This window comes from Oryctolagus cuniculus, chromosome 1 (genome assembly GCF_051225735.1).
Source record: "Oryctolagus cuniculus isolate XC-2025 breed Fujian yellow rabbit chromosome 1, ASM5122573v1, whole genome shotgun sequence".
NCBI lineage: Eukaryota > Metazoa > Chordata > Mammalia > Lagomorpha > Leporidae > Oryctolagus > Oryctolagus cuniculus.
This window is the reverse complement of record NC_142867.1, coordinates 185,090,471-185,228,533: the sequence shown is the minus strand read 5'-3', so window position 1 is coordinate 185,228,533 and position 138,063 is coordinate 185,090,471. Positions and strand designations below refer to the sequence as shown.

The 138,063-nt window shown below is 42.4% G+C and overlaps 1 protein-coding gene across 2 annotated transcripts; it reads right to left on the bottom strand.

Moving 5' to 3' along the window:
• Window positions 1-58,809: 58,809 nt before the first annotated feature.
• Window positions 58,810-113,655, bottom strand: MTAP (methylthioadenosine phosphorylase). 2 transcript variants are annotated; one of them, XM_002707965.6, is made up of 8 exons: window positions 113,168-113,655; window positions 97,775-97,861; window positions 96,514-96,572; window positions 92,652-92,819; window positions 72,797-72,899; window positions 65,527-65,766; window positions 63,078-63,200; window positions 58,810-59,722 (listed from the first exon to the last, which is right to left on the bottom strand). In XM_002707965.6, exons 1-8 carry the CDS (start codon window positions 113,201-113,203, stop codon window positions 59,684-59,686), a joined length of 855 nt encoding a protein of 284 aa, XP_002708011.1. In that variant the 5' UTR covers window positions 113,204-113,655; the 3' UTR covers window positions 58,810-59,683. The 2 variants fall into 2 exon arrangements, with proteins under 2 accessions (XP_002708011.1, XP_089173958.1); XM_089317832.1 differs by having other exon boundaries at window positions 113,372-113,624.
• Between the last annotated feature and the right edge of the window lie 24,408 nt (window positions 113,656-138,063).

The window sequence follows — 138,063 nt, the reverse complement described above, 5'->3', positions numbered from 1 at the left end:
TGTGTGGTTCACGATGAGACAGTGGGGAGCTGCGCTTCACCTCCTCTACGGCAGAGTATTTGCATAAGGAATTCTTCTGAATGTAAGAAGGTCTCTTCTCCCCATTTATTTATCTGTTCAACAATATATATGGACTCATGAGTATTTATTTTATACCATATGCTAAAATCCAATACCACTTTATTTTCTTGTTCAAATTGTTCCAAATGGAGCCCTGAGGAGTTCTTTCCATTGGCTCATTTCATTCATCCCTTTGACACAGCACCATCTTTGTGGGTTTGTTGTTTTTAGCACCTCCTTATTTCAGGGTCCAGGCTCATCTTGTATATTTTCTTTTTCTTTTTCTAAATTTGTTTGTTTATTTGAAAGGCAGAGTTATAGAGATGCAGGGGTTGTAGGGGTCTTCCATCCACTGGTTCACTCCCCAAATGGCTGCAAGAGTTGGAGCTGGGCCAATCTGAAGCCAGGAGCCTGGAGCTTCTTCCGAGTCTCCCATGCGCGTGCAGGGACCCAAGGACTTGGGCCATCTTCTACTGCTTTCCCAGGCCACAGCAGAGAGCTGGATTGGAAGTGGAGCAGCCAGGACCTGAATCGACACCCTTATGAGATGGTGGCACTGCCTGTGATGGCTTTACCCACTACGCCACAGCACGGGCCCCTGTACATTTTCTGTTCCCATCCTAGAACCAGCAATTTTTCCAAGAATTCTTGTTTCTTTCATTGGGGGATGATATTTTAAAACAAGAACTTATGCTAAATGTCTTGTTGCTTCTCAGTGTAAGGAAATATGTATGTATAACATACTCAATGTTTATATACAAATCTGTGAATCTACATGTAGTCATCTCTACATTAAGCTGAATGTGATATCATGTCTAAAAAAACATTTACTTATTTGAAAGGCAGAGTGAAAGAGAGAGAGAGAGAGATTGAGATAAAGAGAGAGAGCGGGAGAGCGAGAGTGAGCACTTTCATCCACTAGCTTACTCTCCAAATGCCCATATTAGCCAGGGTTGGCCTGGTTGAAGCCAGGAGCCAGGGACTCCATCAAGGTCTCCCATATGGATGGCAGGGATCCAAGCACTCGGGCCATTATCAACTGCCTACCCAGGTATATTAGCAAGAAGCTGAATCTAAAGCAAATCAGCCAAGACTCAAGCTAGCACTCTGGTATGGGATGCCGGTGTCACAAGTGGTACCTTAACCCATTGTAAAACAACACCCACCCAATGATTTCCTATTTGTATCTCTATTACTACATACTTGAGTGTAAACTCCTACTCCAACAAAAAGAAAGAAACCTTCTGCTATCCAAAATTTACTAGGTACCTTAATGTAACCAGGAAAAATCAGCATTACTCTCCTGCTTCTCAAATAACTTCCGTGAATAAGATCTCTCTCCCCAAGCTGTTGTTGCAACTCCCATGTAAGATGTAACCATACCAATTTTAAAGCCAGGAAATAAAGGATCAAAGAGATCACAAAATTTATAAAGTGCGTGAGCATCCCCAGGCCTTCAGTAATGTTACTGAGACCTACTACATGAGCTTCCCTCAACTAAATGCTATTACATTTCAGAAATAAGCTGAGACTTAGCAAGGAACCATAACTGATCCAAGAACCTACATGTAGTGAATGGTGGAGCTAGTATTTAATCACACTTTTGGCCTGGGGAACAGAGATTATATCTATTAAGCCTGACATTGCTGTAGTCTGGATGATGTAAATTTATTGGCTTTTCTCAAGAAAGTGATTGAGATTAAAGTCACCCTGCTCATCATCCCCATTTTTGTCAGAGACCTCAATATAAGCAAGCTCTCCTGACCAGTTTCCTTTCCCTTCCTATCACCCCTAAATGCTCTGTCCTTAACCAAATCTCTCCTATCTTCCTAACTTCCCTCTGTGTTTCCTGGTACTTCTGGTCCATAATCAGCCAATGCCCTATAGTCTCCACCTCTTCTCAGATAGTTTCTGCTCCCTGCTTGGTATAAAAACAATCCAACTCTCCTTTGAGGACACTGCATTTTGTACAGCCCTTATAATTTTCTTCTGTCTGGCTGTTTTTTAGTTGTATATTTTATAACAAACCAGAAAATGTATGTAGTATATTTTCCTGAGTTACATAAACTGTTCTAGTGAATAGTTAATGGAAATAATTAAGTTTCTAGAGGAAACTATGAAATCTGTAGTCAGCTGGGAAGAATTATGGGTAACCTGAAGTCTCCATTTGTGACTGACAGTTTTGTGGGACTGAACCCTCGACCTGTGGGTTTGTCATACAGGACAAGCCAACATGGTCTAATTCCCCAATACTTGGTAATAATTTTAACCCCAAGGATTATAATTTCCCCATAAGGGATAGGCTCTTTACTCTGTAATCAAATGACTAATCAAGTGAAACAAAGATAGTTCATGAAATAGTTTATTGTAATGTATACAAAAGTAGAATAAACAAAAATCAACAAAAGGAATATATGAAAATAAATGCAAAAGTAGGTGAAAGAAAATTACTAAAGTACAGAGTTGTGTAATGAACAAAGTGCTGGTATCTATGGAAGAAGCAGTCCAAATGGTCCACAAGAGCTGTCTCTTCAAGGTGACCCTTTGAATAGGTCTAGAATCACACCAAGGATCTGTGCAACCCTCAGTGTGAGCACAGATCCCACTGCTGTGACCTACCCTGTGCAGTCAGGGAGCTCTGAGCCACACACAGTGTAGAGCTACACACAGTGATTGCCCAATACCCAGCTACACCATGTGCCCTCTTGTGCAGTCACAGAGTTCCCACAGTTTCAGCACACAGGGCACCACAGTCACAGGGTGCAGAGGGCCCACTCCATCCCACTAGCCTGTCCTGTCCATGGAGAGGCTGAGACATTGCCAAAGCCAGCTGCCTGTGGGTACTCCACCTAAGTGGTTTGAGCCATGGAGCCTGTGATATGTTGAGAGGCTGGGAGCACCTCACAGTCCTACTTGGGTGCCCAGTCCCCATCAATTCTCCCAGCCAGACTCAAAGTCAGTGGGGAATGTGGATTTTTCCCTCTGTTAAAATCCCTGGATCATGCACAAGAGCTGCCTGCCTCAGCCCCTACTCGTTTCACAATGGTACCTTCTCCCCACTGGTTGCAGGGCACACCCAAGAGCCTCTGCAGCCAGTACAGATGTCAGAATGGATCCTTCTCCATGCCCATTGCCGGATGCATGCACCTGAGCTGCTGTCACTGCTACTGCTGTCAAGATGGCATCTTGTTCCCACCAGTTGCTGGGTGTGCACACAAGAACCACTGCAGCTGCTACTTATGTCCAAAATAGCACCTGCCCTTTCTCAGCTTGTTGCTGGATGCCCTTGTGGGGTAGATGGGGAGAGAGAAATGTGCACCATTTTTTTGCTGGTTTAGCAGGCACCCTGTCCCCCTCAGGGCTTCTGGGTAGACTCAAGCACAGTGTAGGCTGCCAGGATCTACTTCTGGCTACATCATGAGTGTTATGGGCCACTACTGTCTGATCTCACCTTGTTCTCCAAAACTGGTGCTTTCTCCAGCTCTTGGCTATTTGGGTTGTGTGTTGTGTCCGTGCTCTTTGCTGCGTGCCTGCACCTTCCACATAGATCCATGGCATCCCTCTTCCTTCTGCAGAATCTTCACTGCAGTTTTCTCCCTATTTCTCCCCCTGAGAATGTACTTTCTCCACTTTATTTATTTATTTATTTACTACTTTCCCCTAGCCTAGAGCAGTATGCTCTTTCCCTATTCTGCCATCTTGGAATCCTCCTTATCGATTTATTACAATTTGTTAGTACAATACCCTATTGATGAATATTTTATTTCTAGTCCAGTAGAAACAATATGAAATAAAAAATTAGTAGATAAGTCCTTTAGTAGATATGTAATTTTATCCATGGGATTAAATCTTAGAGGTGAAATTGTTATGTCAAATAATATATACTTTTGTAATTTTCATGGTTATTATCAAATTAACCCGAATTAGATTTTTCTGGTATTCTTTATCTTAGATGTACTAAGTTTTATTAGATTTGTCCTTAGACTTAGTAATTTAATAGTACTACTGTATTTTTAAATCTATTTTGGTCTCCTTCCCTTGGCCAATTTAATTCCTTGCATTTACTTTGAAAATGTGGTCCACTAATTGTCTCTCCTCTGTCCTATATCCTCAACTCCCTCTCTTAAAAAATGAAAATACAGATGTGATACGTTAGAAGATATAGGTAGGAATTAAGAGCCTGGGCTTTGGAGTCCCTAAGACATAGGTTTAGTTTCTTATTTCTCTAGTTAATCAGCTGTGTAAAAGCTTCTTCAGGGGGTTAACATTGGGTCTGGCAGTTAAGATGCCACTGGGGATGCCCACGTTCCATATTGGAGGGACTGGTTTTGAGTCCTGACTCTGGTTCTGATTCTTGCTTTTTGCCAATGCATACTTTGGGAGGCAACAAGTGATGGCTCAGGTAGTTGGGTCCCTGCCAGTCACATGAGTGATCTGGTTTGAGTTCCTGGCTTCTATCTTTGGCCTGTTCCAGCCCTGGCTATTGCAGGCATTTGGGGTGCAAACCAGGGTATGGAGGGTCTCTCTCTTTCTGTCCATCTGTCTCTCTGCCTCTCCAATTAGATAAACAAATTAATTAATTAAACATTCTTCCAATCCAACTTATTATCATTTAAAAATATTTTATTTGAAAAAGGCAGAGTTACAGAGAGAAATAGAGATAGAGATAGAAATAGAGATAGAGATAGACATAGACATAGACATAGACATAGACATAGACATAGATATAGAGAGACAGAGAGATAGAGAGAGAGGAGGAGGAAGAAATCTATCCACTGTTCATTCCCCAAATGGCTGCAATGGCCAGGGCAGGGCCAACCCAAATCCAAGGGCCAGAAGCTTTATCTGGGTCTCCCACATGGAGTGGTAGGGACCCAAGAACTTGGGCCATCTTCCACTGCTTTCCCAGGAACATTAGCAGGGAGCTGGATTGGAAGTGGAGCAACTGGGACTTGAACTCGTGCCCATATGAGATGCTGGCTTCACAGGCAGTGGCCTAATGTGCTACACTACAACATTAGCCCCTTAATATCTTTTTTTTATAGTTAAACAACTTTATTAACAGAGTCAAGCAATGATTAACATTTACATCTATTATGTCACATCATAAAAATGTAAATACAAAATTACTACAGTATAATATATATTCTCTACATGATCCAAAATATTTGGTGGCCCCGAAAAACTTTTAAAAGTCAGCAGCTTATCAAAAATTAAAACCATATTCTATTTAAAATGAAGATCTGTTAACACAGAGTTAGAAGGAATATCAATCGAGTACATTTTGAGAAGTTGCAGGAGGATATGTTTGAGGGACTTATTATCATTGTTTTAAAAGGCTTGTTCCCTCTTATGTTAAAAAACAAAAGTACACAATCCCTTTATACAAAGTAGAATCCTCTTGCCACCACTGCATCTCTAGTTACACGACTCTCCATTTATTTAAAAATATTTATTTATTTGAAAGGCAGAGTTACAGAGAGGTAGAGGCAGAGAGAGAGAAAGAGAGAGAGAGAGGTCTTCCATTTTCTGGTCCACTCCCCAAGTGGCTGCAATGGCTGGAGCTTGGCTGATCCGAAGCCAGGAGTCTGGAGCTTCTTCTGGGTCTCCCAAATGGGTGCAGGACTTGGGCCATTTTCTACTGCTTTCCCAGGCAATAGCAGAGAGCTGGATTGGAAGTGGAGCAGCCGGGACTTGAACTGGCACCCATATGGGATGCCGGCACTGCAGGTGGTGGCTTTACCTGCTACATCACAGCGTTGACCCCATTACATGATTTTTTATAAAGGAGGTCCTTCTTCCTGGTTATGCTTCTAAAGTTTGCTTCTCAATGGTCTTCATTCTGGCTTCTTCTCTCATCACAGCAAAATGGCCAATAAACCTCTTATTGTCAAACCCAGAGAAATTTTTATGACATTTTTCTGTCTTTCTGTGTGTGTATGCGTGTGTTTTTTTTACACGGTTAAGCACTGCCACTTTGAAAGCTTTTCTTTGCTTGCCTTCCGTGACACCATTGTTTCCTGATTCTCCAGTGGATGGATTTCTCTGTTTCTTTGGCAGACCCTTCTAATTTTCTCTCCATCTGTGTGTTAAATGTGGAATTCTGTAGGGTGACTTCTTTGGACCCCTTCACTTTTTTCAGTTAATAAACTTAGCTTTAGGGAAGTATTTTTAAATGTTTTCATCTGCGTGAAAGGCAGAGAGCTTCTTAACCTTCTGTGTCACATGTCTGCCCCTGGAATATTTTTTTTTTTTTTTGACAGGCAGAGTGGACAGTGAGAGAGAGAAAGAGACAGAGAGAAAGGTCTTCCTTTGCCGTTGGTTCACCCTCCAATGGCTGCCCCGGCTGGCACACCGCACTGATCCGAAGGCAGGAGCCAGTTGCTTCTCCTGGTCTCCCATGGGGTGCAGGGCCCAAGCACCTGGGCCATCCTCCACTGCACTCCCTGGCCACAGCAGAGAGCTGGCCTGGAAGAGGGGCAACCGGGACAGAATCCGGTGTGCCGGCGCCGCAAGGTGGAGGATTAGCCTATTGAGCCACGGCGTCGGCTCAGAATATTTTTTTTTTTTTTGAAATTGATCAGGAAAAGTTTAAATTGACATAGTTATACAGATTTATGGGGTATAGTGTGATAATTAGATATATGCATACAATGTATAATGATCAAATCAAGGTAATTAGCATTTCAATCTCCTCAAACATTTATCATTTCTTTGTTTTGGAAGCCTTCAAACTCCTCTCTTGTTTTTTATAAAAGTAGATATCGTGCATTGTTGTAAACCACAGTCATTCTACTGTGTTTTATAAACTAGAATATATTCCCCTACTTTATTTAGGAGAGAGCAGTAACACTGAGAAGAGAGTACAGGGAGTTCCCACATACACCTTGTCCTTACACATGTGCAACCTACCCCACTGCCAACAACCTGCACAATACAATAGTAGTAAGGTACTTTTGTTCCTATTGATGAACCTACATTGACACATCATTATTACTCAAAATCAGTAGTATATTTTAGGGCTCATATTTGGTGTTATACATGCAGTTTATTTTGACAAACTTATAATGACATGTATTCACCATTATAGTACTACACAGAACAGCTTTATTGCCCTAAAAATCCTCTGTGCTCTCTTTACTCATCCCTCCCCCCAGCACCTGGAAAATATCTTCATAGTTTTTCCTTTTACAGAGCTGGCAGCATACAGTTTGCAACCTTTTAAAAATATTTGTTTATTTATTCTCATCTACTTGAAAAGCCAAGAGAGAGGGGAAGAGAGAGAGAGGAAGTTTTTCCATTGGCTGGTTCTTCCCTGAATGCCTGCAACAGCCCAGACTGGGCCAGCCAAAGCTAAGAGCCAGGAACTCCATCCAGATCTCCCCACATGAGTAGCAGTGGCCTAAGAACTTGAACCATTATCTGCTGCCTCCCAGAGTGCACTAGCAGAGAGCTGGATAGGAAGCAGAGGACCTAGCTCTTTGATATGTGATGTTGGTGTTCCAAGCTGTAGCTTTACCCATGGTGCTACGCTACCCAATACAATTTGTGGCTTTTGTTTTTTAAAGATTTATTTCTTTATTCAAAAGGCAGAGTTACAGAGAGAGAAAGAGAGAGAGAGAGACAGAGACAGAGAGCGAGAGCAATCTTTCATCAGCTGGTTCACTCCCCCAATGACTGCAGTATCTAGGGTTGGGACAAAAGGAAGCCAAGAGTAAGGAGTTTCTTCCAGGTCTCCCACATGGGTGCAGGGGCCCAAGGACTTGGGCCATCTTCTGCCGTTTTCTCAGGCTCATTAGCAGGGAGCTGGATTGGAAGCAGAGCAGCCAGACTGGAACCCGCACCCATATGGGACGCTGACGTTGCAGGCCATGACTTTTACCCACTATACCACTTTTATTTTATTTTATTATATTTTACCACAATTTATTATATTTTACCACTATACCACTATATACTATATAACTGGCCCCAGTTTCTGTGCTTTTTGAGGCTGATTTCTTTCACTTACTAATATTTATTTAAGGTTCCTCCATATCTTTTCTTTTCTTTTTTTTTTTTAAGATTTTATTTATTTTATTTGAGAGTTAGAGCTACAGACAGTGAGAGGGAGAGACAGAGAGGAAGGTCTTCCTTCCGCAGGTTCACTCCCAGATGGCCGCAACTGCTGGAGCTGCGCGGATCTGAAGCCAGGAGCCTGGCACTTTTTCCTAGTCTCCCATATGGGTGCAGGGGCCCAAGGACTTGGGCCATCCTCCACTGCTTTCCCAGGCCACAGGAGAAAGATGGGCTGGAAGTGGAGCAGCCGAGACTAGAACCGGCGCCCATATGTGATGCCAGCACCGCAGGCAGGGGATTAACCCACTACGCCACAGCGCTGGCCCCTCCTCCATATTTTTTCATAAGTTCACAATTCATTCCTTTTTAGCACTTAATATCTTGTTGTCTGAATGTACCATACTTTATTCACCTACTAGATAAAATCTTGGTTACTTCCAAGTTTTGATAATTATTAATAAAGCTGCTAAAAATGTCCATGTGCAGGTTTTTGTGTGTTCAGTTGAATAAATACTAAAGAATATGGTTTCTTGATTGTATGATAACAGTATGTTTACTTTTGTAAGAAACTGCCACACTGTCCAGCCTTTTGCATTCGAGCAATGAGTAAGGGTTCCTGGCGCTCCACATCCTAACTATCATTTGTATTGTAATAGTTCGGGATTTTTCCTAATCTACTTGGTATATAAAGTTGTCCCATTGTTTTAATTTGCAGTTCCCTAACTACATAGGATATTGAATGTCTTTTTCACATACTTCCTTGTCATGTGTTAACGTTCTTTGTGAGGTGTCTGTTTAAGTCTTTTGACGTGTCTTCTGTACAGCGGTAGTTTTTCATTTTAATGCAGCCCAGTTATTTCTTTCATGGATTATGCTTTTGGCGTTTTATCTAAAAAGTCATTTTATTTTATTATTTTTTAAAGATTTATTTATTTATTTGAAAGGCAGAGTTACAGAGAGGCAGAGGCAGAGAGAGAGAGAAATGTCTTCCATCTGCTAGTTCACTCCCCAGGTGGCTGCAATGGCTAGAGCGGTGCTGATCTGAAGCCAGGAGCTTCTTCCAAGTCTCCCACATGGGTATGGAGGCCCAGGGATCTGGGCCATCTTCTACTGGTTCCTCAGGCCATAGCAGAAATCTGGATAGGAAGTGGGGCAGCTGGGACTTGAACTGGTGCCCATATGGGATGCTGGCGCTGCAGGCAGCGGCTTTACCCACTATGCCACAGTGCCAGCCCCCTAAAGAGTCATTTTAGATATAACTATGCTTCTTATATGTTACCTTTCAGAAGTTTTACAATTTTGTGTTTTACATTTGGGTTCATTTGTATGAAAGTTATAAGGTCAGTGTCTATGTTGTTTCTCACACATAGATGTCTAGTTGTTCCACTAGTTTTTCTTAAGAAAATTATCTTTACTCCATTTTATTGCCTTCACCTTTTCGATCAAAGATCATATTTGGTGACTGTAGTTGTTTTTTCTTGGCTCCCTGTTGTAGTCCATTGATTGACTTGTCTATTCTTTTTTCAGTACCACACTATCTTGATCAATGTGGCTTGTAATAATTCTTGGAGTTGCGTATTGTCAGTCCTCTGCCTTTGTTCTTTTCAGACTGGGTATTCAGGGTCTTTTGCCCTCCTGTACAAGCTTTAGAATCAGTTTGCACTATTAAGAAAATCTCACTGAGATTTTGATTGGGATTGCACTGAATCTGTAGACCAACTTATGGAGAACTGACACTTTGACGGTATTGAGTATCCTTTCTATGCATATGTAAAATCTCTCCATCATATTAGTTCTTTGAAAGCTTTCATCAGAGTTTAGCATTTCCCTTTATATATTGTATATATATTCTGTTAGACTTATGCCTTAGCATTTTATTTTTGAGAAGTCCTAGTGTAAATGGTAGTATATTTTAATTTTGGGTTTCACTTTTTAATTGCTGGTATACAAAAAAGTGATTTTTAAAAATAATAATCTTGTATCCTACAACCTTGCTGTGTCATGTATTAGCTCTAAGAATTGGTTTTGTGACCCTTTTTTCTAAATAGATGATCCTGTTATTTGTGAACACCTTCTTATCTATTGCATTATTTAGGACTTTCAGTATGATGTTGCAAAGGACATGTGAGAGGTGACATCCTTGCCTTGATTCTGAGACCCCTTCAGCTTTCACTGTAAATTTTCTCTTGAATGTTGTGTACTCTTGGATTAATTTATTAATCATACAATAAGCAGACAAATAATAAATACATATTTTCATTTATTCTCTAGGCTGATTCCCCAATTTAAGTGTAAGTATGTATAAATATATGTGAATCTTTAGTTCAGGACTGAATTATAGTGGATCATGGGACCAGCATTGTAGAATTGCAAGTTAAACTGCCATTTGCAATGCCAGCACCCCATATTAGAGTGCCAGTTTGAGTCCTGGCTACTTCACTTCACATCCTGCTCCCTGCTAATGCAACTAGAACAGCAGAAAAACATGGCTCCAATGCTTGGACCACTGCCACCCATTAGGAGACTTGGGCGGAGTTCTGGGCTCCTGGCCCAGCCCTGACTTGTCCTTTGGGGTAGTGAAACAGCAAATGAAAGATATCTTTCTTCCTTTCTCCCCCTTAATATGCTCTGCCTTTCAACAAATAAATGTTTTAAAAAATAAATTATTCTGGGTCACGTCTGTTCACAAGTTACCTAAGACAGCCTTTGTTTCTCATTCCCAGAATAATTCCAAATAATAACATTTCTAGAACCAAGCATGGTACAAAAATCATTGGGATCATTTTTCTGTCAGTTTTTTGCCAAGAGTCATTTGGAACCAAAAATAATCTGCACCAACATTCATCTTGCAAGAATAATTTCTGGTAACAAATAACATTATGACAGCATTATGCACATCATTTCTCACTTCAGTTATTCCAATTCTGAATTCAACTCAACCATCTCTATTATGCAACATAATAAATTACCACAAATAGAGTAGCTTAAACAACCATCTACATTTATTATCTCAGTTTCTGTGAGTCAGGAGTCCTGATGCAGCCTTGCTGTGTCATTTGCTCAGTTTCACAGACTAAAATTGAGGTTTTGGCTGGACTATGTTTTCAACCCAATGAAATTATTAGATCAAAGGGTATATGCATTTAAATTTTGATAAGCACTGTCAGTTGTCTTCCAGAAAATTACTCCTTTTAACTCCTATTACATTCTCCCAACAGTGGATATCATCAATCCTGTAAATATGCTAACTTTTGCATTCAGAGAAAAGTGTTTACTTTCTTTTGGCATATACCTATACTGACAGCCTGGCAGTTAAAATAGACCAAGGTTCTGGCTTTTTGGCAGGGAGGCACAGTCTTTCATGAACATCCTAAGGAAGTTCATCCTTTATCTCACATCCATGTGCTGACTTCCTGCTTCTGTGAGCTTTGCCAAGGGAACTTGGCACAGACTTGGTGGAGTGCTGGAAGAATTTGGCATAATTTGACTAATTCTTGCAAGAGTCAAAAAAGGTTGACCAGATAATTAAACCTGAAGTCAGGAGGGAGGTGAGGGGGAGAGACATATCAGAAGGTGAAAGAGGAATATAAATGTGGTAATGAGAAAATATGAGAGAAAACTTTCTTTCAGTAACTTTGTTCAGAATTGATACAGAGAAATGTGGTTATATTATCAGTTTACCTTCTACTTTTCCAAGCAAAGTAGACACAGTTCACAAGCAGTACAGACTGAGTTGGTAATCATGTTAAGTATCAATACAAGTTCCTGGGTTCTGGAAGACATCATCATTTTAAAAAGCACAGCAAATATAGAAACAGTATTTAGCATCTCAAATGAGTCACAGTTGAGAGTGAAAACAGATTTTGTTTGGGGAAAGAACCTGGACATTGACACAGTGCAGTTTTCTACTCCAAGTTCAGTGAACAGAAGTGGATTTATGATATCACTTACAACCTGAAGCTTTAGACCCTCCACTTGCTCAAAGCTCCTGATAGCTATCATCTGTCTATGTATGCTGAGAGGAAATACATAATATCAGCGAACAGGCCATTTATTATTCACCCAGCATCACAGTGCTCGATCCCCTCCCCCAGTTTCCCATGTGATGATGCAATGAAGACCAGATGGCTACTTGTGTTTGCAGACCGTTGCACCACAGGAGAGGAACATTGCAGTCATGAGATTCATGGCTTATATTGAGCTGTTGGCACATCTGTGCTTTGCCTCTTCTAGACCTTTTCTCTAGAATGTAAACAAATCTTCATGGGTGAGAAGAGGAGATGGGAAGATTTCTAGGTTCACCATTCTGAATATAAACAAGTGGTTACAGGGGCCTCTAAATGTTTCTGGAGTGATACACAATATTTAGTTTCCAAGGTATCTTTATTAGTCAATAATCTTTTGAAAATTTTTTATTATTTATTTTATTTTTTAAAGATTTATTTTATGATTTGCTTGAAAGAGAGAGAGAGAGAGAGAGAGAGAGAGAGTGAGTTTCTATTTGCTGGTTCATTCTCCAAATGACAGCAACAGCTGGAGATGGGCCAATCTAAAGCCAGGAGCCAGGCTCCTCTTCCAGGTCTCCCGCATGGGTTCAGGGGCCTAAACACTTGGGTCATCTTCTGCTGCTTTCCCAGGCATATTAGTAGGGAGCTGGATTGGAAGTGGACCAGCTGGGACTTAAGCTAGCGCCCATATGGGATGCCAGTGCTGCAGATGGTAGCTTAACCTGCTATGCCACTGCACTGACTCCACTCAATAATCTTTTTTTTTTTAAAGGTTTATTTATTTTATTTGAAAGTCAGAGTTACACAGAGAGAGGAGAGGCAGAGAGAGAGAGAGAGAACGAAAAGGGGGGGGGGGTCTTCCATCCGATGGTTCACTTCCCAGATGGCCGCAATGGCTGGAGCTGCATCAATCTGAAGCCAGGAGCCAGGAGCTTCTTCCCGGTCTCCCACATGGGTGCAGGGACCCAAGGACTTGGGCCATCTTCTACTGCTTTCCCAGGCCATAGCAAATGGCTGTACAGGAAGCGGAGCAGCAAGGTCTAGAACCGGTGCCCATATGAGATGCTGGTGCTTCAGACCAGGGCTTTAACCCACTGTGCCACAGCGCCAGCCCCTACTCAATAATCTTTTAATTAAGCTTGACAGTGCTCTTGGCTTGGAAACCCTGGACCATGTTGAAAAGTAGATATCTATAGAGAATTGTTTCCCAACAGCCCCTTTCAAACCTTAAAGGTCTGTGGATAATGGGTTGTCATGATCTTATTTTTTTTTTTTACACAATTTAGAAGAATCATATTTTTATATTGTTTCTTTAAATAAAGTCCTTCAAAGTAAGTTTCAGGTCCCTTGAGACTTGGATTTGCGCATGCTTACAAGTGGTTCTCTAGTTATTGTAGAAAGAAAAAACATGGCAGTACAAAAGCACCACATGAAGTCAAGAACACTGTCTGTTTTTTTGCTCTAAAGGCATTTTAGCTCCCCCTCCTGCTTTATCTTGCAGCTCTCTCAAGTGGTGGCTTCCCTCCCTCCCCCATATTCCCGCAGCTCTCCCTAGACGTGGGTTAGTGGCTTGTTGCACCTCATTGCTATGTTCATGGTATTCTCTGTCCTTTCTAAAATCCACTAGTTGCCCTCATCTGTAATTTACCCTCATTTCTCAGTGATTTCAGTTCCTGAGCTCAGTCTGAACATACTCCTGTCCAATCCCTCAATGTACAAGTGAACATGCTCCAACTTCTCACTTCTTTGATTAACTTGTCTTCTACTCTACCTCAGCCGCCAGGTTATTCTCTAGATCTTGTCACCATCATGAAATGCAGTTGCAAATGCTCCATAATCTTAACTTCATTCATTATACTATCTGACCTAAACACCTTCTGTTGGCTCACTCCCTGCATGTCCTCTAATCCATGATTCTACCACCTTGTCACTGTCATTCACCCACTTGATGTGATCACTCTCCTCCTTACCAAACTTAAATGCTTAAAGGTCACATAGACAATCATTTTAAACACTCTTTTGCATGCACTTTGAGTCTCATAATCTTTTATACTTGGCAAATCCACAATCCTCCTGGTTAAATCCAAGTCTCTTGCTAATCCACACCTGAACCCAAGCAGCTGAATATGCTTTGCAAGAATTTTCTCTGTATCCCACTTCAATTCCAAGTTACCATGTTTTCTTCTTTTACAAGAAACAAAACTCCCAACAGCCTAAAGAAGGAAACCTCATTTTTTATGAATGAATGAAATTAAATGTTGTCTCAGAGTTGCTTTAAAATAATAAAATAGGATAAGTACAGAATGAATGGGCTTGGGCTGGTGTTGTGATGCAGTGGGTTAAGCCACTGTTGGTGACAGCATACTGTATTGAAGTGCAGGTTCAAATCCCTGCAGATGTCCTTCTGATCCAGCTTCCTACTAATACTCTTAGGAAGGCAGTGGAAGGTCTAAGTGCTAAGGCCTCTGCCATCCATATGGAAGACTCAGAGTTCTTGGCCCTTGGGTTTGTCTTGGCACAGTGCTAATTGTTGCAGCTGTTTGGGGCGTGAGCCACTGGGCAGAGGATCTCTTTCTCTCTCTGTTTCCCTCTCTCTCTTGTGCTCACTCTTGCTCTCTCTCTTTCTCTCTGTCTCTCTCTGTTTTCCTCCATCTCTGACACTTCTCTTTCAAATAAATAAATCTATTAAAAAGAATGAGTGGAAAAATAGATTAATAAGATTCACTGTTGATAGAAAATGATTTAATCTTGGAGATGAGTACATATGGTTTCATTTTGATTAACATGTCCATCTTTGTATACTTGAAATCTTTCCTAATAAAAATGCTTATTTTTAAAAAATTTGCTATATCTTTCTCCAATTCCTCTTCTCCTTTTAGCTCTAAACCCATTCTGCTTAGACTTTTGCCTTTAGAACTCTGCTGGAACTGCTGTTTACCATAGTCACAATGATCTCATTGCAAAATTCAATCATCAATTCTTAGTCTTTAACTTTTCTGTTCAGCAGTGTTTCTTTTTATTTTTTTAAAGTTGGCACAATTTTACTCCTTTCTTTTGTGTACTACAACCACTGTCACTGAAATCCTTTTGCATATTGTAAAAAAGTCTAAATTTTGATTACTTTTTAATTTATTTGCATGTATCTTGTAAATACAACATTTAGAACAGAGTAATTCTTCCCACTGTACCCACCCTCCCACACACTCTCCCACCCCTTTTTCTCTTCCCACTCCTGTTTAGTCCAAGAAAGAAAAACAAAAAGAAAGAAGAAAAAAGAGATGAAAAAAAAGTAAGATGAAAAGCTAAGAAAATTGTTCTTCAACAGTCCAGACAAGGGCTGTTCAAAGTTATTGCTTCTTGAAGGTGATTTTGCTTTTTTCCCCCTTCCTCCTTTCCTTTCCTTCCTCCCCCTTCTTCCCTTTTAGAAACTTAATTATCTTTAAAGAAGAACTCAAGAATGATACATCTTTTGTGAGCTGTTAGACGAAACTATAACTTATGAGACATAATAATATCTTCCACTTAATATACTAAAAGGAAGTGATTCCTGAGAACAGGTTTTAGTAATGAGCTTTATGATTCAACTCTTTGGGGACAGAGGTCCTTCATGGGAAGCTAGTGCACAGTAACTCTTGTTGTTGATTTAGCAATTAACACTCTTATGTATGATGTCAGTGATCACCCAAGGCTCTTGACATGAGCTGCCTTGGCTATGGAAGCCTTTTGGATTCAATAGCTTTACAAGGCCATAAGGAAATTGGAAGTTTTCTCCTCCCTTCAGAGAAAAGTACATCCTCCTTTGGTGCCGCTTCTTTCCCCTGGGGTCTCACCTTGAGAGGTACTTTATGTAGAACATTTTTTTTTTTTTTTTTTGCCAGATTGTCTTGGTTTTCCATGCCTGAAATGCTCTCATGGGCTTTTCAGCCAGATCAGAATGCCTTAAGGGCGATTCTGAGGTTGGAGTGGTACTTAAAGCGATTGTCATTCTATGAATCTTCAGCAGTGTTTCTAAGATCTTCATTCCTATGTCACACCTTGGTGATCACTCTTTCCTTTTCTTCAAGTAGATTCTAAGGCAGTCACTGCAATCTCTTGGTCTTCCTTTTCCCCTCATCAGTCACTGACTCCTTCCTAGTCATGTTTGCTGGTTTTTCTTCTACTTGATTTAGTAATTTTTGCTGATCGGGGTAAGCCATGCTCTTTTCTCTACAGTGCTTTCTCTCGTGACCTTTTTCAGTCTTATGCCATATTATGGCTGGAAATAACTTTTGTATGCGACTACTTACAAATTTATATCTCTAGGCCAGACCTCTGTCCAGAATTCAAGACTTTCATATCCAACTGCTTACTTGACACCTCCACGTGGACATTAAGCAGGCACGTAAAGCTTAACATAACTTGATTCCTGGTCTTTTCCCTGAAATCTGCTGTACCCAAACCTTTCCTCATTCAGTTGATGACAGCTTCATCTTTCTACTAGTTTAAATTGAAAGTCTTATGTCATTCTTGATTCTCCCCCCTTTCCTTCATTCCTTAAACAGACAATCTCTTAGTAAATTCTATAGTTCTACTTTCAAAATATTTCCATATTCTGTGACCTCTTCTCATCACTGTAATTTCTATCAACCAACTCTGGGCTAACTATCATTCAGGCCAACCTGAATGACTGCAGTAGCTTCTCTATTTGTTTCCTGGGGTTACCATAACAAAGTTCTATGAACTGGGTGGCTTGAAACTACATATTTTTTCTCTCTCACATTTCTGAAGTCTACAAGTCCAGAAGTAAGGTATTGGCAAGGCCATGCTATCTCTAAAGTATTTAGAAAAGATATAGATTCTCCTTTACTACACTCGTGTTTCTAGCTTTCAGCACTACTGGAGATTTCTTGACTTATAGATGTATCATTCTAATCTCTGTATCTGTTTTCACATGGCCTTTTATTCCATCTGTGTACAAATTTGTCACTTCTTATAATGAAACCAATCATTGGATCAGGGTACACCTTAATCCAGTATGATCTTACCTTAATTTTATTATATCTTTAAAGACTGTTTCCGAATAAGGTCACGTTCATGGGTTCTAAGTAGACATGAAGTTTGGAGGGATGATATTCTACCAAGTACAAATTTCTAACTAGGTTCTCTGCCTCCTGAATTGCCTTATTACATTATATTCTCAACACATAGCTTGTGTGATCTTCTTAAACGTAAGATTATTTCAGTCCTCCAAATCTCCATTTTAAACAGAATAAAATATAAAAATTTAAATGTGAGTTATCATATGAATCACTAACTCCATTCCCAAGAGAATTAAAAAAAATATATCCATCTAAAAACTCAAGAATATTCAAGAGAATTAAAAAGTACATCCATATAAAAACTTATACATGAATTTCCCTGACAGCATTATTTATAATAGCCAAAGAGTAGAGGCAATTTAAATTACAAAGTGTGGTATAGTCATAACATGGAATAACATTCAGCCCATTAAAGAAATGAAATGTTGCTATAAGAACATCAAGAGCTTTAGGGTACAACTTTGTCATATATATGACAAAGGAGCAATGTCTAAAATAGGCAAAGAAGTCTCAAAACTCACCAATAAGCAAAACAGAAGCTCAGTCACAACATGAACAAAAAATATAGACATTTCACCAGAGAAGATATACAAATGATTAGCTATCTCATGAAAAAGGTGTTCAACATCACTAACTATTAGGGATATAAAGCAATTTCACAAATTCAATGATGATGAGATATTACTACCCATCTGTCAGAATGGATAAAATTTTTTAAAAATGACAATACCAAAATCTGGTAAGTATGTGGAGAAACTATACTACTTATATATTGCTGGTGGGAGTATAAATGGTACAACTACTCTGGAAAACAGTTGGACAGTTTCTTAAAAATGAAACATGCAGCTACTATATGACCCAGTATTTACACTATTGATCATTTTTTTCTCATACAAGTGAATATTTGTATCACATAAAAAGGTGCACATAAACATTTTTAGCAGCTTTAAACAATCAGAAACCACTCAGATGTCCTCTAACAGGTGAACGGTTATAAAACCACAGTGTACCCAGATATCCTCTAACAGGTGAATGGTTATAAAACTACAGTGGATCCTTATGCAATATTACTCATCAATAAAAAGGAACAAAAGTATTGATGCAGGCAACAACCTGGAGGAATCTCCAGGGAATTATATGTTGAGTGAAAAAGTCAGTCCCCAAATATTAGATACTGTATGAATCCATTCCCAAAACATTATTGAAATGATGAAATTGAAGAAATGGGGAACCAAATAGTGGTTACCAGGATTAAGGAAGGGGTAGGAGCAGGAGACAAATGAGTATGACTATTAAAGACAAGGGGGATCCTTGAGAATGAAATGTTCTACACCTTCATTGTATTGCTGTTTATTACCTGGCTTGGGTACCGTGCAGTCATTTTTCAAGATGTCAGAATTGGGGAAAATAAGATAAAAAGTACCCAGGATTATTCTGTATTATTTCTTAGAGTTGCATGCAGGGGCCTGCACTGTGGCATAGTGGGTGGAGCCGCTGCCTGAAGTACTGGCATCCCATATAGGCACCGATTCAAGTCCCTGCTGCTCTGCTTCCAAGCCAGCTCTCTGCTAGTGTGCCTGGGAAAGCAGCAGAGGATGGCCCAACTCCTGTAGCCCCTGCACATACATGGGAGACCTGGAAGAAGCTCCTGGCTCTTGGTTTTGAATGGGCTCAGCTCCAGCTGTTGCAACCATTTTAGGGCTGAACCAGAGGATGCTAGATCTCTCTCTCTGTCTCTGCCCTGCCTCTCTGCAACTCTGCCTTTCAAATAAATAAGTAAATCTTTAAAAAAAGAATTGCATGCAAATGTTTAAAAATGAATAATTGGAAACATATTAAGATAAACAACCTCTTAAAAGGCTAATGTCTATGTTTCCCTTGTGGTGAGAACAAACAAAACACATTTTTTTCTCATGCATATCTATAGTTTTCAATTTTTCAGTAACAAACGGGAATTACTCTTTTAAATTTTCATTGTATTTGAAGGAGAAAAGAGAGAGAGAGAGAGAAAGAGAGAGAGAGAGAGAGAGAGAGAGAGAGAAATGAGAGATCTTCCATATGCTGGTCCAGTCCTCAAATGCCCATTCAGGGCTGGATCAGGTTGAAGCAAGGAACCTGGAATGCCATCTGGGTCTCCCATGTGGGTGAAAGAGCTCAAGTACTTGAGCCTCATTCACTGTTTCCCAGGATGCACATTATCCAGAAACTGGATAGGAAGCAGAGTAGTCAGAACTCAAGCCAGGCATTCTGATATGGGATGCAGGTGTCTCAAATGGTGACTTAACTGCTGTACCAAACACTTGCTCTAGGAATTATATATGTACACACACACACACACACACACATATGAAAGAATAGCCTTGAAATCTAAGCAAACCTTGTGAAATAATTGATAACTTTATTATCTTTACAGGTTAGTTAGTGCATTGGAACCTAGTATAAAACACTGCTCACTTCCATTGTGTCTCTGTTGTCTGAATAGCCAAAATCTAGATTAATTGACTCCAAAATCTGACATAGCCATCACAGGTTGTTTCTTCAATAAGCATTTCAACTCCATACCCAACCACATTCCTTCTGAGAATCACATACCCTCCGTTAGTGGAAAATACCTCTTATTTATCATTAGTGTAAACTGCTGGGCTCATCTTTCAGTTTGACACTATTCTGCTGATTCACTGAATTACTGCCAAACATTCTTGAACAGGAAAAGAGATAATGCAACTTTTTCCCCCTCAAACTAAGTTTATTTTTAAAGTCAGGGGGCATAGTTCACTATATATTCTGGTAATTCTTTCCACTAATTTATGACCTTATTCCTGCTAATGACATAATGGCTATTTTACTAATGAGTGTTCCTTCACAGGTAGCTTTTAATCCTTTTATCTTTAGTTTCTTTTAGGAATTGTGCTCCATCTTTGGAATTCTGCTATTTCGTTGTCATATATCTAGATGTGAATTTAAGTTTAGAAGTTATTTTTCATTCTAAGTATTTAAGTTTTTCTCTAATTTATGTAAATATTTCAGCCATTATACCTCCCTCAAACAGGTAATCCTCATCCTCTGTGTTCTTTGCATTTGGCACATGTTTTAGATTTTATAACAGTCCTTCAGGTCTCTTAATATCTCTTACATATTCTTTCTCCTCTCCCCTCCCCCATTTTTAAAGAATTTAAGAATTTATTAATTTATTTATTTGAAAGGCAGGAGACAGAGAGAGAGAGAATATGAATCATCCATTCTCTGCTTCACGCCTCAAACAACCAGGGCTGGGTCAGGCTGAAGCTGGAAGCCAGGGGCTTTATCTGGGTGCCCATGTGTGTGCCAGGGACCCAAGTAGGGCCATTCACCACTGTTTTCCCACTTACAGAGAGAGAGAGAGAAAGAGAGAGAAATAATCCATTCTCTGCTTCACGCCTCAAACAGCCAGGGCTGGGTCAGGCTGAAGCTGGAAGCCAGGGGCTTTATCTGGGTGCTCATGTATGTGCTAGGGGCCCAAGTAGGGCCATCTCCCACTGCTTTCCCAGGCCATTAACAGGGAGCTGGATCATAAGTAGGGCAGCCAGGACACAAACCTGTGTCCATATGAGATGCCAACATCAAAGGCAGCAGCTTACCCACTCGACCACAATGTTGCCCCCCCCCTTCTAATACTTATCCTAATCCTCCCTTTTCCTCTTTCCCTCCTTCTTTCCTTCCTTGCTCCCTTCCTCTCCTCCTCTTCCTCCTCCTCCTCCTCTTCCTTTTCTCACTCTGTCTTGCAGATCTAGATAATTTCTTCAATTCTATTATCCAGTTAACTGAGCCTTTCTTTAGTTGTGTTCAATCTTGTGTTTAAACCTGTCCATGGTGAGTTTTACTTTCAATGACTATATTTTTCTACTTTTTAATCCAAAGTAAATTGAAACATACTTTCATACTTTTCTGTAAAATAATCACATCTCTATTTCCTTCTTTGGCAGCATACACTTAACAATTTGAACTGATTTCCCTGTTTCTTCCTTTGCTGACATTTGCTTATAAAAGACTGTTACCTTTTGAATTTTGTGTTTTAGAAGATGAGTCCATTTTATGTGGGGTTTTACACATAAACATCCTGTGTAGCCTGGTTTTGAGACGAGTCCCTCAGGAACATTTTGCTTATGTGTTTCTGCCAGTCCTCGCAAGAATATTACCGATTTGTTGCCAGTTATTAAGTTAATTTCATGACTTAGAGGTACTTGCATCCTTTAACTAGAATAATTAGCAAACCCACTTACAGGCAGACTTTTTATTTCTCCACACCCAGAGCCACTTATGGCAATGTGAGTGTTGACATCTCACTTGCAATGTTTCTAGGATCTCCTGGCCATCAATTTATATCTTTTCAAGGGACCTGCTTCTGGATGGAGATTTAAATCCTGATTCCTTGCTTTCTTACTTTCAAGTTCTTTTCTCCATCCATGAGCACTACTGTAACCCAAATCTTGATTCCTGATATTTCCCCCTTCTTAACCTCTTACTGCTTTGTTTTTTAGTTTCCTCTTGTTTAGGTGCCCTTCGAAATTCCTTAACTTTATTGAAATTTTACCTGTGCACTTAGAGAATATTTGCTACATTTTGTCCACCATTTCTTTCTGTACCAAAATTATATTTTCTCACCTTCTAGATTCCTGGAAAAGGGAGTTATTTGGGAGTTTTTGTTTTAATTTGGTGTTGTGGGTTCATCACCAATCTCGAATTGTTTTTTCAAGTTTTGTTAGCTTTCATTCATTGCTTCATATTTAAAATGCAGCCTATTATCTAAGGAATACTGGATAGGTGAAAATATTGTGATACTAGCTTTAAGCAATCTTACATTTTCCATCATAAGATGACAATCTCTAAACCAATAATGTTTGACCTTAATGATGTTCTAAGTGGGTCTAACAATTATATACTGAAAATATGGCTTTAAAAAATACAACAGCAAGCACAACTAAAACAATCTCATGAATTAGATTACTCTTTTTATGCCTTAAATTTTTTTTTTCTGGCTCATCAGGTTAATATGTGTTTTTCTTTTTAGTGAGCCAGGATAGTATGTTCATGCTTTTCAGTTACCAAGGCCAGCCTGCATTGGTGGCAGAAAGTGACTCACATGCAGTGTCCGGGTTCCAGGAGCAAAAGCAGCAGATAGGCAGTTGTTGGGAAGTCCCAAGTCCCCCAGGGCAGGCAGCAGCATTATGACCAGCTGGAAAGAATGTTCTTCTCCTGGTCTCTCTGCTCAGTCTTTTACATCTCTACTTCATTCAGAGGCATTTTCTCCTAATCCCACACGTTGTGTTCTCAGTAAAGGACATTTCAGATATTAGTTAAGAGTTGGGCCTAGAGATTTTTGTTGATAGTCTTGGCTCATATGTCTCAGGCTAACTTATCCATAAAAGCCAGGGATCATCATTCTGCAGCAAGCCAAGGCATGCCTGACCCATGCTCATTGGCAGCTGTACTCCAATTATACTACATATGTATCCACCCCCTAAAATAGCCTGCATCTGGAGTCATCAAACAAACCAGACTCTACCCAGTGCAACAGAGGTATTAGGCAATTGTCAAATCCTCCTTCCTCATTTGTAATAGTGCCCTTGGAGAGAAGATGAGAGTCCGCTTTTAGAGATATTTGTGTATCTAGTTGGGTTAGTCTTCTCCACAATAGCTTTTTTTTTTTTTTAGATTTATTTATTTATTTCAAAGGCAGAGTTAGAGGGAGAAAGAGAGAAGAGAGAGGAAAGAGAGAGAGAGACAGAGAGAGAGAGGGAGGGAGAGAAAATCTTCCATCCACTAGTTTACTTCCCAAGTGGCTGCCAAGTGCTGGAGCTGGACCACTCTGAAGCCGGGAGTGAAGAGCTTCTTTGGGTTCTCCCATGTGGGTGCAGGGGACCAAGTACTTGGGCCATCCTCTGCTGCTTTCCCAGGTGCATTAGCAGGGTGCTGAATCAGAAATGGACTGTATGGGATGCTGCGGAAGAGGGGCTTTACCCACTATGCTACAGCACTGGCCCCACATAATAGCTTTTTGTAATTTTTTCAAGTCACCCTTTCAATTCATCTACATATCTTCTTCTGTTTGAAAATTTATGTATTTGTGCCCCTACCCTAGTCATTTGTTTATTTGAATGGTAAAATCAGGTTTATTAAGAGATCTTAAAGGCAATAAAAAGGATTTACTATTTTATCCATTCCTTCAGGCACCTTGGTTTCTCTGAATATTCTTGTGTCAAATTAAATCAATGCAAGAAAGTTACATGTTTGGATATGTTAAGATCCTGTACTAGAAGTAGTAAATAAGTACAGAACTATAAACACATTATTGAACTGAGAATAGTTAGATCAGAGAGTCAATATGGGCACGAATAACAATTTGCAGTCTTAGTTTTTGCACCTCCCAGGACTGACTTCATGGATCATACAGCAAACTTGGAAGTGCGTGGTGTATGGTTATTGGTATATGTTTTGGCTACCCAGCAGTATAACCATTTTTTTTTATGTTTGGGGAATTCCTAATCTTATAAATGTTCGGTTTGTATGGTAGGTTGGATGATACACTACAGCAGCTAAAAACGACAGATACTTACTTCCTCTTCCTCTTTTGCTGATAGGGCACAGACATGTGGCCTTGGCTGTACCAGTTAGAAACTGCCAGATAGGATTTGACTTTAAGCTATATGAAATGAGGGTTTGAGAGCACACTAGCTCTGCAGGCAAGAATAGCAGTTTCTGTGGCACTGGAGGGAGGAGTTTCAACTACAGACCAATTCCAAAACATGCTTCAGTGCATTTTTCCTGGTGGCTTAGCTATGAGTCTGCTTTTCTATCCTACGAGGTAGATTCTGTGAACTATTCAAATATCTATTTAGCTAATTTTTAAATTTGGAGGGTGAACCAACGGCAAAGGAAGGCCTTTCTCTCTGTCTCCCTCTCTCACTGTCCACTCTGCCTGTCAAAATAAATAAATAAATAAATAAAATTAACTTGATAGAGATAGCCTCTGTTTTTGCATGCAAAAATTCATAGCTATTTTTTACACACTTTACCAATGGATTTAATGTGGATTACCCTATTGCCTGATTTCTAATAATGATTTCTAAAATATTTGTCAATTTTTTTTCCAATTCTCTTGGAAGATAGAAAGCTCAGAATCAAATGTGGACTTTGTGCATAGCAGAGAGTAACTTCTACAATTAGCGAAATCAGTTTACTTACCTCCGGGTATTTTTTCCTTGTTTTTAACTTATTTGATTTGTATGATGATGTCATCGGTTGTAGGCAGCCTATAAGAAAACTCCACAGGTCTTTTCAGATACCTGTGGGCTCCTCATATTCTCATTCTTTTCTGTGGCAAGCCCCTGGGACTCAGTCTTCTTCCCTTGCCCTAGTAATTACCATCAGCTTTATTTTTTTCCTCCACACATGTGACAAACTAGGGTGATGGATCCACCCCAGCTCTTCATTTTCTTTTTCTTGACTCCTAATAAAAGCTCATTTAAGGGTTTTATAATTAACAACAATTAGGAAAATGTTAGCAAAATACAAATAGCCAAGATTCTAAACTGTGTAATATCTTGGGCCTGATACCAATTTTTTTTCTGTGTCCCTTTTGATTTTCAAGCTTCAGTAAACTCCTTCCTATTCTTTTAGGCTTAAAATTGTCTTAGTTAGGAAATAGTACAGTTTTTAAAGAAGATCAGTTTAGCATATATTAAGTAAAGCTTTCAACAGTTTGCACCCACACAGAAACATAAAGTGTAAAATACTGTTTGAGTACTAGTTATAGCATTAAATCACAATGTACAGCACATTAAGGTCAGAGATCCTACATGAGGAGTAAGTGCACAGTGACTCCTGTTGTTGACTTAACAAATTGACACTCTTGTTTATGGCATCAGTAATTACCCTAGGCTCTTGTCATGAGTCGCCAAGGCTATGGAAGCCTTTTGAGTTCACCGACTCTGATCTTATTTAGACAAGGTCATAGTCAAAGTGGAAATTCTCTCCTCCCTTCAGAGAAAGGTACCTCCTTCTTTGATGACCTGTTCTTTCCACTGGAATCTCACTTGCAGAGATCTTTCATAGAAATGCAATTTTTAAAAGTATGTTTCTAAATGTTCTTGATTGCATATAGGAATACAAGGGTACTTTTAAAATATTAATCTTGCATTCCATCAAACTTGTTGAACTTTCATAATAGCTCTAACAATTAGTTTTTAGAAATAGTTTAAGATTTTCTATTTTTATAGTTATTTTGTCTGTTAACAATGGCTTTGCTTCTTGTTTTGAATCCTTACAGTGTTGACTGGTTTATTGATTGTATTTGTTAAGCTCTCGAGGATAATGTTGCATAAAAGGGCTGTCATCAGCCATCATTATTTCATTCCTGACTTTCAGTTGTCTTCTGATGTGTATGATAGCGATGGTGTTTACTATTAATGCAAAACAACTTTTTTCAAACTAAGGAGTTTTCACTCATTTTTATTTATTATTAGTTTTTAAATTTTTGTTTCCACAAAAAAGGGAGAACATGCAGTATTTATCTGTGTCTGGCTTACAAATCACTGAACATGATATTCTTCCAGTGCCACCCTTTGGATGCAAATGGTAGAATTTCATTCTTTTTTTAATAGCTAAATAATATTCCAGCATGGCAAGTGCCATGGCTCACTAGGCTAATCCTCTTCCTGCGGCACTGGCACACCAGGTTCTAGTCCCGGTCAGGGCGCCGGATTCTGTCCTGGTTGCTCCTCTTCCAGGCCAGCTCTCTGCTGTGGCCCGGTAAGGCAGTGGAGGATGGCCCAAGTGCTTGGGTCCTGCACCCACATGGGAGACCAGGAGAAGCACCTGGCTCCTGGCTTCGGATCAGCACGGTGCGCCAGCCACAGTGGCCGTTGTGGGGTGAACCAATGGAAAAGGAAGACCTTTCTCTCTGTCTGTCTCTCTCACTGTCCACTCTGCCTGTCAAAAAAAAAATAATAGTAATATTCCAGCATGTGTGTGTGTATGTGTGTTTGTGTATTACATTTTCTGTATACATTCATCTGATTATGGACACATTAGTTGATTCCATATTTTGGCTATTGTGAACTGTCACTCCCCGTCTTCGTGGGGGAACGACACAGGACCCTGCGCTGTTCTTTTGTCTGCTCGGCCCTCCCCGGGTTTGCTGCTGGTTCTTCCCGGGTTGGCTACCGTCCTTCCACCTCCGTGGAAGGGCGGTTCCCCCTGCCACATTCCCCACTTCCGCGGGGGAGCGGCACACCGCCGGCCGGCTCTCTCGGGGGCTGCACAGGTGTTCCTTCAGATAGATGTTCCCCCTTAGATGTACCTGGTGCATGTTGTCTCTCTCCTCCTTTATAGTCCTCTTCCACCAATCCCAACTCGGCTGCCCACACGCCGAGTACGCTGCTCTCCTCCAATCAGGAGCAGGATCAGCTCCTGGAGGTCATCACTCAAGTTGGCAAGAGGCAGCTGTGTAGAAGCTGTTTTCTCCTCTCCCAGCGCCATATTGTGGGAGAGTAGATGCATAGAATAAGTCTTAATTCCAGCAACTCAGTCCAGTCCGGGTTGCTCCCCACAGATCCCCCTTTCTTTTTATTTTTTTGGCATTGATACGCGCCTGTCTTCGGTGTCCCGCGGCACACACTCTGCTCTGCTTGCTAGAGTTGCCCACAGGTGCTTACAAGTCCTATCAATCAGGCAAACCGAATCCGAGTCCTCTCTTTGCCATGTTGTGAGGAGGTTTTTAGGCGCTGATGCGTGCCTGTGTTCGGTGCCCTGCAGCGCATGCTCTGCTCGAACTGCCTGCAGGTACTTACAAGCTCTATCAGGCAAACCGAATCCAAGCCCTCTCATTGCCGTCTTGTGGGGAGACTTATTAGTGTTGGTTCGTGCCTATCTTCGGTGACCTGCAGCTCATACTCTGGTCGAGCTGCCTGCTGGTGCTTACCGCCTTACTAATCAGGCAGACCGAATCCAAGCCTTCTCATTGCGGTATTGTGGGGAGACTTATTGATGTTAATTCGTGCCTGTCTTCGGTGACCTGCGGCGCATAAGCTGCTAGCCGCCCGCAGGTGCTCACCACCTCCCTAATCAGGCAGACTGAATCCAAGCTCTCTCATTGCCATGTTGTGGGGAGGCCTTATTTTTCTCTATTTCCCTATCTCCGGGCATTCCTATTTCTCCTATTTTACTTCTATCTACCAGCATTCCTATTTCTCTCATTTTACTTCTAAACTTCTGTTTCTCTTATCCCTGCGGCTTCCCGGCGCCCGCCCCGAGGCTGCTTCTCGGTGGCTTCCCGGCTCTGAGCCGCTTCAGCCCGCGCTTCTCCCATCTGCGCGGCTTCCCGGCTTTGCGTGGCTTGGCTTCGCGCGCTCCGCGGTCTCCACGCCCTTCGCGTCTGCACCACGGCCTCACGCCAGCCCCGCGTTCCCTATCTATTCACGCCCCGTGCTCTCTCTGCACGCGGCGGCTTCCGCGAGTCACACAGCGTAGCTTACGTCTCCGCCACTAGCATTCAATCCAAGTTCCCCGGACTAACCTGGCGAATTCCAACCTGGCGGCCCACGTCTCTGCCTCTGGTTCCAGATCTTCGCCTCTTGCTCCCCGGGGTGACTTGAAGAATTCCAAGCTGGCTTACGTCTCCGCCTCGGCCTGCACTCGCGGCTTCATCCTCCCTAACATATTTTTCTACCCGGTATGTTTCCCTAAGTTTTCTTCCAACAATATTCCTCCCTCATTTCTCCTGGCCTCTCCCCACAGTCCGTATCCAAGTCTAAGTTTCTTATAGGTTTCACTTTCACTTTCAACCTGCAGTCCGTATCTGAGTCTAAGTTTCTTCTTGCTTTCACTTTAAATCCTAACTTCTTTCCCACAGTCCATATCCGAGTCTTTGCCTAGGCTTTCAATAGCTTCTTCCGGCACCTTTTCCGTCCAGCTTTCCCCTAGGCTCTTCTAGTCTCTCTCTACGGTATTTTCCCATTTCTTCCTGTTTCTTCCCTCCTAGGTTTCCTATCCGAGTCACGGCACCATTATGTCGCTCCCCGTCTTCGTGGGGGAACGACACAGGACCCTGCGCTGTTCTTTTGTCTGCTCAGCCCTCCCCGGGTTTGCTGCTGGTTCTTCCCGGGTTGGCTACCGTCCTTCCACCTTCGTGGAAGGGCGGTTCCCCCTGCCACATTCCCCACTTCCGCGGGGGAGCGGCACACCGCCGGCCGGCTCTCTCGGGGGCTGCACAGGTGTTCCTTCAGATAGATGTTCCCCCTTAGATGTACCTGGTGCATGTTGTCTCTCTCCTCCTTTATAGTCCTCTTCCACCAATCCCAACTCGGCTGCCCACACGCCGAGTACGCTGCTCTCCTCCAATCAGGAGCAGGATCAGCTCCTGGAGGTCATCACTCAAGTTGGCAAGAGGCAGCTGTGTAGAAGCTGTTTTCTCCTCTCCCAGCGCCATATTGTGGGAGAGCAGATGCATAGAATAAGTCTTAATTCCAGTAACCCAGTCCAGTCCGGGTTACTCCCCACATGAAAAGTGCTGCTCTAAGCTTGATGGTGCAGCTATGTCTTTAATACATTGTGTTTATGTCTTTGGGGTTTATGTTTAGCAGTGGGATTGCTAGATCATACAGCAAGCCTATATCTAGCTTTTAAAGAAACATTCATATTGTTTTCCACAGTGACTGCACTAATTTACATTCCCACTAACATTGGTGTCACCCCTTTGTCTACGTCTTCACCAGCATCTGTTACTCTGTCTTTAGGATAATGGCCATTCTGACACGGGTAAAGTGATGTATCATTGTGGTTTTGATTCACATTTACTTGATGGCTAGTGATGTTGAGCATTTTTCCATATATTTGTTAACAGTTTGTATTACAATTTGTATTTTTTCTTTTGTGAATTGTCTGTTGAAGTTCTTTGCCCATTTTTTAACTGATTGATTTTTTTGTTGTTGAGTTTTTTGAGTTGCTGATATATTCTGGATATTAATACTTCATCATATAGGTAGCTTGAAAATATTTTTTGCCTATTCTATCAGCTGTCTCTTCACTTTATTGATTCTTTCCTTTTCTGTGCAAAAACTTCTGAATTTGATACAATCCCATTTGCCTAGTTTTGCTTCTGTTGCCTATGTTGTGGGGGTCCTATTTAAAAAGTCATAACCTATACCAATGTCTTGAAGTGATTCCTCCACATTTCTTCCAACAGTTTCATTGTCTTGGGTCTTAAATTTCATTAAGTCTTTGATCTATCTTGTGTTGATTTTTGTATATGGTGAGAGGTAGGGACTTACTTTTTTTCTTCTATATAATGCATCCAGTTTTGCCAGCACCATTTATTAAAGATTATTCTTTCTCCAATGTATATTTTGGGCACTTTTGTCAAAAATCAGTTGACTTTATGTACGTGGGTTGATTTCTGGGCTCTGTTCTATTCCATTGATCTGTGTTTTTTTTTTTTTTATAACATTACTATGCTGTTTTAATTACTGTAGCTTTGTAGTACACTTTGATGTCAGGTATTGTGATGCCTCTAACTCGATTTCTTTTGCTCAGAATTGCTTTGGCTATTATGGCTCTTTTGTGATTTCTTGTGTACGTTAGGATTACTTTTTCTAATTCTGTAAAGAATTTAACTGGTGTTTTCATAGTGATTGTAGCAATATCTGTAGGTAGTTCAGACATTTTAATTTAATTAATTCTTCAATCCATGAACAATGAATATCTTTGCATTTTCTTGTGTGTTCTTGATGATTTCTTTCATCAATGTTTTACAATTTTAATTGTAGAGATCTTTCATTTCTTTGGTTAAGTTTATTTCTAAATATTTGACTCTTTTAAAAATGATTTATTTATATTTATTTATTTGAAAAGTAGAATTACAGAGAAAAAGGGAGAGACAGAGAGGGAGAGAGATTTTTCATTCACTGCTTCACTTTCCAAATGGCTGCAATGGCCAGGTTGAAACCAGGAGCCAGGAGCTTTATCCATGTCTCCCATGTGGTGCAGAGGCTCAACTACTTGTGCCATCTTCCACTGATTTTCCAGGCACATTAGCAGGGCATTGGATTGTAAGTGAAGCATCTGGGACAAGAATTAATGGCTTAACCTACTATATCTCAATGCAAGTCCTAAATATGTGATTTTTTTTTTTTTGGCTTTTGAGATTGGGATTTCTGTTTTGATTTCTCTTTTTGCAAGTTCATCATTAGCATATATAAAAGCTACTTTTTTAATGTTGACATTGCAACCTTCAACTTTAATGAATTGGTTTAGCGAGTTCTTACAGCTCTTTTTCCATGTACAATAACATATTATGTGCAAACATGAATATTTTGGCTTCTTCCTTTCTAGTTGTGATGCCTGATATTTCTTTCTCCTCCCTAATTGCTCTTGTTAATACTTACAATACAATATTGAATAAGAGTAATGAAAGTGGACATCTTTGCCTTGTTCCAGATCTGAGGGGAAAGTGCTTTCAGCTTTTCCCTGTGCAATGTGATATTGGCAGTTGATATGTCACCTATAGCCTTTATAGCTTTGAGATATGTTCCTTCTGTATCTAGTTTGTGGATGGTTTTTATCATGAAGTGGTGTTGAATCTTATCAAATGCTTTCTCTGCATCTACTGAGATGACTATATGGGTTTTGTTCATCATTCTGTTGATTTAATTTATGGCATTTATTGATTTGGAGATGTTGAATCATGCTTGCATCTCTGGGATAAATCCCACTTGGTTGAGATGTATGATCTTTTTGATACGGCATCAGATTCAGTTTCCTAGTATTTTATGGAGAGTATGTGCGCCGGTGTTTGTCAGGATCATCTGTAGTTTTCATGTTGTATTTTGTTCTGTTTTAGAATCAGGGTGATACTGGCCTCATAAAACGTGTTTAGCAGAATTCAATCTTGTTCAATATTTTGGAAAAGTTTGAATAATATTGGAGTTAGTTCCTCTTTAAATGTTTTGTAGAATTCAGTTGTAAAGCCATCAGGTCCTGGATTTTTCCTTAATGGGAGACTTTTAATGACTGCTTCAATCTAGTTTCTTATTGTGAGTCTATTTAGATTTTCTGTATCTTCTTGATTTAATCTTTGTAAATTATATGTATCCAGGAATTTATCCATTTCTGCAAGGTTTCCCGATTTGATAGCATATAGTTATTCATAGTAGTTTTTTTTATTTTTGTATTTTTATCTTTGTATTTCAGTGTTGTCAGTTGTTATCTCAGAAGTTTTCCTTTTGTTACTATCTTATCAATAGTTTTTTTGTTTAATTTCCTCAAATATATCAATATTTTTCATATTTTTTGAGATTGCCATATGAACTTTCCACTTGATCCATTAAAGAAATCTCTTTCAATTTAATCCAGGATTGAGCTATTTTTGCATTCCTGTGGTAATGTCTGCTTGCAAAATTCACCTTCCCATAATATCCATGATTACTTTCTTTTTCCCCCAAGGCTATATCAGATGATTGGTTCTCAATGTATGATCCCTGGACAATAAGCATCAGAATCACCAGGAAATTTGTTAGAGGTGCAAATTATTGGGTCCCACCACAGACCTATTAAATTAGAAACTTTTAGAGAGGTGCTTAGGACCTCCAGTTGAGACTGATGTGTGCTCAACCTTGAGAACCATGTACAGGGTAACAATGATATAGAGAACTTTTTCTTGTATATTCTTTGGAATGAATTAATAAAATTGAGAATATGTCTTCCGTGAATGTATGGTACAGTTTGTTTATAAGCTTCCTGCCTGAATCATGGCAGAGTTTGTTTTGTTTTTGTCTTTTTTTTTTTGAAAGATTTGTTTATTTGTTTGAAAGTCAGAGCCACAGAAAGGTCTTCTGTCTGCTGGTTCACTCTCCAGATGGCCAAAGCAGCTGCAGCTAGGCCAGGCTGAAGTCAGGAGGAGTGAAGAACTTCTTCCTGGTCTCTCATGAAGGTGCCAGGGTCCCAAGAACTTGGGCCATCCTCCACTGCCTTTCCCAGGCCACCAGCAGGGAACTGGATCTGAAGTGGAGCAGCCAGGACTCGGACTGGTGCCCATATGGGATGCCATCTTCGCAGGCAGTGGTGTTATCCATTACATCACAATGCCAGCTCCTGTTTTTATCTTTTTAAAAGGTGTGAAATAAATAAACCGAAGAGAACATAAAATTTATATGTAAAGTATGAATTATAAATATTTATTTATTTATTTATTTTTAAAGATGTATTTTATTTATTTGAAGGGCAAAGTTGCAAAGAGAAGGAGAGACAGAGAGAGAGAGAGTGATCCTCCATCTGTTGGCTCACTCTTCAGACAAAATGACCAGGGCAGTGCCAGCTGAAGCCAAGAGGCTGCGACTCTATCTGGATCTCCCACGTGGGTACAGGTGCTCAAGAACTTGGGACATCCTTTGCTGCCTTCCCAAGAGCAACAGTAAGGAGCTGGATCTTAAACAGAGTAGCCAGGAATTCCACTGGTGCCCATTTGAGATGCCGGTATTGCAGGCTGCAGCTCAACCCACTGTGCCACAATAACAGCACCAGGAATAAATGTTTATAAAAGCAAACATCAGTCCGACCATCACTAGATTGAGAGAGAGAGAGAGGGAGGGAGGGAGGGAGGGAGGGGGAGAGAGAGAGAGAGAGAGAGAGAGAGAGAGAGAGAGAGAGAGAGAAAGAAAATAACTCTGGTACCCTTAAAAGTTCATAATGAATTTATTTTCTATCATAACCTCCTCCCTCCTAAATGTTGATGTAACCCTGAATTTTACATGGTAGTGGTCTTCTTGCTTCTTTATAGTTTCACTGTTTGTAGGTGCATCCCTGAATAATATATTTTAGTTTTGCCTGTTTGGGGACTTGATATAAAGAGATTCATAGAATGTTTGGGACTGTATGCTTGTGTTTCTTCAAGATTCATAACCCCAATGGAATGGTATTAGGAGGCTGGGATTTTGGGTGTGATTAGGTTTAGATAACATCACGAAGGTGGAGACCTGAGGAGGCAATTCTTGTCCCTATAAGAAGAGAAAGAGAGTAGAGGTCACTGTCTTGGGCATGTGAGGATACAATGAGAAGTCTATAAACCAATCAGCAGACACCAGCTCTGCAGCGGCCTTATCTTGGACTGCCCAGCATCCAGCATTGTGAGAAAGAAATGTTTACTGTTCAAGCCATCTATTCAATAATATTCTTGTGGTAGCCAGAAGTGACTAAGATATGCAATATGTGCCGTAGTCTCTTAGCATTGTTTGTAAGGTCCAGTGATATTACTGCATGTAGCTCTATTCTGTTCATTTTAATAGATGTTATTATTCTGTTATACAAATATAACCACAGTTTTTTACCCATTCTGAGCATTGTGTTGTGCCCCATTTGAAGTAATTGTAAACAAGGTTTCCATGCATATTCTTATGTATGTATCTGGTGTACTCATAGAGTAAGTATGCCAGTTATCAATTTATTGCTTCTTAGGTTTGAGTGCACCCTTCAACATAGGGTCTACAATGAACTATGAAATTCTTTTTTTAGAAAGCTTTTATTTAATAAATATAAATTTCATAGGTATAGCTGTAGGAATATAGTGGTTCTTCCTCCCATACCCACCCTCCCAACCCCACCCCCGTCCCACCTCCTACTTCCTCTCCCATCCCATTCTTCATTAAGATTCATTTTTAATTATCTTTATATACAGAAGACCAACTCTATACTAAGTAAAGATTTCAACAATTTGCACTCACACAGACACAAGAAGTATAAAGTACTATTTGAAGATAAGTTTTACTGTTAGTTCTCCTAGTACAACTCATTAAGGACAGAGATCCTACATGGGGACCAAGTGTACAGTGACTCCTGTTGTTGATTTAACAATTGACACTCTTACTTATGACATCAGTGATCATCTGAGGCTCTTGTCATGAGCTGCCATGGCTATGGAAGCCTTTTGAATCCACAAACTCCGTCATTATTTAGACAGGGCCATGAGCAAAGTGGATGCTCTCTCCACCCTTCAGAGAAAGGTACCTCCTTCTTTGATGGCCCCTTCTTTCCACTGGTGTCTCACTCACAGAGATCCTTCATGTAGGTCATTTTTTTGCCACGGTGTCATGGCTTTCCATGCCTGAAATGCTCTCATGGGCTTTTCAGCCAGATCCAAATGCCTTAAGGGCTGATTCTGAGGCCAAAGTGTTGTTTAGGGCATTTGTCATTCTATGAGTTTGCTGTGTAGCCTGCTTCCCATGTTGGATCATTCTCTTGTTTTTAATTCTATCTGTTGTTATTAGCAGACACTTGATCTTATTTATGTGATTCCCTTTGACACTTATTCCTATATATATGATCAGTTACACACTTAAAATGATCACTTTAACTAGTAAAATGGCATTAGAACCACCCAGCTTAATGGGATTTGGAGTCCTATGGCAAGTTTTTAGCTTATCCTTAGGGGTAAGTCTGTGGGAACATGTACCAAACTGTACACCTCCTCCCTCTCTTATTCCCACTTTTATTTTTTACTGGCATCAATTTCCAATTGGATTTAAATACCTACTAATAATTCTGTGTTAAGTAAAGAACTCAACCAATGGTATTAAGTAGAAAAAGAAAATAAAAAAATAGAATAATAAGTTGTTCCTTGACAGTCAGGAGAAGGGCTGATTATGGTCATTGCTTCTCATAGTGTCAGTTTAACTTCTACAAGTTTCCTTTTAGGTGCTCGGTTGTCACGGATCAGGAAGAACATATGATATTTGTCCCTTTGGGACTGGATTATTTCACTAAGTATAATCTACCAGATTCCTCCATTTTGTTGCAAATGACTGGATTTCATTTTTTTTTACTGCTGTATAGTATTCCATAGGGTACATAGCCCATAATTTCTTTATCCAGTCTTCTGTTGATGGGCATTTAGGTTGATTCCATGTCTTAGCTATTGTGAATTGAGCTGCAATAAACATGGAGGTGCAGACAGCTCTTTTATATGTGATTTAATTTCCCTTGGGTAAATTCCGAGGAATGGGATGGCAGGATCATATGGTAGGACTATATTCAAATTTCTTAGGCTGGTGCCGCGGCTCAACAGGCTAATCCTCCACCTTGGGGCGCCGGCACATGGGTTCGAGTCCCGGTCAGAGCGCCGGATTCTGTCCCGGTTCTTCCTTTTCCAGGCCAGCTCTCTGCTATGGCCCAGGAGTGCAGTGGAAGATGGCCCAAGTGCTTGGGCCCTGCACCCCATGGGAGACCAGGAGAAGCACCTGGCTCCTGGCTTCGTATCAGCGTGGTGCGCCGGCCGCAGGGCGCCGGCCGTGGCAGCCATTGGAGGGTGAACCAACGGCAAAAAGGAAGACCATTCTCTCTGTCTCTCTCTCTCACTGTCCACTCTGCCTGTCAAAAAAAAAAAAAAAAAAAAAAAAAAGAATAATTAAAAAAAAAATTCTTAGGAATCACCAAACTGTCTTCCATAGTGACTTCACCAGTTTGCATTCCCATCAACAGTGGATTAGGGTATCTTTTTTCCCATGTCCTCACCAGCATTTGTTGTTTGTTGACTTCTGTATGAAAGCCATTCTAACTGGGGTGAGGTGAAACCTCATTGTGGTTTTGATTTGCATTTCCCTAAGGCTAGTGATCCTGAACATCTTTTCATGTGTCTGTTGGCCATTGGATTTCTTCTTTTGAAAAATGTCTGTTAAGTCCTTGGCCCTGGTACATAGGCTCTCAGCTGCTGGAGTCTCGAGCTGTGGGTGCCCACGTCCTCCACGTAGGTCCACCATGTCCCTCTAATTTCCTTTGAGTTTCCTCTGCAGTTTTCTCCCTAACTCTTCCTTGAGACTACACTTTCTCCACTTTTTTTAAACTCTCTTCTTCTGGGCTACAGCAGTAAGCTCCCTCTCTACTCTGCCACCTTGGAACCCACCCACCCTAAAGAAATTCTTTGGAATGATTCACCTTTAAAGTGATCACTATGTTAACTTTTCTCCAGTACAGGATGTTAGAGGGGCAGGATGAAACTTCCTACAGTTTCTTCAGAGGTGTGGCTATAAGAACACCCAAGTAGGGCCTTCTCCAGCCTGGATTACTCTGCAATATCACAGACTCAGCTTGGTGATAATCTTTCCACAACTCTCTGGAGCACAGAAACCAAAGCTCCTGTTTGGCCTACACAGAGCCACCCGTGTGGGTGGCTCCTTCTGCAGGCCTCAGTGTGTGGGTGTGCTCTGGTTTTCTGCCCTGCCTCCAGATTGGCCTTGTACATCCACACCACTGATTGCTGTTGGCTGTTTCCCTGCCTACACTCTGGAGAGTATTCTATTGTTTGCCTAGCAACTCCAGATCATCTCTGGCCTGGCTAAGTCAGCAAATTTTTCTTCTTTCCAGTGACTAAACCAACATTTTCTCTAATGAGGTCTAATCTCTTTCAAGTTTGTCTTTAGTTGGGTATTCTTTTCTTATATTTTATACTTACTCTTGTATCATAGATAGGAGGTTTCTATTTCCTGGTTGGGTCTAGACTGCTACGGTAAACATGTCTTCAACTCAGCTGGGTAATGCCATGTTCTAACATTTTGTGCTCTCACTGGCACTGTATGAGAATTCCTAAGGCTCTACATGGTTGTTAAAGCTTGGAGTTGTCAGCTTTTTAATTTTTTGATCCTCTGATGGGATGTAGAGGCATCTCATGGTGGTTTTTGAAATTTTCATTTTATTCATATAGAAACTGCCCCTTTCAGATTTCCTTTTTCATTGAAATGACTAAGATGTTTGCTCCTTTTTTATTTGGTTGCCTGATTTTATGTCATTGATTTGTAAAGTTTCTTTGTATATTCTGAATACTAGTCCAGCCTCAGTTATAAGTGTTGCATGTAACTTTTGCTGTCCTATGACTTTTTTTTTTACCATATTTTCCTTGTCTTCTATTTTGCTAATTTTAATGATATAATGAAAAACTATAATTACATGTGCTTATGGGGTAGAAAGTGGTGTTATTTTTAAATACAACATGGAAAGGTTATACCCTTCATTAATTTAATTAATTTTAAAATCAATTCTTGAGATACTAGTTTCATTTTTTCTAACAAACACGTTTTAAAATTAAATGCTATAAATGTACCTCTAAATATACTTGCTTGCATCTCACAAATAGTAATCACATTTTCCAATTTCATATTATTTTTCACACATTTTCAAAGAAGTATATTTTAAAATTTCGCTTTGGCCAGCGCCGCGGCTCTCTGCCTGTGGCACTGGCACCCCAGGTTCTAGTCCCGGTTGGGGCACCAGATTCTGTCCCGTTTGCTCCCTTTCCAGTCCAGCTCTCTGCTGTGGCCTGGGAAGGCAGTGGAGGATGGCCCAGGTCTTCGGGCCCTGCACCTGCATGGGAGACCAGGAGGAGGTGCCTGGCTCCTGGCTTCAGATCACTAAGGCACAGCGCACTGGCTGCAGCACACTGGCCTTAGCGGCCATTTTGGGGGGGCGGTGAACCAACAGAAAAAGGAAGACCTTTCTCTCTGTCTCTCTATCTTTCTCTCACTGTCTAATTCTGCCTGTCAAAAAAAAAATTTCACTGTAAGATTTTTTTTTTGTGATTTTTAAGGTTAAATTTTACTTTTCATTATGGTTAAAGGATAAAGTCTCTGATACTTTAACATTTGTTGTGGGGTAGGCATTTGACATAGCAGTTACAATGTTTGCGATGTCTACATTCATATTGGAAAGCGTGCGTTAAAGTTTTGGATTCACTTCTGATTCCAGTTTTCTTCTCTAATATGCACACTGAAATGTAGTAGGTGATGGAACAAGTAATTCACTCCTTGCCTCCCATGTTGGCAAACCTGGATTGAGTTTTACCCTCTTGAGTTTGACCTGGCCCAGCCCTGACTGTTGAGGGCATTTTAAGAAGTAACATAAGCAAACACGATCACTTTTTGTAAATGTACCATGCATTTTTGAAAAGGATGTATATTTTCTAGGTGCTTCATAAAGAATGTGTTTATTTAATCAAATTTGATAATTTTGTTGTTCAAATCTATATCTAAATGTGTTTGCCATATCAGTTACTAGAAAATTGAAAAGCTTATTCTGATTGTGGTACTGAATCTGTAGACCAATTTGAGGAGTATTGCCATCTTCACAAGATCAAGTCTTTCGATCCACAATCATGAGATGGTTTCCCACTTACTTAGATCTCCTGTAACCCCTTTCAACAATTTACTGTAGTTTTGGCTTTACAGATTTTTAAAAGTTGTTACAAAAAGCATATGATATAAAAGTTATTATCTTAACCATTTTGAGTATGCAGTTTAGGGGTGTTAAGTATATTCACATTGTTGTGCTACAGGTTTACAGAGCATCATACAGAATTAAACCTTCATGCTCATTACCATTTCCTCTGCCCCAACCCCGGCAACCAATATTATACTATCTGTTTACATGCGTTTTATTTCTTTAGATATTTTGCATAGGTGTAATCATATAGTATTTTTCTTTTTGTGCCTTTCTTCACTTGGTACATTGTCTTTAAATTTCACGCATGTTGTAGCATGTGAAAGTCTTTCCTTTTTAAGGTTAAATAATATTTCATTGTATGTGTGTCCTACATTTGTGGTACAGTGGGTTAAACTGCCACCTGCAATGCCAACATCCCATATGAGCATCAGGTCAAGTCCTGGCCACTCTGCTTTCTGATCTACCTCCATGCTAACATGCCTGGAAAAGCAGCTGAAGCTGACCCAAGTGCTTGGGACCCTGCCATGCACATGAAAGATCCAGAAGAAGTTCCAGGCTCCTGGCTTTGGCCTGACCCAGTGCCAGCCCCAGCCATTGCAATCATTTGAGGAGTGAACCAGCAGGTGGAAGACCTCTCTCTCTGTGTATATGTATGTATGTGTGTGTGTCTCCTCTCTGAAAATCTGCCTTTCAAATAAATAAATAAATCTTTAACAGAATTTTGGATTGTTCATTGCAAATGTATACAAATATCATTGATTTTTATATTGTTATTGTATCCTACAACCTTGTTGAACTTGTTTTATTTGTTCTTACTGATATTTTGTGGATTCTATAGGGTTTCCTGTATATACGGTTATGTTGTTTGGCAATAGAAATAGTTTTGTTTATTTTTTTCCTGACCTAATTGCCATATCTGAAACATTCAATGTAATGTTGAGGAAAAGTGGTAAGAGTGGATATCTTTGCTTTTTCTGTGATTGTAGAGGGAAAGCACCCAGTCTTTCACTATTAAATATGATGCTAGCCATGGGTTTCTAACAGTTACCATTTATCAGATTGAGGAATTTCCCTGTTTCTAGTTTGTTGAGTTGCTTTACCATGAAAGTGCTTGGTTTTATCAAATGCTTTTTCTTTGTCTGCTGACAAATTCACATAATTTTTGGGTCTCTTTTTATTCTGCTTATTGTTTTTGTTGTTGGTATTTTTATTTTTTCTGATACTTTATTTTTTCATGTTAATGTCAAATTAATACAAAGAGAACAGATTCAATGTCATTCATAGATGCAATTAATATTCCCTTCCATCCTTTCTCCCCCTCCCACTTCCTCCCTCCATCCCTCCCTCCTTTCCTTCCTTCCTTTTTTAATTTTTGAGATAACATGTTTATAATTAATATTACAGCCAAGTGCTTAATGTTCCATAAGTGCTTTATGTTCCATAAAGAGATCAAGAAATAACAAGAAGACCCTAGATCAGCAGTAATAGAGGCAAGGGCTATACACAATAATCAAATGGAAAGATGACCACTTCACCCTTATACAGTAAATTTTAGAGTAATAAGATAATTAAAACTATAGTAATATAACATTCTTAACCATTAGTTTGACAAGATATAAAACATAGTAGGCTAATCCTCCACCTTGTGGCGCCGGCACACGGGTTCTAGTCCCGGTCGGGGCATCGGATTCTGTCCCGGTTGCCCCTCTTCCAGGCCAGCTCTCTGCTGTGGCCAGGGAGTGCAGTGGAGGATGGCCCAAGTCCTTGGGCCCTGCACCCCATGGGAGACCAGGAGAAGCACCTGGCTCCTGCCATCGGATCAGCGTGGTGCGCGGGCGCGGGTTGCAGCGCGCCAGCCATTGGAGGGTGAACCAACGGCAAAGGAAGACCTTTCTCTCTGTCTCTCTCTCACACTGTCCACTCTGCCTGTCAAAAAAAAAAAATATATATATATATACATATTTGCAGCAATACTGATACAGTCCTATCTTTTTTTTTGTTGTTTCCTGATTTTTTTTTTAGGGAGAACATACAGTACTTGTCATTTTATGTCCAGCTTATTTCACTCAATATGATGTCTTCTAGTTGCATCCATTTTGCTGCAAATGGTAGATTCACTTTTTTATAGCTGAATAGTATTTCATTGTATACATATACCACATTTCCTTTATCCATTCATCCAACGATGGACACCTTGATTGATTCAGTATTTCAGCTGTTGTGAAGAGTGCTGCTGTAAACATAGTGGTGCAGGTATCTTTGCTAAAACATTTTCATGTCTTGTGGTTATATACCCAGTAGTGGGATTGCTGGATCTTATGGCAAGTCTATTTCCAGTTTTTTAGAAGATATATTTATTTATTTGAAAGGCAGAGTTACACAGAGAGGGATAGAGAGAGAGAGAGAGAGAGAGATCTTCCATCCACTGGTTCACTCCACAAATGGCCACAACACTGGAGCTGTGCCAGGCTGAAACCAGGAGCCAGAAATTCTTCTGGGTCTCCCATGTGGGTGGCAGGGGTCCAAGTACTTGGACCATCTTCACTGTTTTCCCAGGTGCATTAGCAGGGAGCTGTATTGGAAATTGAGCAGTTGGGACCTGAATTGGCACACACATGGAATGCCAACATTGCAGGCAATGGCTTAACCCAGTATGATACAATGCAGACCCCTATTTTTAGTTTTTTTGTTTGTTTGTTTGTTTGTTTTTGGACAGGCAGAGTTAGACAGAGAGAGACAGAGAGAAAGGTATTCCTTTTCCGTTGGTTCACCCCCCAAATGGCTGCTACGGCCGGCGCACTGTGGCCGGTGTGCTGTGCCAATCCAAGGCCAGGAGCCAGGTGCCTCCTCCTGGTCTCCCATGCGGGTGCTGGGCCCAAGGACCTGGGCTGTTCTCCACCGCACTCCCAGGCCACAGCAGAGAGCTGGACTGGGACAGAATACGGTGCCCCATCCGGGACTAGAACCCGGAGTGCCGGCGCCGCAGGCAGAGGATTAGCCAAGTGAGCCGTGGCGCCGGCCTATTTTTAGTTTTTTAAGAAATCTCCATACTGTCTTCCACAGTGGCTGCACTAATTTATGTTCCCATGAATAGTGTGTAAGAGTTTCCCTTTCTCCACATCCTTGCCAGCATTGTTAGCTTTCTGACTTTCGGATAATAGCCATTTTAACAGGGGTGAGGTGATACCTCATTGTGGTTTTGATTTCTATTTCCCTGATAGCTAGTGATATTCAGCATTTTTTTTTAGTATATTTGTTGACCATTTGTGTTTTCTTCTTTTGAGAACACTCTGTTGAGGACATTTGCTCATTTTTTTTAAACTGGAATTTTTGTTGTTGAGTTTTTTGAGTTGCTGATATATTCTGGTTATTATCCTTTGTTGGATAGATATTTGCAAATATTTTTCCCGTTTGGTTGGATGTCATCATTCTATCAGTCATTTACTTTGTTATGCAGAAGCTTCTGACTTTGATATAATTTCATTTATTTAGTTTTGCTTTTACTGCCTGTGCTTTGGGGGTTTTATCCAAGAAGTCATCCCCTATACCAACGTCTTGGAGTGTTTCCCCTGCTTTATCTTCCAGCAATTTGATAGTCTCAGGCCTTAAATTTGGGTGTTTGACCAATCCTGAGTTGATTTTTGTATATGATTAGAGAGGTAGGGAATCTGTTTTCATTCTTCTACATATATACATCCAGTTTTGCCAGCACCATTTATTGAAGAGATTATCCTCACTCCAGTGTACAGTCTGGGCACTTTTGTAAAAAATTAGCTGGTATGTGTATGTGGATTAATTTCTGGGCTCTGTATTCTGTTCCATTGATCCATGTATAGGTTTCTATGTCAATATCATGCCTTTTTTTTTTTCTTTCTTGACAGGCAGAGTGGACAGTGAGAGAGAGACAGAGAGAAAGGTCTTCCTTTTGCCATTGGTTCACCCTCCAATGACCGCCGCGGCCGGCGTGCTGCGGCCAGCGCACCACGCTGATCCGATGGCAGGAGCCAGGTGCTTCTCCTGGTCTCCCATGGGGTGCAGGGCCCAAGGACTTGGGCCATCCTCCACTGCACTCCCTGGCCACAGCAGAGAGCTGGCCTGGAAGAGGGGCAACCGGGACAGAATCTGATGCCCCGACCAGGACTAGAACCCTGTGTGCGTTGCCGCAAGGTGGAGGATTAGCCTAGTGAGCCCGGCGCCAGCCTATCATGCTGTTTTAATTAGTGCAACTTTGTAGTGTGCTTTGAAGTCAGGTATTGTGATTCCTCCAGCTTGATTTTTCCCCCTCAGCTATTCATGGTCTTTTGTGATTCTGTGTGAATTCATGGTCTTTTGTGATTCTGTATGAATTTTAGGATTGTTTTTCCTAATTCTATAATGAACATCATTGATATTTTGATAGGAATTGCATTGAATTTGAGATTTGCTCTAAGTAGTATAGACCTTTTTTAAAATTTTTACAATGATATACTCTGTTTATTTTATAATCATAAACTTAAACCTACACTAAGTAAAATTCAATAAAGAGTAAGAAAAAAAACTCACTGTTCCTCAACAGTAGAGGCAAGGGCTGCAAATTTTGATCAGATCTCCAATTGTCAATTTTACTCATATATATTAGATTTTTTTGTACTCTAGTATAGACGTTTTAATGATGTTGATGCTTTGCATCCATAAGCAAAGAATGTCTTTCCATTTTATTTGTGTCCTTGATTGCTTTCATCAATGTTTTATAATTTTCATTGTAGAGATCTTTCACTTCTTTATTTAAACTTATTTCTAAGTGTTTGGTTATATTTGTGGCTATTGTAAATGGGATTTCTTATTTTCATCATTAGTATACTAAAAGCTACTTTTTAATGTTTATTTTGTAAACAGCAACTTTACTCAGTTGGTTTACCAGTTATAACAGCTTTTTGCAGTGAATTTAGGTTTTTCCAAGTACAACATCATGTCTTCTGCAAACGTAGCTATTTTGACTTACTTTTTTTTTTTTTTTCCAATTTTGGTGCTCTTTATTTTTTTCTCTTCCCTAATTGCTGTTGCTAATACTTCCAATAGCATATGGAATAAGAATGATGAAAGTGGATATCCTTGTCTTGCTTCAGATCTGAGGTGAAACAGTTTCAGCTTTTCCCCATTCAGTATGATATTGGCTTTTGGTTTGTCATATATTGCCTTTCAATTTTGATGAATGTTCCTTCTAACTCTAATTTATGGAGAGTTTTTTTTTTTATCATAAAGTGGGTTGAATCTTATCAAAATCCTTCCTTTGCATCTCTTGAGATGACCATATGTTTTTGTTCTTCATTCTGTTGATGTTACCTATGACATTTATTAATTTGTGAATGTTGAACCACCCTTGTATCCCTGGGGTAAATCCCACTTATCATGATGTATGATCTTTTTGATATGGTTTTGTTATCAGTTTGCTAGTATTTTATTGGTAATCCTTGTATGCATGTATGTTCATCAAAGGTATAGGTCCGTAGTTTTTTGTGTGTGTGTGTGTGTGTTGTGTCTTTATTTGTTTAAGCATCAGAGTGATACTGATCTCATAAAGAGTTTTGTAGAGTTCTGTTCTATTCAATATTTTGGAATACTTTGGGAAATATTGGAGTTAGTTACGTTTTAATTGTTTTATAGAATTCTGTAGTAAAATCATCAGGACTTTTCCTTGATGAAATATTTTTATTACTGCTTCAATCCCATTGTTGTTTTGGGTCTATTTAGATTGCATATATCCTCTTGATTTATTCTTGATAGATTGTATTTATCCAGTAATTCATCCTTCTCTTCAAGGTTTTTCCAGCCTATTAGTTTATTGTTTCTCATATTAGTTTTTTTTTTTTTTTTTTTTTTTTTTGACAGGCAGAGTGGACAGTGAGAGAGAGAGACAGAGAGAAAGGTCTTCCTTTGCTGTTGGTTCACCCTCCAATGGCCGCCGCGGCTGGCACGCTGTGGCTGGCGCACCGCGCTGGTCCGGTGGCAGGAGCCAGGAGCCAGGTGCTTTTCCTGGTCTCCCATGGGGTGCAGGGCCCAAGGACTTGGGCCATCCTCCACTGCACTCCCTGGCCACAGCAGAGAGCTGGCCTGGAAGAGGGGCAACCGGGACAGAATCCGGCACCCCAACCGGGACTAGAACCCGGTGTGCCGGCGCCGCTAGGCGGAGGATTAGCCTAGTGAGCCGCGGCGCCGGCCTCTCATATTAGTTTCTTATGATACTTTGTATTTCAGTGGTGTTTGTTGTTATGTGTCTTTTTTCATCTCTATTTTTATTATTTGAGTTTTTTCTTTTTAGTCTGGCTAAAGGTTTCTCTGTTTTGTTTATCATCTCCAAAAAAAAAAAAAAAACCCACCAACTTTTTGTTTTGTTTATCTCTTGTACTGTTTTCTTAGTTTCAATTTCATTTATTTCAACTCTGATCTTCAATTCTTCTTTCCTCCTGCTGATTTGGAGTTTGATTTGTTCTTGTTTTTCTGTCTTTGAGATGTGCCATTAGATCATTTATTTGAAACATTTCCCCTTTTTAATGTGAGTACTTAATACTATAAATTCCTCTCAATACTGCTTTTGCCATATTCCACAGGTTTTCATTTTCAATTTATTTCAAGAAAGTTGTTGATTTCCTTTTAAATTTCATTGGAAATTAAAAATTTCAAGGAAATTCATTAATTTTCTTTTTAACCCATTGATCATTCAGTATCATGTTGTTTAATTGCATGTATTTATGAGTGTCCTTTAGTTCTTATTGTTGACTTATAGTTTATTCTTTTGTGGTCTGATACATGGTAGGATTTCAATCTTTTTAAATGTACTAAGACTTGATTTGTGGCCTACTATGTGGTCTATCCTAGAAAATGTTCCATGTGCTGATGAGAAGAATATGTGTTCCATAGCCTTTAGGTGAAATATCCTGTAAATGACTATTAGTTCCATTTGGGCAATAGTATGCTTCAACTCTGATGTATCTTTATTGATTTTCTGTCAGATTTGACCATTGATGAGATGGGTGTATTGAAGTCACCTACTATTATTATATTAGAGTCTATCTCTCCCTTTAGATTTAATAATATTTATTGTATGTATCAGGGAATTCCTGTGTCAGGTACATATATATTTATGATTGTTACATCTTCTTGATGAATTGAATCTTTTATTAAAATATAATGTACTTTTCCTCTTTTTACAGTTTTTGAGTTAAAGTCTGTTTTACTTCCTGTTTTATCTACTTCTTATTGTTTTTGGTTTCCCTTTGCTTGGTATATCTTTTTCCAGCCCTTCACTTTCAGTCTATCTTCATGAAGTGAGTTTCTTGTAGGCAGCACATAGTGGGGTGTTGGTTTTGTATCCATTCAGCCAACCCAAGTATTTTGGCTGCAGAATTTAATCCATTTACATTCAAGGTTAGTATTGACAGGTAAGAACTAATGCCTAATACTTGTCATTTTGTTGATTGGTTACAGATTTATACCTTCTCTGTTAGTGAATTTGGTGGTGTCTTGTGGTCTTGTGTTATTATGATGTTTACTTCTTTTCTTATTAAATATTTATTTTATTTATTTGAAAGACAGAGTTACAGAGAGAGAGGTCTTCCATCCGCTGGTTCACTCCCCAGATGGCTGCAACAGCCGGAGCTGAGTTGATCCAAAGCCAGGAGTCAGGAGCTTCTGTAGGAGTCCAAGGACTTTTGGCCATCTTGTACTGCCTTCCCAGGCCATAGCAGAGAGCTAGATTGAAGAGCAGCTAGGACTAGAACCAGCACCCATATGGGATGCCAGTGCTTCAGGCCAGGGCTTTAACTCACTGCGCCACAGTGCCAACCCTGATGTTTACTTCTAATGCAGGACTCCTTTCAGAATTTCTCGTAAGGCTGGTCTGATGGTGGTGAATTCTCTCAAATTTTGCTAATATGGAAAATACCCTACTTTGCCTTCACTTCTAAAGGATAGCTTCCCTGAATATAATATTCTTCATTGGAAATTCTTTTGTTTTAAGACCTTGAAAATACACCCCATTCTCTTCTGTCCTGTAGGGTGTCTGCTAAGAAGTCTGATGTTAGTCTAATTGGTTTTCCTTTATATGTAGCAGTGCTTTTCTCTTACTGTCTTTAGGATTTCTTCTTGTCCTTAACTTTTGACAATTTGACTACAATATGCCTTGGAGAAGATCTTTTTTGGTTGAGTCTTTTTGGTGTCCTTTGAGCTTCCTATATATGGATGTCTGTGTTTGTTTCAAGACCTGGTAAATTTTCAACTATGATTTCATTTAGCAGATTCTCAATGCCTTTTTTTTCTTCTCTTCTCCTTCAGGAATAACTATAATACAAATATTTGATCATTTAATGATATCCCAAATTTCACATATATTTTCTTCATTATTTTTAATTCTTTTCTCTTTGTTTTTATCTGATCAGGTTACTTTTTTAAAGATTTATTTACTTATATGGAAGTCAGAGTTGCACAGAGAGAGGAGAGGCAGAGAGTAAGAGAGGTCTTCCAATTACTGGTTTACTCCTCAGTTGGCTTCAGTAGCTGGAGCTGTGCTAATTCGAATCCAGGAGCCAGGAGCTTCTTCCCAGTCTCCCATGTGGGTGCAGGGGCCTAAGGACTTGATCCGTCTTCTACTGCTTTCCCAGGCCTCAGCAGGGAGCTGGATCAGAAGTGGAGCAGCTGGGATTCGAACCAGTGTCCATATGGGATGCCAGCATTACCTGTGGTGGCTTTAACCACAACACCACAGTGCCGGCCGCAGATCAGGTTATTTTTTTAAAAACCTGTCCTCAAGGTCAGAAATTCTTTACTCCACTTGGTGTTTTCTGCTGTTAAGACTCTCAATAGAAATTTTATTTCATTGATTGCAGGTTTCTTCTCCAAAATTTCTATTTGGTTCTTCTTAATGATTTCTATCTCCTTAGTAATATTTTCATTCATGTGATTCATTTATTTCCTCATTTCTTTAATCTGTTTTTATATATTCTCTTCCATCACAATGAGTTTCTCTACAAGCATTATTTTGAATTCCATTTCTGGCATTTCTTAAATTTCTTTCAAAAAAGATCTAATTCTGGAGAGTTATTCTGTTCTTTTGGAATTGTCATGCTATGTTGCTTCTTCATGTCTCCTTTGTCCCCATGTTGATGCCTTCACATGTGGTATAATATTCCCATCTTCTTTATGGAGTAGGTTTTATTGGGAAAGAGTTTATGGTTTAGTTGGGATGCAAGGTATTGCTTGGCTTGTTGCTTTGGTTTGATTCTAGGTGAGTCCAGAGTGTAGTCTCTGAGTGATTTGTTTTGTTTTAGTCAGTTTCAGCTGTGTCTATAAGTGACACAGTGGCCTAGTCTGCTGCAGTTCATGGGGTTAGAAGTGTGACTTTGAGATGAGTGGGTTTCCTAGGGTGTGTATCTTCAGTCCACAGAGAGTTTGATATCAGTCACACTGGGGATTGTGATATTCTTGGTTTGGAGGGAGACAAAAGGGGCTGTCCCCTTGTCCAGCTGGCAAGCCTGTGTGATGCTGGGGCTTGTCTCACTAGTTACTGTGACTCTGGGACTGATATGGCTGGGTACTTACTCAGACCTTGCTAGGAGGGTGCAGCTGGTTCTGCAGCTTATAACATGAACAGCCCTAGTCCTAGGACTAGAAAATGTGAATTGAAACCTGCTCCAGTCTTGCAGGATGACAACAAGGTATACAAAAGATTTTGCTCTGGCAGGTATGAGTCCAGAGAGGTGGAGTAGCTAGGATCCTCTCTAGGTCAGTTGGGATTCCAGTGGGATTGAGAAACTTAGAACTGATTGTTATAGTCCTAGTGTTGCATGGTACAGTGGGGTCATTTTCCAGATCTTCCACTGTGGGAGCAGGTTTTTTTATGGGCTGTGGCTAGTGCTAGTCACCAGAAGCTAAGGAGAGGCCTCCACCTCTACCCCCATACACATAGAGTGAGCATAGAACTGGGGCTAGTGCCTCGAAACTCCCAGAGTTGCAGGATGCAGGGATCTGTCCTCTGACTCACAATTGCCCTGACTCAGATTGCCTCTGGTAGCAGAGGTGCAGAGATGGATTGGTGACTTTTCACAGGAGAGCCAGCACTCTGTGGGGCTAGAGAAGGGGAGGAAGGCAATGTGCTTGCCTTCTCGGAGCTCAGCAATTGTGCAGATTCCAGCGAGCTCCCCAGGCTGAAGTTACAGTCAGTGGGGGACTGTGGGTTCTCCCTCAGGGCAGCTTCTTCCTACATTGACTTGGTGATATGGCGACTTCCAGCCAGCAGCTGGTGGTGCCACACAGCCACATCCACCATGTCTCTGTCTTCTTTCTTAACAGTCCCAGTGGTGTTTTTATTCTTTTGGATGAGTCTGCACTGAAAATTTCTGTCAGGCAGACCCTTGGAAATGTAGGGTCTTTCTTTGTTTTCTTTTTTAATCCTAGCACAGCTCCAGTCACTGTGACTTCACCTTATTCAGCCATTTTGGATCTGTACTGATATTTGTTACAAAAATTCATTGAAAAAATTTAAATCAACTGTACACCCCTGGAATTTTTATTCATGTGTATAATTTTCTTTATATGTTGTTGGATTCAGTTTGCTAGTTATTTTGGATTAGGGATTATGCATCCATATTTGTAAGAAGACTGGTCTGTACTTTTCTTTCCTTGTGATGTCTTTGTATGGTCCTGTTACCTGGCTAGTATTGGCCTTATGGCATGAGGCAGGATGTGTTCTTTTTTGGAAGAATTTGAGAAAAATTGGTATTAATTTGTTAATTTATTCTTTTTTTTTATGGTGAAAAAAACATATATTTAGAATTAGCCAGCTGGACTCTGTTCAGATGATCCCAATTTTTGTTGGCAACGTCCAGAACATCATAGTCAGGAGCCAGCCGCACACACGCCTTCCCTCTCTGTCAGGGCTGATCAGGGTGTTGACTTTGGCCACATCAATGTCATAGAGCTTGTTTGATCTGGTGCTTGTTGGCCTTGACATCCACAATGAACACCAGTGTGTTGTTGTCTTCTATCTTCTTCATGGCCGACTCCGTGGTCAGGGGGAACTTGATGATGGCATAGTGGTCAAGCTTGTTTCTGCTGGGGGTGCTCTTCCGAGGGTATTTGGGCTGCAGTAGGAGGCGTAGTGTCTTGGGCCGCCTGAAGGTGGGGGACGTGCGGATCTTCTTCTTCTTGTGGCTGTGGACGCCTTTCAGCACTGCCTTCTTGGCCTTCAAGGCCTTCACTTTGGCTTCGACTTTAGGAGGGGCAGGAGCTTCCTTCTTCGCCTTTGGCACCATCTTGGTGAAAAGTGTTAATTTATTCTTAAATGCTTGTAGAATTCAGTAGTGAAACCCCCTGGGATTGAGCTTTTCTTCATGGGTTAGTGTTTTGTCATAGGTCTATTGTTATAATCTCTCCTTAAGTCAGTTTTAGTGGTTGTGTGTTTTTTGGAATTTTTCCATGTCATCTAGGCTATCTAATTTGCTGCCATACAGTTGGTGTTTTTTTTTTTTGTTTTTTTTTTTTTTTGTTTTTTTTTTTTAGTATTCTTTTATAGTTCTCTTTATTTCTGTAAGATTGGTAGTAGTGTCCTGTTTTGTATCTAATTTTAGTAATTTCAGTCCTTTTTGTCTTGGAAAATCTAGCTACAATTTGTCACTTTTGTTGCTCTTTCCAGAGAACCAGCATACTCTTGTATTCTAAAGACTTTAAGTGGCTGTTTAGAAATATTTTCACTAGTTTTGCTGGAGAGCAAATCTGCAGAATTCTTCATACTGCCATTTTGGAAGGCAGAATCATATCCATTTATTTCCTCTTCTTGAGATGTGTCCTCTTTAATATTTATGTTGGAACTTTTGACACACTTCATGGTTTGAATTCCTAGTCATATTTTCCATCTTTTTATTTTAAATTTATTTTTAAGATTGATTTTATTATTTATTTAAAAGGCAAAATGAGAGAGAGAGAGAGAGAGAGAGCAAGCGCATATCTATCTACTGGTTCACTCCCCAAATGGCAGCAACAACCATAGCTGGATCAGGTTAAAGCCAGGAGCCTAGAACTCCATTTGGGTCTTCCATGTAGGTGAAAGGGACCCAAGCATTTGGGCCGTCAACTTCTGCTTTCTCAGAAGCATTAGCATGGATGTGAATGAGAAGTGGAGCAGCTGGTACTCCCACCGGTGCTCATATAGGATGCCCATATTGCAGGTGGTGGCTTAATATACTGGGCCAAAATGTCGGTCCCCTACATCATTTCTTTAGTTCATTATCCAGCTCACCAATTTTCTCTTCAGCTCTAATGTTCAGATTAACTTTCTTTTGAATTTCTCATTTTATTAGATTATACCTTAAAGTTTACTCAATCGTATTTATTTCTTTTAAAGTCTGGCTATTATTTAACTTATAGCTGTGTTTTCTTCCTATGGCTTTATTCCTAATCACATATCATATACATATTTCTTATAAATTCTAAGGAATTTCAATTATTTGTTTACTAAGCTTATTTGCCAGGAATGTCTGTTAAGTTTAATGGAATTCTCTTTGTATGTTGCTACTAATCCTAATTAAAACATAGAGGCTGCCATGTCACTTTTCATGTTTAAACAGAGGTAACTTTGCCTAAGGGTATGGGGTGTTTTGCAATTAACAGTTCGTGGATGATAATACCAAAGAGAGGTATGTTATTTGCCTCTTCAGGGAAGATACATCACATCCTCTGAAGTAGCCTTGAAAAAATGAATTTCCCGGACGGCGCCGTGGCTCAATAGGCTAATCCTCTGCCTTGTGGCGCCGGCACACTGGGTTCTAGTCCCAGTGGGGCGTCGGATTCTGTCCCAGTTGCCCCTCTTCCAGGCCAGCTCTCTGCTATGGCCCGGGGAAGGCAGTGGAGGATGGCCCAAGTGCTTGGGCCCTGCACCCCATGGGAGACCAGGAGAAGCACCTGGCTCCTGGCTTTGGATCAGCGCGATGCACTGGCCGCAGCGCGCCGGCTGCAGCGGTCATTGGAGGGTGAACCAACGGCAAAAGGAAGACCTTTCTCTCTGTCTCTCTCTCACTGTCCACTCTGCCTATCAAAAAAAAAAAAAAAAAGATTTCCCTACATTCAGTTTATTAACTTAGAAGAAATACAGAGAAGTATCTTAAAGTATACTTGGAAATGCAGTGGATAGAATCTGGGCTGTATGAAACTCTCCAGAACAACTGGATTTCTTAAATAAACTTCATGGAAAGAGATGATAGAGATGGCAGAGGTAGGGGTAGGGGTAGGGATAGGGGTAGAGGTAGAGGTAGAGGTAGAGGTAGAGGTAGAGGTAGAGGTAGAGGTAGGTAGAAGTATCCGTAGAGATGGAGAGAATCAGGGAGTGGGGAGGGAAGGCAGGAGACAGGAACACTAGATTAGAGGGAACAGGAGGGGCAGTGTATTGGTGCAGTGATTTAGCTGTTGCTTGTGATGACAGCATTCCATAAGAGTGCTGGCTTGAGTCCCAGCTGCTCTGCTTCCAATCCAGCTTCCTCTTAATGTGCCTGGGAAAAGTATCTCAGTCCTTGTGGGAGATAGAAATGGAATCACTGGCTTTGGCCTGGGCAAGCCCTGGCTGTTGCTGGCATTTGGGGAGTAAACTAGCTAATGTAAAACTGTCTTTCTCTGTCACTTTGCCTTACAAATAAGTAAATCTTTAAAAAAAGAAAGAAAGAAAGAAAGAAAGAAAGAAAGAAAGAAAGAAAGAAAGAAAGAAAGAAAGAAAGAAAAAGCAAGCAAGCAAGCAAGCAAGAAAGAAAGAAATGGGGCTGGCGCTGTGGCGTAGCAGGTAAAGCCAACACCTGCAATACTGGCATCCCATATGGGCGCTGGTTCGAGTGCTGGCTGCTCCACTTCTGATCCAGCTCTCTGCTACGGCCTGGGAAAACAGTTGAAAATGGTCCAAGTCCTTAGGCCCCTGCACCCACGTGGGAGACCCGGAAGAAGCTCCTGGCTCCTGGCTTCTGATAGGTGCAGCTCCAACCATTGTGGTTATCTGGGGAGTGAACCAGTGGATGGAAGACCTCTCTCACATACATACTCTCTCTCTTCCTGCCTCTCTGTAACTCTGCCTTTCAAATAAATAAATCTTTAAAATAAATAAACATGAAATACATGTTGGTTCAAATAAAAATGCATAAAAATGGCATTTGTGAAACATTTGAACTTTGGATATTCACTAAAATATTTGCTGACATTAATAAGGCATGAAATTTTGATTCTTATAGGGCGGGAATTTGTAAACTAAAGTGAGGCCAAAAAGACAGAAGCTAATATACACGTCATCACATTCCGATGCATAGACGTTTTAAGACTGAATCATCCGTAAAATTGAGGGCATAGTTTGAAAACACCGACAATTTCCTGTTAATCTTCCCTAATAAAATAATCAATTGTTTTTATTTTTTATCTCCCCCATACAAATGCTGCGCAGCAAAGTACTTATGAAATCAGGCATGTGTCCCTTCTCCAGTTACATGCGGATTTCTGAAATGCTTAAACATTTTGATGTTTGTACTTAAAAAATCATTTCCTTAAGGTGTTGTATGAGTAGTTTTCAATTTCCATGGCTGTTCAGTTTACACTGATTGGAGTAAAATGAACAACTTTTCATTGGCTGCTCAGTCCCTTTTGGGCTGTTACAGCATCTCAGCTTGGGTTACTTAAAAACAAATGAAATTTGTACTCATGGTTCTGGAGGCTGGAAAGTCCAAGATCCAGGCACCAGCAGGTTCGGTGTCTGGTGAGAACACACTCCCTGCTTCCCAGGTGGCATCTTCTATTTGTGCTTGTAAATAGTGGAAGGGAAAAGCAATTTCTGTGGGCCTCTTTTATGAGTGCTAACCTCATTCACGAAGCAGGCACCCTCGAAACTAAATACCTCCCACAGGCCACACCTCTTGATACTATTGCTTGGGGATTAGATTTCTATAAATGAATTTTGGGAAGATACACTCAGGCCATAGCAGCTGCTCATTAGATGCAGGGCATGTGTCAGGATCTTGGGAGTGGCTTCTTAATCCCTCTGCAATTTACAGAAATCTACAGTCTCTTTGAGAGGACAAATTACATGACAAAATGAACAGAAAGTTGTAAACAACTGTCACTAAAATACATTTTATGGGATTTTTTTTTGGGGGGGGGGCAACTCAAATTCAATACCCAGAATCCCTGTTTCCTCCCACCTTAGGTACTTTTTCAAATGTATCACACCCTGACTAATCTCCACCTCTGCTCAGGTAACAAGGGGGCACGGAGAGGGAAAACAGGGAAGAACAGGAAGAGGGCTCTAGTAACATTAAGGTACCAGCACAGTATTTGTAAACATATTCTTTTGTTGGAAAACCTGGACTCTTGGTTTCTGCCAAGACACCACCACCTTTATCATGAATTGAATTACAGAGATCTGGACTTCAGCCTCACATCCACTCATGTGGGTATTATTAGAACTATGGTTGGGGCGGCATTGTGTTACAGTGGGTAAAGCTGCTGCCTGAGACACCACATCCCATATGGGCACCAGTTTGCATCATGGCTGCTGCACTGCTGATCTAGCTCCCTGCTAATGGCCTGGGAAAAGCAGTGGAAGATGGCCCAAGTATGCTACCCATGCGGGAGACCCTGATGAAGCTTCTGGCTCCTGGTTTCAGCCTAGCCCAAGTCCAGCCATTACAGCCATCTAGGGAGTGAATCAGTGGATGAAAGATCTTTCTCTCCTCTCCTCTCTCCTTGTAACTCTGACCTTCAAGTAAATAAACTGAAAAAAGAAAGAAAGAAAGAAAGAAAGAAAGAAAGAGAGAGAGAGAGAGAGAGAGAGAGAGAGAGAGAGAGGAAGGAAGGAAGGAAGGAAGGAAGGAAGGAAGGAAGGAAGGAAGGAAGGAAGGAAGGAAGGAAGGAAGGAAGGAAAACGAACGAAGTATGGTCATAAAACAAATGCAAGGAGGCAAAGCTCTTCTCTATTTGTAATACCTTTTCCCACTCAATTTTTCCTCCAACCCGGAGGGAGAAAAAAGTTGTTAATTTTGCTGTAAACTACATAGATCTTGGAAACAGTTTTATAATTAAGCTATTTACCACTTTGACTATTCAAGGATGCTCTTTACAAAAGGGGAAAATATACCATACTCTTAATTATCCAGGATGTAGTGCATCAGTGATAAGTAAGGTTGTATATAACAATTTTTTGAGGTTTATATTTATTTTGAAAGGAAGAGAGAGAGGCAGAGGGAAGCAGGAATCAAACTGTTGCCTATATGGGATGATGGTGTGGGTTTACTCTACACCACAATGCCAACCCTTTTGATTTACTTTTAAGATGTTGCTCCTAGGAAATTAAAAATTATGTATTGGCCCAGAGGCATGGGGATGAAAAGAGAGGCTGGAGTAAGCCAAAGCATGAATGACTTTCCAAGCTTTGTGTATTGGAAAGCTGCCCATCCAAAATAGTACTGGCCAGAAGCCTGAGTATTCAGCTGGATTCTGGTCATTTGAGACATGCATCAGGGAAAACAATTCCTGCACTCATACCATTTACCTTTTAGCATGGGAGGCAAGACAACAAACAATAAGCACAAATACTAGAGTAGGTTGAGAGGTATTAACAGCTGTGAGGATTTAAAAAAATATTGAGCCAGGTAAGAATTATGTGGAGCCTTAGGCGTGGCACAGGGTATTCCCACCATTAACATAAGATGGTTAGGATTGACTCATAAAGGTGATTTTCAAGCAAAGATTTGAAGGAGGTGATGGAATGAGGTGGGGGTACTTAGGGAAAGAAAACCAAGTATAAATCAAATATTGTAGTGTTAAAGGAGGAGAGGGATTGACATGTTCTAGGGAAAACAAGGTCATTGGGGCTGGAGCAGTTGAGGGAGAAGGTGATGAGAGAAGTCAGAGGAATGTAGGGCAAGTGCAGAACACATAGGGATTCATAGGCTATTTGAGCAGAGGATTGACTTAAGTTTCAAAAGAACCATTCTGGCTCCTGAGTTGCTGTAAGGAGCGAGTAAGGGCAGGAAGACCTGTTAGAAGATTCACATGGCCGGTGCCGTGGCTCAATGGGCTAATCCTCCACCTGCGGCACCGGCACTCCGGGTTCTAGTCCCAGTCGGGGCGCCGGAGTCTGTCCTGGTTGCTCCTCTTCCAGTCCAGCTCTGCTGTGGCCCGGGAGTGCAGTGGAGGATGGCCCAAGTCTGTGGGCCCTGCACCCGCATGGGAGACCAGGAGAAGCATCTGGCTCCTGGCTTCGGATCAGTGCAGTGTGCTGGCCGCAGAGCGCCGGCCACAGTGGCCATTGTTGGGGTGAACCAACGGAAAAGGAAGACCTTTCTCTCTCTCTCACTGTCCACTCTGCCTGTCAAAAAAATAATAATAATAATAATAATAATATCCACATGAGAGATACAGGTGGCTGACTATGGTGGAGGCAGTCAGCTAAGCTGACAAATAGTTTCTTGGTATGCTCTGACGGTAGAATGAATAAATTTCCTGGTTTGAATGTGAATTTTGAAGAGTCAAGGATGACGTCAAGTTTTGGTCTGAGGAACTGTAAGAATGCGACTGCCAGCAATTGATATGGCCATGTGGGGATAGCAGGTGTAGGGAAGAAGTGATCACCAAGAAGTGAGTTACACTGGAGATGTCCAACTATCAAGCTTCTGGGCAATGTTCAAGAAATAGGAAGGGGGCCAGTGCTGTGGTGTAGAGGGTAAAGCTACTGCCTGCAGTGCTGGCATCCCACATGGGCGCCGGTTCAAGTCCTGGCTGCTCCACTTCTGATCCAACTCAATGCTATGGCCTGGGAAAGCAATATTAGATGGCCCAAGTCCTTGTGCCCCTGCAGCCACATGGGAGACCCGGAAGAAGCTCTTGGCTCCTGATTGGCTCAGCTCTAGCCATTGTAGCCATTTGGGGAGTGAACCAGCAGATGGAAGACCGCTCTCTCTCTTTCTCTGCCTCTATGTAACTCTGCCTTTCAAATAAATAAATCTTTAAAAAAGAAGAAAAAAAAGAAAGAAAGAAAGAAAGAAAGAAGGCCAGGAACCAGCCAAAGGAAGAACCTTTGAGCCAGAAGGAAAATCAACAGTGTGGAGTCAAGCGAACAAAGTTCCTCCAGAAGGAGAGAGGGATCCAGTATGTCAAATGCTGCTGATTGCAAAAGAAGGTTCAAGTCTAGCAACTGAATACTGCAGTAGTACAGAGGTAGTGCTGGAGTTTCGGTGTTAACACCTGAATAGGAGTGGGCTGAAGAAAGAATAGGGAAAAGGAGTTGGAGACAGGGAAAACAGATAACTTCCCAAAGGGTTTAATTTCAGTGACTGGTAAATGAGACATCACACAGGATTTGGAGCAAGAATTTTAATGGGAAAAATAGAATATATTTGTGTGCTGAGAGAAATGATCCAGTAACTAGAGTAAAACTGATCATGAAAGGGCCACTAATCATTAGGCAACACTGGGCTACAGCTTTCCCATTAAGCCCATCAGCCATTGAGGAAACTTTTTTTCCAACTTTTATTTAATAAATATAAATTTCCAAAGTACAACTTTTGGATTATAGTGGCTTTTCCCCTCCATAAGCTCCCTCCCACCCACCACCATCCCATCTCCCACTCCCTCTCCCATCCCATTCTTCATCAAGATTCATTTTCAATTATCTTTATATACAGAAGATCAACTTAGTATATATTAAGTAAAGATTGCAAGTTTGCACCCACACAGATACACAAAGTATAAAGTACTGTTTGAAGTAGTAGTTTTATCATTGATTCCTTTAACACTGACCTTGGTATTCACTTACTTCTGAAGAAAAAAATCTGTGTGGGGTCAGTGTTGTAGCCACTTGTGATGCAGGCATCACATACTGGAGTGCCAATTTGAGTCTCAGCTGATCCACTTCTGATCCCGTTTCCTGCTAATGCACCTCAGAAGGGTCCTGCCCTGGTTATTGTAGCCATTTGGGAAGGGAACTAGCAGATGAAGATCTCTCCTGTCACTACAACTTTCAAATAAAAAGAAACTGTACAGTGTAAGAGCAGTGAGAAAGAAGTGCTCCTGGGAGTGTTGAACAATGTCCTCAAGCATGATATATGAGAGAAATTATATTGGCTTTGTACATGGAATGAATGGGGTCAAAGAAAACAGGAAGTTGCTACAAAGAGCTACTGGATCTGGGGCTGGCTCTGTGGTGTAAGACTAAGCTTCCGCCTGTGGTGTTGGCATCCCATATGTGCACAGGTTTGTGTCCTGGCTGTTCCACTATCAATTCAGCCCTGGGAACGTAGTAGAAGATGGCCCAAGTGCTTGGGCCCCTGCACCTCTGTGGGAGACCCGGAAGAAGCTCCAGGTTCCTGGCTTCAGATTAGCCTAGCCCCAGCCGTTGCAGCCATTTGGAGAATGAACCAGCAGATGGAAGACCTTCTTCTCTGTTTCTTCCTCTGTCTGTGACTCTACCTCTCAAATAAATAATTTTTTTTTTAAAAAAAGCTATGGGATCAAGAAAAGTGCATTCGCAAGTTGGAGAGAACTGTTTCCTGAAGGCAGCAATAAAAATGTCCACATGTTTTTGCCCTGACATTCTCTGACACCTACTAAGAATGAGGGAAAGTAAGGTATGTCTACATTATAGTGTAGTGAGAATAATCATGGGTGAGTTAGAGAACTGTTGGTTTTAGATCCATTAACTTCTCCATGGATCCCTAATGTGTAACAAGAGTTGAAACTACAGGATCAGGGATTCCAAGAGTCACAGTCACATGTAACTCAAATGGCTCAATATTAATGATGGAGATTAACTGATTTTATTGTTTATAATCAGTAGCTTAGTACCCCAAAGTGAATGTCACAAATACCTTGACTTCACAGAGTCTTTAAAACAAAGATCCTCTAACCTGATCCTAAAGTAGGTTGTAACAGACCATAGCAAAAAGAATTCTGAGGTGAAAGATTTCATGATAGGAAACTTACAAAAAAACAAGAAGCATTCCTATACAATTAACAATGAAAAAAATAAGAGGCAAGCTTCCACTTTTTTATTAAGAAACAAAAATTGCCAACTCATGTAAAATAATGCATCAACACATAAAAAGGAGTAGAAACAGAATCAAATAATTTAAAAAATATCTGATACACTAGGTGTATATTTAATCTTTTAAATACTTTTACCTTATAGACCTCAGTAGTAAACACACAGCTTTCTCAGGAAGCTGTTGCAAGCCCCAGTATTGTTCTTACTGTAGAGTCATCAGTGATCCTCTTTTTTGAAAAGAATAGATGTAACTTCCTGAAACAACGCTCCTCTTAATGTTACCATCTTAAATTTCACTTTATTATCATCAACAATGTTTTTAAGAATTGGACTAAGTGCATTTTTATTTTTTACAACTTTATTATTTGATTATACTCATTGTAGGAAACCGTGAGGATACAGAAAGATTCAAAGAAAATAAAAATTACCCAGTATCTCCTCCCCCAAATACAATAAAAGATTTTGTATACTTCTAGTCTTTCTGTACATTAACATGGCATTTTAAAACAAGTACTGTAAAATGCTTACATAGTTTTTCACTTTATATTATAGAATGGTCATTTCTTTTAGATATCAAATATTATGTGAAAACATGATTTTCAGTTGACTGCTTCACAGTTAAACCACAACTTATCTCCAACTGCTGGATATTCATATTGTTTTGAAAATCTGCTATCACTAATCCTATTAAAATTCTTTTTTATATATGTATATGATAATTTCTCAAAGAGAAATTCCTAAGAGAATGCACAAAATAAAATGCTTATATATTTTTGAGCCTGTTGATACATTTTACCAAACTGCCCTCCAAAGATTGCACCAATTTACAGTCACATCAATAAGTAGCCAGAGTCCCATTTCTTCTTCACCGTCTTTGGCAACATAGGAAACCAGTTATTACTTCCCGGCCTTTACTGCGGCAAATTTAATAGGCGGAGGGAAGAATAGTATCTTGTTTAATTCTAAAATGTACGATTTTTACCCACATGTGGACGGGGCACTTGCTTTTGCTCCCATGTTTTGCAGTAGTCCAGGTCTTCTAGGAGGAGTCTTGAGCATCTGCAGTGTACTCTTTCCTACACGTGTTTTTCTCTCCCAGGCAAGTGCATGAAAGCTGCATGTCTTTCTCAGGAATTTTTTTTTCCCAAGTGAAGCAGCAATTTCCACAACGACAGGAACTAGAAAGTCACCTTTTTTCTAGGCAGCGTGCTATTTTAATGTCTTGGTAATAAAACAGAAAACTGGGCCATATTCTGAAAAGAAAAAAGCAGGTACAGATGACAAGTACTGTAGGCTAATTACCTGGAGATCCTGTTTAAGACCAGATTAAAAACAAAAACAAAACAGACTTTTGTTTTATGGATTCACTGGACACACACCTACTTTCTTTTTTTTTTATTTAAAGATTTTAGTTATTTATTTGAGAGGCAGAGTTACAGACAGAGGTCTTTCATCTGCTGGCTCACTACTCAAATGGCTGCAATGGTCGAAGCTGAGCCAATCTGAAGCCTGGAGCCTGGTGCTTCTTCCAGGTCTCCCATGCAGGTACAAGAGCCCAGGCACTTGGGCCATCTTCTACTGCTTTCCCAGGCCACAGCAAAGAGCTGGGTTGGAAAAAGAGCAGCTGGGACACAAACTGGCACCCAAATGGAATGCCGGTACTGCAGGTGGAGGTTAGCTTACTATGCCACAGCATTGGCCCTTGGCTACACACTTTCAAGAAATCCTCCAGATAGTTCTCAAATTCACCAACATTCATAAATCACTGTGTGGATGTAGGGCTTTAGGTACAACTCTTCACTCTTGGTTCCTCACTGCCCTCTCCTGTGAAATGAAGAATGCTGATCACGGGGCTGGCATTCGGGTGTAGTGGATAAAGCCGTCGCCTGTGACAGCATCCCATACAGGCACCAGCCCAGTTCCTGTCCTGACTGCTCCACTTCTAACCCAGCTCCTGCTAATTGCCTGTGAAAAGCAGCAGAAGATGGCCCAAGTGTTTGGGCCTCTGTCATCTACATGGGAGACCTATGTGAAGCTCCTGGCTTCAGCCTGGCACAACCCGGGCTGTTGCAGCTATCTGGGGAGACATAGGAAGATTTCTGTTTCTCCCTCTCTCTCTGTAACTCTGCCTTTCAAATAATGATTCTTTTTTTTTTTTTTTTAAATAAAAGGAGTGCTGATCTGCTGATCACAGAGACTTGTTCTGAGAATCACTACTTTTACCCATCAGCAACACTTTATATGCTGACCCCCAGCCTGGATTATTGTTTATACAACCTCCATCTCTTATCCTTCTTGCATTATAGAAAACACTGGAATTTTAAAATGTCTGCAGCTCCAAACAAAATAGGATCTTCTTCATCACAAGCAGTCTTTATGTACCTTTATAAAACCACAGCTTGACACACACTAGGCGCTCACTAAATGTTTCTGCACTAATTAATTAGTGCATGAGTGAATGCCATACACTTCCGTATTTAGAAGACGGAAAATGCTTAGTGCAGAGTAAGAGGTTCTCAGGACAGTGATCCCTAATGCTATACAACAGTGAACACAATTCTCAAGTGTGTCAAGTGCAGCAATTCTTCATTTTCTCCCTTAGATCTTCTATCCCCCTTTGAAAATCCTATACATATTAACCTCTTTAAAACTCCAAACATGCAAAGCCACACACTTTCATACACAATTTCAGAGACTTCAGGAAAGAAAAGGAGAACACTGGAGTCTACCATCCATGCTATTTTACTTAAAATGAAGCCATCTATGCTTTTATTTGAAATGAAGCTGAAATTGCTTGAGAGATTCACGTTCAAGAGACTACGGTCAGTTGGGAGACATAAAACAACAACAACAACAAAAAACCTCTATCACTTCTTGGAGGTAACACTAGCTCAGCAGCAGCAAAAGTGAGTCACATTTCCTGCAAACCCACATGTGACTTAATGCTAAAGCCGTGCTGCTTACTGCTTTGTACTCATTATCAGCAGCTCAAAGTAACTGCTTTTACAATGGAACAAAACAGCCACCTGTTTCTAATTTAAACTGATATTCCCTAATTCTCAGAGTTCATTTCTCTTTTCTTCATAGTTATATTACTATTAAACAGGGCTTCCTGTACTTTGTCACTCCTAAAGGCTGAGACATCCTAGTTGGAGTTGTGTGCTAGAATCTGCTTATACCAGCTTGCAAGAGCCATTTGTAAGTCACTTCCCGACTTACAAGTGGCTTCCTGCTGGTGGCGTTTATGCCATGTTAATCAGCAAACATTAAGTCATGACTCTGCCACACTAGTGGTATCAATCACTTATCATCACTTGTCCTCATCACACTAAAATTCCAGCGCTCCTAGGTGGTAATTCAGGTAGAGAATGCTTTAAATCAATCTAAGTCCTAATTCAACTACTGCCATGAGACTTAAGTGTACAGGTTGTATTCTGGACACATTAAGATACGCTCCTGGGGCATGGCAAGTAAAGCCACTGCCTGCAGTGCCGGCATCCTATATGGGCGCCGGTTTGAGTCCTAGTGCTCCACTTCCGATCCAGCTCTCTGCTATGACCTGGGAAAGCAGTAGAAGATGGCCCAAGTCCTTGGGCCCCTGAACCCACGTGGGTGACCTGGAAGAAGTCCTGGCTTCGGATCGGCGCAGCTCCAGCCGTTTCGGCCAATTGGGGAGTGAACCAGCAGATGGAAAACCTCTCTTTGCCTCTCCCTCTCTTTCTGTTTAACTTATTTTCAAATAAATAAATGAATCTTTTTTCAAAAAAGATATGTTCCTCTCTGGATACTAGGAGAATGTAAAATCTGTTCAATTTGAGGTAACTCTTTATCTAATGTGGTTAATCAAGGTGTCACAAAATGTAAAGCCCCCCCCCCAAAAAAAAAACAAAAACATGCCTCTCTCTGAGCTCAGCAGCCAATTTCAGTTACCCTAGCCTAGGTTATTGTCCACACAACCTCACCCATTATGCTTATCTTACTGCAGAGCAAGACTATGTGAAGAACCTGGTTCACTGGATAATAAAAGTCTCTCCACTGCAACTTCTACTGCTCTTGCATTACCAGCTGCAAAATATGATGACTCAATTTCACAAGTAGGATAGTGAATGGTAGGCCAGCGCCGTGGCTCAGTAGGCTAATCCTCCACCTTGCAGCACCAGCACACCGGGTTCTAGTCCCGGTCAGGGCGCCGGATTCTGTCCTGGTTGCCCCTCTTCCAGGCCAGCTCTCTGCTGTGGCCAGGGAGTGCAGTGGAGGATGGCCCAGGTGCTTGGGCCCTGCACCTCATGGGAGACCAGGAAAAGCACCTGGCTCCTGGCTCCCGCCATCGGATCAGCGCGGTGCGCCGGCCGCAGCGGCCATTGGAGGGTGAACCAACGGCAAAGGAAGACCTTTCTCTCTCTCTCTCACTGTCCACTCTGCCTGTCAAAAAAAAGAAAAAAAAAAAAAAAGAACTACAAAGAAGGATAGTGAATGGCATGGAAACTTGCTGAAAGCATTCAGGCTAGCATAAAATACCTAAGCAGATGGGCCAAGGCTGCAATGCAAGTAAGAGAGACAACTGAGGGGGTAGGGAAGTGTTTGCTTGAGAGGACTGGGGGCACTCACCTTCAGGTTATGGAGGGTTTCGGACCATTCTGTGGACCCTATCTGAGGTATGGTGGTGAGGAGCAAACTTTTGGCTTTATTGGCATTTTCTTTCAGGGTCTTTAAGACTCGGTCCACTGAAACCTAGAGAAATAACAGTACAGGATGTTATTGCAATTTACAGTTTTGCTGCTTTTCAGATAATTTTTCTGAGTTCCAACCTAGCCATGGTCTGAATATTTGTGTCTTCCTTTCATCCCAATTCAGATCAGTGTTTAACACCAATCCCCAAGGGGAGGGTACATGGAGAAGGAACATTTTGGAGGTGATCAGATCTTGAAGACAGAGCACCTCATCATGAATGGGATTAGGGCCCTCAGAAGAGGGGTTCTAGAGAGAACCCCACCCCTTCCCTGTCTGAGGCTCCAGTGAGAAGACAGCTTTGAGAAAGTGGGCCCTCACTTGACAGTCAATGGACAAGCACCTTGATCTTGGACTTCCCAGCCAACCTCCAGAACTATGCAGTCAACTTGTATTGCCTCAAAGCTACCACATCTGTGGATATTCTGTTAATGCAGATTCAGAGATAATTAAACTTTTTTTCCTACTCCCCTAGGAAGTCCAAATCCGTCCCACAAACACTGAGATGTATCTGGGAAAAACAATGAGCGCCACAGGAGAGGGAAGTTCTCCACTGCTGTGGGAACACAACGCTGTGAGCAGCTGACTCTCAGCCAGGGCCATGTAAAGGCAGGTTGAACGCTGAGTCACTCAGTGCAGAGGGATGAGACAGCCGAGACAGTTACCTTACATTTATTTACTCATTTCCTTACAGTTTTCCTGGGATGATAAATCTATGTAGACTCTGACCTTTTCTCCCCGACCTCTCTTTTCCTTGTCCCTACTGTTGATCTCAAACCACAATATCTTTCTCTGTGTTCAAGGTCCACTTCAAATCACACAAGATATATCTTCTTTGCAAACTCTTCCCTAATACTGCTCTCCTCCAACTCCATCGTAGCACCCTGGGATGACCACCCTCACAGGAGCCAGCACTGTGAGTGTCCTAATCCCATCATTTGGTTAAATTCTCCCAGTAATCTTGCAAGGTCAGAATCACAATTAAACAACCCAAGCCCCTCCTCTAATCCATGGTTTCATCTTACAGAAGAGTCAACAGGCCTACAATCACAAGTAAATGGAGCAACTCAAATGTGAAGGTGGGTTTAGGCGATTCTAAAACCCTGCCACGCCAGGTTGCATGTCTGGTTTAAAGCACAAAGACACACGTAGTTGACTGAGATGCTGCCCTCTTTATCTGTGCCTTCCTTATGACATTTAACATTACTTGTCTTTATGTCTTAACATAGCTGCTCTGCTTAATAAACTAGCTCTGATTGCTTTCCAAATCTCATTTGGACCAGGAAAATGAGCAGTTCTGCAGAGCAGGAGACATGTTTCTAGACTGAGCAGAAAGCCACCAGCAGGAAGCAAACAACTTTCAGGGAGTGGCGGGGCTGGAGTTTCCCATTAATTGGAAGCAGACTGTCAACATCATGAGGCTGAGCTGCTCTTCAGGTTCGAGAAGCTGCTGAGCCAGGTATTATGTTGTGACAAAGGCGGGATTTGCAAATCTCAGAGAAAAGGTGTCTTACTATCCAGCAACAGTTTATTAAAACTGAGAAGTTAGGATAAGATCTCATGGAAAAAAAAAAGAACTGTATTCATTCATGACCCAAATCACGATACACATGGACAGACAGCAAGAATATCTAACAAGTTTTACATGAAATTGGATGGTGAAACAAACAATTCTCAGGCATGGTAGTAAGGGCTTCTTTGGCGATGCTGCCTACCCTAAATTCTTCCTTGCTTTAAAATTCTGTAACTGGGGTTCTGTCCCTTTCACTATTTTAAAATCAGATGAATGGCACAACAGATGATCTGGTTTCTTCAAGTAGAACATAAGGAATGAAAGGGGAGAGAGGGGAATGTCAGACTGCTTAATCTTTACCTCCTCAAACAGAATGTAGGCCCCATAAGGCCTTGTCTGTCTGTTAACATTCCTATGTCAAGCACAGTATCCCAAGATGGTTAAATGAATGGATATAAATAGTCTTTACTTACCAGGAAGAGAGCTTTTTGCCTTGAAAACAAAATATAATAAATAGTACCATAGCACAAGGCAGTTACAATTAAAATATATATGAAATAAGGCCCAGGTCTCAATAGGAATCCCAACATCTACATGTCTACAGTTGATCCTTAGATGATAGTACTTTTTTCTTTCCTATGAAGATCTCTGTTCTTACATTCCAAAGGGAACTATGGAAAATATCTGATAAACCTAACTTTAAAACCTTATAGAAAGGTACTTTCTGAAACTAACAGAACAGTGAAGACATTCTCTTAATGGTTCATGGCACCCAGAAACCCCCACTCTACATGCTGAAAACAGAATTCCACCTACTGCTTCCTCGTGCTCCTTCCAGCAATCATAATCTGTTGCCATGGCAATACTTGCATAGCAAATTCCAGCCTCTTTGGCAAGAACCACCTCTGGAACAGTGGTCATATTGATAACATCCGCTCCCCAGGTGCGGAACATGAAGCTTTCTGCCCGGGAGCTAAATCGCGGTCCTTCAATTGTGACCATTGTCCCCTTTGAGTGGCACCGGAGTCCTAGCTTCTTAGCAGTCTCTATGAGGACCTGGAAAAGAAAGAACCATAAACTCAAAACACAAACATATGTACAACTTAATATTTTATTCATTCCTGATGTGGAACAATTCTTGAGAGTTTTCATTATTAAGTGACTTGTCCCTCAGTGAGGACCTACAGAAGAGCATTTCCTAGCCCCTTACCCATTTGTGATTCTGCTCTCCCAGCCCTTGCACCTTTACCTCACAGCTACAAGAGCAAACGCGGAGCTTTCCCCACGCACCAGGCATCGGACTCTCATTTACTTCTTGCCCACTGCAGGAGACTAAGCTCATGTGCCTCCCATCACTCAGATCATCAGAGGTGTGCTGAGTTCTGTTACCAAGGTCCTGTGAAGGTAATGAGTACTGGTTTTTTTCATCTCTAAAATCTAAAAGCTTGTTTTGTTTAGAAAGTGATTTCTCCTCTGTCTGTTGCTTTTTCACGGACATGTGATGAAAACGATTGGGGCTGTGCTGATTTTCTCTGTCCAGTAATAAACATCTAGGAAATCCTTTAGTGGAAAGCCCATGTCTTTTAGAAACATTATTTAAAAGTCTGATCAGTTTACCCAGTGTTTTAATACTACACATCTAATCTCCAAGTTATTACCTTTCTTTTTTCTAAGCCTACGCTTCAATATCCCTTTTAATTAAAAATAGTATTTTCAACTTAACTGTTAACTTATTGAGGTACTGTTGCAAAGTCTGTTTCCTCTGTATGCCTTATTTTCTCATTTTTAAAAAAGATTTGTTTATTTTATTTGAAAGGCAGAGTTACACAGAGAGGCAGAGAAAAAGAGAGAGAGAGACCTCTCATGTGCTGGTTTACTCCCTAAATGGCCTCAATAGCCAGTGCTGGCCAGGCCTTAAACAGGAGCCTGGACCTCCATCTGGATGTCCAACATGAGTGGCAGGGACTCAGTTACATAGGCCACCTTCTGCTGCTTTCCCAGGTGCATTAGCAGGAAGCTGGAGTGGAAGTGGATACCCCATCTTGCCAGTCCCAAGTTTTCTTATCTTTAAAATGGTAATAACAACACTGGATAACACAGATATTTGTGAGGATTAAATAAGCCAAGTATATTCAAGCACAGAATTATATCAGGGACTATAAGCACTATATAAATGCTAAATTGGTCTTCCAAAGATTATTAATACTGGTGGCTTTTACATATATCTGCAGAGTAATTGGCAAAGGTTCCTGGGATACTATATTTAAAATGAGTGGCTCAAATCAAGAAAAGGCCCCAATCTAGGCCAAGTTTTATCTGCACATGTATTAACCACATAAATAAGCAAATTAAAATATTTCCTTAAAAATAGTTATACTATGCCAAGGCAAATGGGAAGAACTTTTTTAAAGGTTTATTTATTTTATTTGAAAGGCAGAGTTCCAGAGAGGCAGAGAGAGAGAAAGAGATGTTCTTCATCTGTTGGTTCACTACTGAAAAGGCCACAATGGCTGGAGCTGGGCCAATCCGAAGCCAGGAGCCAGGAGTCTCCTCTGGGTCCCCCAGTTGAGTGCAGGGGCCTGCTTTCCCAGGCACATCAGCAGGGAGCTGGCTTGGAACTGGAGCAGCCAGGGCTCGAACTGGTGCCCACATGGGATGCAAAGTTAGAACCATGACAAGCTATGGATAATGAACAGTTGATGCATGTCATTTTTACCTTATAAGTGATAGCAATAAGATCAAACTTAATCAACACTGTTTCCTAAAGAGTACAGGTTTATACAGTCCAAATCTCCATTTCTCTGTCCTCTCACCCCTGCTGCTCCCCACAGTTAAGACATAATCAGCCTAGTCATGCTGCTTCATTAAATGTCTTCCGAGTTACTGAATAACCAGGCTGCCTGCCTTGGCTGCAGTTCAGTGGTGCTTCTAGAGATGTGTGAAGGAAGATCAGCACTGGGTGCCAGCAGGGGTGACAATGTGAAGTCCTCCCCTGGGAGGTCAGTGCTGTGATGCTGAGGAGGACTGAGGGTGTGTGTGACTGCTAGTAACAGGCCTTGGGGGCCTTCCCACCTGAACCAGCACTTAGCACTCCCATGAGAACGGATAACACCACCTTAAGGTGGCTGAAAATACAAACTGCAGGGTCAAGCACCAGCTTAGAGGCTAAGATGATTTCATTTCCTTATCTTGAGTAATCACAATGGAACTACTGAACCGACCACAATTTTCACAAAGGGAGTAGCAACATTAGATCACCAGGTTAAATATATTCAATGTGTCAGGACTTTCATGAGTTTAACATTACCTCTTAAAATGACTAGATGTGACACCATTTTTATGTCACACCACTGTTAAAACAACTAATATCCATACATGACACAGAACCAAAATAGTGCAAAGGGGTATTATTCTGGAGAAGAATTTCTGCCCCCTTTGTTGCTAAGAACTCATTTTGGGGCCAGCACTGTAGCACTGCAGGTTAAGCCAGACTACAATGCCAGCATCCCATATGGGCACCAGTTTGGGTCCCAGATGCTCCACTTTCAATCCAGCGCCCTGCAAATGTGCCTGGGAAAGTAGCAGAAGATGGCCCAAATCCCTGGGCCCCTGCACCCACACGAGGGACCTGGAAGAAGTTCCTGGCATTGGCCTGGGAAAGCCCTGGCAGTTGCAGCCATCTGGGGGGTGCATCAGCAGATGGAAAAATCTCTGTCTCACCTTCTCTCTCTCTGTAACTCTACCTTTCAAATAAATAAGTCTTAAAAAAAAAGATACAGCACTTACCTTACTGCTCAGTTATTTGTTGGGGGAAAAAAAAAAAAAAAGCTCAGTTCATCTCCCTCAGGGAAATCACTACTACCAGTTTTTTGGTTACTTTCTAGGATACTCTATTTGCATATAAACATTTACATACTCTTCACTTTATATCCAGGCAGACTTTAACCCAAGTGGTAGGATATGGTACAACTGCTGGGTGTTGCTCGCCCCCTGACAAGCTTTCCTCATCAGCACATTTGAAAGACCATGTGGATGCTGAAAGTGCAAGAACAAAGTAATATTCTGAAGGCTTATTGTGTCCATTTGCTTCCAACTTCCTTTCCCAGCATTTTCTATCTTGATGTGGGGTTGTTTGGCTAATGCTAATTTGGTTTCAAGGAAGACTAAATTATATTATTGGAAACACCCCAGGGCCACACTACCATGTGTTCTGTATAGATACTGCACTTCCTCACTCACCTCTGCTTCTAGTCCCCTAAGTCTCTGTACTCCACCCAGCACCAGATCTCAATTACATGCTGATGTGTATATTCTCTCCTTAGTCTATTTCTTTCCAAGCTGACCCCATTTTAGAACAGAGAAGAATTTTATCCACATTTCATTTTGCCCTGGATAGCATGTTTATCACCTGGACAGATATGTGTTTCAGAGGCAAAACTTAGTATCCTGATACATTCTATCCATAAGTATATGGGAATATTCACTATATATATTCACATACAAACTTAACTTGCTATCGTTTTGAGGAGTGAAATGTGTACTCTCACGAAATCAGAATCAATGTGCAGTGGTGAAGAGAGCCTGAAATGGCTCTCTACAAACTGCAGTTCTGGAGTCTAGATTTTTGTCTGAGATGACTATGAGGTTAAAGTGTTAGCTTGAGGACACTGATTTCCCCTGATTACATAGGACTATATGTAAAGGTTAAAAGAAATCATCTACTTTCTACATGTAGATGTTAAAATTATCTGAATGACCAACAAGTTTAGGTATTTATGCGTATTCTGACATCTCAAACCTGTTATTATGAGGAAAACTCCACAGCATGTATGGACCAACCAATGGACCTTTGATTTCCAGTGGCCATTTTTACTCCTTGGGAGCTAAGATTGGGACTTAATACCTCTTAGCCCCGTCAGACCTTGTGGGCCCGCTCCCCATAATTCTGAGATTTAACCATAATATAGGAGAAGAGGCTGGACAGTAATGGCCAAACTCAGCTCAAAGGCAAAAGAAGCCAATCTGAACATTTTGAGGTTGTCAAATAATAATTTAATTCATTAAAGCAGTGACCAGTCATTGGATGTTCCATATCAGACATGGTTCAAACCACTTTAAGTATTAACTCTTTTATCCCTCATACAGTGTCGCTCCCCCTCTTCGTGGAGGAACGACACAGGACCCCGCGCTGTTCTTTTGTCTGCTCGGCCCTTCCCGGGTTTGCTGCTGGTTCTTCCCGGGTTGGCTACTGTCCCTTCCACCTCCGTGGAAGGGCGGTTCCCCCTGCCACATTCCCCACTTCTGCAGGGGAGCGGCACACCGCCGGCCGGCTCTCTCGGGGGCTGCACAGGTGTTCCCTTAGGTGTTCCCTTAGATGTTCCCCTTAGATGTTCCCGGTGCATGCCGTCTCTCTCCTCCTTTATAGTCCTCCTCTGCCAATCCCAACTCGGCTGCCCACACGCCGAGTACGCTGCTCTCCTCCAATCAGGAGCAAGTCCTACAGTTTATTGGCTGAACTGGAGGCAGCTGTGTAGAAGCTGTTTTCTTCTCTCCCAGCGCCATATTGTGGGAGAGCAGATGCATAGAATAAGTCTTAATTCCAGTAACTTAGTCTAGTCCGAGTTGCTCCCCACAGATCCCCCTTTCTTTTTATTTTTTGGCGTTGATACGCGCCTGTCTTTGGTGTCCCGCGGCACACACTCTGCTCTACTTGCTAGAGTTGCCACAGGTTCTTACAAGTCTTATCAATCAGGCAAACCGAATCCGGGTCCTCTCTTCGCCATGTTGTGAGGAGGTTTTTAGGCGCTGATGCGTGCCTGTGTTCGGTGACCTGCGGCTCATACTCTGGTCGAGCCGCCTGCTGGTGCTTACCGCCTTACTAATCAGGCAGACCGAATCCAAGCCTTCTCATTGCCATATTGTGGGGAGGCCTATTGGTGTTGATTCGTGCCTATCTTCGGTGACCTGCAGCTCATACTCTGGTCGAGCCGCCTGTTGGTGCTTACCGCCCTAATCAGGCAGACCGAATCCAAGCTCTCTCATTGCCATGTTGTGGGGTGACTTATTGGTGTTGATAACGTGCCTGTCTTCGGTGACCTGCGGCGCATAAGCTGCTAGCCGCCCGCAGGTGCTCATCGCCTCACTAATCAGGCAGACGGAATCCAAGCCTTCTCATTGCAGTATTGTGGGGAGGCCTTTCTATTTCTCTATTTCTCTATCTCCGGGCATTCCTATTTCTCCCATTTTACTTCTGTCTGCCAACATTCCTATTTCTCTCATTTTACTTCTAAACTTCTGTTTCTCTTATCCCCGTGGCTTCCTGGCGCCTGCCCCGAGGCTGCTTCTCGGCGGCTTCCCGGCTGAGCCGCTTCAGCCTGCTTCTCTTATCTGCGCGGCTTCGCGGCTCTGCGCGGCTCGGCTTCGCGCGCACACTCTGCGGTCTTGCACTAGCCCAGCGTTCCCTATCTACTTGTGCCCCGCATGCTCTCTCTGCGCGCGGCAGCCTCCGCGAGTCACACAGCCCCAGCTCACGTCTCCGCCACTAGTATTCAATCTAAGTTCCCCGGGCTAACCTGGCGAATTCAACCCAGCTCACGTTTCCGCCCCACGATCTGGCTTCCCGTCCTTTGCTCCCCGGGCTAATCAGACGGATCCCAACCAGGCTTACGTTTCCGCTTCTGGTTTTAACTTTTCGCCCCTTATTCCCGGGCTAACTTGAGAATCCCAAAGTGGCTTTCGTTTCCGCCTCGGCCTGCCCCCCGCGGCTTCAATTTCCCTAACATTTTTCTCTACCCGGTATATTTCCCTAAGTTTTCTTCCAACAATATTCCTCCCTCATTTCTCCTGGCTTCTCCCCACAGTCCGTATCCAAGTCTGTTTGTTCTAGCTTTCACTTTCGCTTTCGACCTTAGAGATTTCTCCCAGCTTCCCCCCGTAGTCCGTATCTGAGTCTATGCCTAGGCTTTCAATAGCTTCTTCCGGCACCTTTTTCGTCCGGCTTTTCCCTAGGCTGTTTGCTAGTCTCTCTCTCTGGTATTCTCCCACTTCTTCCCGTTTCTTCCCTCCTAAGTTTCCTATCCGTCCTAGGTTTCCTATCCGAGTCACAGCACCATTATGTCGCTCCCCCTCTTCATGAAGGAACGACACTAAGCCCTGCCTAGGCTTCATATCCGAGTCACGGCACCATTATGTCGCTCCCCCTCTTCGTGGAGGAACGACACAGGACCCCGCGCTGTTCTTTTGTCTGCTCGGCCCTCCCCGGGTTTGCTGCTGGTTCTTCCCGGGTTGGCTACTGTCCCTTCCACCTCCGTGGAAGGGCGGTTCCCCCTGCCACATTCCCCACTTCCGCAGGGGAGCGGCACACCGCTGGCCGGCTCTCTCGGGGGCTGCACAGGTGTTCCCTTAGGTGTTCCCTTAGATGTTCCCCTTAGATGTTCCTGGTGCATGCCGTCTCTCTCCTCCTTTATAGTCCTCCTCTGCCAATCCCAACTCGGCTGCCCACACGCCGAGTACACTGCTCTCCTCCAATCAGGAGCAAGTCCTACAGTTTATTGGCTGAACTGGAGGCAGCTGTGTAGAAGCTGTTTTCTTCTCTCCCAGCGCCATATTGTGGGAGAGCAGATGCATAGAATAAGTCTTAATTCCAGTAACTTAGTCTAGTCCGAGTTGCTCCCCACAATACAGTTCTTTAAGGTACACATTATCATCATCTTCTTTATTCAAAAGGCATCACTGAAGTACAGAGATGTTAAACAATTTGTCCAATAATATACAGCCATGAAGCTACAGAGCAGGGATCTGATCCTAAGTAATCTAGCTCCCTCCAGCTTGTAGACTGGACTAATACTCCATTATACACTGAATTATAAGCATCCTGACAGCAAAATTAAAGCAGGTTGCAACTTTGAAGCTTCTGCTTAGATGAATGAGAGTGGCAAAAGCATGACTAGCAAGGGGAAATGATTCTTCAGAAAACCGTGAACTTGGGGTGATGAGGGACAACTAGCTCAGCCAACGAATCTAACCTTCAAACTGCCACAAACCCCTTGTGATTTTTTCTAGCACACCTTCCAGAAAGACTACAAACCTCTCTTGTTTTGGGGCAAAATGGCTCAGCCATTGGAATATGGCATACTCCTCTGGCACAGGAATGACTTCCATCATAGAAGGTCTGAGGCCTTGTCATGGTCCTGCAAAATAAAGTGAAAAGGTTGTTTGCTTTTAAAAATATATTTATTTTCACTTTATATGAAAGGCAGACACACACACACACAGAGGGAAAGAGATCTTCCATCTGCTGGTTTACTTGCCAACAGTCAGGGCCAGGCCAGGCAGAAGTCAGAAGCCGACTTCTCAATCTGGTCTACCACACGCGTGGCAGGGACACAAGTGCTTGAGCCATCTCCTGGGGTGCACATTATCAGGAAGCTGATAGAAAGTGGAGCAGCTCCAACTCAAACCAGGTATTCCAATCTAGGATGTGGGCATCTTAACTGCTGTGCCAAACATCTGCCCCAAGGTCATCTTCTTGTTTGCTTCTTTAGGCCACCTTTCTGTTCTCTGAGGACTGGGGAACCAACTTATCTAGAGCAACAACTCCAGGACAGCTGAAGGCAACTGTTTATAAAAAGCAGTTTCAGGATGGCATTAGGCTTTTCTGGCTTTGGGCTGGTGGCATCATGCTACTCAACAGGATTAAAGTGTCAGTGGTCTGGCAGCTGTGGCAGGTTAACCAGTTGGGATTGTAGTAGAACTCAACTGTGGGCTCAGGGAGGCCAGGTAAAACACTTAAGTCAATGTGGAAATTTTTCTGTAGATCCAGAAGATCATAGCAGGGTACTGTAAAAAGCTCACGGAATAACCAAATTAAAGAATAAATTTATGTAGTGCAAAAAACTCTGAAATCCATGCATAGTTTTTTCATTATATGCATTTTCTGTGAATACATATATACAATTTTAAAAAATTTTTACCAAGTTACACCAAGTAAACATATTGAATTCCATCTTCCTCAGACTTTTTTTTTTTTTTGGACAGGCAGAGTTAGACAGTGAGAGAGACAGAGAAAAAGGTCTTCCTTCTGTTGGTTTACCCCCAAAATGGTCGCTACAGCCACCGTACTGCGCCAATCTGAAGCCAGGAGCCAGGTGCCTCCTCCTGGTCTCCCATGTGGGTGCAGTGCCCAAACACTTGGGCTATCCTCCACTGCCTTCCCGGGCTACAGCAGAGAGTTGGACTGGAAGAGGAGCAACCGGGACAGAATCCAGCGCCTCAACTGGGACTAGAACTCGGGGTGCCGGCGCCGCAGGGGGAGGATTAGCCTAGTGAGCCGCGGCGCCGGCCTCAGACTTTTTGAAGAATCCTTGTATAGTGAACTTCCTCTGCCCATCACCTTGATTCAACAATTTCCACAATTTTGCCAGACTTGTCACTGGTTAGCTTTTCTATGGTTACAGATCCCAGGCTTTGACTTGGAATTTGTAAATTCCCCTGATGCCTAAAATGATATATTTATAAAACAGCTGCTTTATTAGTTTCAGGGTCCAAATAAGGATGCTTGCATTTGACTGCCATGTTTCTAAATTAAGAATAACTCCTGCCTTCAGCCTCATACCCTGTACTACTGAAGAAAGCACCCATCTGTTTTGGGAATCTGTCTCTGCCACCTTGTCTTACTTGCTCCTTTTTGGGCTGTGATTAGCTCTAAAGTATCTTAGTTCAAGTTTTTGGTAAAACATTTTTTACAGTACACACACGCACTCACACACACACAAAGCTAAAAAGATCAATCCAGTGCCAAGTCACCCAGGAATTTTCTTGCTGGAAGTTTTTAGAACAAATCACTTCCATGTGCATAACAGAGTTCTATACGTGAATTCATGAGTGACCCAGGAAACCCCTTGGGGATGTAGGTGCAACTCCACTGAGGGCTCAGGAGGCTGGGTGAAACACGTCAGAAGTCAACAGGGAAATGTTTCAGCAGCACTTTTTCTACAGAATGGAGAAGGGGAAGGAACAGGGAAAAACCAGTGGGGGAAAGGAAATAACCTGATTTTCTCTTCCAGAGGTGGGAGAGTGGGGACAGCACTGGGAAAATTTTACTGGTCCCACTTACACAGCTGCATGCCTACCACCAAAACCAGCCTGCTACTTCTACTCCATCACATACTAAACAGTGACACCAGCTGGCACAGAAGCCAGTAGCTCAGAAATGAGGCCTCAGCACTCAAGGAAGGAAAACCCTGGCCACATTCTTCCAAAAGGCTGTTAACCCCAAAGCAGTTCCAGCTGGGTTGAAAAACAGGTCAAATGACTGTTAGGGTTGGTATAAACAGAGGCTTTTCTCTTTTTGAAAGACTGACCAATAAAATGGTGCCACGTGCTTAACCCCAGTGCTGACTTGGTTTCAGCTTTCCATGACTCAAGTATTAGCAACAGCCCGGTTACAATTGTGATTACAAAAGTAAGGCCACAAAAAAATCTCCAGCGGTTATACCACAACAAAAATCCAGGCAGTAACACCTCCAATTATCTGTCTTTGTCCCTCTCTCCTCCATCTCCATCCCTTTGCCTTGGTACTCCTTCCTTTGTTTTTGAATTTTTTTTACTTTAAAACATAGAAAACATTATATTAAGCTTTATGTTACATTATATACACAAGGTATTTATTGACTAAAATTTTTGAAATTTATTCAAGATGCACAGAGAAAGGGACAGTATATTGTGGGGAGCAGGGTCCGTCTCCCGCAACATGTCGGGGCGCCCGGGAGACAGGTACTGAGACTGTGGACTGAAACTAACTCTATGCATCTGATCTCCCACAACATGGCGCTGAGAGAGAGTAAACAAATCTTACAAAGCTGCTTCATTAATTAGCTGATTCCTGACCCAACCCCTATTTGGAGGAAAGTGTCGTGCTCAGCACACGGGCAGCAGAGCGTGGATTGGTGGGAGAGGACTATAAAAGGGGGAGAGAGCCGGTTGGAGAGCTCCCCGGTGCCGCTCCTCCGCGGAGGCGGGGGAGCGGCAGCAAATCCAGGAAGGACTGGGGAAAGAAAACAGCGTCCGGTGTCGTTCCTCCGCGAGTGGGGGAGCGACAGTATGTGAGCACTCACATCCACTAGTTCATGTCCAAAATGTTCACAACAGCCTCCTCCTGGCTCCAAAGCCAGGAACCAGGACTTAATCCAGGTCTCCTAAATGGGTGGCAGGGACCCAGCTACTAAGCCATCAATGCTGCCTCCCGGGGTCTAAGCGGGCAAGGAACGGGAATCAGGAGCTGGAGCCAGGAATCAAATCCAGGTACCTTAACCACTAGGCCAAATGCCCATTGCTGACTACAGGCATACTTCCCCCTCTTAAGTGGAACGTCTTAAAACAAAGCTCCCTAATCTCTGGCTCTATGACTTATAGCAAATTGCATATCTTTCTGATTCTCCATTTTCTAATCATCAAATACAGTGTTTGCCTGACCATGTATGAAGATACAGAAGAGGATTAAGTCACCCAGGTATTCTAGATAACCTACAGCAGCTCAGAAGTGGGGTCTAGACTAAGACAGAACTGGTAATAGGCACCAGGCTAGGACCTCAGAGCATTCAACCTTGTATGAGGGAAGTGAAGAGGGTGGCCCTAGGAAGGCAGTGACAGCTTCAAAATCCTCAAAATACTGGGCCAGCATATCCTGTGAAGATACCAGAAAGGTGCAGGTATGAAGTGCCTCTCTGGGCTGGCACTGTGGCACAATGCGTTAAGCTGCTACTTGTGAAGCTGTATCTTGTGTCAGAATGTTAAAGTCCCAGATACTCTGCTTCTGATCCAGCTCTCTGCTAATGTGCCTGGGAAAGCAGCAGAACATGGTCCAAGTACTTGGACCCCTGCAGCCACGTGGGAAACCAGAATGGAGTTCCTGCCTCCTGGCTTTGACCTGGTCCAGCCAAAACCATCATGGCTATTTGGGGAGTGAACCAATGGATGGAAGATCTCTTTGTCTCTGCCTCTGTCATTCTGCCTTTCAAATAAATTAAAATAAATCTTAAAAAAATAATGAAATAAAAGAAATGCTTCTTCAAGGCCTGCCTACCTGCCAGGATACTTCAAAAGGTTCATGAAAGATATATATTTATTTCAAAAAAATTATGCGTGGATTTCATGAGCATAGTCTTCATGATTGGGATTGCTGCCCCAAGAGGTCCACATGTTAACCTCTAGAACCTGCAAATATGTTGCCTTACTTGTCTACCATAAAATAGAAAGATTATTCTGGATTAACTGGGTAGGAGAAATGCCATCTGAAGAGTCCTTTCATGTGGTGGAGGAAGGTAGAAGTGTCAGTGTCACAGTGATGAAATGTAATTCAGACTCATTCCACTATTGCTGGCTCTGAAGGTTGATGAGGGCCAGGAGCCAAGAATGTTGGTGGCCAAGGGCAAAGTCGAAGCCTGCGAATGGAATGCAGCTGCTCAGACTCTTTTTTTAAACCCCACTGAGACCCATGTTAGACTCCTAATCTACACAACTGTAAGATAATAAATTTGTGTTAAGTCACTATGTTTGTGATAATTTCTTGCATCAGCAATGCACATAACACACATGCTTTGGTGGTTTGAGATGTGGCTAACTCGGCTATGGTTTCTACAGTAATAAAGAACTTATGCTGAAGGTCCATCCCTTACTTTTGGGGGGGGGGACACTTTTTTATTTCAAAGAGATCCTTATGGTCAAAATTCAGTATCAAAACAGTTATACTATTGGTTTCTCCCTCTCCAAACCAGCCCTGAAGAGCCCACACCAAACGACAGTACACTGTAAGTGAATACATTGCAGGATGTACACTTCACAGACCTCATGGAGACCTCACCAGAAGTGGGGAGTGGGTAGGCGAAGAAACTTGGAAAGACCAGCGCACCACCAGCCCAGACTGCACAGAGCTCTCACAGCCAGATGAGCCTGCCTCCTAGTTTTGCTTCAATCAGTAAACCCTCCTCGCTGGGCAAGGACACCAATTTTACCTCCCTTTAGCTTTGGATCTTACTGGGAAACAGAGACTTCAGGGGACTGACTGATCTGGCTGGTTTTACACTCACCAGCTGTGGGCCTCTGGGAAAGTCCCTCTGCCCTCTCTGCCGCTCCCTATCAGCTTCCTCATATTTGAAATGGGAATAATACAGTGCATGTGGGGACTGAAATGAGAGAATGAAGCACATGCTTGGCCAGAGTATTATGCAAGCTGTTGCTGTGCCTCACACGATGCACCCTGATGGGCCTCAAGTCAAGGGCCCCTGAAAAGTGGCCAAGGTTGCCAAGCAGGGAATATGCTGAGAATAGTGCATAAAAGAACAAGAGACTCCCAGGGAGGAGTGAAGGAGACAAAGGTATGTTGTGCAACGGCAAGACGTGTAACAGAAAAAGAAAAGCCCAGAGGAAGTCTGCCTGGTTGGTTGTTTCTTGAAACCAGACTCTTGAATCGGCTTGAAGACAGCCATTTATTAATATTTTTCCCTTTCAAACAAACTGAGGGAAAACACCTGTCCTCCAGAGGAAACAACACAGCCACACACCTCTGCAGTGGTTTCAAAACATGGTCCATGGCCACAACAAGCCCCAACATGCAGGAATGCCAAATCAACTGCTTTACTGGCAGCGCTTAAATGGCCAAAACAAAGGAGAGTGGTTTTTGGGGAAGTGATTCTACCAATGCCATTTACAAGATTCTCAGTCTAGCAAGGATGTACATGAATGGAGATGAGAGAGAGGGGAAATTCTGACATGCACAGCAATGGAGAAGGAGTGGGGATGAATCTGTCCATCAACCAGAAGGAAGGAAGAAGTTGAAAATCTTGACGCACTTCATTCCTACCCTCCCACTGCTCTGGTCTCACAAATGTCCGTCACTGCTATGGCAGCATATGAAAGGGGGAAATACCAGTGGATGCTTAAATCCCAGTAAGGTGAGACTGCTCGATAAACACGATTACACAGCTTCCCCATTCTCGTTTCTATTGATTTTCATGAAGTCTTGTTAAACAGCAGTGCAAGAACAACAACAAAAAATCCTAGCTATGATACAGGTGTTGATGAGAATCCCTTTGGGCTTCAATTTTCTCTTCTGTGAAAGGAGATAAAAAGGCATGCAGAGGATGCTTCCTATTGCTGGCATAATTAGCAACGTCAAAAGCAAAGTAAGGGCTATAAAAAGTAGTTTTACTAAGCATCTTCATAAGTATTGTGGGCATGTCTCCAGATCAACGGATCTAGCTTCATCAAATCGATTCACAATTTCATGACATTTCACAGGATGGCTGTTCAAATGACTGCCTTAGGCTGCTCATGTGGGAAACAATATGCACACATCTTAGTAGACACATCTCCAAAAATGCACCATTTGTTGCTTTTATTTTTGGGTTTGCAAAATGCACCAGGCTGGTTGGAGAGGCATGCATATTTATGCTTGAATAATGCATCAGACTGACTTAGAAAAGGGTCCTGGGGCTGGTGCTGTGCCATACGTAGCAGGTAAAGCCACCGCCTACAGTGCCAGCATCCCATATGGACACTGGTTCAAGTCCCAGTTGCTCTATTTCCGATCCAGCTCTCTGCTACGGCCTGGGAAAGCAGTAGAAGATGGCCCAACTCCTTGGGCCCCTGTACCCGCATGGGAGACCCGGAAGAAGCTCCTGGCTCCTGGCTTCAGATCAGCCCAGCTCTAGCTGCTTTGGCCATTTGGGGAGTGAAACAGTGGATTGAATACTCCACTCTCTTCTCTGCCTCTACCTCTCTGTCACTCTGCCTTTCAAATAAAATAAATCTTAAAAAAGAGTCCAAACATCTCCTCTAACAGTGGTTATATGAGTTGTTACCAGGGCCTAACAACATTTCAGGAGGTTTCAGAACCTTGTCCACAACAAGCCCCAACAGGCAGGAACGTGAGTCAATTAATTCACTGGCAGAATGGAACGGCCACACATAAAGGAGGATGGTTTTGGGGAAGTGATTCTACTAGCGTCATTTGAAAGACATTCAGGGTGTCCAGCAATAAAGTACATGGGCAGAAATGAGACAGAGGAAATTTTAACATGGAAAGAAAAGGAGCAGCAAGTAGGACAAGTCTGTCCCATTAATCAGAAGGAGCTAAGAGCTCAATATTTTTACTTTGGAATTGTCCAGAGATGATGTGATTTTACTTTCAAAAGACCACAGTGGCCAGACAGTAAACATTAATATTTTATCGGAAAGGGAGAAATGAACAATCAACTGGGGTTAAGTACAAAAGCCCTAGAAGAAATTACCACTAAGGTGACAAGACATTTTAAAACATATGTTAAACACCTTTAACATCAGAGATGAAAGAAGCTAAGAAAAACTCACATCCAACTACAGGAAGAGTTGAGTCTTCTATATAACAACTTGTTAGGGCATCACTTCTCCCTGGGCAAGGCTGGATATGAACTGGTGCTGATGGCTGCTCAGTCTCAACTCTGAGGATCAGGTCAGATTCTAGGGCAAGCCCTTCAAAGGGTAGCAGGTGCTTGGTTTCCAGCACTTTTGTGACGGTCTCTTGCTTTATATTTTCACCAGGAGGAGCATGGAAACCAGCTCTGAGGTCAAGTTGGAGAGAAGGATGAATGGGATGGGAAGAACTGATACCAATAAGAATAGGGCAGACCGTAGAGACAGGGTGGGTTCATAACCTGCACATGTGACAAAATGGCACAGTTTAGACTGACTAGATGACAGATCTGTGCAATAACCACTGAGTGGAAGGCCATGCCACAGTGTTACCAACTTACCAAGGACAGAGGTGGCATTCACAGAAGTGGGAGTGGGAGGCACTGACAATCATGGGAGATACTTCAAAATTTTTTTATAGAATTTTAGTAAATATAAATTTCATAGGTACAACTTTTGGATTATAGCAGTTTCAAATTTTGTCATTCAAGATTTAGTCATCTCTGAGACCTCACCCTGTATCTGACAGCCAGTACTATCAGAGGGAAAATAGGAGCTGGAGTGATATAGATGAAGGTAGTTGAGGTAGCTGGCTTGGGAAACTAACCTGAGTTCAGTTCCCACAGGTCCCACTGACAGGCATTTCTGGGCTGAACTGTCCTCACCTATAGACTGCAGAGATGATCACTGTACACAACCAATGGGACTGTGGGCAGCACTTAGTAGGAACTCAAACACTGGTAGCTTGGCATTTTTTATAACAGGATGCATAATAAGGAGGTAGTAACACAGCTAGGCTATGGAGTAGAACGTGAGAATGAACCTCGTACAGGCAGGTGGGTGGCCCCACTTCCAGGACAGCTGTAGCAGGAAGCTGACAAAGAAGAAAGGGATGCAAGTAACTAGAGGGAGGGAGACTGAGAGTGTATGCCTGATGGCTTGGCTTTCCTCTATCAGGTTGGAGGTGACGTTCTCAGTTAAAAGGGAGGGAGATGGTCAGGAAGCTTTGAGAATGTGAGGGTCACTGACAGCTGCTGACAGGATGGCAGGAAGAGTAAAGCCCAGGCCCTCTGTGGAATTCTCCACCAGGAGCCATTTCTGGTCATCAGAACTGCTCCCTGTCCCCCCGTCCCCTCCCCCCTCAACAGGTAGTTAGTGCAGTAGTTAATTGCTGCTTGGGATGCCTGCATCTCATCTCAGGGTAGCTGGGTTCCAGTCTCAGATCTGTTTCAATGCCAGCTTCTTGCTCATGTGCACCGTGGGAGGCAGTGGATGGTGCTCAAGTACTTGGGTTCTTGCCATTCACATGAGAGACCTGGACTGAGTTCTGGGCTCCTGGTTTCAGCCTGGCTCAGCCCTGACTGTTGAGAGCATTTAAGGAGTGAATCAAAGATAAAAGATCTGTCTCTCTCTTTTCCTTTGTTGTTCAAGTAAATAAAAAGCAAAGAACCCACTCCCTGGCGGAAGAGATGGAGAGACTGGGGAGGGACTCGATATCAGAGCACACTCCCGCCATGGGGCCAGTGCTTTACAGGATGACGTCATGGGGGAAGCCCAAGACAGGGCTGTCTCTTTGGGAGGGGGAAATAAACGGACATAACTGATCCTTCAGCACTGTGTTTACAGCGGGACTTTCCTGATGAGTAAGACTGCATCACAAAAATGCACCAAGACCTCTCCCAATTCTTCTAGCAAGAAAATAGTTACAGAAAAATAATCTGAAGAGGGAGGACACCAGAATCCTCAGGAGTCAATCCAACTCCCTCATTTAGCAAATGAGGACACCAAGGGACAAAGGAATTTGGGGGCAGAGCCAGGCAAGAATTCTGGATGTCCTCACTTCCAGGCTGGGGCTTCCTGCACTGCATTCTTTAAGCAGAACCTAACCAGTGGCCGCCCGCGCAAAGAGGCCAACGTGCTAACCGCATTTTACAGAAACCGCCTGCGCTAGGATTCGTACCCTGATCGCAACAATCTTCATTCTTTGGTTGTATTTTTCCCATTGGAGAAAAAAAAAAAAGGTCCTACCTGCAAAATATTCCTCATAAAGCCCACTTTTTAAAATAGAAAGCTTTTATTTAATAAATATAAATTCCATAAGTACGACTTTTGGATTATAGCTGTTCTTCCCCCCCATACCTGTCCTCCCACCCCCACTCCGCCCACCACCTCCTACTCACTCTCCCATCCCATTCTTCATTAAGATTCATTTTTAATTATCTTTATATACAAAAGATCAACTCTATACTAAGTAAAGATTTCAACAGTTTACACCCACAAAAATACACAAAGTATAAAGTACTGTTTGAAGACTAGTTTTACTATTAATTCTGATAGTACAACACATTAAGGACAGAGGTCCTACAAGGGGAGCAAGTGCACAGTGATTCCTGTTGTTGATTTAACAATTGACACTCTTATTTATGTCAGTGATCACCCGTGGATAAAGCCACTATTTAAAAGAAATTTCATCTGGGGCTGGCATTGTGGCATAGCAGGTAAAGCTGCCGCCTGCAGCACCAGCATCCTATATGGGTACCTGTTTGAATCCCAGCTGCTCCCGTTTCTATCCAGCTCCAGCTAATGGCCAGGGAAAAGCAGTGGAAGATGGCCCAGGTACTTGAGCCCCTGCCACCCATGTGGGAGACCTGGAGGAAGCTCCTGGTCCCTGGCTTCAGATAGGCCCAATGTTGGCTGTTGAGGCCATCTGAGAAGTGAACCAGTGGATGGAAGATCTCTCTACTTCTGTCACTCCTTCTGTGTAACTTGGACTTTCAAATAAATAAATAAATAAATAATAATTTTTTTTAAAGAAATCTCATCTTTTTCCTTACTGGTATGTTCAGTTTCACCTTGAGATACTTCTGAGAGTGACACAAGCATTGTAGTAGATACTAACGGTTTATTTATTTATTTATTTATTTGAAAGGCAAAATTATACAGAGAGGGAAATATCTTCTCTCAGCTGGTCCACTCCCCAAACCTGCAACAGCTGGTACTGGGCTAGGCCAAAGCCAGGATCCTGAAACTCCATCTGGGTCTCCAACATGGGTGGTGGGGACTCAAGACTGCCTTCCTAGGTGCAAAGTGGAGCAGCCAGGACTCAAACCGGCACGTTGATATGAAATGCTGTGTCACAAGTGGTGAGTTAGCCCACTGCACCAAGACATCTGCCCCAGGTCTTTCTTGTTTTAGACTTAATATAACATCATGTGGGCATCTTTCAAACCGTTTACAGATATAGGCATTCCTGTTTATACTTGTATCATAACTATGGTGAACTGAATCCCTATAATAATGAGGACAGATGGCAAAGAGGAATTCTTCTATAAAAACTGCTGTTATTGCCTACCTATGTGCCCTGCACAGCATGGAGAGTTAGTACTTTGGGGTGAAAGAAAGGCCACATCATCAGTTCTCCCATCCAAATAAGTGTGTAGAAATATCTGGTAAAAACCAGGTTAGGAAATAGAGGGCCCACGTACACAAGGAAAACAGGAAGAGACAACAAAATGCTTCATGCTGTGAAGAAAACAAGTAGTGGGGGAAATGGTCTTGCTTTCCTCCAGTGGCAAAAATTCTTATTAGAAATCATCCCTAAGCATCACTTTCTAATGTATCATTCACGTCAAACTTTAAAAGGTAGGTGAGTGTGGGGATTAGAAAGGGGTCAGGCCTTGAGCTGCAAGGCTGACAGGAAAAACCAGAACAAAGGCCAGGCAAATACACAGCCATCCTTCTGAATTCATCTAAGTTTTACCTTAGGATTTGGTTAGGATTCCTCACGGCTCTTGCTAAGCCACAGACAGGAGAAAGTATGACAAATACTGAGCTGCTTAAAATACCCATTACAGATCCTGCTAGGCCTAAAGGACATTGCAGCTTGAGAGCCTTTTGTAGAAATGAGGGTCACCATTGAGAGAGGAGGTAAGCATAGAACCAATCAGCAAGTAATTTGAAAGGTGGTTCCCCTAGCTGCTCCCTGGACACTAGCAAATAGACACAGAAGGCCCAGAGATGTCAGGGTGAAAACACACTGTTACAGTTTGGGTACCTGTCTCCCTTATGTTCACCGTGCTATGAGAGTATTCAGAGGTGAGGCCTTAGGAAAGTGATTAGATTGGGTTAGGTTGTTAGGGAGGAGCCCCCGGGATTGAATCCTGGTGGTTTTGGGACAGATGGATCACAGGCATGCATGCTCCCTGGTGCCTGCTCTGTGATGTTCTGTTACACAGAGGCACTGTCAGCAAGGCCATCACCAGATGGGGCCCAAGACCTTGCCCCTCCAAGAACGGTGAGCCAAAATGAACCTCCTGTCTTTACAAAGTCAGTCAGCCTTAGATATGTGAATACAGTAATAAAAAGCTGACTAATACAGACATGTGAAGCTTAATGGAAAAACTATTTAAAAACCTTACCTGGAACCATGAGAGTAGCTGAGCTTTCAGAATGCTGTCCCTGTTACACAGGGCAAAGCCAGATTCTGAGAAAGGCCATCTACTTTGACTTCTTTATGAGTCCATTTCTTCTCCCCTCACTTACAAAACATCTCAGTTTAATTCACTAAAGGGAACATAGTAAGCCAGGTGTGCCCTGTGCATACAAGGGTGGAGACCACAGAAAAGAAACCCCAAAATTATGAATCTTGTATAAATAGCATGGGAACTTTCATAGCACAGTTAACAGGTCAAATTCTGTTACCTGTTTAAGGGGATTATTTATTTTATTTATTTTTAATTTTTTTAATTAATTAATTTTTTTGACAGGCAGAGTGGACAGTGAGAGAGAGAGAGAGACAGAGAAAGATCTTCCTTTGCCGTTGGTTCACCCTCCAATGGCCGCCGCGGCCGGCGCACTGCGTTGATCCGAAGGCAGGAGCCAGGTGCTTCTCCTGGTCTCCCATGTGGGTGCAGGGCCCAAGCACTTGGGCCATCCTCCATTACACTCCCGGGCCACAGCAGAGAGCTGGCCTGGAAGAGGGGCAACCAGGACAGAATCCGGCGCCCTGACCGGGACTAGAACCCGGTGTGCTGGCGCCGCTAGGCGGAGGATTAGCCTAGTGAGCCATGGCACCGGCCTAAGGGGATTATTTAATCACTGCCACAAAGTAGAACAAATTCTACTCCCAATCATGTTCTATCCTCAGAGGTCAAATGCATTATGGCTCTGACAATGGGGACCTTATTTTACATATATGTATTTATTTTAAGGCTTTATTTATTTAAAGTCACAGTTACAGAGAGAGCAGAGACAGAGAGATCTTCCTTCCACCCACTGGTATACTCCCCAGATGGCTGCAACGGCCAGAAGTGGGCCTCTCCCACAGGCATGGCAGGTGTCCAGTGCGTGGGCCATCTTCTGCTGCTGTTCCTAGGCCATTAGCAGGGAGCTGAATTGGAGTGGAGCAGCTGGGATACAAACCAGCACCCATACTGGATGCTGGCATCACAAATGGTGGCTTTACCCACTACGCCAGCCCCAACAATGGAGACCTTCTGGAAGGGCAATGATGGATTTTCCAAATCCAACAGAGCAGGAGGCATAAGGTACTAACGACACCTACTGTGGATAAGCTCCCCGTGAGTTCTTGGTATGAATTCCTATTTTCCTACCTTTAGTGCTTGGTTTGTAAACAACCTCACACAAAGAGCTCAAGAGTTGGGAAACCTGCTACAAAAATGGGAGAATGTGGCATTTCAGTTCTAGATCAAGAAATATTTTGCTTTCCATAGCAGCCTTAGCCACAAATGAAAAAAGATTATCTTTACTTCAAATGTCTAGTATGTTTTCTTGCATGTTTGAGAGATAGACACAAGGACTGACCACAAACACCAAACATTCTTGGAACTCCTGCTCCAGCCACTTGGTGTGCTGCCCTGCTTTCTCTAGGACAGATGCACTCATGACTCCCCTTTTCTCATTCCTAGACTTTTCAGTCTTGCAAGTAGGAATGCAGTGTGAAAGAGCAAAAAAAAAAAAAAAGTTTTTAGAAAAGAATGACCCTATTTTATTTCTTTTAAAAAATAGTTAATTAAATTTTTTCCATTCATTTTGAGACAGAGAAAGCTCCACTCCCCAAATGCCCACAAAAGTCCGGGCTTGAGCCAAGTATTCTAATGTGGGATATGAACGTTCCAAGTGCCCCTTAACCCATGAGCCAAATGCCCACACCTCTAACTTTATTTATTTATTTTTTAAAGATTTGAAAGGCAGATTGAGTGAGTGAAAGAGAGAAAGAGATAGAGAAGGAGAGAGAGAATGACTGAGTTACCACCTGCTGGTTCACTTTCCAGATGGCACAGGGCTTGGGTTAGTCCAGGCAGAAGCCAGAGCCTGGAAATCCAACTGAGTCTCCCATGTGGGTGGAAGAGACCCAAGTATTCTGCTGCCTTCCCAGGCATATTGACAGGGAGCTGGAGTTGGATCTGAAGTGGAATATCCAGGACTTGAACTGGCGGTCCAATATAGGATGCTGGTGTCACAAGTGACAGTTTAACCTGCGGCACCACAATGCTGGCCCCAACTCTATTTTCTTAAAAGAACTTCCAGGGCCGGCGCCGTGGCTCACTTGGTTAATCCTCCGCTTGTGGCGCCTGCATCCTATATAGGCGCTGGATTCTGTCCTGGTTGTTCCTCTTCCAGTCCAGTTCTCTGCTGTGGCCCGGGAGTGCAGTGGAGGATGGCCCAGGTCCTTGGGCCCCTGCACCCGCGTGGGAGACCAGGAGAAGTACCTGGCTCCTGGCTTCTGATCAGTGCAGCACCGGTCGTGGCGGCCATTTGAGGAGTGAACCAACAGAAGGAAGACCTTTCTCTCCGTCTCTCTCACTGTCTATAACTCTACCTGTCAAATAAAAAAAAAATTAAAAAAAAAAAAAACAAAAAACAACTTCCAGCCTTCTTAGATTCCTTCTAGAGTATATTTAATTGAGTAGAAATTTAATGTTTCTATAAAGAACCCCAGAGAGCAGAGCCACCTTTCATTCCTAAGCCTTAATGATCTCTCAGGTATGCAGAGCATGGCTGACACTACAGGCTGGGCCCCCAACCCACCCACGCTGGGCACAGTGAGAACCGAAAGCAGTGTGCTTTCCTTCCGCCATATTATTCTGTTCCAATTCTGCCAAACTTCTCACATACAGATTCAAAGAATCCCTGTAAGCCTTACAAGACCTCTTTAGGATGAGATCTTTTTTTCTGGGACAATGTGCTGGCAAAATTATAGGTACAGGCCAATGTGTTTCTAGGTCAGCCCTGCAGAAGGCACACAGGCAGTGCAGGGAAAAGGGGCCTGAGAGATGGTGCAGTTCATTCAACCCTCATTCTCAAGCAGGGACTGAGAGCCAGGTAGGTGGAGGCATCTGCCCAAGACCAGAGCCAGGACAAGACCTCCTCAGTGACTGCCTCTGCCTGTGCCCTGAAGCTCTCAAGTCCACTGGGCTGCATCAGACAACTTGAGGATGTGGGTATGGCTCTGGCAACTTCCGGTTGCACACAGCACAGCTTCTAGTCCACCACTCATGCCTTATGACAGCACCAAATGGAAGTATCAGGCAACTGCCTCAACACATGCCAAGATTCATGTTATTAGGAAATGTGGGGGCCGGCATTGCAGCACAGTGGGTAAAGCTGCCGCTTGCAATGTTGGCATCCCATATGTGCCCCCGTTAGTGTCCTGGTTGATCCACTTACAATCCAGTTACATGGATTTCCCAGTGGCCTAGGAAAAGCAGAAGAGGATAGCCCAAGTCCAACACCACAATGAAGTTCCTGGCTCCTGGCTTCAGCCTGGACAAGTCCTAGCCCTGCCCCAGCTATTGTGGCCATCTGGGGAGCAAACCAGCAGACGGGAGATCTCTCTCACTCTTTCAAATAAATAAATACATTAATCATAAAAGAAAGTAATGTGCTGTCAGCACCACACGTACAGGGCATTACCCACGAGGTGAAAAAGTTCTGATTCTCTTCCTACGGGATGTTCAAACACACCTTTGTGAATCTTACACATGCCCAGCCTCGTTAACATAAAGCCATGGAGCTCAGTCAAGGGAAAGATAACCTGGAAGATGCTATTCAGGGGGCCAGCACACCGTGGTGTAGCAGGTAAAGCCGCCGCCGGCAGTGTCAGCATTCCATATGGGCGCTGGTTTGAGTCCTGGCTGTTCCACTTCTTCTTCTTCTTTTTTTTTTTTGACAGGCAGAGTGGATAGTGAGAGAGAGACAGAGAGAAAGGTCTTCCTTTGCCGTTGGTTCACCCTCCAATGGCTGCCCCGGCTGGCGCGCTGATCCGAAGGCAGGAGCCAGGTGCTTCTCCTGGTCTCCCATGGAGTGCAGGGCCCAAGCACTTGGGCCATTCTCCACTACCTTCCCGGGCCACAGCAGAGAGCTGGCTTGGAAGAGGGGCAACTGGGAAAGAATCCGGCGCCCTGACCGGGACTAGAACCCATTGTGCCAGCGCCACTAGGTGGAGGATTAGCCTATTGAGCTGTGTCGCCGGCCTATTCCACTTCTGATCTAGCTCTCTGCTATGGCCTGGGAAAGCAGTAGAATATGGCCCAATTCCTCGGGCTCCTGCATCCAAGTGGGAGACCCGGAGGAAACTCCTGGCTTCGGATAGACACAGCTTCAGCTGTTGCAGCCATCTGTGGTGTGAAACAGCAGATAGAAGACTTCTTTCTCTCTCTTTCTCTGCCTCTCCTATCTGTGTGTAACTCTGACTTTCAAATAAATAAATAAATCTTAAAAAAAAAAAAAAAAGATCCCGTCTAAGAGCAAAATGACAGGAGCCACGTACATCATTTTAGAATTCCTAGTGGCCACATTAAAAAGATAGAAGAGCAACAGGTAAAATGATCTTTAGAATCTTATGTAACCTAATGTTTCTACAGTGTTATCACTGCAATATGCAATTCATATAAAAATTGAGATTTCACCCTGAATTCCATTCCAGGAGGGATCTTCCTTTCAGTAGATCTTTGCTTGCACAGCCACTGTGCTCATACTCTTGGTAGCGGTACCTAGCTATTGAGCAGGTAACACGCTGGATCTAAGAAAAGGTTTTCATGAGGAGGCAGATTATCCACACATGGCTCACAGAAAGAAAACAGGCACCAGAGGATCTTAAAGCTACATGGCTAAGAGGTGCCAAGTCAGAATGAAACTAGATCTGATGGCAGCACCAGTTCTCTTTTGAGTTTCTGTATTTCTGGGCCTAACTGTGTTCTTAAAAGCGGCAGTGTATGAAACATCTGTATTTACCACCAGAGAAAAGTTTTAGGAAAGGCAACAGTGTACAGTTCTACCACGTAAGCAACAAATTAATCCCAGACCCTGTACCCAAGATGGACTTTTCTTTCCAGTATCATCCTAGTGTCTTATAAATCTGGGCCACTCTGAATGTGGAGTCTTATATTCTGCTTTTTAAAGCCATCAGATACAATCATTTTCTTAAGTCATTACCTCCAAACACATGGACTTGGACAGCCAGAGAGATTTCAATCAAAACATTTCCTAACTACAAACTCCTGCCTGTCCCTCTCTTCAAACGACTATGTTCAATGGTTCAAAAACCACTGTTGTGGGTGTTGGGGAGAAACTGCAAATACACCCTCACACGGCTTCTATTCTAGAGGAAAAGACAGATACCAAATAGATAAAAGGTAGAGTGAGAGGTATGTGATGACTTCAATCTCTTTATTTATCAGGAGGAATCACATGAAAATACCAGTACTCAACCATGACTGACCTACAGAATGGGCAATTTCATATAGTTTGACCTAACAGTTTCATTCAGTCAGCAGTCAGGAATGCTTCTGGGGGGCCAGCGCTGTGGCGTAGGTGAAGTCTCTGCCTGCAGCACTGGCATCCCATGTGGGTGCCAGTTCAAGTCTCGGCTGTTCCACTTCTGATCCAGTTCCCTGCTAATGCGCCTAGGAAAGCAGAAGATGTTGGGCCCCTGCACCCACATAGGAGACCCGGAAGAAGCTCCTGGCTTTGAATCGGCTCAGCTCCAGCCATTGTGGCCATTTTGGGAGTAAAGCAGCAGATGGAAGACCTCTCCCTCTCTTTGGAAGGCAGAATACGCAGAATTGGACTGAACATAGAACTAGACTGCATAATTCCCTCTCCTACAGCAGCAGAGGCAGGACAGCCTCTTGGGTGGGAGGAGCAGGATGGACCGAGGTGACAGGGTAACAGGATGGGGGTTGTGGTAGGAGGCAAATGGCTCGCTTGTGCTACTCCTCCCTTCTGGTCCAAGAGGCTCTGTCTCCACCAACAGCACCCAGGGAAGTGGTTTTTTCTACCAGGAATGGGTGGTCCTAATATTTCCTTTGTGATTTCTTAAACTACTTCTAAGTGAAAAAAAAAAAAAAAAAAAAAAAAAAAAAAGCCCAGGAACCTGGCTGTCCATTATTATTCGATTATTTGGGGAGAATAAATTCTTTGTATAACAAAACACTCCTAGCACCTGAAACACCCACTTAAAGTTGTGAAGAAACAACTGGATATGAAGTATTTCCTGATATAATGAAGAAAGAAGAATTCTCGCTAAGAATTCAAACCCGATTCTCATCAGGCCCCCAGAACTAACTGCCAGTCTAAAGCAAGCATGAGGGACAGGGTAAGACACTGGGACAGTTAAGGATATAACCAGTAAAATCCAGAATGTAGGGAGAAGCTACAGGAAAAAAAGAAAACAAAGGAAAGAGGGTGGAAACCTTTGGACTCTCAGGGTTATTAAGTATGCATGTTAACAAATTTGCAACTAGTTGCACTTTCCTTGCACCTTTGAACAGTCAACTATAATAAAACAAAGTCTGCAAGACAATAGGGAAAATGAGAGTACTACCTAGATATTCACATCTAATACTAAGGAGATATTATTTTTTTTAAAAAAAGATTTCTTTAAGGTTATAAACTGCAATGAACTGATAAATACTGAAGCTGGGAATCTGGCATATGACAGTTCTTGATTATTTTTCCACTGTGTATATATTTAAAAACTTCCACAATATGAAAAGACAACCTACAGACTGGGAGAAAATATTTACAAACTGTATATCTGTTAAGGGGTTAATATCCAAAATATATAAGGAATTCAAACAACTCAGCGGCAAGGAAAAAAAATAACCCAATTAAAAATCGGGCAGCTGGCACCGCGGCTCACTAGGCTAATCCTCCGCCTTGCGGCACCGGCACACCGGGTTCTAGTCCCAGTCGAGGTGCCAGATGTCCCGGTTGCCTCTCTTCCAGGCCAGCTCTCTGCTGTAGCCAGGGAGTGCAGTGGAGGATGGCCCAAGTGCTTGGGCCCTGCACCCCATGGGAGACCAGGATAAGTACCTGGCTCCTGCCATCGGATCAGCGCGGTGCGCTGGCCGCAGCACGCTGGCCACGGCAGCCATTGGAGGGTGAACCAACGGCAAAGGAAGACCTTTCTCTCTGTCTCTCTCTCTCACTGTCCACTCTGCCTGTCAAAAAAATAAAAAATAAAAAAAAATTAAAAAAAAAAAAATTGGGCAAAGAACCTGTATAGACACTTCTCAAAAGATGACCTACAAATGGCCAATAAATATGTAGAACAAAAATGCTCAACATAATGAATTACCAGAGAAATGTTAAGTTTATTAAAAAGATGAGAACAAGGATGTAGAAACAGTTTATACTGTTAGTTGGAATGTACAGTCATTTTTGGAAAACAGAATGCAGGTTCACAAAAACAGATTTATCTTGTGATCTGTCAATCATACTATGAAGTGCATATCCAGTGGAACTGAAATAAGTACGCTGAAGAGATGTGCATTCTCAGGTTCATTGCCATACTTGTCACAATAGTCCAGATATGGAATCAAACTAAGTGTCCATCAAGGGATGAATGGATAAACAAAATGTGGTAATATCCACCATGGGATACCATTCATCCACAAAAAAGAAGAAAAGTCTTTCACTGGTGACAGCACAGATGAAATCAGAGGACATGATGCTAAATGCAATAAAGCAGATACAGAGAGATAAGCAGTGCAGGACCTCATTGACCTGCGTGCTATATAAAAGACCAGCTTACAGAAGTAGAGAGTTAAACAGCAGTTATCTGAGGCTGGGGGACGGGGACATCAGGGATGTTTGTCAAAGGAGACAAAATTTCAGTAAGGCAAGAGGAGTAAGTTTCTTAGTAATACTCTGTACAGCATGGTGTTTATAGTGAATAGGAAAGCAGAAATCAAAAATGTTCTCACCACCAAAAATGATAATAATATGCAGTGATATGTTCACTAGTGATTTATCATTATTCAATGTGTACATATACCAAATATCACTTTACTCCCAGAAATATGTAAAATTATTATTTGTCAATTATAAAGAAATAGAAACTCCCACAAGAAAAAATTTTAAGCCAGTCTGTGGCCCTGCCCACTCTTTCTTCTTCCAGTTCCCACATATCATCCATTTGAGCTGGGAATGAGCAACAGGAGCCTGAAGTGTTTCACAAGGTTGCTCACCTGTCGATGAACTGATCAATAATGACGATATCGCCGGGCTGAATCTCCTCCCTCAAGGAGCCACAAGCTGTGGTCACTATGACATGTGTACAACCCTCCTCCTTCAAAGCCCAGATGTTTGCCTGGTAGTTGACTTTGGAAGGCATGATGGTGTGCTGCCTCCCATGCCTAAGAGAGAAAAGGGAAAAGGACAGACAAGGGCATTTGAACAGTTAGGAAAGGAAATTCATTTACAGCAGTGTTTTCCAGCTCTTTCCACCAAAGTGCTTTTACTGGCAGAGGGCGAGTGAGAAACCACTGGGTGACACTCAGACAACTGTAAGCCCCAACTATTTGGTCATAAAATGCAGACCATCTTTACATTCTTTATATTTATTTTTCTAAGTGTGGGTAATAACTTAAAATTCATGCTTTAGGAAGGTATATCCCCCGTCTATCCTGTGGGATACAAACAACCCAGAGTGAGCATCTGGTCTCACATGTACCATTTCATGGAAAACAGGGGCACCAGTGAAGACAACAACACAACAGAAACAAAGTTTAAGTTCCCAGTTGCATCTCTCCATTCCCTTTTCTCTTATCATCCAAGTAAGTTAATGAAAACATTTAAAATATTTTAATTTTCACTTGTTTAGCATGACATTGCCAGGTTTTGTGCAAGAAAGGATCACCTCACTCTTGGCTCCTGTTATGTGCTGAACTGGGTCCCACCAAAATTCTGACATGGAAGGGCTAACCCCTCCATTCCTCAGAATGTGACTATATTCAAAATGAAGGACTTTAAAGAGACAACCAGGTAAAATGAGGTCATCAGGGTGGGCCTCTTCCAATGTGAGGGTGTCGTAAGAAGAAATCTGGACCCAATCATGCACAGAGGGAAGAGGACATGAAGACACAGGGAGAAGACGGCCGCCCACAAGCCAAGGAGGGGCCTGGAAGAGAGCCTTCCCTCCCAGTTCTCAGAAGAAACCAATCACTCCAGCATCCTGATCTCAGACTTCTAGCCCCAGAACTCTGAGGAAATAAACTTGTGTTATCTAAGCCACCCACCTGCTTCGCTGTTATGGCAGCCTGAGCAGACTCATACACCCACCCATCCATGACTTACTTCCTACTTCAAATAAAACCCAAACACAATTCCCTGAACCCAGCCTACTAAGGCAACCCAAGCTCTACCTTCACCCATCTCCTCACTTAGCTTGGGCTCACTGCTAAGTGAGCTTTCAGCTGCTCATCCGTACTCACTCCTGCTCAGACCTCTGCTCCACAGTGATCTCCTCGGGGAGGAACTTCCTAGGATCACTGCCTCTGGCTCACTTCCCTGTCCCCTAAACTGAGTTTCCTTCTAGCACCCTTCGGCATCTCCAGCACTGCACTGTCCTGCAGTGCTCATGGTTCTCACTACAATCAGCCTCAAGGGTGATGCCCCTGTCTGTCTTCCTTCTTGGCCCCTAGACCAGGATCTGCCATGTGAGCAGTTTAATCTGTCAGATGAAAGAATGTGTTTGGGCATTGGGAACATGTAAGCACGCACACACACACACACACACACACACCCCTAAAGGAACGCTGGTAAACAGCCAGGAAAGGGAACCCAATTTCTAAAATTATTTTTAAAAAATTTACATGCGTAACATGACATCTGCGTAGGCAGTCTTTCTTAGAGACCTAAAATTACTCTGGGTTCCTTGAAAAACTACAATAACCATGTAAGATTCTACGACAAAAAGACAACTGTTCACAGTCAAATCTTTTATATGTGGTAATGCAGAAAAATACAAAATCAGCCGGCGCCGTGGCTCAATAGGCTAATCCTCCACCTTGCGGCGCCGGCACACCGGGTTCTAGTCCCGGTTGGGGCGCCGGATTCTGTCCCGGTTGCCCCTCTTCCAGGCCAGCTCTCTGCTATGGCCAGGGAGTGCAGTGGAGGATGGCCCAGGTGCTTGGGCCCTGCACCCCATGGGAGACCAGGAAAAGCACCTGGCTCCTGGCTCCTGCCAGGATCAGCGCGGTGCGCCGGCTGCAGCGGCGGCCATTGGAGGGTGAACCAACGGCAAAGGAAGACCTTTCTCTCTCTGTCTCTCTCTCTCACTGTCCACTCTGCCTGTCAAAAAAAAAAAAAAAAAAAAAAAAAAAAAAAAAAAGAAAAATACAAAATCATATTTTGTATCATGATGATTAAGAGCTTGTTTTTTAATTCCTCATACACCTGTTTTTCATGTGGTAAGAACACAAAAACTGCAATTTTCAGTCTAAGTATGTGAGGCTAAAAAAAGCAATGTGAACTGGGTGTTTTGCCATTTGCTTAAAAAAATGTGAATGTGTTTTGTGCATTTAAAAAACTTTACTTCCTAATTCTGACAACAGTGAAAATTGTATACAGCATAATTATAGTAATAAACATACACGTGTATTTACATATGCACACGTGTTTAATATCAACACTTCCGACATACATTTAGGAAAAAAAGACTGGAGCCCAGTTTTCTTTAATCTGTAAAACGAACAGTTCAGTAATGTTCTACAAGGGGGTGTTATTAAATATCTCTAGCTATCATCCTATGTTTATATTTTAAAGGAAACTTTAATGTCTCTTCTGATGACCGAAACATAATTGCTAGAAACATCTTAACTGCAGATAAACAGAGCCTATCAGGGTTCCCACCCAAGTTTATGGATGGGGGCAGTGAGCACCAGAAAGTGTGTTTCTCTGAGGCTCCTCTCTAAAAGGCTAATTACATTTGCAAAAGAAATCTGCAGGTCAGAGCTGTTAGGGCCAAACACATTTCAGTTCCAAAGTCAAAAACCCTTGCCACAGGGCCACACCAAACATCTCTTCCTAAAGCCTGGAAAGTTGAGTGATTCTCCAGGAATGACCCAAGACCAACAAAGGAGGCTGCCTGCAATCCTCCCAGGTAGCTGCCTGAAACTACACTTTCGTTTCTCTGGATTCTGCGCGGATACTTCCATTTTGCAAATGTAGAGTGGCAGACAGACTACAGTGCATTCCCTGTTTCATGTCCTGTACAATCGCCTCCCCAGCCGTGGTGGACCTGTGACTTGCTTCTAACCATCAGAACACAGCAGAGGGGATGGAAGTCATTGGCACGACTGGGCTGTACCTTGCTAACAGGCACTCAGAGGGGGCCACGGGACACAGAGTGTGGACTGTCTCAGGAGCCGAAGTCCTCAATCCTACTGCTGTGAGGAAGTGAATTCTGCCAACAAGCACGGGAGCCTGCACACAACCTCAAGCTCCAGAACACAGCCCTGAACACACCTTGTGTGACTGCTGCAGAGCACCCAGCTAACCTGTGCCAGTCTCCCGACTCACAGAAGTTGAGATAACATGTGCTCTTTGAAGCTGTTAAGTTGTGGCACAGAAGACTAACACTTACAGTTTGATTTTTAACTGTGTGATCAAAAAGATCTGTCTCCTCTACAGCATGGGACAACACTAGCCTTGTAAAGAAAGCGAGGATGTGGACACCACGAGTGACCCACTTCAGGGGCCTAAACCCACTCCCCAGAGGGACAACCTCTGCTACCTAAGGGGTCATGAGTGGAGTATTCACTGCTTATCTTCATAACTAAAAGGAAAAGAAACAGCTAGAAATGAAATCAGAGTTCTAATTTTAGTCAAAAGATCCACTGTCCAAGACTTAATGGGGTGGCATGTGTGAGATGAGTAATCCCAAAATGAGCGTAACTGACTCCCAGACCAAATGCGGTAAATGAGGGTGACTATGATGCTCTGACTCCACTAATACCTGGCAATGCACACCTGCTTCGTTACTCCTTCCAGATTTTAAGTTCACACTGTCGTTTAGTAGTGACACTCAAACAGCTTAAAATATCTTACCTGGCAAGGAGGACGCAATCAACATTTTTTATTTTCCCCAAAATTAAGGCATCGGATGGCTGCATGAAAGGACAACGTTAGAAGTCAGTGAGTGTAAAATGCATTGAAACAATTAAAAATACTACTGTTTGAACTGTTCAATCACAGTGGGACTTACAGAAACCTGCAGCTTGATTCTATAGCTTAAAAAAGTCTAGTGTTGATTGATCACATCTTTCACTGTTTCCTGAGCCCTCTACAAGGCATAGAGATTCACAGGACTCTGCACAGAGTCTAGGGTGTCTGTGCAGTGCCATTTAGTAAAATCTATGTGTAGCATGTGTCCCAGGGGACTCTGATGGGAGCGTGGTCAAATTCTGATGTGGCAGGTGCACCAACAGGTGTGAGTGAAAGGCAGAAAGGAGAGAGGCCACTGTCCTGGCATATAAGAAATCACTGGAGCTTTCTGCTCGTGTTGACCAAGCCTGAGATGGCCAGGGAATGGCCGGAGGTAATAAAGGGAAAGGCCCTTAGGATCTAAGGGGTTAAGAAAACACAAAGCTAAGCAGTGGACCAAGATGATGGCAAGACATGGAAGATGCGAGGCCAATCTAAGAGCTTAGCTAAAGAGGGTTTGGTTGGGACGCTCAGATGTGGAGGTGGTCGCAGGAGGATGAGAGAGACTACAGCGTTTGGAAGCAGTCCCATGGAATCAGGAGAAGATAGACGCCCTCACCCCCACCTTGGCTGGGGACACACTGGCTCGGAGAACAAGCAGCCTCTCCAGAAAAGGACGGGTGTTTTACTCCCAGTGCAGTCGAGCATTCAACTGTCAGCGGTTTCTGGATCCCCAAGGCAATCCTCCTTTGGGACAGGGCTCGCTCACAGATGCTGCTGAGACCTCATCCTATTAGTCATCAGCTTGTCCCCTAAATCAGTGTGGTGTGACCTACCGGCCCCAAATGAGAGGCTGATTTGAATGCACAGATTTGAAAAGCACAGTTGCTATGTCTGAAGTGAGTGCCTGCCTTCAAGCAACACAAATTGAGCAACACACTGAAAAGCCACGCTCTCAGAACAGCGAAGTCTGAGCATCCTGACGGACACCATCTGAGCTGGCGCAACCCAAGTTCATGGCTCCTGGCTCCCCCTCTGGGCTTTCTGCCTACAGCAGCCAGCCCTGGGCTTCTAGGACAAAAGGATTTTTTTTTTTTTTTTGACAGAAAAATGAAGCCAGTAAGAAGTGGAAAAGCTAACATGGCTCCACTAAGTGGGTACTGACCTTGCCAAATGGAGTATCCACATATTTTTCAGTTCTTCCTTCTAAAATTTCTGGATCATCCAGGCCTGTTCCACCAATTATTCCAATCTAAGGGAGAAAAAGAGGGAAAGAAAAAAAAGGATTATCATATTTGGTCACTTTTCATTAGAAAGAAAATCATTATTTTTTTAAAAAAATATTTATTTATTTGAAAATCAGAGTTGCATTGAGAGAGAGAGAAGAGGCAGAGGGAGAGAGATCTTCCATCCGCTGGTTCACTCCCCAGTTGCCCACAATGGCCAGAGCTGTGCCAATTCAAAGCCAGGAGCCAGGAGCTTCTTCCAGGTCTCCCATGGGGGTGCAGGGGCCCAAGAACCTGGGCCATCTTCTACTGCTTTCTCAGACCACAGCAGAGAGCTGGATTGAAGTGGAGCGGCCAGGACTTGAAGCAGCACCCATATGGGATGCTGGCATTGCACACGGTGGCTTAACCCACTATAACACAGCACTGGCTCCAGAAAAATCATTATTTTAAGCAAATATTTACTTACATTTACTAATATTTTCTTAAAATAATTAGTAAAAATATTTACTAATATCTTGTGTATCCTCCATTCCTGCTAAGCCCTAGGTGGTTTAAAAATCTGAAAAATAGTGGGGAAAATAAAATCCAACAACCATTTAAAAGTCATCAGTATTATAGAAATAAAATACAGGTCATGTTTTTTAAGACAACAGTGCATTTATTTACGTTTAAATTACAAATAGTCACAGAAAGGTACTTGAACTAGCTTAAGTTAGAAAATCAAACCTAAAAGTCAGCAAACATGGTTGTAGGAAAGCATTTTCTGATTTTAAAATGGACTACGGAAGAGAGACTGTTCATAGGACCCGTGGCATATAAAATACTAGGTACATCCATATAGTTATGGTTTCTTCTCATTTCTCCATCTAATAAAAATGCAAGAGATTCCCTTTCATGTGCCACAAGAACCAGAGAACATGGAACTGGAAGAGTATGCAGGCAGAAGACACTGGAAGTTAGCTTCATGTACACTTACCAAGTTAAGCCATCATTCATATATGTACATAACTTCATATTTATGTACAGTAAATATATAGAGCAAACAGAAAATTCATTTATTTATATTATGTAAACGTAAGGAATTCAAAAGTAGTTCTAAATTTATTTCAAGTTCAAGCATAGATTGCATTTTTTAGAGGTCATCTTCAAAGTCCTGTCCTCAGACAAGGTAAGAATTCCAGTACTACCCTCTAAGGGTTAATCTAATTGGATGACTAGGGAACACAAACGAGCAATTACAAAGATAAATACTAGCTCAACTGTGAAAACTAAAAATTAAGTAGCTGAAGTCACTATGAAAATCTCCCTAGGCTGCTACTACCTAAAGGAGGAAAGTGTTGGAACAGTCAGCTGCCAGCTGAAGATACTATATTGTACTGAAAATCCAACAAAAAGTGACCACTGCACCTTTTTTCATCGCAATGACTGCCAATCTATTGTCACTTGAGTAAAATTTCTAGAAAGTATATGTGGAGGGGCTGGCACTGTGCATAGCGGGAAAAGCTGCTGCCTGCAGTGCCCGCATACCATAGAGTGCCGGTTCGAGTCCTGGCTGCTCCATTTCCAACCCAGCTCTCTGCTATGGCCTGGGAAAGCAGCGAAGGATGGCCCAGGTCCTTGGGCCCCTGCAAGGCTCCTGGCTCCAGATTAGCCTAGTTCCAGCTCTTGAGGCCATTTAGGGAGTGAACCGGTGGATGGAAGATTTCTCTCTCTGCCTCGGCCTCTCTGTAACTCTGCCTTTCAATTTTTTTTTAAAAGAAAAAATATGTGGCTTATTGAGGAAAAAATGTCAGAGGTTAAATAATGTACCAAACAACGTATTTGCTATAAATACACATTGGTTTGTATCAGCATGTTAAAAATGGTTACCTCCCTGGCCATCAGTTTTCTGATTAAAGAAAAAATCAACAACATAAGAAAATAAGGGCACCTTGGTGAGGTTTTATTGAAGAAATCTGCTAGTTTCCCTCAGCATTGTCTTTTTTTTTAACTTTTATTTAATGAATATAAATTTCCAAAGTACAGCTTATGGAGTACAATGGCTTCCCCCCATAACTTCCCTCCCACCCGCAACCCTCCCCTTTCCTGCTCCCTCTCCCCTTCCACTGACATCAAGATTCATTTTCAATTCTCTTTATATACAGAAGATCAGTTTAGCATACATTAAGTAAAGATTTCAACAGTTTCAGCATTGTCTTGTGACAAATGCAATTTTTGTCATTAGTGCCACCTTGTGGTACATTATTGAAACCACAACAAGCTACATATTTTATGTCTACTTAACTTTACAGGTAAAGACTAACCAATATTTGTTTCCAAATCAACAGTTCACTCACATCAATATGTTTAAATCATGCTAGTTTGACACAAATTTCCAAAAATTTCACACTATTTTTATACAGTGCAAACCCTTCCTCTACCCTGATTTATCCATTTTTTTTTCTTTCCTTTTATGTATGTCGTAGGCATCCGAGATCATGGCCCATGTCCTGACCCTGGGCCAAAGAAATGAACTGAGGCTTCTGAAATGGCTCTCAGCCTATCCTCTGGGGGATTCAGCTATTCATAAAAACTTTGGTTTCTGGATTATTACCACAGTGACCTGGCTGTGTCTGGATATTCTCCAGGGCAAATTCTAGACCTCAGGGTCAAACAAGAGCACTTCAAAAGCTCATGGAAAAACAGAATTAAAAGACAAGTTTATTCTGGTGCAAAAGAAAATGAAATCCATACATAATTTTTTGACAATGGGTGTCTTCCATGAACTCTTTGAAGATCCTTTGTTTATAGACTGCAGATTTTTTTTACATTAAAGTAAACTTTAAAAAAAAACTTAAATTTCATTTATTTGAAAAGTAGAATGACAGAAAGAGAGGCAGAGAGAGAGTCTTCCTTCTGCTGCTTCACTCCCCAAATGCCCACAACAGCCAGGGCAGATCCAGACAGCAAGCAGGGTCTCCATCTAGGTCTCTGTGTGGGCGGTAGGGACCCAAGTACTTGAGCCATCAGTTTTGCCTCCCAGGGGACATAGTCACAGGAGCCGGATCAGAAGCAGAGGCAGGATTTGAATGCAAGCCCTCTGATAAGGGATTCCGGTAACCCAAGTGGCAGCTTAATCACTGTGCTATAATAGCTGCCCCATACAAGCTTTTTTTTTTTTTTTTTTTAAGGGAAAGGGTTTATTGGGAAAAATCCAGCAGACTGGAAGGAAGGGGTGAGGAAGGAGAAAGAGAGAGAGAAGGAGAGAGTAAGAGAGACAGAGAAGAGAGAGCAGAGAAGAGAGAACAAGCAGGAGATAGAAGAGAAGGGAGCAGAGACAAGAGAGGAGAGAGGGGAGACCAGAGGAGGAGGCTAGAGAGAGCCATGTGTTCAGGAACAAGACCTTTTAACACTTTGCTGGAGGGCAGGCAGGGAAGCAGAAGCAGCAAATCCCATTAGTATGAGGGTGGAACTTGACACCGGCATACACCTATCCGTTAAATCCACTTTCCACATGTTTTATTTAAGTACTCTCATATATACAAGTAAATCTTTGTTTTGCAACTCCCACTCCCTTACATTAACTAGTGCAGCATGGCAGCAGTACTTAATTAATCCTAACCAGGGTCCTGCTGAAATTCCATCCCTGGGTTCACCTGCAGAATCCCTAAGCTTCAGTTCACATCAGGCTGGGTGCATGACGACTCTACAGTAGGTAGCTGACATCTCGGCACTCAGAAAAAAAAAAAAAAAGTGTAGTACCAGGCAGGCCAGGATCCGTTTCTGGCACAGGAATGATCTGCAGGCAAGTCCATCCAGTCACCCAGCTGTGTCTAGTTTTTTATGGAAACTCACATCTTGCAAGGGACACAAACAAAGCAATTAAGCACTGCCATACTAGGGACCTCTAAGATGGAGGCCAGTAGTGCCAAGATATGGCCAATGTCTCCACCTGCTGGCCCTACAGCAAAGTACAACTGGAATGGAGCACCCAAACTTAAAGTCTGAATTACAGGTTCTGTGCTCAGTGCTTTGGTAGCAGTACCTCATTTGAACATCACAACCACCCTATAAGACAAGCCTGTGGTATTATACCCACTTTACAAATGAAGAGAACAAACATTAAGAAACTTATCCAAGATCAAATCACAAGGAGCAGGGCTGGGATAGGCTCTCAGGCTTAACGACCATGATGTGCTTTATCCTGATGTCCCCTAGAGTCCTTCGTGACATCCTATCTTATTAGAAAAGCCTTATTCCCTCCATGTTATGAGGAAATTGATGTTCAGAGGTCAAGTTCTTGACCAAAGGGACCGAGAAAGTCTAGAAACAGGGTCTCTGAGTATCTGAGTGACCCATCCCAGAGCGGAGGGAGACTCTAAACTGACAACCTCATTCAGGAAACAATGACAAGACCTTGTCAGCAACAGTCCTAGGCCACATCAGGCCCTGACTGCCTAGGAAGTGTGCTCAAGGCCCAGGGGGGAATTACCGCTCAGCTAGGACTTCTTCATTACATAGGAGAAAATTCTTTTTTTTTAAAGATGTATTTTCTTATGTGAAAGGCAGAGTGACAGGGGCCGGCACCGTGGCACAGTAAGTTAATCCACTGCCTGTGGTACCAGCATCCCAAATGGGCGCTGCGCTGGTTTTAGTCCCGGTTGCTCCTCTTCCAATCCAGCTCTCTGCTGTGGTCCTGGAAAGCAGTAAAGATGGCTCAAATGCTTGGGCCCCTGCACCCATGTGGGAGACCTGGAAGAAGCTCCTGGCTCCTGGCTTCAGATCAGTGCAGCTCCAGTCATTGTGGCCAACTGGGGAGTGAACCAGCGGACGGAAGACCTTTCTCTCTGTCTCTCCCTCTCACTGTCTGTAACTCTACCTCTCAAATAAATAAATAAAATCTTTAAAAAAAAAAAAAAAAAAGGAAGGCAGAGTGACAGGGAGGGAGAGAAGAGACACAGAAGGAGAGATCTTCCTCCCATTGGTTCATTCCCAAATGCTTGCAATGGCCAGGGCTGGGCCAGGCTGATTCCAGGAGCCAACAACTCCATCCAGGTCTCCCAAGCACTTAAGCCATCTTCTGCTGTGTTCCCAGGGCATTAGTAGAGAGCTGAATTGGAAGTGATGCAGCCAGGACTTGAACTAGTGCTCCAATGTGAGATGTAGGCATTGAAGTTGGTGTCTTGCTGCACCCCAATGCCTGCCCCAAGAAACTTCTGAAATTGTGACCTCCATGTCCATCAAGGCCATTGCAACATCTTAAAAGCTAGTGGTTCATCCCACGTTCTTCCATGATCAGACCACTAAGCTCACTTCCTTAATAAGATCAGAGGGTTTGATTTCCTCTCTGGGACAGTGATTTTATCCAAAGGTTGGCTTACCTGGCCAGAGTAGTTTCTTCTTATGAGGCTGAAATGGCATCCACTAACCCTACCCCACATCACTTTGTCCTGGTACCTGGCTCCAAGAGACTTCGTCAACCCTATTTAGTCTCAGGAACTATTCAGCATCACTTTAAGGCACATGCTGCCTTCAGGAACCCAGCACTCCCAACACTGTAAGCCCGAGCAGCTAAGGACAGCTCACAAAAAGAGAAGAGCTGCCTTTTATCGTTTCCAGCTTAGAACTAGGTCAGAGCCAGAAACGGAGCAGTCACCGTCCCTGATCTGAGAAAGGCTGTCCTTCAGCTTTGGCTGCCCCTAGCAAGTCTGGCGAGAGCAGCAGATGCAACCCGTCTTTTGGGAGCAACGGGGCTCTGAGGTTTCCCGGGGCCTTGCCAAATCCCAGAAGCCCAGCTACATGGGAAGAGAGTGGCCACATGTCTCAGCCTGGGAGGCCTGTCTGACACCTGCCGTGGGATCCACAAGGACAGCTGGTGGCTCTTCTCTGACAAGACACCCTTCTCTGTAAGTCATGGGCTAGACTGTGTTCCCCCTGAATTCCTAGCACAGGCTTAATCCAATGTACCTGGTGTTCTCAAGAGATGGGGCGCAGAAGGAAGACGATGGGAAGATGCATGGGGAACACAGCTGTGGATGAACCACGGAGCGAGAGCTCAGAAGAAACCAACCCTGATGGAATCTCAGCCCTGGGCTGCTTGAGGTAGCCGCTGTCAACTCACCCTCGATGCTCTATGTCCTCAGACAGGCCTGCAGGACTGGGGGCTTGTTTGACTATTTAGTCTAATGCAGGGGTGGGGAACGTCTGGCCCTGCCAAGGCAACCACAGACCGGACTGGAAATGCAATAATCTATAGCAGGCTCATTTTCAAGTTGGTAATTTTGTAGGCCCATAAGTGATGTTATAAAATTCCAAATGGCTTTTGGCAGAAAAAAAGGTTCCCCACCCTTGGATGGGTAGATATTCCCTTTAAGATACATTTCACCTGCTCAAATGGCCAATGATTTTGGGGAGCATTTTCTTCAGAGCGTACAGCAGGACCTGCCGCTGAGATCCTCCTCAGTCAGCTGACGTTCCTGAGAAGTTCCTGATCCCAAAGCCAGGTCTCATTCTGCAGAGGTTCTGATGAACTGGGCAAGGCCCAGCTTGTTCACAAAGCTCTTCAGGGGGTTCTCTGAGCAGCCAGAATCTAGCACTCTGCTCTTGGGCCCAAGCCACAGATTTCAAAATGTGCACCAGCTGAGTGTGGCTGATGGAATCCTACTCCCAAGATTCATCTACGTCCTAGTTCCCAGACCTGTGAACATTATCTTCATGTGCTCAAGGCTCCTGAGGTGGGGAGATTACTCTGGATTATCTTGAGTGGGCACTAAATGTCATAACAGGTCCTTACAAAAGGGAGGAAAAAGGTCAATGAGGAAGGGGATATGCCTGCCGAGGGAGGTGGAGGGAAGAGGCGGATATGATTTGGGGCTGGGAGCCCAGGAATGCTGGTGCCTTCAGAGGCTGAAACAGGGAAGCAGATGGATCCTTCAGATGCTCCAAGAGGCATCAAGTCCAGGGACACCATGGTTTTGGCCTCTAAGACTCACTTTGGAGTCTTAACTATGGAAAAAACACATCTGTGGGGCTGGCACGGTACAGTGTGGTTAAGCACCACTTGAGATGCCAGCATCTCATATCAGATGCCAGTTGGAGTCCCAGCAGCTCCGTTTCTGATCCAGCTCCCTGTAGTAAAAGGTGCCCAAGCGCTTGGGCCCTTGCCACCCACATGGGAGACCCAGATGGAGTTCCAGGCTCCTGGTTTCTGCCTGGCCCAGCTCCAGCCTTTTGGGGAGTGAACCGGCCGATGGAAGGTCTTTCTCTCTCCATCTATCCTCTTCTCTGTCACTGTGTCTTTCAAGTAAATGAAATACATCAATGAATCTTAAAAAAAAAAAAATAAACACATCTGTGTACAGTCACTCAGTATGTGCCAATAGGAAACTAACACAGAGCGTGTTAAACGCCCATTCCCCAACGAAATCAGCAAATAAAAGGGTTATCTACACCATCCTGTTTATTACAGCCCAATTCACAATAGCTAAGACATGTAATCAACCTAAATGTCTGTCAATTGAAAACTTGATAAAGATATTATGGGATATGTACTCTATGGAATACTACACAGTGGCCAAAAAAAAAAAAAAAAAAGGATGAAGCTGGAGAACATCATACTTAGTGAAATAAGCCAGTCCCAAAGGGACAACCTGAACAGCTGTTCAACAAGCAGATCTCCCTCCCCCCCTTTCAGAAGCTCCCAGGCCACTGGCTGTCAGATATTCAGTGGGCACCCGAGGAGCCTCAGGCTTATGAAAGCCCAAATTCCTGGGCCCCATGCCCAGTTTCTGATCTCCAAAATGTGCATTTCTGACAAATTACCAGGCGATGCCCACTGGAGGACCCCTGCTGTGGATGACGCAGACACAGAACACCGTGACTAATTACAGTAAGGACCCAGGGTCCACTGCATACATTTCCCTTCCCTGTTTCCTCATCCTCCCTACCTGTGAGGGTAGGGCTTTTGTTTAGTCCACTGAATTCTCATGAGAACGAGGTCAGTTCCTGTTTAGGTATACCCTACCAGCCCCAACAAAACAAGCTTTTCCAAAGCAGCAAAAAAAGCCCTTATTTCCTTGTTTTCCTTTGCTGGTGAGGACACAGGCCTGCATGCGCCTCTCTCTCTTCCTCACACGGTGTCCCTCTCAGGGACCAGCCCTCCTGGGGTGTCTGGAACAGGAGTGCTTTCTGGCTGTCACTGCACTGTGTTAGGGCATCCATGGGGAGGGGCTGCACATGCATTCTTTCTGCCACAACGAGCAGCACAGTCCTTGAGCACTGTCCAAAATGCCATTGTGTACCTAGGTAAAAAATGAAGGCTTAGGTCTTGCACTATGGTGTAGCGGGTCAAGCCACTGCCTGTGATGCCAGCATCCCATTGGGGCACCTGTTTGTGTCCCTGATGCTCCACTTCAGATCCAGCTCCCTGCTAATGGCCTGGGAAAAGCAGCAGAGAATGGCTGAGGTGCCTGGGCCCATGCTATCCTTGTGGGAGACCCAGAGGAAGCTCTTGGCTCTGGCCTGGCCCAGCCCTGACTATTGCAATCAACTGGGGAGTTAGTTAGTCAGCAGATGGAAGCTTTCTCTTTCTGTCTCTACCTCTCTGTAACTCTTTCAAATGAATAAATAAACCTTTAAAAAAGAATGCAGGCTTGTAGTTCAGTTGATTCTCAACTGAGGCCTGTGGGTTGTGCCCCAGTTTCAGAGGACCAGAGAAGGACTTCAGTCTGAACGCCTTTGCTGGCCACTCTCACAACAACCAAAAGGAGTGTTAAAGGCCCATTCCCCAACAAAATCAGCAAATAAAAGTTATCTGCACCGCCATGTTTATTACAGCTCAATTCGCAATAGCTAAGACGTGTAATGAACCTAAATGTCCGTCATTTGAAGAGTTGATAAAGAAATTATAGGATATGTACTCAATGTAATACTACACAGTGGCAAAAAACAGAAATCCGGTCATTTGCACAAAATGGATGAAGCTGGAGAACATCATACTTAGTGAAGTAAGCCAGTCCCAAAGGGACAAATACCATATGTTCTCCCTGATCTGTGATAACTAACAGAGCACCTAAAAGGAACCCTGCAGAAGTGAAATTGACACTCAGAAGCAATGACTTGAGAAGCAATGACTTGAACAGCTCTGGTCTTGACTATCGAGGAACAGTATTTTCCCCCCTTCTTAATACCATCGACTGAACTCTTTAGTTAACATAGAATTAATCATATGTGTATAAAGTCAATTGAAAATAGATCCAAGTAAAAAATAAGAGTGGGAATAAGAGGGAGGAGCTGTATAGTTCTGCATACATTCCTACGGACTTACTTCTAACAATACAGCTAAAAACTTGCCAAATCCCATTAAGCAGGGTGGTAAAAATGCCATCTTAAGTGTTAAAATGACAATATTAAGTGTTAGAGTGAACATATAGATAGGGTTAAGTGTTAAAGTGGTCATATAAATAGGATCAAGTGTCTGGTAATAATAATAGAATTATAAAGGAGACAATGTTCCAACATGGGAAGCAGTCTACAAAGATGACTCAGAATGACAATTGCTCTAAATAGCACTCTGACCTCAGAATCAGCCCTTAAGGCATTCTGATCTGCCTGAAAAGCCCAAGAGAGCATTCCAGGCATGGAAATCTAAGACTCTGTGGGAAAAAATGTCCTACATGAAGGATCTCTGTGAGAGACCTCCCAGTGGAACGAAAGGGCCATCAAAGGATGTACTTTTCTCTGAAGGGAGGAGAGAACATCCACTTTGCTTATGGCTGTGTCTAAATACTGATGGAGACTGTGGACTCAAAAGGCTTCCTTAGCCTTGGCAACTTATGTCAAGAGCCTCGGATGATCGCTAACATCATATGTGAAAGTGTTAATTGTTAAATTAACAAGAGTCACTGTGCACTTACTCCCCATGCAGGAATTCTGTCCTCAATGACTTGTACTATGAGAGTTAACTGTAAAACTTGTTCTCAAAGTTTTTTATATTTTTGTGTGTGCAAATTGTTGAAATCTTTACTTACTATAGAGTTGGTCTTCTGGGTATAAAGTTAATTGAAAATGAATCTTAATGGAGAATGGGACTAGGAATGGGATAGAGAGGAGGAAGGGGAGTAGGAGTCGGGGTGGGAAGAATCACTACATTCCTAAAGTTGTACTTACGCTTATTCCCCACAATGCAGACAATTTAACCTGCCCTCTACCCTTAGTGCTACTGTTTATAACCTGCTACCCACACCACAATGAGACCCTCTCCCCTCCTTGTCACAGCTACCTTGATTAACAAGAGCTATTATTTAAAAACATTTCCCTGGGGCCAGTGCTATGGCATAGCAGTTGAGGCCATTGCCTGCAGTGCCAGCATCCCATATGGGCAACAGTTCGAGACCTGGCCATTCCACTTCCGATCTGGCTCTCTGCTATGGTCTGGGAAAGCAGCGGAAGATGGCCCAAGTCCTTGGGCCCCTGCATCCATGTGGGAGACCAGAAGAAATTCCTGGCTTTGGATGAGCTCAGCTCCAGCTGTTGAGGCCATCTGAAGAGTGAATCAGCGGATGGAAGACCTCTCTCTGTGTGTCTCTACCTCTCCCTATAACTCTTTCAAATAAATAAAAATAAATCTCTTTAAAAAATTTTTTTTGACGGGCAGAGTGGACAGTGAGAGAGAGAAAGGTCTTCCTTTTCCGTAGGTTCACCCCCCAGTGGCTGCTGCGGCCGGCGTGCTGCGGCCAGCACACCGCACTGATCTGAAGCCAGGAGCCAGGTGCTTCTCCTGGTCTCCCATGCGGGTGAAGGGCCCAAGGACTTGGGCCATCCTCCACTGCCCTCCAGGGCCACAGCAGAGAGCTGGACTGGAAGAGGAGCAACTGGGATAGAATCCGGCGCTCCGATCGGGACTAGAACCTGGTGTGCTGGTGCCACAGGTGGAGGATTAGCCTATTGGGCTGTGGTGCTGACCAAAATAAATCTTTTTTTAAAAGATTATTTTCTTTTTTTAAAAAAAGATTTATTTATTTGAAAATCAGATTTACACAGAGAGAAGAGAGGCAAAGGGGGGGGGGTCTACCATCCGAGGGTTCACTCCCCAATTGGCCGCAATGGCTGGACTGCACTGATCCGAAGCCAGGAGCCAGGAGCTTCCTCCGGGTCTCCCACGCGGGTGCAGGGGCCCAAGAACTTGGGCCATCTTCTACTGCTATCCCAGGCCATAGCAAAGAGCTGGATCAAAAGAGGAGCAGCTGGGACTAGAACTGGTGTCCATATGGGATGCTGGCATTTCAGGCCAGGGTGTTAACCTGCTGAGCCACAGCGCTGGCCCCCTAAAAATAAATATTAAAAAAAAAAATCCCCCAGAGCGAAAGGTGGGTAGCTTTCTGGGGGAGCCACCATCCATTGAGAAGCTCTCCAGAATGCCCTCCATATGGATGCCAAGACCTATTTGATTTTCCATGTGGCTGAGTACATCACATGCCCATGGCTGAGGCTGGTGGACGGCTGAGGTCCTCCCACGCAATGGCAGGCGTTAACCCCACAGCCTCCAGCTCCCTCCATGGTTGCCCCACATGTGGTATCCTCATCCCCTGCCTGCACCACCTCTCACTGCAGGGAACCACAAAGACTGCTTCAATTACTCTTCCAAGAATTCAACCTGGGTCTCCCATGTGAGTGGCAGAGATCCAACTACTTGAGCCAGCACCTGCTGTCTCCCAGGAATGCACATTAGCAGGATGCTGGAATTGGGAGCAGGGCCAGGTACTCAAACTCAAGACATTCTGATATAGGATGTGCCCTAAGTGGTGCCTTAGCCACTGTGCCACATGTCAGCTCCTCAATTACTCTTACCTGAGGTAGTTTCTTCCCTCCCCCAACCTGCCACACTGCATTGTGCCAGTAAGAGGTCTCTCCATCTCATGCCCCTGGCCTCCTAACCAGAGATATCTTAGAGGAATGAATCCTACAGTTAACCCTCCTTAGCTCCTCCTTGGTCCCTCAGCTCCTAGTTTGAAATGATTCACTAGCAGCACAACCAGCTTCTGGCCTCTCCAGTTAGAACCAGAAATAGCCCCTTGGGGCCAGTGCTGTGGCACAGCAGTGCCATCATCCATATGAGCGCCAGTTTGAGTCCCGGCTGCTCCACTTCTGATCCAGCTCTCTGCTATGGCCTAAGAAAGCAGTGGAAGATGGCTCAAGTCCTTGGACTCCGGCATCTGTGTGGGAAACCTGGAAGAAACGGCTGGCTCCAGATCAGTGGAGCTCTAGCCATTGCGGCCATCTGGGGAGTGAACCAGCAGATGGAAGACCTCTCTGCCTCTCTATAGCTCTGCCTTTCAAATAAATAAATCTTAAAAAAAAAAAAAAAAGAAAGAAAGAAAGAAAGAGGCCCCTTCCTCTTCCTGAACTCCCCACATCTCACCCAGCTCTCTGCTCTACCTGCAAGTTCTCACTACTTCCATGGCTACCATCTTAGATTTGGGCACTGGTACCATGGCTTCTGGCCAGATGTAGCTCTTCCCCTACACAGGCTATTTTATAAACAGCAGCCAAGGAATCATTTAAAAAACGTTACGTAGATGCCACTTCTCTGCTCAGAACTCTTGGATGGCTTCCAAAACATTTAGAACAGAACACACATTCTTTACCATGGTCTACAAGGAAGGTCTTATGGGTCACACTCCCCTAATTCTCAGGGGGTACCAGCACCGAGACTTCTATTCCCATGACACAGAGCTCATGTTCTAGCTGTCCTGACCCCTTTTGCTTCCCTTAGATTTTCCTGTGTCTCATTACCTCATTTCAGCTACCTGCTTTTCTTTGGCCTGCTAAAACAAATACCACAGATTGGGTGGCCTTTAAGCCACAGAAATTTATTTCTCAGTCTGTAGGCTGGGAAGTCCAACATCAAGGCAAATCCAGCACCTGGTTTTGATTCACAGTTGCTGCCATCTCACATGGTGGAGGGTCAGGGAGGTCACCAATCCCATTCAGGAGGACTCCATCCTCATGACCTAGCCCCCTGCAAAGGCCCCACTTCCTAATAGCACATGGTGACTGGCTTCCAGCTTGGGGGAAGAGACCATTGCACAGCTTAAAGTCACCTGCCCCAAGGTCTTTTCTGACCCCCAACCCTCACAGGCTCTCTCACTGCTTCACTTTCACGTTGGCTGGTCATCTACCCTCACTCAAATATACGCTGGAAGAGAAGAGTGAGCTTGTCTTGCTCCAAGCTGCATCCTCAGTGTCTGGCACATATTCAATAAATACTTTTGGATAAGATTCTGCCAGCAGAGTGCCAGATGTGAATGATGTTCCAAACATTACTCTGCCAACCTCAAACCCGATGGTGTTTTTCACCTGAATTCTCAGGTGAGAAAAAAAGGGAGAATGAATTCAAGCTCTAAGCCCTGGTAATAACAGAATTTTAAAAATGGAGGTACTGGGGCTGACATTAACAGAGTGCCTGGCACTAGGCTGAGTGTGTTACACGGTACCGCATTAAAGCCAAGCTCTGCGAGCAGGTGTGATGAGTGCCCAGCTCACAACAGAACACGGTAACCCCCAGGCGCCAGCTGCTGCTCAGGACGAGGTGTGCTGGGAGAGAGAGAGAGCAGGCTGGCTCCACAGCTCTTTCCTCCCTTCACCTCTTTCAGTGGAGCAGCAGCAGGCGGTCCTAGCGCCATTTGTGCCTCTTAATTTTATAGGCAGCAGCTTGCCAAGACCAAAAACATGCATCATTCAATATTTACATCAGGGCTGTTAGTCACATTGCCCACTCTCCACTTAAATGCACTGCATTAATTTTACAGGGAACTGTGCGGCAGGGAGAACACTGACCAGACCAAAGTGAGCTTGTTTAAAATACCACCCCTCTCCCTTTCTAATTCAAATGTAACAGAAAGGGAAAAGGCTGTGACTTAACCTAATTTAGTTGTTGGAGAAAGGAGCATTTAAAATGCATTTTAGATCCCACTTCGAAGCACTATCATTTAATACCATTTAACTACGTGGCAACATACACCACATCTAACTCTAACCCTACCAGCAAATTCTGCAGTGAAATTCCCTCAGCATAAATAGGAATCTAAGCAAACACACATACTTTGCTCATGAGTTTCATGAAAACCTTTCGTCTTGCTCTCCCCAACTGGCATGGGAGACGCTTTCTATAAATACTGGAGGCCTTCTAAAATTTTTGCTGAAGTCAAGATTCTTTTCAAAATGGCAAAATTTCCTAGCTAGGTTTGACTGCAACATCCCTCCACTCCTCTCCCAAGTGGCTTAGCAACAGCTCCCCGGTTCTAGCGCTCCTCACCGTGGCTGATTCCACACGACGGCAGAGGCTGCCTAATTCCTGGGGAAGCGCACTCAAACTTAGGGACTCCAGAGATGCTGGGAGAAGCCTGTGGACCTTTCTATCCCAGGGCCCCAAATCCCTGCAAGTCAAGAACACGTTAACTGGGTCCTTGGCCAATTATAAACAGCCTAGAAAAACTAAAATTTTATCATCAAATCTTCCTTATTGCTTTCTAATTCTACTCTCCAACAACCAAGAAAGCAGTGTTTTGTTTTGCTTTTCTTTTGTTTTACTTTTTTTTTTTTTTTTTTTTTTTTTTTTTTTAAGGCTTTAGGGCTCTGAGGGCCCAGGGCACAGGGAAACTGAGCTGTTAACTTTCCAGGTGGCGAACAAAAGCACTTTCAAGGCAGAGGCCCCCAGACAGGCTGCAGCCCTAAGGGAAGGGCGCCTGCATTCCTTTAGGTGCTCAAAACCGCTCAGAACCCCCAGAGCACTGCGCTACAGGGGAAAACTTCAGGGCAAGGACAAGGCCTAAGTTTGGAGAAAAAAAGCAGCCGGAAGCTTGCCAAAGAGCGAGTACGCAGTTCTCCCACGTGGGCCGCAGTTAGCGGAGACAGGGCGGAAGCATGAGTCCCGGAGGGCGCGAGTCTATGATCTAGCTGATCTAGCTGCTCCCGGCGCCCTGCCACCCCGGCCACCTGCTAGCTGCAGCCAGCGCGCCTCCGGGAAGGGACGAGGAGCTCGGGCAGGTTGTCCGCGTGGGCGCAGTACCTGTGCACCCGCCGACCCCCAACCAAAGGACTTGCCCACTCCGGGCGGGGTGCAGAGATGCGGGTGCAGAAGACTCCACAGATTCGGGGGTTGGTTGGCCGGGGTACCCTTTCCTCCCCCGCCCCCCCGGGGCCCCTAGGTCGCGGCGCCGCGCCCAGCCTTTCCCCACCCACCGCAGCGGAGGCACAGAGCCAGGGCGCACGGCCCAGGGCGCGCTCCCCCGGGCAGCGGCGAGAGGGCACCGGGCAGGGCGGGCCGCAGCCGCCGGGACCGCTATCCTCACCTTCACGGCGGCGGTGGTGGCGGCACCTGAGGCCATGTCTGCGCGGGGCAGGAGGCTGCTGCGAGCAGGCTGCAGCGCGCGGCGCGGAGTCCCGGGGCCGCCTGGCTCCGCCTCTTCCTCCCCGCCACCGCTGGATTGGCTGCCGGCTCCCTCGGGCCACCCCTCCTCAATTCCACTTTCCCGCGACCAGACCCGGGGGCTGACCTTCGCGGTTCTCCGAAGTTTCAGGCTTTTCGCCCCCGGTTATAACAAACGGGCTCATGATAACGGTGACGGTGGAGTCGTTCAGCGAGCGATAGTACTGCTCCACATCCTTGGTGCGCACTTTAATGAGCTCACTTAACTTTCACAAAACCCCGACCTTGATCAGCGGTGTTCCCCGCCCCGCGTGAGCCGCGGTCCAGGAGGCCGACTGCATTCCAGAGGTTCTCGCGGGAGGGCGACTTCTCGCCCGGAGGCGGGGGCGGGGCCCCGAAGGGGCGGGGCCGGGTGGGCCCTCGGAGGGGCGGGGCTTGCCCTTCCCACAACCGCAAACCAACCAGGGCTTTGCTCATTTCCCTTAACTGCTGCAGGGCGGAGCCTGGGTGAAGTTGCCCCCAGACTCTGGGGTGGCAAAGGAGAAATTAACCGGGTAACCTCTCTGATTTGCTGGCCTCCTATTTGAAGGGTGGTTTTTAAGGGGATAGAACTGAACTCCCAGCCTGGCTCTACCAGGCCAAGACCATCTTTAACCCTTCCTACGCTAGGGAAGCATCCAACAATACACCTGGATTCAAAGGGAGGGTTGTGGGTGGGAGGGACGGTATTGGGGGGAAGCCATTGTAATCCATAAGTCGTACTTTGGAAATTTATATTCATTAAATAAAAGTTAAAAAAAAATTAAAAAAATCCAGATTCGTGTCTGCATCATTCGGCATGGGCAGGATCCCAACTCCACACACACACACACACACACACACCACCTGCCCTCCACTCGGGTAATTCCTCATCTCAAAGCTCCTATCCTACCTTCCTGGGGTAATTCAAATTACCCTTCCTTAGTGGATGCTTTGAGGGAGGAGAAACAAGGGTGGGAGTATGGGTGGGAGGGAGGTGGGGGGAGAGAATCCTCATGTTCCTAAAATCTGTGTATGTTGAATTCCTTAAACAAAATGAAATAATTAAAAATAAAACACTGGGTGGCAGCAGTCTTAACGTGACCCCTGAGATATGGATATACTACAAATTATCCTGGGGTGGGAAGAGTGCTGAGGATGGAGAGCAGTAAAATGTGGAGAAAAAGCATGATCACAATTTCATTAAAAGAAAAACCACTGGCTTTCTTTAGCCGCCATGCTGCTCATTTAACCTGTTTAACGAAACAGTGTAGACGTTCCCTTTCTCGTTATTGCTTGCCTTAGGACTAAACTTTTTTTTTTTAACTTTTATTTAATGAATATAAATTTCCAAAGTACGATTTATGGATTACAATGGCTTCCCCCCCATATCGTCTCTCCCACCCGCATCCCTCCCCTTTCTCACTCCCTCTTCCCTTCCATTCACATGAGGATTCATTTTCGATTCTCTTTATATACAAAAGATCAGTTTAGCATACATTAAGTAAAGATTTCAACAGTTTGCTCCCACACAAACATAAAGTGAAAAATAATAGATGATTTTTTAAATGATGATAAAATCAGATCAGACCTATTGTCATGTTTAATCCCAGTGAGAGTCAAGTTGGGAATTGATAATTTCTTCTCTCTCTCTTTTTTTTTTTTTTTTACAGAGGATCAGTTTAGTATACATTAAGTAAAGATTTCAACAGTTTGCACCCCCATAGAAACACAAAGTGAAATATACTGTTTGAGTACTCATCATAGCATTAAGTCTCAATGTACAGCACATTAAGGACAGAGATCCTACATGAGGAGTAAGTGCACAGTGACTCCTGTTGTTGACTTTACAAATTGACACTCCTGTTTATGGCATCAGTAATCTCCCTATGCACCAGTCATGAGTTTCTTAGGACTAAACTTTCTCAAAATATAGTTGTTGTTGTTGTTTTTTCTTTCTGCCACCGTTATGTTTCTTTTAAGTCGTAGAATGAAGTGGAAGAGGGGGAATAACAGGTCAGGGTGCTACTTTGAAAGGGCAGGGGCTTCTAGTCTCTGAGTCTTTCTACTGATTGTTGTACCAGAGAGCAGGAAGCCCAGCGCCCCCAGGGGGCTGGTACTCAGGTGCCTGGGGTTCTGTAGCTGCCACATAAGTAGGGGATCTTGGCCAACATCTGTGCTTTGACATGTCCAGCAAGTCCAGCTTGTACTCAGTACTGCCTCTCTGCCAAAAGTTAGACACCATAAGCAAGTTAGATTTTGTAAGCATAAAAGACCTTTGGGCAGCATGAGCTTGAAACTTGAAGGGGCTACACTGGACTTCTGGATTTTTCCACTGTATCTTGCTGATCAAGGCTCAAGCATTTGATCTTGAACATATGATGTCTGTAAAGAGAAAATTGTCCCTCATTTGGTCTGGTTTTCAGAGTGATGTAATTCACAAGCCATTTCTGGGAAGAAATTAGCATTTCTAGATCAAATTTAAGCAATTTTCTAGCCTCTTCTAAGAAACCAGGCCCCTACCAATCAGCTGATTGTTAGACGCTGTTTTGTTCTTGAGTATGGGAACACGTAGTTCAAGAAAGATTAGTCTACCTCACAAGGGGACTCCAGCAATTTTAATGCATTTTGAGGAAAAAAAATCATACATGCTTAGAAACATGGGAACTATCAATTATAGGTGATTTGAAATTATAGTGGTCATTGCAAGATTCTTCTAACAAAGTAATCTACTTTAGAATATGTATGTTAAAATAAATTTTTCAAAAAGTTAAGAGCATAACATTCAAACACATGTATAGTCAGTCTGTGTCAGAGATGCATTTAATCCAGTGGTAAAGGAATCAGCTGGATGAAAAAGCTTTCAAAGGAAGATATAATAAGCTACATCAGTAAACAGAAAGGGGCATGCTAGAATAAGACTGAAAAGCCAGGTTCAAGATTGACATATTTTATAAGGCAACAAAACTGTGGCTTATTTTATATGAATGGATACTATTTGCACCTCTAAGGGAAACATTTGTAGTTTATCTTGCACAATACCTGACATAAGAATCTGAATGCTGGGGCAGGGTGCTGTGGTGCAGTGGGTTAACGCCCTGGCCTGAAGTGCTGGCATCCCATATGGCGCTGGTTCTAGTCCCAGCTGCTCCTCCTCAATCCAGCTCTCTGCTATGGCCTGGGAAGACAGTGGAAGACAGCCTAAAGTCCTTGGGCTCCTGCACCTGTGTGGGAGACCCGGAAGAAGCTCCTGGCTTCGGATCAGCGCAGCTCTGGCCTTTGCAGCCAATTGGGGAGTGAACCAGCGGATGGAAGACCTCTCTCTCTGTGCCTCTCCTCTCTCTGTGTAAAATCATTTTTTTAAAAAAGAGTCTGAGTGCTAAAGGTGGCGCGGCTCCGGGGGCATCTGCGTGCGTTCCGGCTTCTGGGGCCGGCCTGGGGAGGCGCAGCGGCTGGCGGGCAGGTGCACTGATGCTGAAAGACTATGAACTTGCAGAACTTCTGGAGAGACTACAAAGTTCTGGTGGTTATGGTACCTCTAGTTGGGCTCATCCATTTGGGGTGGCACAGAATCAAAAGTAGCCCCATTTTCCAAGTACCTAACAAGGACAACATTCCTGAGCCAGACAGTCTGGCCCTTGCGAGTCTGCCAAAGGGCCCACCCCAAGGGAAATAGAAACTTGCCATCTTCAGAAGGTAGCAGCTTTGAATCTGAGCTTGATATTGAAAGAAGAGATGAGAAACACCAGCTGGATTCGAAAGAACTGGCTTCTTGTAACCAGCGTGTCCTTCGTAGGCATCCATCTTGGAACGTACTTTATTCAGAGGGCTGCAAAACAGTCTGTAAAGTCTCAATCTGGAAGCAAACAGAAGAGCACTGAAGAATGACGTAAAATAAATATGTGGAATCACCAAAAAAAAAAAAAAGAGTCTGAGTGCTTATAATTGAGAAACAATAAAATAAAATCTCATCCCTTAGGAAAAGGATTTGCAAACCTTTACAACAAAGAGGCAAACGTTGAGAAGTGTATAGAGTTCAAAAGCTCAGACAATACTAATGGAATGAACATGGCTGTGTTCCAACAAAACTTGTTTATGAACAACAAAATCTGGATTTCATGCAAATACTCACATAGGACAAAATATTCTCATTGATTTCCAGCCACTTAAGATTGTAAAAATTATTCTTAGCTTGTGCCAGACAAAAACAGGGGAGAAACTGGTCTGGCTGAGGTTTTGGGTCATTGTCTGCCACTCAGCGGAGTACTTGAATCAGATAAACCTGCCTGGGTGACCCTTGGGCAGGCTTGTTGGGCAGTGCCTTAGTGCAGCTTCATCTTTGAAAAAGATAGGCCATAATATTTGCCATGTTTTGGATCTTTCTTTCTTAACAAGCTTAGCATAAAAGGAGAATAAAACTAGTCAGTGGTCTCCTGTTTTGATTGATAAGGTGAATCCTTAACAAGACAAGGGGGGATTCTTAAGGGTCTGTCAATGAAAGTAGAATTTTGCCCCATCCTCTGTTCTTATTCTATAAATTCCCCTTTGTCAACCTGTATCTTTGTTTTTCCAAGGGTTATTTTTAAGAAGAACCAAGGCTACCTTAGGACAATTCTGACTGTGAAACTCTACAAATATTTCAAGGACTTTACCCTTTTTGGGTAATCCTTGCTAGATGCTTCCCCTACTTTCAGCTTCAGCCAGTAATGGACTAAAATGATGTCAGCAGTAGCTGTCTGTATCAAGCCTTGGTCAATAGGCCCTCAATATCCCACAATTCCCTTATAGGGAAGAATCTACAATAACTTATAAATCTTTAAGCATGACTAAATTGTTGTTTTTGAAGACTTCTCCAAACCATTCCAGGACCATCAAATATTCAAGAAGAAGTATTTACACAAAGGCAGGAGCTGTACCACTTCAGCCAACTGTATCAGGTTTCTCACTGAGCCCTTACATCTCGGCCCTGGACCAGTGTGTCCATGCTGGGTGGCTACCACATAAAGAGTGCAAGCTGGCTGCTATTTCCCTCATCTGGAGCCATGAAAGCTGGCAAGTTGTCATGGCTAAAGCAACTCTCCTAACTTGCCACCTCCTCATAGGTATCTGAGTGACTTGACTCTTTACAGTACTCCTGTGCCACAGATACAAAGGATAGGAACATTTTGGCCACCATTTTTGTTGGTGGATTAGGATCTGGCATTGGAAGCTTTAGTGAAAAAAGGTAATGTTCTGTTAGAAAGTAGCCACTGTAGAGATAGCAGAACATAGTCAAAATATTTTAAGGAGACAATAAAAAAAACCTGAACAGTAATAACAACAATTATAAATTTTAAAGTGGCTGCATATGCAAATTTCCCACCAGGCAAGCCCATGCCAGCATAAAGACTGCAAGGATGTCTGGACTGGTGTAAATTCAAGTTCAAAAATCCTAATGTCATTATTACATGAAATGTAGTATTGGGAAAAAAAGTCAATCTGGAAGACAGACTACAACCTTCATAAAATTGTACCCCGAGAAAATTTTTCACAGGCAATTCTCAAAATGGTGTCTCCTCTGCTTGGGAAGGTGAGGGGTGGGGTGGGTGGGTAAATGTACTTAAAAGGAAATAGTGGGGCTGGCGTTGTGGCATAGCATGTTAAAGTTGCTGCCTGCAGTGCCGGCATCCCATATGGGTGTTGGTTCAAGGCCCAGCTGCTCCACTTCCAAACCAGCTCTCTGCTATGCTTTGGAAAAGCAGTGGAAGACAGCCCAAGTCCTTGGGCCCTGCACCCATGTGGGAGACCTGGAAGAAGCTCCTGGCTCCTGGCTTTGGATTGGCACAGCTCTGGCCGTTTTAGCCAACTGGGGAGTGAACCAGCAGATGGAAGAACTCTCTCTCACTCTCTCTCTCCCCCTCCCTCCCTCCCTTTCTCTCTCCGTGCTTCTCCTTCTCTCTCTCTGTGTAACTCTGATTTTCAAATAAATAAACAAATCTTAAAAAAAAAAAAGGAAATAGTGGCTGCAAAAGATAGGTAAATATATACCAAACCATCCTTAAGGTAACATTCTGTTAAGAAGTGACATACTAACTTCCTGAAAAATATGTATAGCACACTTAAAGTGGCAATTCCTTATAATGACTTTCAATAAAAAATTCAGTGTTCCATAACAAAATATTCCTTGGCTTCTTTACTTCGTTTGAAGGAAGAACCGCATGCTTTGACATGCAATAATCATGGTCCATTTAGACAGCCTACTATAAAGAGGGTGTGCTCCAGATAGTTGAATTTTTTCCTATTTAATTGTTTTGCTTAACTTCAAACAATTCCACTCCTTTAACTCATCTTCTTCCCTTCCTTCTGTTCTAAGTTCATTTGACCCTAGAAATAGCTTCCATTCCAAATCACCTTGACTCTTCCTCCAAGCTCACTTCAAAGGGTATCTATCCTGTTTTTTCTATTACAGATGACTTAAATTATATATAATTTGGATTTATTAAAGTTGTGCCATTTTTCCACTTTTCCTAGAGTAATGCTACACATTAAGAACATATTCTGGACAGAATGGCCATCTGTTTTGATATCCATCCTGGGATCCCAGAATCCTTGCATCCTGTAAGTAGGTTTTATTGTTTCTGTTATAAGCAAAGTGCAAGCCCTAAGCAAAGTGCAAGCCCTAAACCTGACACCTCCCTTGGTGATGGAGAGAGTATATTAAGTCAGGCTCTGAAGAGACATGATTCTCACTTCCTGTGCTCTGTTTCAAAAAGGATTGAGAAGTTGTAGTTTCTGAGATAGATTTTGATGTCTGACTGCAACAAAATCTGCCCTCCAAGCTGTCAGGATTGGAGCTAAGGGGACAGACGCAGATGATGAGTCCTAGAGTGGCTCCTGCTCTTCGTTTGTCTTTGAGAATTTAAGGCACACCGCGTGTAATGAAGAAAAGTGAAAACATAGGAAGTAACTCTAAGAGCATTACTTTCTTTCAACACCAAATCCATGTGCTGTCCAGAAACCAAAAATCCAAAAATAAATAAATAAAATAAATTGAGAAAGAAGCCATGTGTATTTTCTGAGCATTTGCAAGAGCAGTAACAATGGCTGGTAGTTATTGAGAGCTGTGAATTTTTCATTTAGTCTTCACATGTATTGATGCAGATGCTGTGATAATCCCTGGTTTATAGTCTCTTCTGCTGATTTGCTTCTTTCAAAGCTTCCTTTTCTGTTTGGGTCCTGCAGGTCTTCTCTCTCCTCCTTCATTCTTGTTTAGTTTTAAATGTCCAAAAGTGGTTTAATGTGTTACCTTACCCAGGGATCTGTGAATTTTACAGGATTTAAGCCCTAAACAAAGATAACAAAATTCTAGGTAGAATGTGATGTTGTAGAAAGCACAAGGGTAGTATTACCACTATCATCATATGAGGAACGTGAGCCTCAGAGCATTTAAGATGCCTTCTCAAGTTTGTTTAACTAGGGTAATTGAGGTTCAGACCTAAATCTGTCTTAACTGCAAAATCTAAACTCTTAATTACTATAATATTCTTCCCACCATGTGCTGTGGCTTAAACTAAGTGCTGCAGAGAGAACGACGTGTGATCTATAAACCGTCAGTCCCTAAGAAACTACTGATTTGGGGAGAAGAGTCAGAAATAAAAGTCATATATTATAAAACAAAGTGGTAAAAGTGAAGTTAGAGACAGAAAGCGCAGAGCAGGGCACTGTTTCAGGTCTTCCTAGAGAAAGTGACTCCTGAGTTGAGCCGAGGTGTGTGTGTGTGTGTGTGTGTGAAAGAGAGAGGGAGGGAGGGAGGGAGGGAGGGAGGGAAGTGGGGGAAGGGATGGAGAGGGAATGACTATGAAAGGAACTGAACGGAATTGAGATGCTGGCGATAGTCATTCAAGTAATTAACCATTTGGTTCACTAGGATTAGCAATGAAAATAATTACTGATAAAATTTGATCATTAGGAGGTTGTTGATGACCTTTATCATTCACGCAAAAACTTGTTTCAAAGACAGAAAAAAAAGTATAAAGGAAATGCCACAGCCAATGAGAAAGTATTAAAATGAATTCAGAGTTGTGGCCACTTAGAAACATTAAAAGGAACTCATGATGTAGTAGTGATCGATAACTATCCAAATCAGGCAGCATAATGGAGTAAGAAAGAACTATCAAAGAGTATACCTTGAAATTGTGAGATATATTATAACATGGCTATGAAATACACAACCTCTAAGTTTCTGCTGGACACAACAGTTATAAAAAGATCTCAGTGGTCCACAGGGGACAAAAGGAATCGTTCAGGAGCAATTAATTCTCCAGGCCTATATCCTGCTCTAGATCTCTAACCAATATAGCTATATTATGATCATGAATACTCGAAACAGGGTGTTCTGCTCACTCAAATTGTAAATGGATCCCTGTACTTGCTCAGGTCTGGAGTGACTATCAGTCTACTTTGACTGGGACAGCCCTGGTTTATCCCTGAAAAGTACCAGTTAACATGGGAATGCAGACATATCTCTCATGATTGCCTTTCCTTTTGATTCTCCTCTAGGATTGGGAATCCTGGACCATAGAGTGATTTTATATATATATATATATATATATATATATATATATATATATATATTGAAGAATCTCTGTATTATTTTTCTAAATAGCTGTACATTACCACCAACAATGTACAGGATTTCCTTCTATTCATTTTCTTGCCAACGTTTGTTCTTTCATCTTTTTTATATCTATTTTTCTAATAGGTATAAGATGATATTTTATTGTGATTTTAATTTGCATTTCCCAGATAATTGGTGATACTGAACATTTTTTCATATGTTGCTTGACCATTTGTATGTCGTATTTTGAGAAATGTCTATTCAGATTCTTTGACTGCTTTTTAAATTGTTTTTTTTTTCTTGCTTTTGAGTTGTTTCAGCTTCTTTTATATTTTGGGTATAAATCCCTTATGAGATCCAAGGCTTGTTGGCATATTCTCCCAACTGGTGGGTTGTCTCTTCATTCTGTTAATTGTTTCCCTTTGTGTGTGAAACCTTTTTAGTTTGATGTAACCCCATTTGGTCATTTTTTATTTTGTTGTCTGTGCTTTTGGGGTCATATCAAAGAAATCATTTTCTGGATCAATGCTTGAAGCTTTTCCTCTGTGTTTTCTTCTAGTAGTTTTGCAGTTAGTCTTAATGTTATTCTTTAGTCCATTTTGGGTCAATATTTGTATATGGTGTGAGGTGAGGGTATAATTTCATTCTTCTGTATGTGGATATCTAGTTTTCCCCAACATTTATTAAGGAGATCATCTTTTTTGCCATTGTGTATTCTTGGCAACTTTGTCAAAAATCTATTTACTACAAATGCATGAGTTTAATCTGGGTTTTCTATCCTGTCCCATTAATCTATGTTTCTATTTTTATGTGAATACTATGATGTTTTTATTACTATAACTTTGTTGTATATTTTGAAGTCAGGTAGTGTGATACCTCCACTTTTATTCGTTTTCTTCAAGACTTTTTTGGCTATTCAGTATCTTTTATGGTTTCATATAAATTTTAGGATTTTAAAAATCTGTTTCCATGAAGAATGCTACAGAATTTTTATGGAGATTGCATTGGATTTGTAAATTACTTTGAGTAGTGTGGTTATTTTAGTGATATTAATCCTTCTAATCTATGAACACAGGATATTTTCTATTTATGTGGGTCATCTTAAATTTACTTAATCAAATTTGATAACTTTCAATATATAAATTTTTCATCTCCTTGGTAATATTTATGCTTAAAGGTTTTTCTGGTGCTATTAGAAATAGGAAATTGTTTTCTCAATTTCTTTTCCAAATAGTTTGCTGTCAGTGTATAGAAATGCTCCTTATTGATTTTTGTATTAATTTTGTATCCTGCAACATTACAGAATTTGATTATTAGTTCTAATGGTTTTTTGGTGGAAACTTCAGTGTTTTTATGTATAAAATTATGTACCCAGAAAACATCAACAACTTTGCTTCTTCCTTTTATGTTTGAGTGCTTTCTATATCTTTATTCTTATCCAATTGCTCTAGTTAGAACTTCCAGTACTACGTTGAATAGAAGTAGTGAGGGTCAGCATCCTTGTCTTAATCTTGATCTTAAAAGAAAGACTTTCAAATTTGTACTGTTGTGGTCATATTAACTATGAGCTTCTTATATGTGGTCTTTATTGTATTGAAAAAATTCCTTCTGTATGAAATTTAATAGGTTTTTATCATTTAAAAGATTTATTTATTTAAAAAGGTTTTTTAATCAAGATTTATTTATTTATTTATTTAAAAAGGGTTATTTAAAAGATTTCTAAAACCTTTTCTACACCTTTGAGATGATGATATGGGTTTTGTCTTCCATTCTGTGAATATGATATCTCACATACTAGCAAACAGAATTCAATATCACATTAAAAAGATCACTGTGATCAAATGAGATTTATTTCTGGGATGCAAGGATGGTTCAACATGTACAAATAAACAACTGTGTTTAGCCAAATAATCAGAAGAGGGAATCTCAATCAATCAGTATTTTGGGGAGAACCAAGGAAAACTTCTCTCAGGAAGTAATATATGTTTGGGATCCTGAAGACCAGTTCTTGTAAAGTGGGCATGGAGAAGAGCAGAAGAGGTAAGTGGCAAATTTAAAGCCAATGAATGTATTTCATGGGGATACAATGCTTCTGTAGTATTGCCAGTTGTTTCAAATGGCTGGATTTTTTTAGTAGCTATGGAGTATCCATGAGTACTGGCGAAGCTGTGACCCAACTGTGAAAATAGCTCTTGCAGACCAAATAGGGCAGAGGTGAGAGAAGGGAAACATGGCATCTCTCAGGGATTCAGGAGCCTCCCCAGGGACCTTGTACCGGATGAAACATTTTGTTACAAACCATCTGGTAATAGTTGCCCCAAATTAAGTGAAAATATTAGACACAAATTTTGCTCCTAAAGAACATACTCCTATTAACCTTGTCCAGCTCTTTATTTAAAGACCTTATGCTTATAATGTATGTAAAGAGGAAACAACAAGCTGTCCTCTCTGTGCTGTAGTGACTGGATTACATCATGTGTACTGTGCCAACCCAGCTTCTTCTTCTCTTGCCTCTCCTTGTCTGTCCTCACCCCATATCTTTCCCTTCCCCTTTATCCTCTCTCTCTCTCTCTCTCCGGTGGGCCATTATTAAGGCATCACAGTTTTGATACAGCCAAATTAACGTACTCTAGCAACAGATTAAAACAGATTTTCTGAATCTTAATGAAGAATGGGATGGGAGAGAGAGTAGGAGGTGGGATGGTTTGGGGGTGGGAGGGCGAGTATAGGAGGAAGAACTGCTATAATCCAAAAGTTGTACTTATGAAATTTATATTTATTAAATAAAAGCTTTCTATAAAAAGCAGATTTTCATATGATTTTGTCTGGAAATTCATTTTTACTTTCATGTCACATTGATCACAATATTGTAACCTAGTCAACTTGACTAGACCACGGACCATAGGTGCGTAGTATGGTATATGTCCATTCATTGAATGAATAACTGAGTGAATGACCAGAGGAATGAAGAACAGACACACTAATTAATCTGGTTTTTAGCAAGAGAAAGTGAAAACACACAAAAAAGCTAAGGAACTTAAACAGCAGGGGGCAGTAAAAGTTTGCTTTTTTTTCAAACTTGCAGGCCAACAATGTCTAATGCTTGAATCCTATTGGCTTCAGATGAGAAAGAGAGAGAGAACTGCAAAGAAATTATCATTCAAAGGTCAATTCTAAAGTGGTAAGTAAGTTCCTATAGAGTTCGCTTCAATTGCTCCTAGAACATTGCACATGACTTCATGACCCTTTTCTGAAGAAGCCACCACTGTTCTTGCAGCATTGCATACCAACGTCCACCAGATGGTAGTACTTCTCATGAGTCAGGAATACAGAACAATATTTTGGGGGAAAAATAAAGCACACATAGAGGATAAATATCTTAATTTAAAAACTACAGAAGTAAAATCAATATTAAGTAGAGGATTAAACCTGCTATGTCTCAAGTATCTTAATGAAAGAAAGGTAGAATTTTAACCATGGGCACACTGGTCGGTCTGAAGCAAGGTAATAACTAAAGTGTTTTTAAGTGTCAACTGTAAGACTTAGAAAAGGTGAGGTGTAATTGATGGAAACCATTTGGATTTCGCTGTGTACTTTCAGAATGTTCCTTTATCAGATTTTTCAATGATCGATTATTTCACACATGTTAGCCAAGGGAAAGACAATCATTCACAAACACAATGCTTTTAGATTACTGATTAATAGCATTAAATTATTTCCCCAGTTGTCCTTGGCTACATTATTTAAGTGTCAACAAAGGACCTCAAAGTTTCTTCTGTATTATCAGCTCTTCACCTTTTCCAAACACTTAGCTACTTTTGTGGGATATTTATAATCAGATAACAACAGGAACAATGTCTGTAGTTAGAGTACTTGTAGTGTAAAGGAAAATGCAGACTCACTGGTTTTCGAGAGTGACAGCACTTGACCCGAAACTTCAAACACGCCTGTGAAACTTCCATCTGGGTGAAGGAGCAGAAGCCAGTCTAGTACTCAGTTTCCTTTTAGCTCTTTCATTCCTTAGTCATGCAGATAAGTAATGACTGCTTGAACAGGAATAAAAAGCATTCTGCTGTATTTCTATGTATAACAAAAGTTCCCCTGTCTTGGCTTTTTGATTTCCCACATGAAGTACAACTTGGATTTTACTACAATAACAAAGAGCACCAGAAAAAAAAAGGGCATATTTGTTTAAATTGCTTTTTGCACCAAAAGAAACTGCTGAATGGGGTTATCACTGGGTCAGACTGCACTCCGTTTTTTTTACTAAGGCTGAAACAAGGGAAGATGAATTCAGGAGAGCTAGGTGACGTGAGAGTCTTTGAACACCATTATTTTCAGAAAATTCTTGGGAAAACTATCTCTGAGCCTTTCTATCTGATTAGCAACTGAAAGATATATAAGAAAGGGATTGAAAATATTGAGAAGTGGTAAGCTACTAAGAATTGTCCCTAAGATTTAATGTTATTTTCAAAGAACAACATTACTCCTCATACTAGAAAATAAGGTTTAGAGGCCGGCGCCACCGCTCACTAGGCTAATCCTCTGCCTGTGGCGCCGGCACTCTGGGTTCTAGTCTCGGTTTGGGCGCCAGTTCTGTCCCGGTTGCTCCTCTTCCAGTCAAGCTCTCTGCTGTGGCCCGGGAGTGCAGTGGAGGATGGCCCAAGTGCTTGGGCCCTGCACCCGCATGGGAGACCAGGAGAAGGCACCTGACTCCTGGCTTTGGATTGGCGCAGTGTGCTGGCCGTAGCAACCATTTGAGGGGTAAACCAACGGAAGGAAGACCTTTCTCTCTGTTTCTCTCTCACTGCTTAACTCTGCCTGTCAAAAAAGAAAGAAAGAAAGAAAGAAAGAAAGAAAGAAAGAAAGAAAGAAAGAAAGAAAGAAAGAAAGAAAGAAAGAAAGAAAGAAAAGAAAGAAGGAAGGAAAGAAGGAAAGAAGGAAGGAAAGAAGGAAGGAAAGAAGGAAAGAAAGGAAAGAAAGAAGGAAAGAAAGAAAGAAGGAAAGAAAGAAGGAAAGAAAGAAGGAAAGAAAGAAGGAAAGAAGGAAAGAAAAAGAAAGAAAGAAAGAAAGAAGGAAAGAAAGAAAGAAAGAAAGAAAGAAAGAAAGAAAGAAAGAAAGAAAGAAAGAAAGAAAATACGGTTTAGAAACATGTATCTGACTCTGGACTATTCGGTGTTGAATCTTGTTATTCTCTGTGCTTCAGTTTCTTCATCTCTAAATTAGAATGATTATGAAGGGTTGGTGTAAGAGTTCAAGTTAATACTTGTAAAACACTTGAATCTTGAGAAGTACAATATGTGATGATGATGATGATGATGATGATAATGATGATGACAACAGAGTACTAGGTACTGCATTAAGTGCTGAGAATAAAGAGATTGATAAGATACCGTCTCTGCCTCTGGGGAGCTTAAAGTCTCTTATGAGGAATCAGGTGAATAAACAGAGCAAACTATCAGAGATACAATAGGAAGGTTTTACAGAGTTTGGGGGTTGGGGGGGGTCCAGGTGAGTTTGGTCTGGGTATGTGTGAAGAATGTCTTGAAGATGAGGTGTTGTGCTGATTCATGTTATATGTCCATGTGTTAGAAAATAAGAAAAGGGGCAGCTAGGGGCCTTCAAACCTGTGGCTGAAGGTCAGACAGGGGACCACAAGACTAAAGGCACGAAAGTGAGAATCACTGTGGTAAATGTATTGAGCTGCCATCATTGGAGTATGATCAGACTGTGGGGCTTGTCTTTAAGGAGGCAGAGTGAGATGAAGAACTACAGTTGGAGGTCAGAGTCCAGCGTCGCAAAGAGAGATCCATGGACTAAATTGGAAATTAGATAGGCTTCTTTAGGCTCATTCAGCATATTTTAAGAAAATTAAACATTTAAAATTTAAGATATTTTTCTTGGAAAACCGTGGATTCCCAAGATTCCTAGAAAATGTGGAGTGTCTGGCAAAAAAATGGTTCTCTAATTCCAGCACAGTATCACTGGATGACATCTGCACTGCTGGGCCTGTCCCATACCTCTTCCCTTCCTATTCAATCCTTACCTTCCCTCTCAACACAGTAGTGAACATTGGAGTTGTTGATCTTTATCATTCTGAAGAATTCTTACTTTATTCCAGCATGGAAGTGCTTTAAGCAAGAGATTCTACTATGATCTAATTACATTTTTGTGTAGAGGATAGATGTAAGAAAAGGATGATAAATCATTTTCTACTTTTAAGGAAAGCAATGACTGGTCACATTCAACGGCAATTGAGTGTCATTGAATTTTCCTCTTAGAATTTATTACAAAACAGAATTTAACATTGTAAGCTTTAATATAACAAAATAATGTTATAAAGAAGTGATTGGTCTTGCAGTCAACATTTTGTTATTTTTAAAAGTAAGCAAAAAGTCTAAAGTTTTAGAGGAAAACTCACCCTAATTTAAAGCAACTCCTTTACATTTCACAGCCCCCTTAGAATCGATAATGAAGAAATAATGGGAGACAGGGCTGTTTCAAAACAACAGTTACCAAGAGGCTGCCAAATATTTTAAGTAGAGTGCATTTTGCTATCTAAAACTAGTTCTTACTAGTGGAGACAACCTCTCATCTCTAGATAACATGATTTTCTGGAGAAATGGCATATAACTTAAGTTGAAGTGATAGCTAAAAATAAACCCAGGGCTTTTCTGGCATGTAGTTCAGACTTCTGGAGGTTAGTGGAGGAAGAGCAGGAGCAGCTGTGCTCAGACAAGAATGCAGAATGATACAGATGTTCATGAAGCATCTCATAAGCACTTCCTTTTGGTCTAGGGAGTGGGGGTCAGGTAAGGTAACCATGAAAACAGAGATGAACTAATCATATAGTTATGCTCTGGCTTTTTATTTAAAACAAATGGATTGATTCCTAGCTGGAGATTTATGCCAGATGTATTAGTCAGGATTCTCTAGAAAAACAGAACCAATAGAGAGAGAGAGAGAGAGAGTGTGTGTGTGTGTGTGTGTGTATAGACACACATACATACATACATGTACAGGCACACACATACACACACATATATATATATATATTTAACCATAGAGTTGCAGGGAGATTTGTCTGAAATTTGTGGGGCAAGTCGGAAGTCTGGGGAAGAACTGATTGTGCAATGTTGAGTCTAAAGGCGGTATGAAGCAGAATTCTTTTGAGAAGCAGATGGAGAGACGGAGAGATCTACTTCCCACATGGCTGCAACGGTCAGAGCTGAGCACATCTGAAGCCAGGAGCCAGGAGCCAGGAGCGTCTTCCAGGTCTTCCATGTGGATGTAGGGGCCTAAGCATTTGGGCCATCTTCCACTACTTTCCCAGGCTATAGCAAAGATCTGGATTGGAAGTGGAACAGTGGGTACACAAGCTGGCACCCATACAGGATGCTGGCACTGCAGGCAGAAGCTTAGCCTACTACATCACAGCACCAGCCCCAGAATTCCTTTTTCTTAAGGGACTTCAGTCTTCTCTCTCTCTTTTTTTTTTTTTTTTGGACGGGCAGAGTGGACAGTGAGAGAGAGACAGAGACAGAGAGAAAGGTCTTCCTTTTCCGTAGGTTCACCCCCCAGTGGCCGCTGCGGTCAGCGCACTGCGGCCAGTGCACGGCGCTGATCCGAAGCCAGGAGCCAGGTGCTTCTCCTGTTCTCCCATGCGGGTGCAGGGCCCAAGGACCTGGGCCATCCTCCACTGCACTCCCGGGCCACAGCAGAGAGCTGAACAGGAAGAGGAGCAACCGAGACAGAATCCGGTGCCCCGACCCGGACTAGAACCCGGTGTGCTGGCTGGCGCCGCAGGTGGAGGATTAGCCTATTGAGCCGCGGCGCCGGCCTTCAGTCTTCTCTTAAGCCTTAAACTGATTTTATATTCATCCACATTATGGAGGTGATCTGCACTATTCAAATACTACAGATTTAAATGTTAATCACATCTCTAAAATAGACATTTGTAATAATCTATATTAGTGTTTGACCAAATTACTGGACACCATATCCTAGCCAACATAAAATATGAAATTAAGCGTCACATAAGGTCACAGGCTTGTCGGCATGATATAGATTGGAGAGGAGAGGAAGTTACTGCCTCTGAGCTATCCTCATCTCTGAGAAACCAAATTTCAACTTGTGCGTTCTAATATTCATTTAACAAACGGAGAGTACCAGCTTTGTGCAAAGTTCTTAGCCAATTTTCTGCTTTTAGGGGTCTATTGCTATTGTAAGTCCTTGGAGGAGGTGCACAGATGCAGAAAGAATCCCTGGGAGGCAGCTGAGTATGGTGGAAAGGGCACTGGGTGTGGAGCAAAGAGCACTGGTTTGAGATGTGTGGCCTTAGGCAAGGCTTCACCCTTCAAGACATTCATACATCATGTTGAGTCTATTTTACCAAAAATCACAAACTCTCTGAGCCTTATTACATTTATCTATAATATGAGCATGATAATAATAACTGACCAGCATATAATGATAAAAATCATGTAACATTCTCTGATATAAGTTATGAATAACTGTTCTTTTTCTTCTTTTACCCACTCATACTGCTGGGTAAGTGAACTATGAGAAACTGAATTAGAGGCAGAAAGAGACATAGGGCACCTGGCATGAGCACTTGGTACAGTCCACTGGCAGCATGACAAACTGGTCATAGAAGCCAGATCTGTGAAGCAGATGAGGCTTCATATTTATCTATGGGTTGGTGATAATGAGGAGCTGTGCCTGAAATCTAGAATCATTATAGAATGCTATAAAAGGATTGACTGATTCTCATGTGTTTTAGTTTCTTAGGTTATGCTTACCATTTACTGTTTTAAGCCTTGAATTTTAAGCAGTATACTTAAATTGCAAAATTCTACTCAGAACCCATTATTCTGTGTTTCACAGCAAAATAGCCACTGGTTTCTAATATTAGACAGGTTAAAATATATGCACTTCAATATATACTTTATGTAACTTCTCTGAATTTTGTTATTTGAGAACAGAAAACTCAAAGTTGCTTGTATTCCTATTATGGTCTCCTAGCTCACTTGCTGAAAATGACAGGCTATCATTTGCCAATAGGTTCTCATAGCAATTTGTGGATTGGGTTGATATATTACTTTTCTCACACTGCATTCACTAACATGTGTGTATTCTAAAGAATACCTTTGTTAGACCTACAAATGTCCAGTGGAAGTAAAAAGAAAAGTTGAGTTTTCAAGTCTTATTAACATTAAATATGAACACAACAGATTTTGTGGTCTCTGGAAGGGGAGAACAATGGAAAGGAGATTGAATAAGTTATCTGACTTCTTGAGAGGTGAATTTTTGTTCACCCAATGAGTTCATTGAGATAAGTCATTATTTTCTTAACTTGACAGTAAGTTGCTGGTGAGTGGTATCACACACATTGTCACTAAAAATTATTGATAGGTGAGAAAAACAGAAAATTGGATACTGGAGTAGTTAAGCAAAACAAAGCTCTAGCCCCAAGCAAATCTTCACTTATCCTCAGAGAAACCAAAATGATGAGACTGAAGGTCATGATTAAAGAACAATTATGAAGACATCACATCTTGAATATAGGGTTAGTTCAGCTGGCTGCTCATAACTATGGGTGCATATCATCCCCACAAATGCATGGCTCATTAAACCAGCATCTTACTCTCACCAGAGCTGTGCCAATCTGGAGGACATTTCCAAACACAGCCATAGGAATTCAACTCAAGGAAATCAAGATTGTGTAAATATCACTTTAGCAAACATGAGAAATAGAGACTTCAAAATGAATTACTGAGGATAGGCACTGGAAAAAACTAGAAAGAGACAAAGACAGAGATACAGTAATGAGTAAAGTTTTTTTTTTTAAAAGGTTTCTTGGCACATGTGTCTCTTGAGCATACAAGAAGTTCCTCTATAAATTCTTACCAAATGAGTGAGATGAAACCTATCTGCCCACCATCAAAATAAAACAAAACAGAAAGACAAAGTCCACAAAATCTAAAAGCAATTCCTAAGGAAAATAGACAAAAAGACAAGCTATAGAAGTTCAGGTGGGAGGGGAAATAAGATTTGAAAGAAAAGGAAAAAATTGGAAGAAAAGCAAGAGATTTGATTCAATTGCTGTATACAATATGATGCATAGTTAATCACATCTTACAAATTCATGCAATTCTCAAAGTGGTGTGAGATGGGTACTCATTTTGTGTCCCTTGTACAGATGAAGAAACTGTGGGTTAGAGGGAATAAGCAGCATGCTCAAGGTCAAATAGGTGGCTGCTGCCAGACTCAAGTTTGAATCCAGTCTGTCTGAGGCTAAGGTTATACTCGTACCTAAACTATGCCTTCTACTGAGCACAGCCCAAGTTGCTTGGTCCAATCAATATTTATACATGTTATTCTGGGATATTTATTAAACCACAGTTTTTGCTTTCAAAATTGTCAAAGGCTGGACAATAAATCATTTATCACTCTAGCTATGGGTATACTTGAATGACAAAAAAAAAAAAAGATTTTTGGCCTTCAAGGAGTTTACAGTCTAATAGAGGAAATTAACTCATGAACAAATCATTGTAGTACTAAGCGGAATGACATGGAATATACTTAGAGGGTAGGGTGGGGAGCTTATAGCCTAAAGAAGGGATTAATTCTGGACTGTAGGTGATTTCAAACAACCAGTCTTTGGAATGATGGAAATGAAAGTTTAATTTTCTCCCAAATTTTCTGTGAAAATACCTTAGAAATAATTCCTGAATTATAATTCCCGAATCTTAAGGCTGGATAGGACCAACCAGAGGTAAATATTCTAACCTTCCATCTTATATAGAAATTAAATTCTAGCAAAACTTCCATCACTTTAAAGAACTGATTTCCAATTTCCATGCCAGCCAGCAGAAGCTTCCCAATCATTTCCTTTCATGATCACTTTAAATCAAACCAAAAACACCGCCTGGAAAAAAATGCATGTATTTTAAACTTTTAAAACTGAGGACTACAACGTTTTTCCTAAACATTTGTTCAAATAAAGTGTTATCAATTTTATGAGGAATCATTTTATTTATAAAATACCTCATGTCTCAGTGGAATCTTTCTTTATAGCCTTTCCAAGAAGGAAAAAATAAATTTAAGACTATTTGAGTTTTTTTAAGAAAATTCCAACTCTCAGTGACGCAATTTATCTATATTAGTAAATAACATATAACATCATGTATACATAAAATTTCTTGCTCAAATATATATATTATATTTATCCTATGGTAAATTAAATATATTGACATATATATATATATATATATGATTGCCTTTAAAATAGCATTAAAGCTAGCTCATCGAATTTGGTGTTTTGCATTTTGTGGAAAAATATCCCATTAGGAGAATTCAAAATATTTTATAAGTATGTCATAAAGTGGAGTAGGTTTTATTTTTAAATTTATTATTATTTTTAAAGATTTATTTATTTGTTTTGAAAGTTGGAGTTATAGAGAGAGAAAGAGAGAGGGAGAGACAGAAACAGGTCTCCCATCCTCTGGTTCACTCCCCAGATGGTTGCAATGGCTGGGGTTGGACCATGCTGAAGCCAGGAGCCAGGAGATTCATCTGGGTCTCCAACATGGGTGGCAAGGTCCCAAATACTTGGACCATCTTCTGATGTTTTTCCCAGGCCATTAGCTGAGAGCTGGATTGAAAGTAGAGCAGACAGGACATGAACTGATGCCCAGATGGAATGTCAGTGTTGCCAGTCCCTGCATTAGATTTTTTTATTTTTATTTTTTAAAGATTTTATTTATTTATTTGAGAGGTAGAGTTTCAGACTGTGAGAGGGAGAGACAGAGAGAAAGGTCTTCCTTCCATTGGTTCACTCTCCAAATGGCCGCAATGGCTGGAGCTGTGCTGATCCGAAGCCAGGAGTCTGGTGCTTCCTCCTGGTCTCCCGTGTGGATGCAGGGACCCAAGCACTTGCGCCATCCTCCACTGCCCTCCCAGGCCACAGCAGAGAGCTGGATTGTAAGAGGAGCGACTGGGACTAGAACTGGCACCCATATGGGATGCCAACACCGCAGGCTGAGGATTAACCTACTGCGCCAGGGTGCCAGCCCCCTGCAGTAGATTTTAATCATTGCCCTTCCTCTCATCTGATCACTAACAGAAAGTAAGACTGAGGGTTAACTTATGAAAAGTTAAGAAGCAATAATGAAGTTTAGTTCTGCCTTTGGTTGCTGACATCTCATTTGACTCTAGAAGCATCCTTGTCTTTGCTGGTCAGGCATGAAGAAGCCATTTCTAGGGTAGTTGGTACGGAGGATGAAATCATGACTTCCTCCTACCTACTGAACAACTTTCCTGACCATTTTGTACATGATGCAAGTACTGTTGTAAAATCTAGGGGAAGAAATTAGCAAAGTCCAAACAGTTGTTACTACTCCCAGAAAACAAAAGCAGTTTCTAATCAAAAGGTAAATCAGGGGACTTATCATAGCTGGAAATGAGTCCTGTGTTTGTTGTTTCCTTCTTCTATCTCAGGTCTCATTCATGATTGTTGAAGGCTTGTAGGAAAAGTTCCTGAAATATTTAAATCAACATACTGATTTTTAAAAATGAATATTGATTTTTAGGAATGAAATAAAGAAGAGAGCTAATTTTGAGTGATGGATCGACACTTGTAGTTCATTGAAAATGCCACCACAGTCTGGTGCTCTCACACCATTCAAGAGAAACCAGTGGATTTTTTTCTTTAAAAGGAATCTAAACTGAGTATAGGTGTAGGAGGACACTCAGGTTTACCTTTGTTCCTGAATGTAGGTTAAAGGGATTGGTATGTTATCTGGTAAGGATGCTCAAGGATGAATTTCTTGAAGGCTAATATTTATGAAAGGAATAGGGCCGGCACTGTGGCACTTGGTTGGTCTTCCACCTGTGGTGCCAGCATCCCATATAGACGCCGGGTTCTAGTCCCAGTTGTTCCTCTTCCAGTCCAGCTCTCTGCTGTGGCCCGGGAGTGCAGTGGAGGTTGGCCCAAGTGCTTGGGCCCCTCCACCTGCATGGGAGACCAGGAGAAGCACCTGGCTCCTGGCTTCGGATGGATGCAGCGCCGGCCGTGGCAGCCATGGGGGGGGTGGGTGAACCGACGGAAGGAGGACATGTCCCTCTGTATCTCTCTCTCACTGTCTGTGACTCTACCTGTCAAATAAAAAAAAGAAAGGGATGAAAAACACAATTGTTGTAGCACTTTTTTTTTTCCTGAATCTGCTCCTTTACAATCAAGGAAAACCATATTTTCTATGACTTGCTTGTAGTTCTTTCTCTAGTGTGGGATGTTCTCCTGTGGTAGATTGTAGTGTGTTTATCAGATACATGAACCACAGGACTATGATCTTTATCCCAGAAAGAAGATAGAGCGGATTGTTCCTGAGAGCTGCTGAGGTAACTGTCAATCAAGAGAGAATGATACCAGTAGTGGAGTGTTAATCTTTGTTTCCAAAGCAGTTTTTTTAAATTAAAAATTATTTGAAGTTACAGAAAGCACTACAGAGTTGTACTTTCCACATTTAGCTTTTTCTGAGTGGAGAATATTACAGAACATTCCTTCTTTTTAATTTAATTTAAGTGACATCTTGGCCAGAATAAGAGATGATTTGAAAAAAGAAGAGTAATCCAAGTTCTAACACAATGAAGCTAAATGGATTTGAATTTTACATGTGCTTCCTCATAGCTGATTGACCTTGAAAAAACTTTTCAAGCCACTTTGGGCTAATTTTCTCCCTTATAAGGAGATACTAATAAAATGAGTATCTAATAAGGTTGAAGATTATATTAGGTTAAATATGCAAAGCACATATGACAAGGATTGACTCCTACTAAGCACTGAGTATATATGGTTCTTGAGGCTGGTGTTGTGGCATAGCAGGTTAAGCCTCCACCTGAACCTACCCTGTATGAGTACCAGTTCAAGAACCCACTGCTCCACTTCTGATCCAGCTCTCTGCTAGTGTACGAGGGAAAGCAATGAAGGATGGCCCAAGTGCTTGGGCCCCTGTACCTACATGGAAGACCTGGAAGAAGCTCTGAGCTTTTGGCTTTGGCCTGGCTCCCAGCCCTGGCCATTGTGGACATTTGGGGAATAAACCAGCAAATGGAAGATATTTCTTTCTCTCTCTCTCTCTCTCTCTCTCTCTCTCTCTCTCTCTCCCCCTCTCCCTCTCCCTCTCTCTCCTCCTCTTCCTCTACCTCCTCCTCCTCCTCTTCCTCTACCTCCTCCTCCTCCTCTTCCTCCTCCCTCTATAACTCTACCTTTGAAATAAAGAAATAAAATCTTTTAAAAATGTAGTTCTTTTTTTTTCCAAAAGATGTATTTCTTTATTTGAAAGGCAGAGTTACAGAGAGGCAGAGGCATAGAGAGAGATAAAGGCCTTCTGTCTGCTGATTCATTCCCCAAGTGGCCGCAACAGCCGGAGCTGGGCTGATCTGAAGCCAGGAGCCAGGAGATTCTTCCAGGTCTCCCACACAGGTGCACTGACCCAAGGACTTGGGCCATCTTCTTCTATTACTTTCCTGGGCTATAGCAGAGAGCTGGATTGGAAGTGGAGCAGCCAGTTCTCAAATCGGCACTCATGTGGGATTCAGGCACCCCAGGCAGCAGCTTTACCCGCTATGCCACAGCAACGGCCCCAAAATGTAGTTCTTTTTAATCTCAGCCCAGATTCATATATTTTTATTGGTATAATATCCGTGTAATACAATTTAAACTTTTTTCATTTATGTGCATAAATACCTTTTTATGTGGCTATATAGATTCCATATTTTTGGTTTATTTTTTATTTTTTATTTTTGACAGGCAGAGCTAGACAGTGAAAGAGACAGAGACAGAGAGAAAGGTCTTCCTTCCGTTGGTTCACCCCCCAGATGGCTGCTACGGCCGGCGCGCTGCATCGATCTGAAGCCAGGAGCCAGGTGCTTCCTCCAGGTTTCCCATGTGGGTGGCAGGGCCCAAACACTTGGCCCATCCTCCATGGCACTCCTGGGCCACAACAGAGAGTTGGACTGTAATAGGAGCTACTGGAGCAACAGCCAGAGCTGGACCAGGCTGAATTCAGGAATTTGAACTCATTTCAGTCTTCATGTGAATGGAAGGGACCCAAGTACTTGAGCCGTATTCCTTTGCTTCCCAGGGTATGCACTGGCAGGAAACTAGATTGGAAATGGAGGAGCGGCTCTCTAGGGACTCCAACGTGGGATGTTGGCATCCCAAGAATTTTTTTAACTACTTTGCCAAATGCCCACCCCAAATGTTACTTTTAATAGCTCCATGAAGTTGTTCCATTGTTATTTACTATACTAGTCCAAAATGCCATACCTTTCAAAGTAGTGTAACTATCCCTTTGCTGTAATTTATATAGTTGTACCTATTATTATTTTACAAGTATAAAAAACCCACAGTGAACATTCTAGAAATTTTTGGATTCATGTTTTCAATTTTTTGTTTAGGAAATAGAATTTCTAAAGATAAAATGTGAACTTTAAAATAAAGACATTTCAATATAATTTTTCAAGAGTTACAATATCACAAGTATTGTGTGATTATTGTGCAGCACATTCTTATCAGATTTTTATTGTTGTGTTAGATGTAAGCTTGTGCTTGCTTTCCTGTCATCTTTTTATTTACAATTTGGATCTCTTCTTGTTTGAAGTATTTGTTCATATCATTTAACCATTTACCTAATTGGAATTATTTTCTTATACACTTAAATACAGATATTAACTCTTTATCACATTTGATAAAATTAGTTTTTCCTATCTGTAATAGTTTTGTGATTTATATATTTGTAATTTTGTAAGTTTTTGTGCATTTGAATATTTTGCTTTGAGACTAAAAAAAATACATCTGGGCTGCATTCTAGGTAAGATTATCTTGTTTTTCCATTTTTCTTATGAATAAATTCTTTTTTTATTTTTATTTTTTTTATTTTTTGACAGGCAGAGTGGACAGTGAGAGAGAGAAACAGAGAGAAAGGTCTTCCTTTGCCATTGGTTCACCCTCCAATGGCCGCCGCGGCCGGCACGCTGCGGCTGGCGCACCTCGCTGATCCGATGGCAGGAGCCAGGTGCTTATACTGGTCTCCCATGGGGTACAGGGCCCAAGCACTTGGGCCATCCTCCACTGCACTCCCTGGCCACAGCAGAGAGCTGGCCTGGAAGAGGGGCAACCGGGACAGAATCCGGTGCCCCGA

Excerpts from the sequence above, each read along its gene's own strand:
- MTAP (XM_002707965.6), bottom strand. The coding sequence starts at position 113,203 with ATGGCCTCAGGTGCCGCCACCACCGCCGCCGTGAAG. Across the intron at positions 96,573-97,774 it reads TGGATACTCCATTTGGCAAG|CCATCCGATGCCTTAATTTT; the intron begins GTCAGTACCCAC and ends CCTTTCATGCAG. Across the intron at positions 59,723-63,077 it reads AAACCCTCCATAACCTGAAG|AATATGGCCCAGTTTTCTGT; the intron begins GTGAGTGCCCCC and ends TTTTCTTTTCAG.